The sequence below is a fragment of the Schistocerca americana genome, chromosome 1, assembly GCF_021461395.2.
Source record: "Schistocerca americana isolate TAMUIC-IGC-003095 chromosome 1, iqSchAmer2.1, whole genome shotgun sequence".
Lineage (NCBI taxonomy): Eukaryota > Metazoa > Arthropoda > Insecta > Orthoptera > Acrididae > Schistocerca > Schistocerca americana.
In genome coordinates this window covers 1,148,549,120-1,148,693,298 of record NC_060119.1, presented here as the reverse complement: position 1 = coordinate 1,148,693,298, position 144,179 = coordinate 1,148,549,120, and the positions used below count along the sequence as shown (strand labels likewise).

Below are 144,179 nucleotides of genomic sequence, written 5' to 3'. Positions count from 1 at the left end.
GAATGGCACACTTGCGAGAATTGTTTGGCAACGTGTGATCTCACGATTCGGTAACATTCCCTGGCCCCCTAAATCGCCAGATTTATCCGTTTGTGATTTTTTCTTGTGGGGCTACCTCAAGAGCAAAGTCGACACGACTCGACCAAGAACCCTGGATGAGATTTAACAGAGAATTCGTGATGCAATTCACAGCATCCCAGGTGAAATTTTGCAGCGGTCAATGATGAACCTCAACAGCAGAATTCACGAATGTATTCGTACAGGAGGTCGCCGTCTAAAGGACGTAATTTAAAAAAAATATAAAGCCATCAATATTTCGTAAATGGCAAAATTGTAAGGTTTCGATTACTATCAATGCAAATCTCTTTGTGTGTGTGTGTGTGTGTGTGTATGTGTGTGTGTGTGTGTGTGTGTGTGTGTGTGTGTTTATGTACGTATGGTGGTACTTGGCCTGGATTTTATCAGGCAGTAGACTGCTAGGAAGACCTAGGAAGAGGTGAATGAATGGGGCACGTCAAGACTTGCTGCAGCTAGGGTCGTGGAGAATTGGAGACAGAGAGCAGAGGACAGAAGCTGAAAGAGAGCTCTAACTGTAAAATCGCGCGGTCCTCTCGGCCTGATCGCCGAAAGTACTCGCTTATTGTTGATTCCGTATCCTCAGCGTCGCGGAGGCTGATGACGCACAGCTGGTAAAGAGGTGCCGTTCGCGTCGAGATATAAGCGAGAAGCACTACAGTCTGTGTCGTTACTGAAACGAGTGCAAAATGCTCGCTAAGAACAGACGATCAAGAGTTTCTGTTACATGTCCTTTGTCTGATAATTATATCATGCAGCTATTTAGCAGTAGTAGTTGTTTCATTGATCTACGGATCACTATTACAAGGGCACTGGACATGTGTTAGTATCACAGTTTACGAAAAAAAAAGAAACATGATTCACGTACTTGGAAGTCTAGTTTCACAAGGGTGGGACACGTACTCGGTCCTGGTCTTGTAATAGGAACAACCCTGGAAATTTGCTCAAGTAAGTTCGGGAACAACTAACACCTAGCAAACAGGGAAGATAATGATGGTTACAGGGATCAGCGACCAAAAGGCTTTTGTAGCGAGACTGAAGACAATAACATCCAAACCCGCCAAAAATAAACGCAAAATACATCTGTTTATAAAAGCTGATAATTCGCTTGACACCTTCCTAAGAGACAGTCTCAATTCCTTTCAATCTGACTATGTAAGCATGGATAATATGTGGTTTAAATTCAAAGAAATAGGAATGACAGTAATTGAGAGATATATACCAAATAAATTAGTAAGAGATGGTACTGATCCCTTATGGTACACAAAACAGGTGAGAACACTTGCAGAAGCAAGGCTATATATGGAAGAGGCAATACCTATGCAATTTGATAAAACTGAAATTCAATCCACCTCTCCTATAGAAATTAGGAAAATAATTTACTCAAAAGTAGAAGCTTGCATGGAATTGATGGCGCGTCCAACAGAATACTAATAGGTTATTCTCAACGGATAAGTAGGGTTCTCACCCACATATGCAGTCGCTCACTGAAACAGGGCATTTTTCTGGATGGACTGAAATATGCTATTGTTAACCCATTGCATAAAAATGAGGGATAGGTCTGATGCAAACAACCATCGACCAATCTCACTTCTGACAGCATTATCTAAAATTCTTGAAAAAGTAATGTATTCAAGAGTAGCTTCACATATTTGTAAAAATGAAGTACTAACAAAATGTCAGTTTGGTTTTCAGAAAGGCTTATCAACAGAAAATGCTATATATGCTTTCACTGGCCAAATATTAAATGGTCTGAATAACTGAAATCACCAATTGGGATTTTCTTTGATCTCTCAAAGGCTCTTGACTGTGTGAATCATGAAATTCTTCTAGATAAGCTTAAGTAGTGTGGTATGAGTGGGACAGTGCAAAAATGGTTTAATTTATATTTAACAGGAAGAATGCAAAAGGTTGAAATTAGCAGTACACATCCTCTACAAAAATCAGCGGAGTCCTCTAACGGGGGAGGTATCAATAACAGTGTCCCACAGGGTTCAGTCTCAGATCACTTATTGTTCTTAATAAACAGGGTGGTCCATTGATAGTGACCGGGCCAAATATCTCACGAAATAAGCATGAAACGAAAAAACTACACAGAACGAAACTTGTCTAACTTGAAGGGGGAAGCCAGATGGCGCTATGGTTGGCCCGCTAGATGGCACTGCCATAGGTCAAACGGACATCAACTGCGTTTTTTTAAATAGGAACCACCATTTTTATTACATATTCGTGTACTATGTGAAGAAATATGAATGTTTTAGTTGGACCACTTTTTTCGCTTTGTCATAGATGGCGCTGTAATAGTCACAGACGTATAATTACGTGGTATCCCGTAACATTCCGCAAGTGCGAACGGTATTTGCTTCGTGATACATTACCCGTGTTAAAATGGAAAGTTTACTAATTGCGGAAAAGGTCGATATAGTGTTGATGTATGGCTATTGTGACCAAAATGCCAACTGGCGTGTGCTATGTATGCTGCTCGGTATCATGGACGACATCATCCAAGTGTCCGGACCGTCCGCCGGATAGTTACGTTATTTAAGGAAACAAGAAGTTTTCAGCCACATGTGAAACGTCAACCACGACCTGCAACAAATGATGATGCTCAAGTAGGTGTTTCAGCTGCTGTCGCGGCTAATCCGCACATCAGTAGCAGACAAATTGCGCGAAGCGGGAATCTCAAAAACGTCGGTGTTGAGAATGCTACATCAACATCAGTTGCACCCGTACCATATTTCTATGCACCATGAATTGCATGGCGACGACTTTGAACGTCGTGTACAGTTCTGCCACTGGGCACAAGAGAAACTACTCGACGATGACAGATGTTTTGCACGCGTTCTATTCAGCGACGAAGCGACATTCACCAACAGTGGTAACGTAAACCGGCATTATATGCACTATTGGGCAACGGAAAATCCTCGATAGCTGCGGCAAGTGGAACATCAGCGACCTTGGTGGGTTAATGTATGGTGCGGCATTATGGGAGGAAGGATAATTGGCCCCCATTTTATCGATTGCAATCTAAATGGTGCAATGTATGCTGATTTCCTACGTAATGTTCTACCGATGTTACTAAAAGATGTTACACTACATGACAGAATGGCGATGTACTTCCAACATGATGGATGTCCGGCACATAGTTCGCGTGCAGTTGGAGCGGTAGTGAATAGGTGTATTGGTCTTCGAAGCACCATACCATGGCCCGCACGTTCACCGGATCTGACGTCTCCGGATTTCTTTCTGTGGGGAAAGATGAAGGATATTTGCTATCGTGGTCCACCGACAACGCCTGACAACAAGCGTCAGCGCATTGACAATGTATGTGCGAACATTACGGAAGGCGAACTACTCGCTGTTGAGAGGAATGTCGTTACACATGTTGCCAAATGCATTGAGATTGGCGGACATCATTTTGAGCATTTATTGCATTAATGTGGTATTTACAGGTAATCACGCTGTAACAGCATGCGTTCTCAGAAATGATAAGTTCACAAAGTACATGTACCACATTGAAACAACCGAAATTAAATGTTCAAACGTACCTACGTTCTGTATTTTAATTTAAAAAACCTACCTGTTACCAACTGTTCGTCTAAAATTGTGAGCCATATTTTTTCACCATTACAACGCCATTTATCACAAAGCGATAAAAGCGGTCCAACTAAAACATTCATATTTCTTCACGTACTACACGGATGTGTAATAAAAAATGGGGGTTTGTATTTAAATAATGCAGTTGATATCCATTTGACCTATGGTAGCGCCATCTAGCGGACAAACCATAGGGCCATCTGGTTTCCACCTTCAAGCTAGACAAGTTTCGTTCTTTGTAGTTTTTTCATTTGGCACTTATTTCGTGAGGTATTTGGTCTGGCCACGATCAATGGACCACCCTGTATATTAATGAGATGCTACTCTATATTCATGATGATGCAGAGCTGTTATTTTTGCTGATGATACCAGTATAGTAACCTAACAAACCAGAATCAGCTGAGGAAATTGTAAATAATGTCTTTCAGAAAATTGTTAAACGGTTCTCTGCAAATGGACACTCACTGAATTTTGAGAAAAAACAGTGTATACAGTTCTGTACAGTAAATGGTATGACACCGTTGATAAACATAGACTTTGAACAAAAGTCTGGTGCTAAGACAGAATATTCAAAATTTCTGGGTGTGTGCATTGATGAGAAATTGAATGGGAAGAAACACATTGATGATTTGCTGAAACGTTTGGGTTCATATGCTGGTGCTCTTCGAATTATTGCCTATTTTGGTAGTAAAAATATCAGTAAATGAGCCAACTATGTCTATTTTTATTCACTGTTTTCATACAGAATCTTATTTTGGGATAATTTATCATTAAGAGAAAAAGTATTCATTCCACAAATACGTGTGATCAGAATAATACCTGGAACTTATCCAAGATCACCTGGCAGACATTCAACTAAGGAACATACAGATATTCACAGTACCTTCACAACACATATAGTCACTTATTAAGTTTGCTATTAATTACCCAATCCAATGCAAAATAACAGCAAAGTGCATAGCTACAACACTAGAAGAAAGGATGATCTTCACTAGTCTGGATTAAGTGTGACTTTGGCCCAGAAAGGGGTGAATTTTGATGCCACAAAAGCCTTTGGTCATTTACCAAACAGCGCTAAAACTCTGACAGATAGATATGAAGATAGATAGGTAAATATGAAGTAATAATTGTAATATATAGATATATATAAAAGCCTCATGTTAAACTGACACATTCCACATTATTACGAAATGTCGTATTCATGATCTATGGAACAAGTATTAATGTAATATAACGGAAAAAAATGCCAAATGTAAAAGAAGGCAAGACCCCAAGAGTGTTGAAGTTTTACAAAACCTCGGAATTTAGAGCCAACTTCAATGCGAGATGCTTTTAATAGTTTCTACAACGAAACACTGTCTCGGAATCTGGCAGAAAACCCAAAGAGATTCTGGTCGAATATAAAGTACACCAGAGCAAGAAGCAGACAATGTCTTCACTACGCAGTAAAAATGTTGATAGCCGGACGAAGTGGCCGAGCCGTTCTAGGCGCTGCAGTCTGGAACCGTGCGACCGCTACGGTCGCAGGTTCCAATCCTGCTTCGGGCATGGATGTGTGTGATGTCCTTAAGTGAGTTAGGTTTAAGTAGTTCCAAGTTCTAGAGGACTGATTACCTCAGAAGTTAAGTCCCATAGTGCTCAGAGCCATTTGAACTATTTTTAAAGAAATGTTAATATTACTGATGACAGTACTATCACAGCAGAGTTACTAAACACAGTTTTTCGAAATCTCTTCACCGAAGAAGACGAAGCAAATATTCCAGAATTCGAATCAAAAACAACTGTCAACATGAGTAACTTAGAAGTAGATTTCTAGATTTCTCATTGTAGAGAAAACACTTAAATCGCTTAATAAAGGCAAGGCCCCGGCCCAGACTACGCTACAGTCAACTCTCCTACAGGGTATACTGATACAATACCTCCGTACTTAGCAGTCATAGACAACAGTTCGCTCGTCCAAACATCTGTATCTAAAGACGAAAAATTGCACAAGTTACCCGAACGCACAAGAAAGAAAATAGGAATAATCCTCCAAATTACAGACCCATATCACTAACGTCGATTTGCAGTAGGATTTCTGAACGTATGCTGTGTTCGAAGAATATGAATTATATCGAAGAAAGCCGGCCGGAGTGGACGAGCGGTTCTAGGCGCTACAGTCTGGAACCGCGCGACCGCTACGGTCGCAGGTTCGAATCCTGCCTCGGGCATGGATGTGTGTGATGTCCTTAGGTTAGTTAGGTTTAAGTAGTTCTAAGTTCTAGGGGACTGATGACCACAGCAGTTAAGCCCCATAGTGCTCAGAGCCATTTGAACCATATGGAAGAAAACAATTTATTAAGAAATTCAGCAAATATCGTTGAAATACAATGAACTCTTTATTCTCACTAAGTAAGGAGTGCTATCGACGGAGGACATTAAACTCACTGCATATTTTTAGATTTCCAGAAGGCTTTTGGCAGCATGCCTCGCAAGCAACCTCTAAATATATTGCGTACCTAGGGAGTATTATGTCAGTTGTGCGGCAGGATTCATGATTTCCTGCCAGAAAGCTCATGGTTCGTGCGAACTTACGAGAAAACACGACGTAAAACAGAAGTAATATCTGGCGCTCCACAAGGAAGTATTGTAGACCCTCTACTGTTTTTTATCTAGATAAACGATTTAGGAGACAATCAGAACAGCGGTCATAGATTGTTTGCAGGTGATGCGTGGTTTACCGTTCTGTAAAGCCGGTACATGATCAAAATCAACTGCAAAATCATTTATAAAAGATATCAGCACAGAGCAAAAGTGGCAACTAACTGTAAATATTAAAAAGTGTGAGGTCATCCACTTGAGTATTAAAAGGAATCCGCTAAATTTCGATTACAGGAAAAATCAGTCAAATTTAAGGGCTGTAAATTCAACTAAATAGGATTACAATGACGAATATCTTAAACTGGAACAAAAACATTGATAATGTTGTGTGGGAATCACGTCAGAGACTACGATTTATTGGCAGAACACTTAGAAAATAAAACAGGGCTACTAAAGAAACTGCTTACACGACGCTTGTCCGCCATCTTTTTGAGTACTGCCGTGCGGTGTGAGATCCGCATCAGATAGGTTTGACGGAGGACATCGAAAAAGTCCAAAGAAGGGCAGATCGTTTTGTATTACAGCAAAATAGGGGAAACAGTGACACAAGAATTTGGGTGGTAATCATTAAAACAAACGCTTTATTTCGTTGCGCCAGGAATCTCCCATCAAATTTCAATCACCAATTTTCTCTTCAGGGTGCGAAAATATTTTGTTGGCGCCCACCTACATAGGGATGATCGACATCGTAAAATAACACTAATCAGAGCTCGCAAGGAAAGATTTAAGTGTTCGTTTCCCACGCGCGCTGTTCGAGAGTGGGACAGTAGACGGGTAGCTTGAAGGTGGTTCGATGAACCCGCACTTTATTGTGAATTGCAGAGTCATCATGTAGATGTAGTTGTAGAACTCCCGAAAGAATTAAATCACGATGGCCGGGTGGTGCCTGGAGTCTCTGTCCTCTGGAATTCCAAGGATACTGTATTATCAGCATATGACATGACGCGACGTTGTGACTGACGTTCGAAAGCTAGGCATATGTTACAAAAAGCATTACAATGCGTCCCTGAGTCAGATTTCGTTAAAGGGGTGCAAAGTTTCTTGTGTTTTTTTATCAAGTTCTTGCGCAGTGATTTTACTTTCGCGCACGAGGAAAATTCTTCCGACGTCTTTTTATAGACATGATGTTGTACCTCTTCTTTCTTGACTGTGCCACCTAGATTTTAAAATAATTAACTTTTCTCCCAACAGTGCTTAATGAAAAGAACCAAACTTAAATTCCTTTCTTTTGAACTATATTCTTGCTATAGGTGTAGCTGCGATACTTTACACTTTATGCATTTCTCTCTTACTTGATGGAATGACTTTTGTTTATTATTCAGAAATGACATTTAGTTTAGCGTCTTCACCAGTGCTCTCGGGAAAAAGCTCAAATAACGCACTATAGAGTCCGTGAGACTTCAAGTAATAACACGTCTTTAATCTGAAATCGTCTACAATGTAATATATTGTCTCACAATAATTGTTCTTTGACATAAAACGTTCATGCTCAAAACACAGCCAATTTTACATTATATAAAAGTTAAAACATTCTTATTTGGTTTTCTTTCTCATTTGATATCTTTTAACGTTCGTTAGGACGAATTCCATAATTTTAAACATCAGCCTACAGAAGGCGTCGTACACTTGCACGATATACACACTTCAAAAAAGTTTTGCGGCACCTCGGTTCCGAGAGTTCCGGAAGCTGTACAGAAAATTTGAATAGAGATCAACATAAACATCATTTCCGCCATTTTTAATGCTCATGAAAACCACACATTACATGTTGTACCACCATACAGCGACACCTTCAGAGGTGGTGGTCCAGATTCCTGTACACACTGGAACCTCTAATACCCAGCAGCACGTCCTCTTGCACTGATGCATGCCTGTATTCGTCGTGGCATACTGAAATGAGTCCACAAGCTCATCAAGGCACTGTTGGTCCAGATTGTCCCACAGCGTAGATCCCTCAGGGTAGTTGGTGTGTCACGTCGTCCATAAACAGCCGTTTTCAATCTATCCCAGGTATGTTCGATACGGTTCATGTCTGGAGAACATGCTGGCAACTCTAGTCGAGCGATGTAGTTATCCTGAAGGAAGTCATTCACAAGATGTGCACGATGGAGGCGCGAATTACATCTACATTTATACTCCGCAAGCCACCCAACGGTTTGTGGCGGAGGGCACTTTACGTGCCACGGTCATTACCTTCCTTTTCTGTTCCAGTCGCGTATGGTTCGCGGGAAGAACGACTGTCTGAAAGCCTCCGTACGCGCTCGAATCTCTCTAATTTTACATTCGAGATCTCCTCGGGAGGTATAAGTAGGGGGAAGCAGTATATTCAATACCTCATCCAGAAACTCACCCTCTCGAAACCTTACGAGCAAGCTACACCGCGTTGCAGAGCGCCTCAAGTATAGGTCGAACAAGTGTTTTGTAAGCCACCTCCTTTGTTGATGGACTACATTTTCTAAGGACTCTCCCAATGAATCTCAACCTGGCACCCACCTTATCAACAATTAATTTTATATGAGCATTCCACTTCAAATCGTTCCGCACGCATACTCCCAGATATTTTACAGAAGTCACTGCTACCAGTGTTTGTTCCGCTATCATATAATCACACAATAAAGGATCCTTCTTTCTATGTACTCGCAATACATTACATTTGTCTACGTTAAGGGTCAGTTGCAACTCCCCGCACCAAGTGCCTGTCCGCTGCAGATATTCCTGCATTTCGCTACAATTTTCTAATGCTGCAACTTCTCTGTATACTACAGCATCATCCGCGAAAAGCCGCATGGAACTTCCGACACTATCTACTAGGTCATTTATATATATATTGTGAAAAGCAATGGTCCCATAACACTCCCCTGTGGCACGCCAGGGGTTACTTTAACGTCTGTAGACGTCTCCCCATTGATAACAACATGCTGTGATCTGTTTGCTAAAAACTCTTCAATCCAGTCACACAGCTGGTCTGATATTCCGTAGGCTCTTACTTTGTTTATCAGGCGACAGTGCGGAACTGTATCGAACGCCTTCCGGAAGTCAAGCAAAATAGCATCTACCTGGGAGCCTGTATCTAATATTTTCTGGGTCTCATGAACAAATAAAGCGAGTTGGGTCTCACACGATCGCTGTTTCCGGAATCCATGTTGATTCCTGCAGAGTAGATTCTGGGTTTCCAAAAACGACATGATACGCGAGCAAAAAACATGTTCTAAAATTCTGCAACAGATGGACGTCAGAGATATAGGTCTATAGTTTTGCGCATCTGCTCGACGATCCTTCTTGAAGACTGGGACTACCTGTGCTCTTTTCCAACCATTTGGAACCTTCCGTTCCTCTAGAGACTTGCGGTACACGGCTATTAGAATGGGGGAAAGTTCTTTCGCGTACTCTGTGTAGAATCGAATTGGTATCCCGTCAGGTCCAGTGGACTTTCCTCTGTTGAGTGATTCCAGTTGCTTTTCTATTCCTTGGACACTTATTTCGATGTCAGCCATTTTTTCGTTTGTGCGAGGATATAGAGAAGGAACTGCAGTGCGGTCTTCCTCTGTGAAACAGCTTTGGAAAAAGGTGTTTAGTATTTCAGCTTTACGCGTGTCATCCTCTGTTTCAATGCCATCATCATCCCGGAGTGTCTGGATATGCTGTTTCGAGCCACTTACTGATTTAACGTAAGACCAGAACTTCCTAGGATTTTCTGTCAAGTCGGTACATAGAATTTTACTTTCGAATTCACTGAACGCTTCACGCATAGACCTCGTTACGCTAACTTTGACACCGTTTAGCTTCTGTTTGTCTGAGAGGTTTTGGCTGCGTTTACACTTGGAGTGAAGCTCTCTTTGCTTTCGCAATAGTTTCCTAACTTTGTTGTTGAACCACGGTGGATTTTTCCCGTCCCTCACAGTTTTACTTGGCACGTACCTGTCTAAAACGCATTTTACGATTGCCTTGAACCTTTTACATAAACCCCCAACATTGTCAGTGTCGGAACAGAAATTTTGGTTTTGATCTGTTAGGTAGTCTGAAACCTGCCTTCTATTACCCTTGCTAAACAGATAAACCTTCCTCCCTTTTTTTGTGTTCCTATTAACTTCCATATTCAGGGATGCTGCAACGGCCTTGTGATCACTGATTCCCTGTTCTGCGCTTACAGAGTCGAAAAGTTCGGGTCTGTTTGTTATCAGTAGGTCCAAGATGTTATCTCCACGAGTCGGTTCTCTGTTTAATTGCTCGAGGTAATTTTCGGATAGTGGACTCAGTATAATGTCACTCGATGCTCTGTCCCTAACACCCGTCATAAACATTTGAGTGTCCCAGTCTATATCTGGTAAATTGAAATCTCCACCTGAGACTATAACATGCTGAGAAAATTTATGTGAAATGTATTCCAAATTTTCTCTCAGTTGTTCTGCCACTAATGCTGCTGAGTCGGGAGGTCGGTAAAAGGAGCCAACTATTAACCTAGCTCGGTTGTTGAGTGTAACCTCCACCCATAATAATTCACAGGAACTATCCACTTCTACTTCACTACAGGATAAACTACTAGTAACAGCGACAAACACGCCACCACCAGTTGCATGCAATCTATCCTTTCTAAACACCGTCTGTGCCTATGTAAAAATTTCGGCAGAATTTATCTCTGTCTTCAGCCAGCTCTCTGTACCGATAAACGATTTCAGCTTCGGTGCTTTCTATCAGCGCTTGAAGTTCCGGTACTTTACCAATGCAGCTTCGACAGTTTACAATTACAATACCGATTGCTGCTTGGCCCCCGAATTATCGTCCATGAAGACGAATGCCTGGCCAATATGCTGCCGATAAGGTTGCACTATCGGCCTGAGGATGGCATTCACGTATCGTAAAGCTGTTACGGCGCCTTGCATGACCACCAGCGGCGTACGTCGGCCCCACATAATGTCACCCCAAAACATCAGGGAACCTCCACCTTGCTGAACTGTGTGTCTAAGACGTCGTAATATGAAACATATCCCCTTTGAAAAATCAATGAATTGCTGTGCTGGTAAACTTCTTGCGTTATTTGATTTTCAAACAGCTGAGCAAAACTGAACGTACTCAGACATGTCTCTCTTTACTTATTTGATCAACACTAAACTAACACACAATATTTTTAGCGCAACGTAATCTGACTTTCAATAATCCCTACAAAAGAATGGCCCTGACTAACAACAACCTATACCTTTCATGAATCACTGACCTCACAAAAATCTTCGTTACTCGAACTACTGCAATACAGCGAGCGCCAATATTGCCAGCTAAATAAAGGATTCTAACTACTGAAGGCACTAACTACTGACAGGCATAGTTAGCAAATGAAAGATTTTGACAGAGAACAAACAATGTATTTACCTTAATAAGTCATCATATATACATATATATCAGTTCACGATATCCAATATTACAAATTTACTCTTTCTGATGGACACACGTCCAGATCGTCCGCTCTCAAAATTCTGCCATCTCTCCCCCCACATCCACCACTGCTGGCGGCTCACCTCCAAGGTTGCTAAATAGCTCACCTCCAACTGCGCAACGCTACGCGCTGTTCACATCCAACTGCCTAACACTACAATAGCGAATATTCCAACAATGCTAACCAGCCACAGACTGCACACAGCACAGCCAGTGATTTTTCTACAGAGCGCTAAGTGACGTTACCAACATAAAAACCTAAACAGCCTACTTACACATGTTTCCCTCTTGGGACATCAACTCGCCCATAAGTTGAAAACAATGAAAACATGGACACATCGGACCAAATGTCTGTCGTCCTTAGCTCTATTGTCCACCTTTTAAGGCTTCGGCATCACGTTTTGCTGTTACAGCCACTTGCATAGCTGATGAGTGGTTTTGGAATTCCACCTCACCCTACAGTTCCCTTCTTAAGGTGCCCCCTTCATGTTGTTTTGGTGTGACTTTTACAGCTGTCATCCTATTACTTTTTGTCACAGTCCTCTTTACTGACTATCTGTCACGTTCACTCGACACACACGTTCGTTCGCGTTGTGTTTTAGCGGATGATGTTTCTTCGTTTTCCCTGTATTCTGCATAAATCTTCGATACGGTACCTGTTTAAATATCAAACATTTCGGCTACTTTGGTTACGGAAGCACACACCATACCAGCGCCAACAAATTGCCCACGTTCGATTTCACTTAGCTTCCGACATAATGCACTCACAACTATACAAAATACTGTTATGACCGCCACTGATATTTGCGACGTATTGAGAACACTGCATAGGTGCGCTTCATGGTCAAATACAATAGCAGGCTTTGCTGACATCGTCATATCTTGCGGTCTTTCCATATTTTTGCCCAACACTTGTGGACTTCCATACCAACCTATTGGCAAAAACCTTCATAGACTGATACGTCGTATGTTTCAGGCATGGCGAGCATTTCCTCGATATGACATTCGGTGGATTTTGCTTCCATGCCACGACGAATATGAATAATTTATTCCTGCCCCTCAGGTCAAACGCGGTCATACTTCATACTGATGCTGATGGTGGACGTCAGTTTCGAGTGGAATGGAAGTTTAATCATTTAATATCCGTTACGTGATGAACATCTTCACTACGTTTCATAACTATCGAACTGGTGCTTCACGGTGTAACGTTTTCCACTTTCTTCTGCTTGTTAGAGGGTAGCATCATTCGCCGAATAACTTCCAGACTGAGTAGGCGCCTGCACACTGCATTTCCCCGTTTGTCGTCGAGCAAAAATGCTAGTATGGCGGCAAGAGACTTAACGGCTCGTTAGTGGGTTGTAGCCTTCTCTGGAATCCGAACTGCGGCGCGGTTTCGCGTTTTTACGTAGTGTTGCCAGAGATAAGGGGTAATGAGGCAGGTAACAAACGCAGCGCTTGCTAGAAGATTGCACAGCGAAGAGTTCCCGTTATAGTGCGCCAAATATTCAGTGCCGTCGGACTGCCGACTTTTCCGCTGCCATCTATTAGGGAAGAATAATTCATTGTTAAATTCAGTAGGGAAGATCTGCTAGTAGGAATCTGGAAAACCTACTATAATTCCAAGTGGAAATTTAAATCTGTTTCAGCGTTTGATGTGATGAAGTCGTGCACCACCGATGACCTCGCAATATTTTCTAGTATACCAATAGTAAACCTAAGGGGAGAAAATTTTGACAACATTTCACTGAGACATTATTTTTCTGTTTTTCTGTTATCAGTTTTCCTACGCTGTTAGGACGAGTTTCTTTACATTAGTAGTAATTGAGTCCTCTTGTACTCAATTTCCGGTCCAGATTGTTCAAAATGCTTTTTTCCAGAATTTGTTGTACTCTTCTACATTTGTTGTGTTGAGTCGTTGAAGGCAAAATAGTTATCCTAGAAATATTGCGATTTTCTCCGGAACCGAGGAGATAACGGCTAATTGTAACTTATCGTAGTTCAGGTTGCAGTAACTGGATAACTAACAGCAATACAAATGAAATTGTATCCAACTACAGCCTGCAAGCAGTATTAAATTCGCGTGGGGATAGTGGTATTGAGGATTGTGTTGTGATTACTACTTTTCCTGTGAAGGTTGAGGTGCTAAAGTGGCCGTCGCCAAAATACACTCATGCTCATAAATTAAGGATAACGCTGATACACGGTGAAACAACGCTCTGGTGGGCGGTTTGCGGGTTTAAATCACCTCGGGGTATTACCATGTGGTGCATTGGACCTGCGGTCGTCGCACGGTGGCGCTGGTAGCAGTCCACATGTCAGAGTACGGTGCAGCGAGTAAGTGTGCAGACGTTTTCAGACGTGCTAACGGTGATTGTGTGTCGAAAATGGCTCAAAGAAGACATATTGATGACGTTATGAGGGGTAAAATACTAAGGCGACTGGAGGCTGGTCAAACATAGCAGGTCGTAGCACGGGTCCTCTGTGTGCCACAAAGTGTGATCTCAAGATTATGTTAACGATTCAGCAGACATTAAACGTGTCCAGGCGCTACAGTACGGGACGTCCACAGTGTACAACACCACAAGAAGACCGATATCTCACCATCAGCGCCCGCAGACGGCCACGGAGTACTGCAGGTAGCCTTGCTCGGGACCTTAGCGCAGCCACTGGAAGAGTTGTTTCCAGACACACAGTCTACAGACGACTGAACAGACATGGTTTATTCGCCTGGAGACCTGCAACGTGCATTCCACAGACCCCTGGTCACAGGAGAGCCCGTAAAGCCTGGTGTCAAGAACACAGTACATGGTCATTGGAACAGTGGTCCCAGGCTATGTTCACCGAAGAGTCCAGGTATAGTCTCAACAGTTATTCTCGACGGGTTTTCATCTGGCGTGAATCAGGAACGAGATACCGACCCCTTAATGTCCTTGAAAGGGACCTGTATGGAGGTCATGGTTTGATGGTGTGGGGTGGGATTATGATTGGGGCACGTAGACCCCTGCATGTCTTTGACAGACGAACTGTAACAGATCAGGTGTATCGGGACGTCATTTTGCACCAGTATATCCGCCTTCTCAGGGGTGCAGTGGGTCCCACCTTCCTCCCGATGAATGATAACGCACGGCCCCACCGAGCTGCCATAGTGGTGGAGTACCTTGAAACAGGAGATATCAGCCGAATGGAGCGGTCTGGCTGTTCTCCAGACCTAAACCCCATCGAGCACGTCTGGGATGCTCTCGGTTGACGTATCGCTGCACGTCTTCAAACCTCTACGATACTTCAGGAGTTCAGACAGGCACTGGTGCAAGAATGGGAGGCATACCCCAGCAGCTGCTCGACCACCTGGTCCAGAGCATACCAACCCGTTCTGTGGCCTGTGTACGTGTGCATGGTAATCATATCCCATATTGATGTCAGGGTACATGCGCAGAAAACAGTGGCGTTTTGTAGCACATGTGTTTCGGCACGGTTTCCTCACCGTATCACCAATACCGTGGACTGCGGATCTGTGTCGTGTGTGCCTATGCTATTAGCGCCAGTTTTGTGTAGTACCACGTTGAGTGGCGCCACATTCTGCAGTTATCCTTAATTTATAAGCATGAGTGTAGATACCTCAAGGTCGTGCCCGTTATGTGATTTGTCAGCTTCACAGCTTTGTTGCCACATACGTACTGTAGCAACAATGGAGGTCAGCGCCAGCTGTATTTTCAATGTTACACTGTAGGAAATCCTGTAAACAGCCGCAAGTTTTCTTGAAATGATTTAATTGTTACATTTCTAGTTTCGGGCTGTGTCCATCGGCAACGGGGGGCGTTGACTTCTTGTAAGTTTTACATTTATGTTCTAAAATGTAACAAAGTTTTTGTGATGCATAGTTTGCAAAAGATTTTTCAGATTAGATTTGCGTATTAAAATTTAACAAAGTTTTTATGATTGCATAGTATTACATTTATGGGTGCTGTATACAGTGAACTCAACCCCTCCCTTACAAATTATAAGACAGAGGTTTGGTTTTCTTTTGCAAACCATACCGTTTCTGAATTTTAGGGCGCAAATGTAAAATGAAAAATCTTTGGTAACTAGTAATGTTATAAGAAAATCATTTCAAGAAAACTTCTCGCCCTATTGCAGTATTTCCTACAGTGTAATTTACGAAAGCAGTATTTCCTACAGTGTAATTTACGAAAATAGCCGCGGTGTTCTCCAACCAAAACGGATAAAATAATTTTAAGTGTTGCCGTGTGACGTGTGTTCACGTGAGGTTTCCGTCTTCTGTGGAAAGGTCCACTGACCTCTGTTTTGTAGTGAGGATAATGGAGGAATAAGGGTCTCAACTGGTCGGAGTGCGTAAAATGCGACAAGACATTCGAAAGATTGTCTATCGAACTTACTGAAGCTTTTTTGTGACCCGACCAACATTGAAGAAGCCAGGAATAATATAAATTTTGCGCAAATTCATGAACTGACAGCAAAACCTCGTGATATTTCCGAATCGACTATATTCCGTATTAGCAGTAGACAACAACGGCAGACTCTCAAGATGTGAGCACGTGCTTAATCTACGGAATTTGACGGTTTTAACAAAAAATTAGTACGTAGAACTATACTTGGTTACCACGAGAACGGAAGGCATCCGACGGATTAAAACATACAGGGCGATCTCCGTGAAATAATTCCGTTTTTCGTCTTCTCCGCGTACTTGGTTTTGTGCTTGGCAAGACTAATGATGGACGCAAATTTTTAATGGCATGCAGAGACACTGCAGCAGCACGAGCGAAGTTTTATGTGCAATGCACTTATTGTGTGATAAAGACAATAGTCTTGTATAGGGCTGTCAAATCTAGCTGGTACCTCGTCGAGACACTCTGAGGTGGAGAAATGAAGTAAAATAATGTTCCCACCGTAGCGTTGTGTGCGGGAATAGGAAAAAAAACCACTCCCATAGTTTTAGCAGTTGTCATTTGCGTCCGGGATTTTCGGTTTCCTTAGGAAAGTAGATACTCCCTATTTCCACGGACTGTTTAGACTTCCATTCCTCCGAGTCACGCTTGGATTCAGAAAAGCTCTTCAGATACATATATTTCCGAAAACAATAGTGGCCTGAAATCTTCAGACCATTTTTAGCCAGGTATGTAATAGTGATTTCCATCATAACCCATCTGGAGTTTCAGGTAGCATCATCCAATCAAATACTTGAAATTTATTAAAAGGGTAGTCCATTTCTCTAAGTAATCAAATGCATTGTCTCTTTCTCAGATTTCGAAATCAAATTAATTATTTCTTGGTTAGCGTTGTCATTCTTTAATTGTTCAAATTCATCTTGGTTTAGCCGGCCGCAAATGGCAGGGGAAAAGTTCATGTGGGCTACCTTCACTATCCTAAATGATCCAAACGCCATCTCTTCCTAGAAATTGATAGGATTCACTGATCGGACAACAGAAAAAATCTAAAATTTTTTTAGGTAGCTTGTCTTCAGGGTCACAAAGCTGTTTGAATGGAATCCAAAGCCCAAGAATTCTGTCATCTGCGACCATTAACGACAGACATCTTGTTTTTGAGTGAGATAGGAGAGTCCGATGCTTGACATCAACGTACAAGCAGAAATCTTTCAGCTTCTCTGTCCTTGCCGTTTTATTGAAAAATAATTAAATATTTTCATGAAGATTATTCCAATGTTGACAGTTAACACTTCAGCAGCGCTTGGTGTAGTATTGTGGAGAATATGGCCAAGGCATCCAAATCCTTCAACACTTTTTCCTAGTTCTTCTTCAGTTTGGTGAAACACGTCGATGAAGTCCTCCGAAGTTGATATTGGTGTTGTCTCCACAAAAAGTGGTTAATTTATCTAATGGAATTCGCATTTCTCTTAAAGTAGCTAGACAAAATATATATGTGGCCAGTGTCTTAGGATGGTTCTGTCTGCCCCAGTGACCTGTGGTTGGAATGATTCACCTTTCCGGCTAACAGGAGGAGCTGTGTGAATGGAGAGGCCTGTTGGGATGCAGGAATGTAGCTGCCTTAATCAGGGCGTCTTCTAGACGGCCGAATAGTGGACTAATACTTAGTATGTGTTGGATAGCTTTCGTGATCACGTGGAAATTTGAGAAATTTCAATATGGATGTGTTTTTATGCTGGACCATTATTCCCTCCCATGTAAATTGTACGGTTGACAGCTTCTACTAATTTCGCGCCTTAATTTCATCGGGGGGATGCTGATTGTGGTGTTTGCATCTAGCAGATGAAAGATGGGTGGAAGACACGTTTGCTGGTTCTCTAGAGATGATAAACACCTTAGTTCACTTTGTGAATTATAAGAATGATTTGGAGTCTGTTAACATCACCGACATCAGTATTCATGATGGGAAATCGTAGTTTCCTCCGGTTTTTTTTTTTGTTTTTTTTTTTTTTTTTTGCATTTCTCACGTAAATGTCTTCGCAGACGGGATAAGTTTCTAGTTACTCAGAGGTTTACAGCACGCTACACCTCGCCAAAGTTTCGGGTTTCTGGAGAAATAATTTCTGTCTTTATCTTCGGATACTACTGCTATGCAAGCGATGTTGTTGTGTGCTTGATATCAAGAAGTATCGCGTAAATGGCATGATATACTGGCAACCCATGTGAAATTACATATATTCTTGTAATCCAAGAGTCTGGAGATGGGTGTAGAAAGCAAGCTAGCATGCAGGTCAGGGCCAGGAGCAGTAACACCTTAGTGCTGAGAGGAGTAACTTCAGTCCACTGATGGTTCTCTGGTCACTCGTTGGGAGAGGATGACTTGTGACTGTCGGCTGTTGTGGATGACTGCCCAACCTCGTGGGAAAATATCTAGTGCTGCGAGGATTGTGCCTACAGTGCATGTGCTTATGCCGTATGTCTTCAGTATATGTACGAGTGTCTGGCCCTCGATAGCTGTATGAATGATGCAAAAGGGGTGATTTTGTATGGCGCAGGATACGAATTGTACGTTTATCACATCGACACGTTACATGGTGATATATTGTTGGGATTGAGATCGGCTTCACGCTCTAATATTCGAGCTTCTGTCCTCAGTGGCAGAGCAGTGTAATCGAGTAAGAGTCTTTCCGTTTCTGACGATCTGTAGGCCACTTTTGCATGGTTTAATTGTCAGTGTAATATGGCGATCTGTGAAAATAGTTTAGCCACTGAAAGTCTTGTCTGCAGAGAGAAAAAAGCAGACAGTGCTTCCTCACCAACAGCATCTGTAATTTGACGGGTAAATTCAGTAAGAGTCGCTCATAATGCTCTATTCATTCACCTTACATCCTTCGTGTCAGGGCATAGAAGCCTCTATATAATGGTGAGAACATTCGTGTTTCAGAGATGTTTGTTGACAGTAGGACTTAACGATTTCCTGGAAGGGTAATATGTGATGTATGGGGTGCCACATTAGGACCATCAGGAGATATGCATCCAGCGTTATTCTGGGCTATTTTCGTAAACAGGTTCTCTTAGGACAATAATTTCCATTTGGACAAGCTGAGACATCAAGAAAACTCCTACAAAAGTGACCGTTAACTATTTCTGCGACACTTTACGATTTCCGAGAGGTAGACTTGGCTCTTATTTACATAGACATGTGATGTCAGTATAACACTCGAAGAATTCTAGCTGTATACCCAAAAATTGACGCGACTTTCACCTGCTGGCTGTAGACAACAGTGGCCAGACAGCAATTATGAGTAGTTAGCAAGTCTGTCGGCTGTGTGTTGTGACCCCAAGCATGTCAGAGCGAGTGTTTTGCATCAGTGTAATAAATAAAATATGTGAAATCTGTCCCTAAGTAAATCATTCCAAAATAAATAAAGTACACTCCTTCCTCTGTCCAGCAGCCCAGCACAGACTGAGTCCTTTTCTCGGCATTTTCCCCCAGACCTCCATGGGACGATAGCCCTGGCAGTACTGTATAATAGGACAATTGGACTCTGGACCTCACAGTGAATAGACTGGATGGAGCTACTGCCTCAAATTGCTTAAATAAAGACTGCCTGCAAAATAAAGACTTCCGTCCATCCTTTACAGCGGCCCAGCACATGCTGAGTCCTTTCCCTGCCAATTCCTAGGAGGAGGTGGCGTTCAGATGACTTAGGATAGTGAAGGTAGCCCAAGTGAACTTTTCCTGCCATTTTCTTAGGTTATTGGAGGTAGCCCAAGTGCCCTTTTTCCATACCTAAATTTGAACATCCCACCATTTTCTTGGGGAGGGAGAGTTGGAGGGGGGGAGGAGGGGTTTAGATTCGTGGCGGTTGCCCAATTGACCTATTTTGCCGCCAAAATTTGATCTTCCCACCATGACGTCATTGCGATATTGCCACTTCTATCGCCGCCATCTTGGATCTGACATCTTGAATAAATTTTGCAACAATGCAACCTGAAGTGTTGTCCTTATTTCCATACTACTTCCGGTCTTGTAAACTGACACACGGCCAGGAGAGCGGTTTGCTGATAACATGCTCCTCCATATCCACATTCAGTGATAGCTTTGGGCTGATGATGACACGGTGACTGGTCTGTACTGTTGGCTCTTCATGGCTTGTTCGTGCGGAATATAGTTTATGGGCTGCATCTACATGTTACGCTAACAGATGGCGTTACTTTAGTCCTTAAACTGAGCTCGTAACAGTATTTTGCATAATCGGGGCAAAATTGGGTCTTGTCGGGATGTCGGGACAAGAAGATCTATTACGGTGACGCTTCCGATATATCGGGATGCATGGCAACCCTAGTTTTGTTGTACACTTCGATAAAACGTAGGTTTCACAAAGCTATACAAACAAATATCTTTTGCTCTACTTCAAAAGAAATAGTGGGCTGAAAATACATACTTATTTTTGTATAGCGTATATCGGCGATTTGGGTGATGGGTGCAGCGATGAGGGGTTTGTAATGACTGCAAGTAAAAAACAGTTCTGGGGGCTGGGAACATTCTCGGTCGCATCAGGGCGAGCCGTCGGAACTAGTCCTAATGGCGGTTTACAACTACTCACGCCCTGCTGCGCACGGAGTGTCTCGTAAATAATATGCACAGAGTGTCTCGTAAATAACATGCGACCATGGCTGGCACGATACGATAATGACGTCTCATATTTTTCAAAAATTAATTTTATAGTTTTCTTAACGACTTGCTCGCTGGAAGTTTCTGCAAGGTCCAAGAGAACGTAAATTCATGAGCGACGACATTTTTCTTTATACAGTGCAACAGTTTCACATCTCTTAAGGTATTTTATTTTTTTATCTCGGGTAACTTTTAGGCTTTCACTATAAAATATGCACCACCTGCATTTATAAACTTTGAAAATCTACCTATAGTTTTTCAATCGAAATATGTCAGTGGTGCCATTTTTTCCACATTCTGAAGTAAAAAATTATTTTTCTTCAAACTTTCTTCTAACGTTATTTTTTCTGTTTCCTAGCAGCTAGCAAGAATTTTCTTTCGGAAAAGTAGAGATTTCTAGTATTTTTCGGAATTTTTATTAAACTTTGAAATTATCCCTAACTGGCAGTGCCTTAAGACGATGATATGACCATGAGGTGTCAATTTTCGTGACGGTCGCAATAGTGAAATAATTGGTGTAGGGGAACGTTACCGTCCAGTACACCTCGGTATCTCGACGGAAATGGGTGGAGAGAATAAATGTTTGTAGTGCAAACGCATGCTCAGCAAATTTACTCCCTGTGAATTACATGAGGGAGGTGAGGAAATCTAACACAGCCTCTTCGCATAAAATATACAGTTGTGAGATAAAAACTGGTAATTCTACAAGTTATAATATGTAAGAGAAAAGGGTACGAATTAATTTGTTAATTACGTTTACGAAGCATTAAGAAACACTTTCTAAGTTTCTCTTTTTGGTCGTTGTGATTTGTGCTTCGTGAATATTAAATGTGATGTTTTCGAGCTTGTTGTTAAAAGTATATCACTGACAACCTCTAAGCATGTGCGTGCTTATTATTTACCTCTATCTCTTGGTCCTTACAAAAGTGAGTATCGCATTTATGCCAGGAAGTGCTTTAGCGATTAAATATTTGGTGTCTTCGAAAAAAGAGAAAGCTTGAACAAGCAGTTAGTGTGGAATCCATCTCGTATTCAACCATATTTATAAGAAGTAAATAAAATGAGAACCTCAGGAAACAACTAGTGACAAATTGAGGCTAACGGCCACGTCACGTCTTAACAAAAGTCTATGAGGTGGAACGTAAGACTGTTGCTAATGGAATCCTGGACATTTTGTCATTGTGTTTTTCATCAAAGGTGATTCGATGTCTATAATGCGTTTTATGTGAAACACAGTCTTCTGCAGTTGTAAAAACTTGAACGGAAATAGAGAAAGACGGTTTTAACCAAGATAAGTAGTGAGCCCTTAAATTAATAGAAAAACTGGAAGGAGCTCGACTAAGCTTTGTTGCTGTGGCTTGCAACATGAGAAGCGAAAATTTCAGTGTGCAAGCAGCTAGAGAGGCCAATGGCTGAGATCGCGGAAGTCAAATAACCTCTGAAATTTTGGGACGCTTGCTCTTCTTCCTACAAACATAGCCAAACAAACTTCCAAAAATCTTCTTAAAATAATATGCTTGTTTTTATGTTTTTAATGTTGAGATTATAAGAGCTTATCAGAAGAGCCTTTTCGTCTTTGGGATCTATCGAGTTTAACCCATATCATTTAGTAGCTCCTCAGCACATATTTCACGGCTTGCACAGTAAGACGTGAGAGTAACTATGCAGCACACTTAGGCGCATGTGTTCAGTAACTTTTAGATGCGCCTCTGAAACATGAAATGCTACTGATAGGTCAGTCATCTGATGATCCAGCAGACATGTATTAACCTATTTGTGACGGTCATGACACCTAACAAAATTCCTAGTATATAGTCCCTTAGCAGAATATCCGCTTATCCTGTCACAGTCTGCATGGTTTTGACAAAAATATTTTATTTCTATACGGTCTAAGCTGTTTCCCACAATTTGAAATTCTATGCTCCCTTGTTGCAAGCCACAAGCTCTAGTCGGTTCTCTTACTACTCTTTGTGTCATTGAGAAAACCCATATACAGAGTCAAAACAGTGCTTGCGTGATGTGTCTTGCTGGCGCAATACACAGCTTTTGGTGTGGTTCATATTGGGAGCTAGACTTCCCAGTTACATGGGAGTGACCTCATATTGTCATGTTAGGATATTCACATCAGACTGTATTATTCTACAAAATGTTAATGCTGGACCATATAAAGCAAATATTATTTTCCAATGTTCAAAGAGACAAAATGCCAGGATAACAGAAGACCAATGTGACGAAAGCTACTGGTGTACTGCACGTCCAGTAAGATTGTCCCAATCAGTGCCTAATTAGTCTTGTCCCTCCACATTAATCTAAAGAGAGTGAAACAGACGCCAGTTAACAGCATGTAGTGTCATTGGGAAGTTCATGTTGCTATTTATAGCGATTACATTCTCTATTAGAAGTTGAATGTAGGCTCTAAACATTCAGTGCCAATTTCATATTGCCTTATTTAGATGCAGTATCATTTTCGCAAAACATCACTTCTACAGGAGCCATAACTTAATATCATTAGTTTTATCACTGCCAACGGCCTTGCCGCAGTGGTAACACCGGTTCCCGTCAGATCACCGAAGTTAAGCGCTGTCGGGCTGGGCTAGCACTTGGATGGGTGACCATCTGGTCTGCCGAGCGCTGTTGGCAAGCGGGGTGCACTCAGCCCTTGTGAGGCAAACTGAGGAGCTACTTGATTGAAAAGTATCGGCTCCGGTCTCGGAAACTGACATATGGCAAGGAGAACGGTGTGCTGACCACATGCCCCTCCATATCCGCATCCAGCGACGCCTATGAGCTAAGGATGACACGGCGGCCGGTCAGTACCGTTGAGCCTTCATCGCCTGTGAAGGAGGAGTTATTTTTTGTTTTATCACTCGATTAGGTATTAGTGGCTCGTGGACCTAAAAATAAACTATGTGCAAAACAACTTCTCGTAAATCTAATTTTTATTTGGTTCATAGTTTATAAAGGAAATTTTTACCTCCATGAGTACACATTTTTTGTATCAGATATACTATCATTGCCCTGGGGCGTAGCAGACGAGGTCTGTTCAAAAAATTCTGGGACTTTACCACAAAATTTTTGAACGCGTGCCTTTCACTTATTGTACTTGGTCTCCTTCGAAATACTCTCCTCCATAATTAGTACACCGCTCCCAATGCCGTTTCCACTTCCGGAAGCAGTTTTGGTACGCCTCTTGCTTGATCGCGCAAAGCACCATCTGCGAATTTTCTTTTATCTTGTTTATCATTACAAATCTCCGTCCTTTCAATGGGGTTTTCAATTTTCGAAATAAAAGAAAGTCCGCAGGGATCAGGTCTGGAGAGTACAGACGATGAGGCAGCACTGTGGTTTCGTATTTCGTGCAATACCCACGCACCAATAGGGATGAATCTGCGGGTGCGTTATCGTGATGCAAGAGCCATGAATTGTCTCGCCACATTTTAGGCCGTTTCTTTCTTACATAATCTCGTAGACGTCGCAACACGTCCCAATAGTACCATCGATTAACAGTTTGTCCCTGCGGCACGCATTCACGATGAACCAACCGTTCAAAGTCAAAGAAAGCTATCACGGCTTTCACGTTTGACTTAACCTGACGACCTTTTTTTCTTGGAGAACCTTTCCTCACCCTGTGCGGCTGACCCCAGCGGAGGTTCGAGTCCTCCCTCGGGCATGGGTGTGTGTGTTTGTCCTTAGGATAATTTAGGTTAAGTAGTGTGTAAGCTTAGGGACTGATGACCTTAGCAGTTGAGTCCCATAAGATTTCACACACATTTGAACATTTTTTCTTTCCTGACCCATTGTGATGGCTGAATCTTGGTCTCAACATTGTAACCATAGACCCACGTCTCACCACTAGTTATGATTCCCTTAAGAAAGCTCTTCCACGTTTCACCGCCAGTTATGATTCTCTTAAGGAGATGTTTACCATCTTTGGCCTGAAAAAAGCATGTTCTTTGAGAATTTTTTTCTCAGGATGTGTTATAGATATCAGTGTCAAATTTGGTCAAAATTTTTATTGATATTTCCTCTACAAACTGGATTTTTTTCGACCGGAAATGTCGAAGAACAAAGGCGGAAGTGCCATCGGAACGAAACAAAATTTCGATGTAGACCTTCACGCACGGTATGTCACAGGTCAGCCGGCTTGCCTGAAATCAAAATCGAGTTGACGTTAGCGAAGTATGTTAGATTCTTTAGGACTTGTATCTCGCTTAAGTTATTTGGACCATAGGAAACAAAATGGCGGCCATTTGAAAAAAAATAGGGTTTTTTTTCATCGACTTTTCGACTTCGTCGGCCAAGTGAAATTATTTATAGTTGGTGGATCGGAATAAAAGTGGTACAACTCCTAGACAATTTAGTTAGCTTCGTCGGAAATAAAGAATCATGCCAATCGGTTCAGTAGATTTGAAGTTACCATACCTCGCGATAAAAAAAAAGGTCATTTCGAGAAAAACGCGTTTCAAGTTTTGACTACATATAAATGCAATATTATGCAACGTACGTTCAATCTGCTATTCCGGGTCCATAAACTAGTCCTTCTGCTTCCTCATAAAGGGGGTTCTGCTCGATCTGGGCCATCCTGTCCAGAGCCGCTCGTACGGCCCGTGACAAGCGGTTTTCGGCCGCTTGAATCCGGTGGTCGTCCTAATGCTTGGCGAACTGCGTCGAATAGAGTCCCAGGGTGACGTCCATCGTTGTCATGGTCTTCAGAATTGCTGAATACCTTACGTTGAAGCTGTTCATTGCCAGGAAACTCGCAGTCTCCACAGTCTTCGCACCAGAATGCAAATGCTTGGGGGCTATCTTCCAGACACACGCGTTCAAACTTTCATTTGAATTTTGTATGATTCCTCCCAAGCACTCGTCCTCCGAAAGAAAAAAAACTGGTGCGTGAAAAAGGCCGATTTCAGGCAGGTGCATTCTTTTGTTCAACCGCGAATAACAAACATTTCCGTTCCGTATTCGGAGAAAACGTTTCAGGGGTGGATTCTAAACACTTTTATGGATCCCAAAAGGCAATTTTAAAAAATCGGTTTTTTTAACCCAAAGATAGTAAACCTCCCCTTAAGGAACATCTCGTTCTCATTTGCGCGATCCAGAAGCTCTTCACAGATTGCTAGGCGAAGGTCCTCCTGGTCTTGACTCATGAGCCGTAGGATGAACTTGGTGGCAACACGATGCATTCCAAGATGCTGTGTCAGGATTTCATAACATGATGCAACTGAAATGTTACATTCTTCTGCAATGTCTCGGACCGTCATTCTTCGACTGGCACGTGCAATTTCGTTGTCGTTCCTGACGAGAGCGTCGTCGGTGGACGTCGAAGGCGTCCTGAACGAGGGTCATCTTTAACTTCCGTCCGGCCAGTTTTAAACCGCGTGAACCATTTGTAACACCGACTGCGGCTTAAGCACTCATCACTGTAGGTGTGTCTCTAAAGCTTTTCTTGAATTTCAAGCAAAATTTAATGCAGACGCATTGCTCCTCTAACTCTGCCACTTCGCTATTCGCAAACTGTGCGACACAACTTTCTACTGAATACAGCACTGAACGACGACTAACAGTCGTACAGCAATGAAACTTCCAGCAGTTACACATAAAACACAGGCGTGTGCAGGGAAGCCAAGCGAATTCCGCTCCAACAAACCATTGGTGTGAAATTACGAATGTTCCGGAATTTTTTGAACAAACCTCGTAGAAAAATCTGTGGAGCGAGCTCACCACACGCATAGACTTAATACAAATGGCTATGTCAGAATGGAATTGTCGTGTGACAATCGGCTGTCAGTTAGTCTGTTGAGTATCTTGAAGTTTTCGCTTACAGACAAGATTTATGTATAGCAGTCTCGAGTTATTAATTCCACATTTTACAGATCTCCAAGCTATTGTGTTTATCTTAAAATAGTCGTGACACCAAAGTGTAGTAGGCCTAAGTACCTAATAAGAATGAGTAGAATGTTGATTAATTCTTTAATTCCCCTTGGCATGAACGAACAGTAATCATATCACAAAGTAGAAACTGATGAATTTCGTCCCTAAAAATCTTTCAATGTGTATTAAATTGCTAATTTGCTTCGTTCTCTAGTTCCAAAATCAATGTTTCTCAGGGCTCTTTTACTTTGGCGTCGGCCATACATTATAGGAAGCCTTGTCGCAATGCCACCCCAGCACAATGTATGAAAACAGATACTCAGCAATAAGATCAAGTGCAATACAAACCCAAAAATAGCTGTAGCTGCCGTTTCTTTTCCTATAGCAATAAAATTTGCGACAGCTCAGTAAACAAGCAAAATGCCCATGCATTTATCTCTCCAAACCTTTAAGCCAAGTTAATTCCAAATATCCCAAACGCGTGTACAAAATCGACATTACTGTTAAGTGGAATTTATCTGTAATAGCAAAGTATTTTCATTCGAAATATTCAGAGCGTTTACGGCAAAACAGCTCATACCATACTCAGGTGATTTTGGAGACCATGTATGTCGGAACCAAGTATTCTGTTGTGCGCCTCGAATGCTCTTACTATTTGGGCTTGATGTCTCTTGGTAAAATTCTGTCATTTCGCTCCCAGTTGTGAGTTTGGCCTCAGTAATGCAACAAGACGATTCGTTTTCGGGTGTATGGTAGACTGCAGTTCCCAGGTTTGCCAGGTATGTTACAAAAGTTGTAATCACGAATCCAGAAAAACACAGAATAACTTCAAAGGACAGTGCATTAATTTCTCATGTTTGCATAACGGGGTTACCCACAGTTCACAACACTTCGTGTAAACGTGACGTCATTTTGACGTCAGACGCTGATAGCGAGGCTAGAACTGCTATATCGTCTTAGACGAGGCCCGCGAGAAAGACAGCCCGAGGCGCATACTTCAGATCACGTATTACTGCAGGTCTTACGAGTGCTAGCAGTCATCCCTGCAAGGAGCCGAGCGTTCGCGAAGTGTGATGGACAAGCCGACTAGTGTGACAAGTTCATTGCGAAGCCCGTAGTTCTCGAGGGCCCTGTTATATCGAAGACGGAAACAGCTGTCTATCGGTTTTCGTGACCATCCGAGTCTTAACACACGAGACGAACATGACTTTCAAAACAATAAGTCACTTCAAGTAGAAAGAACTGGAGATGACGTTGTCTACTGCAGCGTACGTTAACCTTGAAGTTAACGCCATTCGTAAATATTTTAAGTTCTGCGTTCATGCAGACTGGGCTGTGGGTAAAGGAGGAATTAAAATGTGGGCAAGAATTAACTCCGAAACGTATTAAAAAAGTTGTATTGTTTTTGTAATATGCCTTCTGATATATCTTCGACCCAGAAAGTGAGACGGTTCAAAAAATGGTTCAAATGGCTCTGAGCACTATGGGACTTAACATCTTAGGTCATCAGTCCCCTAGAAGTTAGAACTACTTAAACCTAACTAACCTAAGGACATCACACAACACCCAGCCATCACGAGGCAGAGAAAATCCCTGACCCCGTCGGGAATCGAACCCGGGAACCCGGGCGTGGGAAGCGAGAACGCTACCGCACGACGACGAGATGCGGGCAAGTGAGACGGTTACTGATTTCCAAGCAAACCTTAGTTTCAGGAGTTGGTCTGTAATTACAAGGGATGGAAAGCCACTCCAGCAGACAAATTAAAACGGCTGCTCATTTATCTTATGTGCAATGAATAAATGCTGTTTCAGAACACCAAGACGTTGAGGATCTCTCGAAAACGCGTCGGTTTTGGTGCAATTTGTTGTAATAAAATTACGGGAAACGTGATATTGGAGGTTAAAGATGTACTTTAATTGAAGACATTTTTGTTTGGCAAGGAAGTGTCGTAAGAGACTTAGCTAGTAAATTTTCTTTTACACTTTACGGATCACTGAAACTAAGCCGACCTTTTAATTCTTTTGCAAAAGTGTCGGTCTTTTCTATGCTTCTTATTCTGAGTGGTAGTTTGTTTTAACAGATGATAACGTGTTTTGAATACTTATTCACATTTGCGTGTGTCATGCTTAATTTGTAAATTACTGACAACGAGAATTCACTCCTGAGAGAGAGAGAGAGAAAGAGAGAGAGAGAGAGTACTCTTCTATTTACCTAACACGGAATATTACAGAATATACTTCTGTTAACTTAATAAGGTATTCCCAGAACCTTGTGTAAATATGAAGGTGAAAAAAAAAAAAAGATTCAGATACGGCAGTACCCGAACCAGCTCTATTGCTACACAACACTCTGTAACTAACACATAGTCACTACTTCTTTTCAAAGGAATTTTCATGGCGCCTGAAGGGAGGGTTGGGAGCGAAGTGAACAGGGGTCGCAACCTGAGGTCTGGCCATCGTGTCCCATTCCTTCCCCCAGGAATCAGGGAAAACATATGGAACGTGGAGCATAGATGCAAAGTACATCAATGATTTTGTTTTTTATTTTATTTCTTTATTTTATTTTATTTTTGTAATTAATCAGTTAACTAATTTTTTAATACTAGAACATAGCAGGAGATCGACGTCGCGAGGAGGGGGGAGCGGCGAGTCGCCACACTCGGTGGGAGCACAACATTCCAATGAGCGGAGAATAACCAGTACTAAGGGTGGTATGCTGAAGATAAGTTGGGTAGATCACATAACTAATGAGGAGGTATTGAATAGAATTGGGGAGAAGAGGAGTTTGTGGCACAACTTCATTAGAAGAAGGGATCGGTTAGTAGGCCATGTTCTGAGGCATTAAGGGATCACCAATTTAGTATTGGAAGGAAGCGTGTAGGGTAAAAATCGTAGAGGGAGACCAAGAGATGAGTACACTATGCAGATTCAGAAGGATGTAGGTTGCAATAGGTACTGGGAGATGAAGAAAGTTGTACAGGATAGAGTAGCATGGAGAGCTGCTTCAAACCAGTATCTGGACTGAAGACCACAGCAACAACAACATGGGTGGAAAAGGCGTGGATCAACTCCTCATTGCAGTAATACGAGGTGCATTCAAGTTCTAAGGCCTCCGATTTTTTTTCTAATTAACTACTCACCCGAAATCGATGAAACTGGCGTTACTTCTCGACGTAATCGCCCCGCAGGCGTACACATTTTTCACAAGGCCGACGCCATGATTCCATGGCAGCGGCGAAGGCTCCTTCAGGAGTCTGTTTTGACCACTGGAAAATCGCTGAGGCAATAGCAGCACGGCTGGTGAATGTGCGGCCACGGAGGGTGTCTTTCATTGTTGGAGAAAGCCAAAAGTCAATAGGAGCCAGGTCAGGTGAGTAGGGAGCATGAGGAATCACTTCAAAGTTGTTATCACGAAGAAACTGTTGCATAACGTTAGCTCGATGTGCGGGTGCGTTGTCTTGGTGAAACAGCACACGCGCAGCCCTTCCCGGACATTTTTGTTGCAGTGCAGGAAGGAATTTGTTCTTCAAAACATTTTCGTAGGATGCACCTGTTACCGTAGTGCCCTTTGGAACGCAATGGGTAAGGATTACGCCCTCACTGTCCCAGAACATGGACTCCATCATTTTTTCAGCACTGGCGGTTACCCGAAATTTTTTTGGTGGCGGTGAATCTGTGCGCTTCCATTGAGCTGACTGGCGCTTTGTTTCTGGATTGAAAAATGGCATCCACGTCTCATCCATTGTCACAACTGACGAAAAGAAAGTCCCATTCGTGCTGTCGTTGCGCGTCAACATTGCTTGGCAACATGCCACATGGGCAGCCGTGTGGTCTTCCGTCAGCATTCGTGGCACCCACCTGGATGACACTTTTCTGCATTTTCAGGTCGTCATGCAGGATTGTGTGCACAGAACCCACAGAAATGCCAACTCTGGAGGCGATCTGTTCAACAGTCATTCGGCGATCCCCCAACACAATTCTCTCCACTTTCTCGATCATGTCGTCAGACCGGCTTGTGAGAGCCCGAGGTTGTTTCGGTTTATTCTCACACGATGTTCTGCCTTCATTAAACTGTCGCACCCATGAACGCACTTTCGACACATCCATAGCTCCATCACCACATGTATCCTTCAACTGTCGATGAATTTCAATTGGTTTCACACCATGCAAATTCAGCTGTTCAAGTAAGGAAAACGTCGCCATTTTAAGTATTTAAAACAGTTCTCATTCTCGCCCCTGGCAGTAAAATTCCATCTGCCGTACGGTGCTGCCATCTCTGGGACGTATTGACAATGAACGCGGCCTCATTTTAAAGCAATGCACATGTTTCTATCTCTTTCCAGTCTGGAGAAAAAAAATCGGAGGCCTTAGAACTTGAATGCACCTCGTACACTAAATCTGAGGTAGATTAAGAAACACATTACAAACAAAATTGGAGAACAATTGTTTGTATTTGGAACTGTAGACAGCTGCACAATATCTTTTATTAAGGAAGTCCCAAAAATCGAGGACATTTTTCTCGCCATCAACAAACAGATAGTGAACTGTGTGTCCACAACTCACTTCACAGAGTTCGTCTTAGCTTGTCGAAGTATCCCAAGTCGCAAAAGAGGAGCAGGTGTGACGTATCTGATGACGATCCGTAGGGCTAATTAAGGCCAGCATCTGTCGCACCAAGAATCAGACACATGTCGCCGGTCTGCACACGAAGCGATGTTCGTCCTTGTCCAGAGCATCACAGGTGACACACAACAAGGTGTCTGCAAGGTGAATTCCGTGAAGGCGAAACCAGCATACTTGCTTCCCATTGACCGCAAGGTACGATGCAGACTGGACCTCAGTGGCAAGATCAGAAGCGTACACCGATCGTCATACAGGACGCCAATCGATGTGGGGATGCTTCCCCTCAACCACATTAAGTGACCTGTTTTGCTGAAGAAAGCTGTAGATATCCTTCGTGGACATCAAGTCCATTGGCAGTATCACAGTGTGGACATAGCTCAGCTTGAAAAAACAATAACGGAAGTAAAAGAAGGATGGGGGTGACAGCGATCGTTGTCCAAGGATCTCCAACAACAGGCTAGTAAGGCACGTGGGAAAATGGCGCTACAGCTCTGTCTGAGAGCAGATGAAAAGGGCTATCGCTCTGTCAGGGACGCGATACAGGCCTACACTGCCCCTGTACTGTAGAGGGCGACGGTCTTGTACAATATATTGAACAGCAAGTCGTGGCAAACATATGAACCCAATGCTGATAGCATGTGGTGGGACAAGGATGGCAGAATGGGGAGTGTCTGTGCCACGTGGGGCATATGTAATACCAAATATACATTTACATGTTGTGTCAATTGCAGAAGATAGAGGACTCATAAGCAGTGGTCTAGAAGTCCAGCTCGTAGTTGGGATAGTAGGCCCTGGCAGCTGAGGGCAATAGTGCACCACAGATCACCTGTGCAATCGAGTCCTGAGCATTTGACAGCTGCAGCAAATGCAATGGAGCAGTGCTGTCTGCAGGAAGCCCCACACCTGTAGCCATAGCGCTCGATTTGTGGACGTTAAGGCAGATACTAGAAACTTCACTGTAGGTGATAACCCATACCAAGGACTCCCTGACCTCAGCACCACTACGAAGAACGAGGATGAGATCATTCACACTACCAGTGCAGCAAAATACTTGGCCACCAAGAGACATCCCAGACCAATGACAGAGGCTTCAGAGCAATTGTTCCATGGCGAAAGACATACAACAGAGCAGAGAGCAGGCAGCCTTGGTGCACTGAATGATGTCTCAAGAAGGGAGGGGTGAGATGGCCATTGTAGGGTGCACAGCACATCGCCGCATAAAAGAGAGACATTACAATGTTGATGGTAGTATCATGTATTCCAGATTGCAGAGCACCCTTTCCAGGTAGTCATGATCAACCTGATCAAATACCTGCCTGAAGTCAAGAGGGACCAAAAATCCAGTCACACAATGAGTGTGAGAAAGATTGATTATATGTCAATAGCTACAGAAGGCAGTACAGATGTTATTGGCACCTTCCAAACAGGTTTGATCAGGGGAAACCATCGAGGAAACTGTCTGGAATCTGCACAATAGGTGTCGTGGGGTCCCAATAAATTTCTGTCCACACCTGTGCCAGTAGGGGATGAGTCAGTCACACATGAGCAACTTGTTTGTAGAACCTACCTGGATAGCATCATGGACTTCACCCTTCATGATGTCAAAAAGTAGATCCATCATTGCAGCCCCCAGAAACAAGCCAAATGAGAATCAGGAGATCGCTGTAATGTCGGAAGGTTGGTGATGTTGTGCAGAGTAAAACATAAATTAATATTGGTAGGGGACAGACCCTTTATCACAATGGGTGTCTATATGTGCCCCCCATTATCAGTCAAAAGAACATTAATCAAAGTCCTTTGACAGTGGCAATGTTCCACTATGACATGGTACACAGACGGATGCTCCTGTGCTAATCTGTCATGTGTGCACGTCTTGACCATAGTTCCTTCAAGATGACATCGAGAGATAGCAGTGAGCTGTGCCCTGGCACGATTAACCATCACCTGACACTCTGGTGAATATGACATCGTAGTACATTCCCAGAGAATGGTAAAGTAGAAACCTGGGTTTGTCATCACCACATTGTGACCTCCCTTCCGTAACCAACGAAGGCCTTGTGGAAGACAGGCTTTGCACAGAGCAGCCACCAAGACAGGGCAGACTGATAGGATCATGGTGTTGACGACAAGCTGTCTGGTCTTTATGAGTTGCCAGAAGTTGGCTGAAGAAAGATGGATTGCGTACATTTTCCATGGTCTCCAGCCATGCTGCACTCTTTGGCAGCAGAGGCTGATGCAGATGTATGCATCATGGTCAGAAAATGCATTGAGCCAGAATTCAACAGCCTGCACTCCACTGATACTATTGAGGGAGATGTAAACACAGTTGAGGTGACTGGAAGAATGGCTATTGAAATGTGCAAAACCTGGAGATGTCGCATCATCCAGTTCAAATGCTTCAAATGGTTCTGAGCACTATGGGACTTAACTTCTGAGGTCATCAGTCCCCTAGAACTTAGAACTACTTAAACCTAACTAACCAAAGGACATCACACACATCCATGCCCGAGGCAGGATTCGAACCTGCGACCGTAGCGGTCGCGCAGTTCCAGACTGTAGCGCCTAGAACCGCTCGGCCACTTCGGCTGGCTGCATCGTCCAGTGTCATGGCGTCAGAGGACAACACATCATCAGTAGGTGGGTCATCATACTATGCACACATCCAATGGAGACGGTCACCAGAAGGGATATGGCACAGTCTCTTCCGTTTCCTTGGCGACCATTGCTTCCTGCAATGTTGATCTGTGTCAGAAGGCAGAAATTAGATTAGATTAGATTAATACTTGTTCCATAGATCATGAACACGACACTTCGTAATGATGTGGAATGTGTCAGGTTAATAAAAGATGTCTGTACAAGATACTACATTACACAAAATATTGCATGACACTAATGTTTAAGGGTTTTTTTCCCTTTAATTTATATCCAAAAATTCAGCCAATGAGTAGTGGCTGTAGTCCGACACACAGCCAGATGACAGTAAAGCAGAGGTCGGTACAACTCTGTGATCAACAACTATGTGGTTGGGACAGATGTTTTGTGGCTACTCACAGCTATCGTCCATTGGTACTGCCTCTGGCGGCAGTGTAGGAGAGACAGGCAAAACGTTCATCGCGTTGTCAAGAGGAGCCAAAGCTGGTGGCGACTGAATAAGAGTGGATGCAGCAGGCAGCCCCACTGCGAACCAGTAACATAGTGGCCGCCACAGGGAGAGTGACGTCTCCAGTCAGCGTCTGAACCAGTCTACGTCAGAGACATTCTCAACCGACGTAACCTTGCTGGCCACAACTTGAACAAGTGCATGGCTGGACATCGTACATGACAACACCCTGCAGCTGGCAATTACCAAGTAGGCATGTGTTTCCTCAGTTCAGTTTTTACCTGATGGACATCACTGAGGCCCGGTATGTTTCGACCCTCTTCCACGTTTCAGCGACGTGATTGAGACCGTTTCCGTAAGATTTATAGGCGGGCACCACAACATCCGACGGAACCTCAAACGGGAATTCGAAAACCCTCAACGTTCGGAGCCCAACACCAGCGTTATCAACCACGGCAGCTTCTATATCGGAACTTGAGATCGGTATCTTGGCGCAGAACAGTACTTCATTCGGCAGCTTGTGTACACAGTGGTACTACGGATCGAAAAAAGAATTCCGAGAAGAGCTTGTGGCGGGAGACCCATTTCGTCCCGAATAAACCGTTCTTCCTCATACGCTTTTGGTCGTACAAGCCGCAACAGGGAGGTAAACAAACCGTGCTCGCTCGCAGACTGTCCACTACACCATGATGAGGTATTGATAGTTTCCATTTTTAACTATAACTTAGATCTCATGAAGGCTTTAACAGCCAATACGTCATTATGCGACTCTTAATTATAACAAATCATATCAAGAATGGCGTGGATTCCAGTATGGTCATTATGGTGTTTCTCAAGCACCCAACATCGAATGTTAACGAAACGAAAGTCTGTAGCAGTTCCTGCGGTCTTCGATTAGTGTGTATGATGTCATGTTTGCAAAAAGTCTTTTGAACGATACGTACCTTGCATAACGTACCAATTACTCAAGGGAATGCTTCTGGCTTCCAAAGCAGTACAATGTCTGAAGAGCTATGACATTTTTGTCTCTTCTCAATTTCAAAAGAGGTCTTCAGCACTAGCATTATAACAAAAAAATAAAATCTCTGTTTTATTTCATAGTTAACTACGACTATATGCCATTGTCAGAATTAGTCACAAGTGAGTTCATGTTGTAGAGTGATAGTTCATTAAGAAAACTAACAATTATTCAAAGTACAGATTTCTGATTATTTACAGAGCAACGCTTTAAGCCTGCTCTGACTGATATTTACTGCTAAAAATTCTACGCCTTTAGGATGTGTAATCTAATGTGTTACTGTTTCCCCCTACGCTAGAAATACAAACTGTATTTGTGGGAAGATTTGTCACATTCCTGTCCAGTGCCACCACAATTTAGAAGGCGTTGGCCGCCCTGTTATTATGTAGCATATGTGTTGGTGGGGTGGCGGTGAGGGCGGAGGAGTAGTGTTACGGAAAATTTCGCGCTTGTGCCAGAAATGGAAAATCAGTGCAGCGAAAGAATGCTGAGCTGTCAGCATACGAAGAGCGTTAATGTGGTGATGTGCGTGCAATCACAAGCGAATGACATGAAGAGAGTACAAACTCCAAAGCGTTAAGACGCAAACACGTTTATCTGAATCCCCCTCTCCTGCCCTTGATCCTTGTATACTTGACAGGAGCAGTTTCTCTTCAGTCGTTTTCTGCTCGGGCGGTGACGCGCTTCACGCTCTAATCGCCAAGTGGTTGTATGTGTGTTCAAAGGACGTGTAAAACTTGTTTAACCAAATCGGACTGACGTAAGTCAACTCGCACGTAGCAGACGACTGACAGACAGCTGAAAAATTCCGTCCTAGTTGTCAAGAACGGTTTTCCAGAAATATGACTTCGTATAGTGGCCGCACCATGAAGTGCAACGAGGATCTCGAAAATGAGAGGAAGAAATGCACATTTGAACCACTTGAACTGACACACTTGCTTGACGGTGGCGAGGACAAGACGAAGGAGAGGAGAGACAGACGTGAGTAACCACTACTTCGGCGATTTTCATAGTCCTGATTGAAAAACATGTTAAATCCAGCACACACAGACTATAAAAATTTTTCAAGTCAAAAATGTGTTTAAAAGTAACGTAACCTTTCAGAGAGCATACTAAACCCAAAGTGTCAGTAGTATTTGGTAGACGCTTACTTCGTTTAAGAGAAGAGAAAGACAATGTAAGTGTAAAATAATCTGTCTGTTGAAATGGAGTGTAACAGTATTTTTTAATATCTGCCACAGTAGCATTGTTCATAGAATTTTCACAAAAAAATAAACACACATATCACAGGATTGTGGTGTAGTTAACATCATATTCCGTGCATCTGACAGCGCAAAGTAACGCTAAAGATGTTATTGAATGCAAACACACTGTGATCAGAGCTGTAAGTTTTCCATTCAGCCCACAAATATTTTTAGTATATTTTAGGGCTACTACACACAACGAGTAGTACCACTCTTGGAACACTAATTTTTTTCTGCTTTTGTGAATCATATCTCACCACAATTCTCTAAGAAGTTGCTAAAAATATCAACACATTTGAATCTAGTGTCGCTGTTTATTAATGACAAAAATCCCAAATGAAACGCAAAATCTCAGTTTATACATTTTATTTTCTATTTCATGCCAATCTACTTAATTTTCCCCTAATTCTGTTTCATCCATTTTAAAGGAAACAGAAAGTATAACTTGCAAATACTTGGGAAACAAATCATATATTTATTTATTTATTCACCCAGGCATCATCTTGCAGTGATGGCGGGTTTGGTGCCATAGTACAAAAAAGTATATAGCTCAAAAAACTGGCCACAGAATATATAAGCATACTTTATGAGAATAGGGGAGGTGATCAGCCATGGTCTTAATACCATTCCAGCATTTACTGGACATTATTTTGGAAAACCACAGAAATCCTAAAACAGAACTGCCAGACAAAGCAAACTCTTTCCTCTCAAATATGGAATCAACACCTTAACAACTGCTCTACCTCATTCAGTTGGTCCCTGTTGTACAATATTCTTAAATATAAACACAAGTTCTCTCTCTGTTATTTTGCACATATAGGGGGCTACCACTGTGACTTCAGAACCATGAGCTTGTTGCTATGTCCCTTGCACTAACTCCAGTCCATTTGGAAAGCTGATTTCACTTCCGTAAATGTTCTGTTATTCCCGATGCATATATTAATGTTCTTCCCTCAGTCCAACTGAAGAACTGAGTCAGCATATGCCCCCCTCCCCCCCTCTGAGGATTGAGATGTTGAATTCAGGAAAATAACAAGATATTACCATTATGGACTGCAGATTTTGGCACATGATGCAATGAGCTGTTGTAATTATCCCCTACCACTATTAACCAGCTCTGAATATTTATAGTGAAAGTTTTAGCTGTCTTTTTAAACAGATGTGTTTTAATACTGTAATTGTTTTAATCTCATTGGGCAATTTATTACACAATTTTATTCCCTCATAGAAAATGTTTTCTTGAGTTTTTTGTTTGTTTTTCCACGGTAAATTTAAATCCAAATTGGTTCTCCTTCCATGATTATTTGTAGAACTGTTAGTGAAGTACTTAGTAATGCTTCCCCTGATATGCTCAACAGATTGGTAGATGTATTCACTTGATGCATAGAGAATACCCAGTTTTTTTAACGGTTCTTGATAGTGAGTCTGATTGCTAATTCTAATGGTTATTCTTACAGTCCTTTCCTGCAGTTTAAAAACTGTGTCCATGTTTTGCACCTATGATCCCAAGAAAAGAATCCCATAACTAGGAATTGAGTGTATATAGGAATAGCATGTCACCCCAAGACATGGTGGTTGCAAACTAAATACAGAATCCTAATAGCAAAACATAGTGTGGACATTCTTTTTGCCAGAATATTAGTGTTTTCTTTCCACATTAACATCCCTAAAAGCTTCGTGTTTGTTACACAATCTATGAGTTTATCATCTATGCTTAATTCAACTGAATTGTGTTCCCTCTTTATGCTGAAGTGTGTACTATTCATTTTCCTTGTGTTAAGTCTTAATTTATTGCCTACTGGCCAACTGTAAACATCCATGAGAGTTTCATTTGCTTTCTCTAATATGAGTTTAGGTGTTTTATCAGTGAAAAAGATGTTACTGTCATGTGCAAAGAAACTTTTTTTCTCTGTGTCTTGCACTGTCTGAAAAGGCATTGACAAATATTAAGAGTAGAAGTGGGCCAAATACACTGTCGTGAGGAACAACTATGTCCAGAAGTTTCTTTTCTGTCAATTGGATTACTAAAAATTATTGTCAGCACCCTGATTTCCAGGTAAGACTGGAACACTTGGTTACTATTCCATATTGTTGTTGAAATTGATAAAAGAAAGACAAGCACAAAGTTGAAGAAGATAAGTGTGTGTGTGTGTGTGTGTGTGTGTGTGTGTGTGTGTGTGTGTGTGTGAGAGAGAGAGAGAGAGAGAGCATAGATATTCTAATTAAATCTGAAATAGTGGGTAATACTGATGACTAAGGTAAGAAAATGTTCCTCCACTTCCTAGATCAGGATACTGCAGGCTGGACATCAAAAGTGAAACACTGTAACAGTCAGAGAATATACAACATTACGTCACATTAGTTGTATTGCATGGATTCCGTTGAGAGGGATTCTGGGGCATAGAATAAATTCAAAGATATACATTTTTATTTGAGGGTAATACGGAAGCGTCCGATCCCACCCGTCTGCTTTGACCCATGACGTCACAAATATGGCGGAAACAAAAACAAACATACACACTTTCCACAAGAAGCCTAATGACACTATCGGGACAAGCGTGGAAAATGGGGTGTTTTGGGTGGGGGGCAAACTAAATATAAACAAATTTAGACGCCTTGCGTAGTGACAACGTGTAAGTGAAGACAGCCATGCATGAATACCCACCCACCTCCCCAGGGGTCGTAACCCCTGCAACCCATAGAAGATAAAGATGCTTCAGTAGCTGATTAGTGTTTTTTGCCTTTAAAAAAAAAATCTCACGGGATAGAAAGAACAGATCAGAAAGATAAATATAATAAACTAAAACAGAAATTCGAGGAAACAGATAATTAAAACAAGTAATAAGTGTTTTTAAATTTAAAAAAAAAAAAATCGCACGAGATAGAACGAACAGACCAGAAAAGTAAATAAAATAAGATAAAACAGAACTGGAGACAGCCACACTCAAACCAAACTCCGCGCCGTCTTGACGTCACACACAACACCCTTACGTCACGGGTCAAAGCCGACGCGTGGGATCGAACGCTTCTGTCGACCCTATTTAAGTGCAATAAGGTGAAACAACTTAGCATTACAAAAGATTATTGTATTAATGCTATTTATGAAATAACATAAATAATTCATTTAAAGTGTTTCTCTGAAGATACTCTTCATGCAGTAGGAGTAGTTGCCAAATAAAAAGGTTATCAGATCATTCTTAAACTCCACTACATTATCTATGTGACATTTAACATGTTCTGGCAGATGTACTTCCTAAAGTGTGTATCAACAGGCCAAGTGCATTTTATCTTTGTATATCAGTTAATATAAACAGTCAATAACAAGCTCTCAAAAAACATTAAGCAATGGAAAATCCAGGATGGAATAATCACATTGTTATGAAAAGGATAGACTGCTACTCATTGTATAGAGATGTTGAACCACAGGCAGGCGCAACAGGACAACTCCTAAATGTCTGATATTGTGGCCAAAACATCTTCTTCTAATGTAGAAAAGACACACATGCTCACACAAACGTAACCCACACACACATGACCACTGTCTCGGGCCAATGAGGTTAGCCTCAGTGACCAGAGTGGTCTGGTGTGTGAGAGTTGCACTTGTGTGAATGTGATCTATAGTGAGGAGACTGTCCAGGATTTAGAACATTTCAGAAGTACAAGAATACACAATAAATATTTACAATGAAAAACAAACTTGGAATAATTGTCATGGATGTGGAATGAGTGCAAAAAATTTTAAACACATTTTCATTTATGAGGTAATAAACACTGAATAGAAAAATCACTTCACAACACTTACTTACAATGATCACATTACTGCATTGACTTTGTACAGAAGTCATGTTGTTGTGGTCTTCAGTCCAGAGACTAGTTTGATGCAGCTGTCCCTGCTACTCTACCCTGTGCAAGCTTCTTCATCTCTGAGTAACTACTGTAACCTACATCCTTCTGAATCTGCTAAGTGTATTCACCTCTTGATCTCCCTCTATGATTTTCACCCTTCACGCTGCCCTCCAATACTAAATTGGCGATCCCTTGATGCCTCAGAACATGTCATACCAACCGATCCATTCTTTAAGTCAAGTTGTGGCAAAAATTTCTCTTCTCCCCAATTCTGTTCAGTACCTACCCATTAGTTTCATGATCTATCCATCTAATCTTCAGCATTCTTCTGTAGCACCACATTTCTAAAGCTTCTATTCTCTTCTTGTCTAAACTATTTGTCATCCATGTTTCACTTCCATACGTTGGTTCATTACGTACAAATGCTTTCAAAAAAGACCTCCCTGACACTTAAATCTATATTCGATATCAACAAATATCTCATCTTCAGAAACGATTTCCTTGCCAGTGCCAGTCTACATTTTATATCATCTCTACTTCGACCATCAGTTATGTTGCTCCCCAAATAGCAAAACTCATCTATTATGTTAAGTGTCTCATTTCGTAATCTAATTCGACTACAATCCATTATCCTCATTTTGCTTTTGTTGGTGTTCATCTTATATCTTCCTGTAAAGACAGTGTCCATTCCGTTCACTTGCCCTTCCAGGTCCTTTGCTGTCTCTGACAGAATTAAAATGTCGTCAGCAAACCTCAAAGTTTTTATTTCTTGTCCATTCCTACTCAAAAATTTTCTTTTGTTTCCTTTATTGCGTGATCAATATACAGATTGAATACCAGTGGGGATAGGCTACTACCCTGTCCAACCATTGCTTCCCTTTCATGCCGCTCGACTCTTATAACTACCGTCTGGTTTCTAAGCAAATTGTAAATAGCTTTTCACTCCCTGTATTTCTTTCTCTAAGTCTACAATTGCTAGAAATGTAGGTTTGCCTTTCCTTAATCTATCTTCCAAGATAAGTTGTAGGGTCAGTGTTGCCTTTCGTGTTCTAACATTTCTATGGAATCCGAACTTATCTTATCTGAGGTTGGCTTCTACCAGCTTTTCCATTTGTCTGTAAAGAATTTGTGTTAATATTTTGCAGCCATGACTTATTAAACTGTTGGTTCAGTAATTTTCAGACCTGTCAACAGCTGCTCTCTTTGGGATTGGAATAATTATATTCTTCTTGTAGTCTGAGGGTATTTCACCTGTCTCATACATCTTGCTCACCAGATGGTAGAGTATTGTCATGGTTAGCTCTCCCAAGGCTATCAAAAGTTCTAATGGAATGTTGTCTACTCTTGGGGCCTTTTTTCGACTTAGGTCTTAAAAGTGCTCTGTCAAATTCTGCACGCAGTATCATATCTCTCATTTCATCTTCATTTACTTCCTCTTCCATTTCCATAATATTGCGCTCAAGTACATCGCCCTTGAATAGACCTTCTGTATACTCCTTCCACCTTTCTGCTTTCCCTTCTTTGCTTAAAACTGATTTTCCATCTGAGCTCTTGATATTCATACAAGTGGTTCTCTTTTCTCAAAAGGTCTCTTTAATTTTCCTGTGGACAGTATCTATCTTGCCCCCTAGTGATATATTCCTCTACATCCTTACATTTGTCCTCCAACCATCCCTACTTAGCCATTTTGCACTTGCAGTCGATCTCATTTTTGAGACATTTGTATTCCTTTTCACCTGCTTCATTTACTGCATTTTTAAATTTTCTCCTTTCATCAATTAAATTCATTATCTGTTCTGTTACCCAAGGATTTCTACTAGCCCTCATCTTTTTACCTACTTGATCCTCTGCTGTCTTTAGTATTTCATCTCCAAAGCTACCCATTCTTCTTATACTGTATTCCTTTCCCCTGTTCTTGTCAACCATTGCCTGATGCTTTCACTGAAGCTCTCAGCAATCTCTGACTCTTCCTACTATCCAGGTCCCACCCCCTTAATTTCCTATCTTTATTGAATTTATTCAGTTTTAATCTAATTGTGATCAGAGGCCACACCTGGCCCTGGAAATGTCTTACAGTTTAAAGTCTGGTTCCTAAATCTCTGTCTAACTATTATATAATCAGTCTCAAATCTTGCAGTGTCTCCAGGTCTCTTCCACATATACAACCTTCTTTTATGATTCTTAAACCAAGTGTTAGTGATGATTAAATTATGCTCTGTGCAATATTCTACCAGGCGGCTTCCTCTTTCATTGCTTACACCCTTTCCACATTCACCTACTACTTTTCCTTCTCTTCTTTTTCCTACTATCTAATTCCAAACCCCCGTGACTATTAAATTTTTGCCCCCCTTCAGTATCTGAATAATTTCTTTTATCGCATCATACATTTCTTCAATCTCTTCATCATGTGCGGAGCTAGTTGGCAAATAAACTTGTACTACTGTGGATGGCGTGGGCTTTGTGCATATCTTGGCTACAATAATGCGTTCACTATGCTGTTTGTAATAGCTTACCCGCGCTCCTATTTTTTTATTCATTATTAAACCTACTCCTGCATTACCCCTATTTGACAAGAAGTATTGTTCCCCCTGTCATCAAACTTCACTAATTCCCACTGTATCTAAAATTAACCTATCCATTTCTCTTTTTAAATTTTCTAACCTACTTGCCCTTTAAGGGGATCTATAGAACGCCAGTTTTCTTTCTCCTTATAACGATGTCCTCCTGAGTAGTGCTTGCCTGGAGATCCAAATACAGGAATATTTTATCCAAAAGGAAACCATCATTATTAAGCTGCACGCCCTCGAGAAAAATTACTGCTGTAGTTTCCCTTTGCTTTCAGCCGTTCGCAGTACCACAACAGCAAGGCCCTTTTGGTTAGTGTTACAAGGCCAGATCAGTCAATCATCCAGACTGTTGCCCCTGCAACTACTGAAACAGCTACTGCCCATCTTCAGGAACCACACATTTCTCTGGCCTCTCGACAAATACCCCTCCATTGTGGTTGCACCTATGGTATGACTATCTGTACCGCTGAGGCATAAAAGTCTCCCCACCACTGGCAACGTCCATGGTTAATGGGGGTAGGAAAGAAGTCATATTGAGCTAATATTCACATTATTTTATATTGTTGGTAAAACACAAGCTCGCACACACACACACACACACACACACACACACACACACACACACACACACACCCCAGTCGTTTGCACATTTATCAATGGAGTAGGAGGAGTTGGTCACCGTTAAATCCTTTAGATTCCTTGTAAACTAAATTTGATTGTTAGTTAAACGTTTTGTGGCTGCTGGCAAGTTGTTGAATGTGTGTGTGTTGCTGAATAATGGACTCCTTTCTGGATCAAAGTTAGTGACTTTAAATCTTTGTGACGATTATTCTTCTTTCTATTAATGATTCCATGAATTGAGCTGTTGGTTTTAAAAAGAGATATATATTTAATTATAAATTCCATTAAGGAATAAATATTTTTGGAAATGGTAGTTAATATTTTTAGTTCCATAAACAGGTTTTCCAGAGTGTTTTTGAGTTCACACCACAAATAATTCTTATTGCACATTTTGTACCCAGAAAACTATAGCTTGGCTTAATGAAGTTACTCCAAAAAATAATACCATGCGATATTATGCAATGAAAGTAAGCATAGTATGTCAGGCTTTTCATTTTTATATCCCTATGTCTGACAACACTCACACTGCGAATATACAGATTTGTTTAGGTGCTTCTGCAGTTCTGTGGTGTGCTCCTCCCAGTTGAATTTATCATGCTGTAATCCCAAGGATTTAACAGACTCCACTTCTGTTTGTCGTCATATTTTAAGCATATACTGGTGGGAAACCTCTTACAAGTTCTGAATTGCATTAGTGACAAAGAATTGGGTTAGGGACCATTTATTAATGTTGATGAAAATTTCATTAACTTATCTTTCTAAGATAACACTTGATTTGCTATTTATTGCAATGATTGTATCATCTGCAAACAAAACAAACTTGGCATCCGCAGATGTTACTGATGAAAGATCTTTGATATACACAAGAAAAAGAAAGGGCCCTAAGACAGAGCCTTGTGGGACACAACATGTAATTAGTTCCTAGTTGGATGATGCCTGAAAGCTTCATTCACGTCTCTTTCCTAATGACACCCTTCGTTTTCTGCCAGAGATATAGCTATTAAGCTATTTTGCAGCATTTCCTGTTACACAACAATATTCTAAGTTACTTAAAAGGATACTGTGATTTACACTGTCAGATGCCTTTGACACATTGCAAAATGCACCAGTAGCTTGTAATTTATTGTCTAATGAATTAAGTATATTTACACTGTATTTGTAGATAGCAAACTCAAAATCAGAACACTTTAGAAATCCTTCTCATCCCCTCTGGTAAGTCGTCACTGACCTACTGTTCTGGGTGGCTGGCCAAGCTGACTAGTGCAGCTAGAGATAGCAGTCCTGTGTGTGTCAGGTACGCCTGCTCATGTGAATATGTGTGTGTGTGTGTGTGTGTGTGTGTGTGTGTGTGTGTGTGTGTTTCGTTTCTGAAGAAGGCTTTGGCCGAAAGCTCAGTGTATAACAGTTTTTTCACTGTGCCTGTCTGAAACTCAGCATGTCGTATTTACAGTGAGTAGCAGTCTATACTTTTCATAACTGTTGATATTCCAATCTGGACCTTTCACTTTTATCAGAATAATTGAGGCTGTTGAAGAAGGAGTGACTAGTTGTGGTGCAATGAACCCTCCACCATGCACCATACTGTGACTTGTGGAGTGTGTATGTAGATGTAGATCCAGTTTGATACATAAGCATTATCAGGAAGGCTTCTAAGGAAAGGCAAATACTGCACATTAGTTACAGAGGAAATCATAAATATGCAGATAAACAAAAGCTAAGAGAAGGATGCTTCACTGCCCTCCAGCATTTCAGGAAGCCTTCAGTAACTAACAAACCACGGTAATGTCATGAGACATCTCTAAAGCCCAGAATGAGATTTTCACTCTGCAATGGAGTGTGCGCTGATATGCAACTTCCTGGCAGATCGAAACTGTGTGCCGGACCGAGACTTGAACTCGGGACCTTTGCCTTTTGTGGGCAAGTGTTCTACCATCTGAGCTACACAAGCATGACTCACGCCCCATCCTCACAGCTTTATGCCTGCCAGTACCTCGTCTCTTACCTTCCAAACTTTACAGAAGCTCTCCTGCGAACCTTGCAGAACTAGCACTCCTGAAAGAAATGAGAGCTTCTGTAAAGTTTGGAAGGTAGGAGACGAGGCACTGGTAGACGTAAAGCTGTGAGGATGTGGCATGAGTCATGCTTGGGTAGCCCAGATGGTAGAGCACTTGCCCGCGAAAGTCAAAGGTCCTGAGTTTGAGTCTCAGTCCGGCACACAGTTTTGATCTGCCAGGAAGTTTCATCTCTAAAGCCCTTAGTCGTATTCTAAAACTACTAGTGGCTAGGTTTTGTATTTGTTTCAGTCTGCGGGCCCCGACAAAACTAATGTTCCTGTGCTGCACTGTGAAAGGCAGTGTAAAGACAGCTTAATTGTTGTCACTGGAGCACACTGACCACATTGAAACTGCCGGTCAGGTGCCTTAGCATCGCGCAGTTAGCTTGTAGAGTCGCGTGCTATTGTTGTATTGAAAAACGGCAGTAAGATACTGCCACATGAGGATGCAGGATGTCAGTGATACACTGTTGGCCGTCAGAGTTCCCTCAATCACTGCTGCCTGTGCTCTGAAGTCCTATCTGATACTTCCAAATACAGTGATGCCAGGAGTAGCCCTGCTGCTGTGTCTCTACAGATTATTGGAAAAAATGGGACCTCCCACCAGGTCACCAACATACTCACTGATGATGATCATCCAGGGGTAGTGCAGAACACAATACAATGCCACTGATCAGCAGTCCACAGTTCCTGGTCAGAGCTCTACACCAAACACAGCTGTTTGTGTTGTGATGTTAATGGCAGCCTACTCATGAGACAGTAAGGCAGTAATTCTCTAGTCTGGCTTCTGCTAGCCTCTGATCGAGGCTGCAGCATGTCACAGAGTGTTGCAGGGAGTTCACTTGTTCTTGGATAGCAGGTGTTGACATTAAGGGGTTCCAATTTGCTCGGTGCACAGTACCATGATCCCCCCCCCCCCCCCCCTGTTTTCGCCAGATATGGTTGGTTGGAATCTTGACGACAGTACGCCTGCACTCGCATTCACATGCAGTGAATGCCCCAAAAATCTTGAGATTACACAAATCAACTAGCTAACCAGATGTAGATCTGTGATGATGCACCTTTCAAACACTGTCTGGTAATGAAGTCACACTGTCTCACATGAAATCGTGGTATCTCTGTGTTCTTCAAAGTGATCACTCAACATCTGACACTGTTTATGCCCCTCATATACTCTTCTAGGCTTGGTAGCAACACTAAACACAAACAATACTAATGGAGTCTGGAGGCCATTCTACCCGTCACAGAGACCTGCAACTTCAATGACTTTTGTATCTGCCAATGGTGTTTGTATACAAAGTTGTGTTGAGATCTGACCGTGTCTTCTGGGTGTTTCACTTATTTTGTAAGGAATTGTATATCACAATTAACTTTTATTCTTTCCTCTTATAGTTGTTGATATACCTGTAAATTTTACAGCCTCTTTAAATAAACAAGTGGATTATGCAAATGTTGATGTAAGTTAGAACTGGAGTGTCACTCAGACTGTTACTCAGTCACCACTCTTTAAAATGCTTCCCACTGCAGGAGTGTATACACGTTTTGTGTACCTGCAGAAAAATGTGCATTGCAGGAATTTATTGCATCTCATGTATTGGTGTAGCCTACTGAAAGTGTTAAGATTCTGGAGCACCAAACACTTTATTGATGGCTGTATATGAAAACTAGCTGACAAACTGGGCATTACCCGTGTATTCATTTTGCCAATTTTCAATCAAAAATGAAAACAAGAAATGAGCTATGCTTTTAGTGTAATATAAAAAAAATTCATTTCCAGGTATTTGTGAAAATACATTTGAAATAATAAAATAATTGTACAGAGAAATATGCATAATGTCTTCATGTGTCTGCAATGTGATTTCGTAAATATCTCTACGCATTGCCTTTTCGTAGCTCTATAGACAGCTGTTTCCCTTGCATACAGCCATTTGTGCTTCGTAGTTGAAAGCTGTCAAGAGCACCACCAGCTGTCGGGGATTTTCTTAAGTTGATTCAACAGTAGCAGTGTCTTAGTGGCAAAGAAAAAAATGTATTAAAATGTCCTGCGTGATGTAGCAATTTTTCACTCATCTCATTGTTTATGATGTCATACCTCCTGAAAACTATGATGGGTAGATGGTTCGTACCCTAACAGTGATTATTGCGTCACAGTAAGGGACATGTGCACCAAGTTTGGTTTAAATTCGTCCTGTGGTTTAGGAGGAGATGAGGAAAACACACACACACATTTTTAATAATATTCTGTCATATCTGGATGTGCATTAAGCAATCATAAACATGTCATTTTTTACTCAAGTCAATAGTTGGCAAATATATTTATTTAGAGTGGCATTGGAATCCATAGGCACATAAATAACCTCTTAAGAGGCATGGAGAAAACTTAAAAACAAATGTTGCAGGTATGCCACTGATATAAAATTATGAAACATAACTGCTTGCCAGTACTTAAGCCTACCTACACTACTGCCAGTAGGTGTATATACGAGGGACTGTAAAAAATGGTCTTTACTTTTCATTCTGCAACACGAAAAAGGGTGTCTGGCATGTACCTTACTTTTCATCCTAGTCTCGGTCCTTTTCAATGCACGTGGACCAGTGATCCAGAAACTTGCATGTTCAAAGAAGGTTTTCAGTTGATTGCAAAACCACTTTTGCACTGCTTTCTGCACCTGCACATCTGAGGAAAATCAGTGATCTTACAAAGCATTCTTGAGAAGCCCAAACATATTAAAGTTGGAGAGAGCAAGATCTTTGAATGTAGGGAGGGTGTTCCAGCAGTTCAAAATACAGTTTCTTGATGGCATCAGCGATGTGGTGAGCTGTGTACTGGTGGATGTTGACATCCAACAGTAGCACATTCTTGACAACAGACTGTATCATCTGGTGAGAATTGATAGCTTTAGCTTGTTTTCCAACAATTCACTGTAAGACATTTTGCTGATGGTTGTTCCCTTTGTCATGGCCTCTCCTAGTTTAGATCCATTAGCAATGCAAAAAATTGCATGCATAGCCTTTCCTGCTGATTGCAGAGTCTTCAGTTTTTTCGTATTTGGTGATACAGCGTGTTTCTACACCATACTTTGATGTTTTGACTCTGGCTTATAGTGGTAAACTCACATTTCATCAAAAGTGAATCACCTTCGCTGTTGAAACAGTTGGGTAAGAATAGGAATGTCAACATATTGCGCCTTGAGTTCTTAAGTAAGCTGTCTTGATACCCACTGTGCTTAAATGCTGTGGTTCAGTATCAGTTATAGATGATTTGATAGGCAGAACCATGACCTACATTTGAAGAAGATGCTGCCGTGTCAATAGTAACCTGACTATCTGCTAAACTCATCTCCTGAACTCGTTGAGTCTTTCAGGCCACGGTGAATGTTGATGGGCATCCTGCTCCCTCTTCATGTGTCACACTAGTCTAGCAACTTTCAGACATCTCAATCAGCAAATAAACACTGCCATGACATAGTACAGTCCCTGTATTGTGCTGAAAGTCTATGAAGAATTTCAGCTCCTTTCACACCATGCAACCAAAGATCATCACACATCTTTGGTGCAAACTAGTAGTAGAGTGGACATGTTAATGGTGTAACTAAGAGAATGCAGTTAATGTGTTTGGCATTGAAAGTCACATGCATGACTGCAGTGGTACAACTGTACGCATGCATGCGCAGAAGGTAGTGCGAGAAATTTAACGGTATCTTATGATGAAAGTATAGCTAATTTATTGACTATCCTGCGTAAAAGTACAAGATGCTCCACTAGCTTTCAGAACTATTCTCTGTATGGGGAAGGAGGATTAGGTTGGCGAGGTTAATAAGGAAGGGTAGGTCTCCAGGATGAGAGGAACGAGTCTACCCTCATCTTACAACAGGTCGGACAGCATGCTTGAGACAGATGCTGATGCCTAGCCGCCTCCACAAATATCTATGATGAAAATCAGGCATCAGATGAATCCTGACATGCAGTGAAGAGACCCCAATGCCATTAACATGAATTCCATTTTAAGGATTAACTTGTCCATCTTCTTTGTGGACTATGATACTGCAGCATTTGTACTGCTGTTCATAATGAGGAACTAGATTGATCAGTTATTTATTGTCCGAATTGACACAGAGCTACCAGTTGCACTCCTGTTCTGTTGCAGTCTCGTCATTGTGCCCACAAGCTCTAATTTGTCTGTAGTGATTGTCACCTGGTACTGTTGATCTCACACAACCACTATGAGGCAGAACTTCGCATGCTGACAGCCCTTCTTGCAGTAACATATCAGTACAACAACGGTTGAGCATGAAGTTACTCTGCGATGCGTGTTTATAGACATAGTGTGGCCTACTGAAATGTGCTGAAAATTTGTACACATCGTGTACTTTTATGCCGGTGGCTGTATGCAGCTATTTTCTGTAGTCAAAAGAATACTGAGAAAAGATTTTAGACTAGTCGTGAAGGTGGTCAAAAATCTTTGCTAAGAATTTTATGTCTGAATGACTCTGTGATTGGGGGAATTAGTTCTGTAGGCCAGCAAGAAATTCATTAACAACTTGATTTCATCCATGATGATTCAGAATTTTGACTCCATGAAAGTTTTTGCTGGAAGAAAGTTTCTCGTGTCAGTGTCTTTGGATAAAATATTCTCTGTCTTGTCACACCTGATTTGGGTGTGAGCGTGACCTTTCAATGGCTTCCCCGTTCCTGTCGTAAGAGTCGACTAGAAGGAGTCTCACACTTTCCGGTCCTATAAGTTCAAGTCCCATTTTATGGTTTGACGTGCCACTTCCCAAATTCTACAGAAGTGCGGGCCATATGGGGAAGGACACCTTACGAGGTGCATGAGTTATTCATAGTGTCCTTAGATTTGACCTCCTGAACCTCTTGTCACCTGCAATTCAACTATTTGGGCAAGGACACTTTCCTGGGTATGTCATCTTCTTCCATTGTCTCCTGTCCTCTTTCGCCCCCATGACAGTATTGGATTTCTCTGCACCAAATATCTAACACAGTAGCCAGTCCATTGTGCTGGGGCCATCATATACCCATTTAGTGGTAGCCCCCTGACAACACAGGAATTGCACTGCTGATGCCTGAGCTGTAAACTCCCCATGTATGCCAAGGAGTAGATGCCTGTCTTCCTGGGGCACCAGGACTCCCTGCAACGGCCATCATGCCAGGTGGCCTTTGCTGTGGCTGGGTGGCACCCGTGGGGAGAGCCCGTGATCAGAGTGCGTGGCATCAGGGCGGATGACCCGCAATGAAGTGGACTAAGTCATCTCGTGCTGGTGTCTGTACGGCGCCAGCAGAGTCTAAGAAGGGCAAGATTGAGTACAATGCTGACAGATATAATCTAAATCACTTCCCTCTTGCACTACAAGATGGGAGAAACTTAGGGCTACAGAAAGAAGAGAGCCATATTCGCCTTCGTATTTAGTCTGCAGCAGAATGGATGGGGACTCCTTTCTAACTATGAAGCCTCAATTTTTTGTTGAACATCTTGAGGATAAGTTTAGGGAAGTGACAGCACTGTCCAAGATGAGAAGTGGTGCAGTCTTGATTCAGACAGTATCCCCAGCCGAGTTCCAGGTGTTACTTGCTTGTGACCAGCTGGGTGATATTCCTGTTTCCGTCACTCCCCATAAAAGCCTCAACATGATTGAGGGGATTATTTTCCATAGCGACCTCCTCTTGCAGTCTGACGACGAGCTCCACGCCAGTCTAGAATGGAGGGGTGTTCATTTCATCCGGTGCATTTACAGATGACCCAAAGACAACAGGGTTGCTACCAATGCCTTCATCTTGGCCTTTGAGGGTGATTCATTGCCTGAAAAGGTCAAGGTGATGGTTTATTGCTGTGACATTAAAGCATACGTCCCTCCCCCTATGCGATGCTTTAAGTGCTGGAAATTCAGGCACATGTCTTCCCGCTGCACTTCCAGCACCACATGTCGAGACTGTGGACGTTCACCGCATCCAGATACTCACTGTGCGTCTCCTCCCACTTGTATCAACTGTAGAGAGCAGCACTCCCCCCGCTTGCCAAACTGCACAGTACCCATTTTTGGAGCAAGCCCCCCCCCCCCCAAACGCAGGGGACATCGGTCCCCTCCACCCAGCCAGAGAAGCAACAGCCTCCTCTGGCTACTCTCATGCAGAAGGGGTCCCTTGGGACCCTCTCTCCGAAGGTATCCACTAATGCCACAGCACACACGCGCCAGTGGCTAAAGGAGCCAAAAGCTGCTGGACGAAGAGCTTCACGGTCTTCCTCTGTACCTGAAGCTACTTTAGAAAGTCCTCCCAGCAAGCCCCTAAGGAGAAGCGAGAGGGCAAGCAAACAAAGAAGTGTGCTAAGAAAAAGGACCCTCTGGTGGCCCCAACACCACCAGTCCCTAGGAGTTCTGCACCTGCAGATGAGGTGGAGATCTCAGCGTCCCCTGAGGACCTGGATCTCACTAATGCCTCATCCACAAAAGGAATGGATACAAGTACTCAATTGGTGGCAGCAGGTGATCCTGAGGCATAACCTGCCTCCTTGCATGCTTCATGCCTTCCCAACCCCTTGATAACGCCATCCTCCAGTGGAATTGCTGCAGTTTTTTTCCACCGCCTGGCTGAGCTACGGCAACAGTTAAGCTTTCTGCATAGCCCTCCAGGAAACACTATAATAAGTGTCAGGTGGAGTTTGTGTCTATGTCCTGAACTCAGTATGCACTGAACATGTGCCGCTTCAAACCCCTCTTTGAAGCTGTGGCTGTCAGGAAAGGACGACAGAGGAAATAACTGTCTGCAAATTATATCTTCCTCCAGATGGTGCACCGCCCCTGAACACATTGGCTGCACTGATTCATCAACTCCCTAAACCTTTCCCACTTTTGGGAGATTATAACGCCCATAACCCTTTGTAGGGTGGCACTGTGCTTACTGCCTGAGGTAGAGATGTCGAAACTTTCCTGTCTCAACTTGACCTCTGCCTCTTAAATACTGGGGCCCCCACACATTTAATTGTGGCTCATGGCACCCCATCGGTCCACTGGAGAGCTCAAAATGACTTGTGTGGTAGTGAGCACTTTCCCATCTTTCTGTCACTCCCCTAGCACCATACCCCAGACATCTACAAAGATGGGCTTTAAACAAGGCAGACTGGGAAGTTTCACCTCTGCTGTCACCCTTGAATCTCCCCCACACGGTACCATCAATGTGGTAGTTGAGCAGGTCCTAGAACGATCGTTTCTGTGGCGGAAAACATGATCCCTTGTTCTTTAGGGTGTCCCCAGCGAAAGTCAGTACTTTGGTAGTTGCTGAGGCCATTATAGAGCGTTGGTGAGCTCTACAGCAACATAAGCGGCACCCCTTCCTAGAGCACCTAATAGCTTTTAAATGGCTCCATGCCCGTGTTCGCCAACTTATAAAAAGACAGAAACAGGTATGTTGGGAGAGGTACGTCGCGACCATTGGGTGCCATGTGTCACCTTCCCTAGTCTGGACAAAGATCAGACATGTTTGTGGTGTGCGTACCAGACCCTGACAGGTGTTACTGGCGTTTACGTCAATGGTGTGTTATCTACTGAAAAGCTATTGCCGAGCAGTTTGCTGAACACTGTGCTCGAGCCTCCGCCTCAAAGAATTATCCCCCAGCAATTCGCACCCTCAAACGGCAGATGGAAAGGAAATCCCTCTCACTGAACACAGTGAACCCTATACTGCTCCATTTACAGAGTGGGAGCCCCTCACCATCCTTGCACATTGCCCCGACACAGCACCTGGATCAAATTGGATTCACAATCAGATGATAAAACATCTCTTGTCTGACTACAAGTGACGTATCTTTGTCATCTTCAACTGGATCTGGTGTGATGGCATCTTTCCATCGTAATGACAGGAGAACACAATCAATACAGTGCTCAAATCCAGTAAAAACCTGCTTGATGTGGATAGCTATTGACCCATCAGCCTCACCAATGTTCTGTGTAAGCTGTTAGAACGTATGGTAAGTTGGTGGTTGTGTTGGGTCCTGGAGTCATGTGGCCTACTGGCTCCATGCCAGGGCAGTTTCCGCCAGGGTTGCTCTACCATTGACAATCTAGTTTTCCTCGAGTCTGCCATCCGAATGGTCTTTTTCCAGACTCCAACACCTGGTTGCCGTCTTTTCTGATTTACAAAAAGCTTAGGACACAACCTGGCGACATCATATCCTTGCCATATTATATGAGTGGGGTCTCTGGGGCCCGCTCCCAATTTTTATCCAAAATTTCCTGTCGCTTTGTACTTTTCTGTGTCCAAGTCAGTGCATCCCATAGTTCCCCCCATATAAAGGAGAATGGGGTCCCGCATGGCTCTGTACTGAGAGTTTCTCTATTTTTAGTGGTCATTAATGGTCTAGCAGCAGCTGTCAGGCCATTGGTCCACTTTCTCTGTATGCAGACGACTTCTGCATTTCGTACTGCTCCTCCAGTACTGGTGTTGCTGAGCATAGCCTACAGGAAGCCATCCATAAGGCGCAGTCATGGGTTCTAGCCCACGGCTTCCAGTTTTCAGCCGCAAAGTCATGCACTTCGGTCGGCGTCGTACCATTCATCTGGAACCAGAACTTTACCTTAACGATGATCCGCTCACTGTAGTGGAGACTTATCGATTCTTAGAACTGGTTTTCGATGCCCGATTGACGTGGCTTCCTCATCTTCATCAGCTGAAGCGGAAGTGCTGGCAGCACCTCAATGCCCTCCGCTGCCTGAGCAGCACCAACTGGGGTGCAGATCGCTCTACAGTGCTGGAGCCCTTGTTCGATCCAGCCTTGACTATGGGAGTCTGGTTTATGGTTCGGTGGCACCCTCAGCATTGCATTTACTCGACCCAGTGCACCACTATGGCATTCAACTGGCAACAGGAGCTTTTAGGACGAGTCTGGTGACCAGCATCCTGGTGGAGGCCGGAGTCCCTTCATTGAAGGTTAGGTGTGCACAACTGCTCGCCAGTTACATTACACACATTCATAGTTCCCATGAGCATCCGAATTACTGTCTCCTTTTCCCATCCACGGTGGTTCATCTCCCACATCGGAGGCCCAGGTTAGGGCTTAAGATTGCGGTTCGCGTCCAATCTCTTCTGTCGTTCGCGTCCAATCTCTTCTGTCGGAAGTGGAGTCTTTGCCTTTACCACCTATACTCTAGGTCCATTCATGTACACCTACATGGTGTACACCTAGGCCGAAGCTTCACCTAGACCTTTCACATGGTCCTAAGGACTCGGTTAACCCCGCAGCTCTCTGCTGTCATTTCCTCTCGATTCTTGACATGTACAGGGACCATGAAATGGTTTACACTGACGGTTCGATGGCTGATGGTCACATTGGCTTCATGTTTGTTCATGGAGAACATATTGAACAGCACTCCTTGCCAGATGGCTGCAGTGTTTTCACTGCAGAGCTGACGGCCATTTCTCATGCTCTTGAGCACGTCCGCGCATGCCCTGGTGAGTCATTTCTTCTGTGTACTGACTCCTTGAGCAGCCTACAAGCTATCGACCAGTGCTACTCCCGCCATCCTTTGGTAGCGACCATCCAAGAGTCCATCTATGCCCTGGAATGGTCCAGTCGTTCCATGTTTGTGTGGACCCCAGGCCACGTTGGAATCCCAGGAAATGAACTAGCTGACAGGCTGGTCAAACAGGCTGCACGGAAACCACTGCTGGAGATCGGCATCCCTGTAACTGACCTGTGATCATTGTTACGCCGCAAGGTTTTTCAGATTTGGGAGACGGAATGGCATAATCTCAGTACACACAACAAACTGCGTGCCTATAAGGAGACTACAAATGTGTGGAAGACCTCCATGCAGGTCTCTCGCAGGGAATCTGTGGTTCTCTGCAGGCTCCGCATTGGCCATACATGGCTAATGCATGGTTACCTTCTCCATTGTGAGGACCCACATCGGTGTCACTGTGGCTTACATATGACTGTTGTCCACATCTTTGCTGGACTGCCCACTTTTAGCCACTCTGCAGCAGACTTTTAACCTTCCCAGCACCCTAACTTCGGTGTTGGGCGACAATGCCTCAACAGAAGATTTAGTTTTACGTTTTATTCCTGAGGGCAGTTTTTATTGTACCATCTAAGGATGGATATTTAGCCTTCTCTCTGAGGTTGCCACTCTCCCTCCATTTTAACTCTGTTGCACTTTCTTTGCATTTGTTTGTCTTGGTGGTCGTCTTTTTCTCTACATGTGTTCATCTTGCCTTGTCTTTTTGGGGTGGACATTTTAATGGTTGCAGAGTGGCTGGCTCATCCTCTTTTATTATTGTGATCAGCTAGCCCAGACCATCTGCTCTATGGTTTTAATACCTTCTTCTGCTTTTCCTTGTGGTGTATGTTTTCCCTGTTTTTTGTTCATTCCATTCGTTTTCTTTTTAGGCGTGGTGTTGGATGTTTTTGTACCTTGAACCTTGGTTGTGTCAGGAAAAAGGAACTGATGACCCTGTAGTTTGGTCTCTTTATACCCCAAACCAACCAACCAATCAATGGCTTCCCCAACAGTCACCATCAGGAGCAACTGACTGGTGAAGCTGCTAATGTGGAGGCCTTGTGTAACTAATAGTGGGAATTAAAATCTTGAACTCTTAGGAAACAGAGAATACTTTATACACAGTTTCTTCTTCCTGCTAAAATGGAAAGGTTTTCAACGAAATGCAACTTACCCATTTAAAACATTTTGTAGGCTTTGTGAAATATATCTGGCACTTTGGTTAGAAGTCTGCTCCAAGTGCTGATATTGAAAGTGCTACTGCTTTCTTGGCATGTAAGGAGATCAAAGACTTAGTTGTGAATATGATTAACGTAGTGTGTCAGAATGAATCACATTTCCTATGCCCAGTTTGTAATCCATTTCTGTAACTTTTTATAGACTAAAAGCAACAAAGCTGCTGAAATGAAGTTGTCAGGAAGAGAATGGATGCAGATGTAAACTCAGTGTACCGGAAAAACTGCACGAGTCAAGATTAAGATGGTATGATAATGCGAAACAGATGGAAGGAAACAGGAAAGCGAAGAAATTCCTTGAAATGATTATAAATCGGAAAAGACATTTCAAACAGCCAAGAATCGACTTAGTGAAGAAGGACATTGTGACAAAAGTGGTCTCCTTTGGGATGGGGTTCACGAGGAAGAGCTGTAGAACAATAAAAAAGGTGTAAAAGGCTATTCATCTGCACCCAGGGAACTGGAGCTGTGACATGATGATGATGATGACAATGATGACGAAAAGCATCTATCTATGGATATAATCATTTCACTTGAACTACAAAACCCAGTTTTGTGTATGTCATACAACTTGTGCTATACCTCCAGTGAAGGGAGGAGGGCTTAAACAGTGAAAAATCTGCCATCATCTGGAAGCTCAGCTTAAAAAACCACTACGCTTTACTAGACAGAGCTAGAAACATATATATAATCTGAAACTGGTAAAACATGTTTTTCAGTAAAAACTGGAAACACACATATTTATTATTAAAACATTTTACAAGATATTGCCAGGAAATATCGAGAATTACACAGAAAGCAGTAAACCCACACTCTTCCATGGTGATTAGGACGCTAAAGATGCCATCCTGATTGGCTTGATGTAACTGTAACATTTCCACTGCTGCTTCCATTTGGAGGGCTTTTTGAATGGTTGAGAGGAGTTACACAATCCAGTGAGCAGCAGCCTTTGTAGTGTTCAAAATATTGTGCATGATGTTGAAAACTGACCAATAACTGATTTCCACTTTTTCCAAAATGGCTTCAATTGTAGCATGTTAGTTTTTGAACACTAGAACGTCGAATTATGTGCAAGGAGAAGGAGATTTTATGAAATAGTTAGGAAAAACAGAAAACTAATTCTATATTACAAGAAATATTGTGCTGTCATATGGATATTGATCAAAACATTAAGGAAATAAATTTGAATAATGTCTTAAATTAATTACTCAGATAGAAAAATTAAATCTTTATATACAGTAGTTAAAAGATAAAACAGGAATTAAGTTAAAGAATTTGAGAGCTCTCTTATTAAAGAAAACATGTAAATAATCAAATAGCAATCAATAGCTAACACACCTAATAACACATGTTGGAAGTAGCCTAGAAGATAGGCATGCATAACTGAAGGAATAACCCTATAGATGTTAATATAACCTCAAACTTTTCACAAATGTTGCAGTTATCTATCAAACTAACTGTTTGAAAGAGGCTGTGCAAATATACAGTCAGATCTTGATAAGATCTCAAAGAGGTGCAGAGATTGATGGCTTGCTTCAAATGCTGAGAAATGTAAGATTGTACACTTTCCAAAACAAAAATGACTATAATATCAATGACCCACAGTGGGAACTGATCAACTCATACTCATACAAATACTCATAAAATCTGTTTGGTATATAAGCGTCACTTGAAATAGAACACTCGAGCTTTTGATGGTGATCATTGCTGTCATCATCAGGGGAAAAGAGCCACCAATTACTGGGAATGAGATCATTTGCTACTTATGTAGGTGTGATAGCAGTGAGTGAAACTTTCCAGAGAGGACCAATGTGCACAAGTGCAGGAAGGCAAATTGGGCACTCATACGAGCTCTGGCCTACTGTGAAACCAGTGACATCAGTAACAGGAGGAACAGGCACCACATTTGGAAATGTTGCCCCCCACCCCTTCATCCACAAGCATTCAAATAACCTATCTTTGCTTTTGTTTGACGTCCAAAGTACATCCCTGTGACCTACCAAGTGTACCCCTAGTCCCCATTAAAATTTTGGTTTATTCTAATTTTGGCGACCTCCTTTATGATGAAATCCCAAAATGGCGATGTATAAGCCAAGAAACTCATCTTTTCAAATAGTATTCTTTGTCTGTTTTCCAGGCGACGTTCATTTATGGCCAACTTCTCAAGCTCTTTTTGTTTAATATGTCACAAGTGCTCAGCAACAGTGTGAATAGTTATACAGATGCTGCCACGCAGGGACATCATAACAGAATTACATCACCTTTACCTGTGTGTATCTCTGAGACAGGCTGGGACACTAGTCTCAGTCCATGTGTCTGCAGCACACGTCCTATCTTGCTGCTCATGGCCACACAGTATGAAAGGAATGCAGCTAGCTTGGCTTCTTTTTGCTATTCATGGGGTGTCCTATGTCGGTGGCACGTGAAGTCCCTTGCAGTGTGCCAGTTGATGTAACCATTTTCCCTGACACATGTCTTTAAATGCTGCAATTTAGATGGTAGATGAAACATCCTGGCAGATTAAAACTGTGTGCTGTAGCAATACTCAAACTTGGGACCTTTCCCTTTCATGGGCAAGTGCTCAACTAACTGAATTACCCAAGCATGACTCATAACCCATCCTCACAGCTTTACTTCTGCCAGTACCTTGTCTCCTACTTTCCAAACTTCACAAGAGCTATCCTGTGAAACTTGCAACAGTAGCACTCCTGGAAGAAAGGATATTGCAGAGACATGGCTTAGCCACAGCCTGGGGGATGTTTCCGGTACAAAATTTTCACTCTGCAGCAATGTGTGCACTGATATGAAACTTCCTGGCAGATTAAAACTGCGTGCAGGACCAAAACTATGACTCAGGACCTTTTCCCTGTGTGGGCATGTGCTCTACCAACTGAGCTAACCAAGTACAACTCACAGCCCATCCTCACAACATTACTGTATCCTACCTTGCAACCTTCACTGAAGCTCTCCTGTGGAACTTGCATGTCTCCACAATATCCTTTCTTCCAGGAGTGATAATCTTGCAAGCTTCGCAGGAGAACTTCTGTGAAGTCTGGAAGGTGGGAGTCAAGGTACTGGAGGAAGTAAAGCTGTGAGGGCGGATTGAGAGTCATGCTTAGGTAGCTCAGTTGGTAGAGCACTTGCCTGCGAAAGGCAAAGGTCCTGAGTTTGAGTCTTGGTCTGGCACACAGTTTTAATCTGCCAGGAAGTTTCACATCAGCATACGAGCCATTGCAGAGCAAAATTTTCATTCTGGAAACATCCCCCAGGTTGTGGCTAAGTCACGTCTCTGCGGTATCCTTTCTTCCTGTAGTGCTAGTCTTGGAAGTTTCACAGGAGAGCTACTGTGAAGTTTGGAAGGTAGGTGACAAGGTACTGGCAGTAGTAAAACTGTGAAGATGGGTCATGAGACATGCTTGGGTAGCTCATTGGTAGAGCACTTGCCCACGAAAGGCAAAGGTTCCAAGTTTGAGTTTGTCTGGTACACAGTTTTAATCTGCTGGGCAGTTTCATATCAGTGCACACTCTGCTGCAGAGCAAAAATTTCATTCTACACTGCAGATGATTGTTGTGAGAAATAATCTTGCTCTGCATACTAACATGTTAATTATCACTTTCTCATGTACTGGGTGGTGAAAGCTTGTTTGTGCTCAAGTACTGTTCACTGTGCATTGGTTTTCTCTAATGATGATCCCCAGCCTCCTGCCTTCACTCATCTAAAACGTGCAAGAAGGGTAGGTTGCCATTCCCCTCGATCTCAATAGTAAATTTAATATTTGGATGGACACCGTGCATGTGACTGATGAACCACTGCAGTGCATTTGCACCATCAGGTCATATCATTAGGATGTCATCAACATAGCGTAGCAAGCAAGACATGCAGCATCACTGAGTTCAGGCTTGCTTACCATTGTACTCCATGAACTAGTTCACAACAGCTGGAGACAATGGGATACCGTCACTGTGCCTTCTGTCATGTCATAATATTCGTCATGGTACAGGAAGTACATTGTCATAAGGGCATGGCACAAAACTAGACACTCTGAGATGTAAAGTGTTGGCCCTAAAGATTCAGTATGTTTTTACCGGCATACTTTCAGCACGACATCTGACAATATTAGATATCATTAGTGAAATACAACAGTGCATTAGGCATCTCTTGGCAGCTGTGATTTTTAAGTGCAGAAGCTGCCTTATGATGTTTCCTTAATGCTCTCTATACCCACCTTGTTCAGGCTTGGGACTAGCAACAGCAACTACTCAGCTATTCAATCCATTCACTAGGTACTGCTGGTGGAGTTTTGAAAACTATTATTAAAAAGTAAAATATACTTTTTAAGTCTTTGATTTGTTGTGAATCTTATAGGCTTCTGTTTAAACTTGCAGAACAGTTCTTCCTGTCGGATGCAGAACTTAGAGATGACGTTCCTAATGAATATCTGAGCCACAAGGAGAAATTTGAGAATTCTATTAAGAAGGCTTGTGCATTATTCAAGAAAGTAAATGAGTCCAGTGGAGGAGGTGGAAGTGTTGATGGTTACAGGTATGTACTTTAAAATGCTGCAGCTACTTCCAAAAAAAACAGCATTAACTCTACTTAAATTATATGTAGCAATAAGGACAAAGTTCCATTTTTAATATCTTTCTATTAAATATTACCGCTATTTTTCTCTTTTAGGCAAGTTTTGGGTGGTATGCTTGGCAGTGCGGTTCTGAATGATGGAAATCCATTTGCGCTTCACTTTGTCATGTTTATTCCAACAATTATGGGCCAAGGAAATGTGGAACAACAGGCATATTGGGTTGGAAGAGCATGGAGTTGTGACATCATTGGAACATATGCGCAGGTATTTCTTCTGCTAGCTTTGTGCTTTTTGCGTGTACTGTTGTGTAAAAAGAAGCATATGCATAGCAAATATAGTGTACATTGAAAGACATTCTGAAGTTACTAGACGGAAAATTAAGTTTGATATCAACATTCCTTTAATATACATATATATTATTGGTATTTGGATGCTAACCAAGTATGTTAGTGTTTTTTGTTTCATTCCGTCAGTAATATATTTCAATGGAAAGGTAACTTGACACAGTTTTTATGTGTGGAAGTGAAAGGGATGGGGGGGAGATGATTACTTTACATGACAGAGGCCACAAATGAGCTCAACGAGTACAGTATTTTTTGACGTACAAATGCAGACAGGTTTTGTGGGTAAAGATTACAAAATTTAATGTCTGAAATACATATATGGGCTTATGCACCATTTTATGTACATTATGCATGTCTTTGAGCATGGCATCACTTTAATATTATGCCAGAGGTATGTACATGTACACAAATAATGTGACTTTGACACCATTTTTACACCAGAGATAAATATCTTTTGTAAATAATGTAACTTGGCATCATTTCTACACCAGAGCTAACTGTTGCCAGTTTTACAAATCATTTTAATACTACACTCTGATTGGTTGGAGAGAGGAAAGGGAGGGCGGTTATAAAATACAATTGAGAGAGAGAGGATTTTTTAAAGGCATTTTATTAGTTGATTGATTAATTTTATTGAGTGATGATGTCACTAATAAGAATGATGACTTTATGTGTATATGTCGAGGTCATTTATGATGTCATGTTTGACCTGCATGATCATGTGATTACCTTGAAGGTCACTTCAAAGTCAGAGTGCACTGTAATTTAAATACAATTGGACTGCAAGGTTCGCAGGAGAGCTTCTGCAAAGTTTGGAAGGTAGGAGACGAGGCTCAGTTGGTAGAGCACTTGCCCGCGAAAGGAAAAGGTCCCGAGTTTGAGTCTCGGTCTGGCACACAGTTTTAATCTGACAGAAAGTTTCACAATTGGACTAGTTGGATTTTTAAAAATTCAATTATTTATTAAAACTACTTTCCAACTGGATGCCTCCTTTGAATACTTTACTGTGATCAGCTGGAGAGATGAGAGATTTTAAATTTCGTACTAACACAATTGGGCTATTTCCACCATTTTGGATTTTTTTGATTCTTTCATTTTTAATACTTTGCTGTGATTGGTTGGAGATAGGGGAGGGGGAGGTGGAATTGGGGTGTGGCTTGCCACCGGTAAGGATGACAGCATCACTTATAAGGCTGATAACATCTCTAGATCAATGACCTTGCTCATCTGACATCACAAATGTAAACAAAGTGAGCCAGAACATACATTGCATTCCCAATAATTACTTTTCACTTAGATGTAAGTTTAAGTAAATGATGAAGTTGTAAATATCAGTTTGCTTTGTACCATGTTAAAATTATGTGCACATATTTTGCCAGCAGATAGATCATTCATAACGACCAACATGTCGTGATTGATATAGTGCATGCTTAGGCTGTTCATGTTGAACCACTTACAACATTGTGTGTGAACTCTGTCATCCTTAGCATGGTTACATCGAGAAGTAGAATAGTGATTGAGTGAACTTATATTTCAGAGATATGAAGGCCCATAGTCCTTTAGCTGGACCACTTCAGGCAGAAGATGAGATGGCTCGTTGGTAAAGCCATCACTGACTCATTTCCCTTAACTTTCTCAAGTGGGTTATTGCCCAGTCTCACATAATTTCCATCTCATCTACCCACCTTGTTCCAGGAAAATATTTTCCCAGCCCAAATATTACAAGTCCATTCACTTACATGTTATCTGTTGGCTGCACTTCACATCCGAGAAAAGTATAAGAAATTTTACCAAGTGCTGTAGTTTATGAACTGAGGTAGCACTTGGGGGGGTGGGGGTGACAAATTCTCGTCCAACCTTCAAAATTAGATTTTCTGTGGTTTTTTCTAAATCATTTCAGGGATATGCTGATGTCATTACTTGAAACTGTCACAATTGATCTACGTACCCAATATCGAACAATCCAAACTTGTTCTCCATTTCTACTGGCCACATCATCATCACAGGACCTCAGACCACAATCATATTAGTTTTTTAGGAATTGTGTACATTTATAATGGGAAAGCTATTTTGCGAGGAAATGGCTGGTATCTTTCTTCAAGGTGGGTGCTGCATATTAGACTACACATCCTGGGCCCTCAAGGGGCTCACAGCTCTTTTGAAGGTACATGGGTGGCACGCATGAGGCCCTGAACTATTGCAGCCTTTCCCATTCACTTCCCCACACCCACTCTTTCCCTCCTCCCCTCTTTCTCCCATGGTGTTTTCCTCTATGAATACCCAGCTATTCCCTCAGTTTTGCAATTCCTTTCTGCCTTGTTTTTCGATGTTTTCACTTTCCCTTCTTTCCAGCTCTTTCTGTTGCCCCCTGGGGTTTGACCTCCATCCCTAGCATCTCCAGCATTTTCTTCTCCTCTGTCCTTCTCTGCCATAGCCCCGCCCCCTTCTGCAAGGTCACCAGAATGTGTCGTCTGCCCACGTGGTGGGGCAGTTAAGTATCTATCAGGCTGAGCCCCCTGGCAACATAGGGCTCACACTTCTGGTACCTGAGCTGTCACTGCCTTATATATGCATAGGAGCTCATCTTTTTGGAGTACTGGAACTCCTACCAATGACTACTGTGCCAGGCAGCCCTTGCTGCAGCTGGGTGGTGCCCACAGAGTGAGCCCTGATCGGAGTGGGTGTTACTTGGGCAGATGCTTAGCACTTGAGAGAGAACCACTCCTGTCTGAAAAGATGGCTACAGAAGAGTGGCCAGAAATGTGGAGCTTAGCAAGAAAGCACCATGTTTCTGGCCGCTCTTCTGTGACCATGTCTTCAGTAGGAACTGTTCTCTCCCTGCTCCTACATTTGCTTCCTCAAAACCCTCCCCTCCTCAGCCACCTCCTGGGACTAGGGCCAGACATGCTGGCTTGGGGTGAAACCCTTTCCCCGTTATGTACCCCTGCAGGTCCAGGGGTTAGGATAGGCCTGAGGTATTCCTGCTTGTCGTAAGAGGTGACTAAAAGGAGTCTCTCACGCTTCGGCCTGTATGTGATGGTCCCCTGTCGGGTTTGACCTCCATTTTTTCCAAATTTTCCCAAAGAGCGAGTCAATTGAGGAAGGGTGCCTTACATGGTGCATCGCATCCATCATGTGCTGAGACCTCTCGCATCCTTCGTTGAAGAGGGTCTGCACTTCCACTCATTCTCCAACTGTTGGGTGAGATCACCCTCCTGGGTGCATTTTCGTCCATCCACTGTGCATCATAATTTTCTGTGATGACGATGATAATGGACCTGTTTGCTTGGTTGCACCTGATATCCAGCACAGTAGCCAGTCTGTTGTGGTGGGGCTGCCATGTACCCTGTTGGTTGTAGCCCCCTGACCACACAGGGATCGCTCTGCTGATACCTGCACCATTAACTCCCCACGTGTGCCAAGGAGTAGATGTCCATTACCCTGGAGCATCGGGAATCCTGGCCATGGGCATCCTGCCAGGTGGCCTTTGCTGTGGCTGAGTGTCACCCGTGGAGAGCCCCCCTGGTCGGAGGTGTGGCATCAGGGCAGATGATGCGCGAGGAAGCATACTGTGTCATCACTTGCTGGTGATCACACACCAGGAGTCTCTAAGCTTTCCACGTCTCAGTACACTGCAAGGAAGTATGACCCTAAATCATTCCCCTCCCTGGCCACACCATGGGAGGAACACCAAGCTAAGGATGGCAGCAAACCTTATTTGCATCAGTACCTCGTATGTACAAGAGGTGATGGGGCTCCTTTGTTTCAATGAAGCCTCAGTTTTTCATTGAGCGTTTAGAGGATAAGTTTGGGGAGGTGGAGGGCTTGTCCGAAATGTGGCTCCTCCCCACATGGTGCCATCGATGTTTTGGTTGAGCAGGTGGTTTCTGCGGTGAAAAATGTGATCCCTCGTTCTTTGGGGTGCCCCCGGTGAAAGCCGGTACCTCGGTGGTCGCCAGAAGTCACTGAGGCAATTAAAGAGTGTCGGCAAACTCTACAGTGACATAAGCAGCACCCTTCCACAGAGCACCTTATAGCCTTTAAATGGCTCTGGGCCTGTGTTCACCAGGTGAAAACAGGAGTGTTGGGAGAGGTATGTCTCGACCATTGTGTGCCTTACGTCACCTTCCCAAGTCTGGACAAAGGTCAAACAAGTTTTTGGGTACCAGACCCCAATAGGTGCCCCTGGCATTACCATCGATGGCGTGTTATCTACCGACGCAAACACAATTGCCGAGCACTTTGCTGAGCACTATACTCGAGTCTCTGCATTGGAGAATTAACCCCAGCCTTTCACATTCTCAAACGGCGGATGGAAGGGAAAGTCCTTTCGTTCACTACATGCCACAGTGAACCCTATAACTCCCCATTTACAGAATGGGAGCTCCTCAGTGCCCTTGTACATTGCCCCAACACAGCTCCTGGGCCAGATCAGATCCACAGTCAGATGCTTAAACATCTCTCGTCTGACTACAAGTGACAGCTCCTCATCATCTTCAACCGGATCTGGTGCAATGACATCTTTCCATTGCAGAGGTGGGAGAGCACCATCATACCAGTGTTCAAACCTGCCAAAAACCCACTTGATGTGGATAGCTATCAGCCCATCAGCTTCACCAACATTCTTTGTAAGCTGCTAGAACATATGGTGTGTCGGCGGCTAGGTTGGGTCCTGGAGTCAAGTGGCCTACTCGCTCCATGACAGCGTGGTTTCCGCCAGGGTCGCTCTACCACTGATAATCTTGTGTTCCTCGAGTCTGCCATCTGAACAGCCTTTTCCAGACTCCAACACCTGGTTGCCGTCTTTTCTGATTCACGAAAAGCTTAGGACATGACCTGGCAACATCATATCCTTGCCACATTATGTGAGTGGGGTCTCTGGGGCCTGCTCCCAATTTTTATCCAAAATTTCCTGTCGCTTTGTACTTTTCTGTGTCCAAGGTGGTGCCTCCCATAGTCCCCTATATCCAGGAGAATGGCATCCCGCACGGCTCTGTATTGAATGTGTCTCTATTTTTAGTGGCCATTAATGGTCTAGCAGCAGCTGTATGTCCGTCCATCACACCTACTCTGTATGCAGATGACTTCTGCGTTTCATACTGCTCCACCAGTGCTGGTGTTGCTCAGCAGCACCTAAAAGGAGCCATCCACAAGGCACATTCATGGGCTCTAGCCAACGGTTTCCAGTTTTCAGCCGCAAAGTCGTGCATTTCTGTCGGTGTCGTACCATTCGTCCGAAACCAGAACTTTACCTTAATGATGATCCACTCACTGTAGTGGAGACATATCGATTCTTAGGACAGGTTTTTGATGCCCACTTGACTTGGCTTCTTCACCTTTGTCAGCTTAAGCAGAAGTTCTGGCAGCAGCTCAATGCTCTACGCTGCCTGAGCAACACCAACTAGGGTACAGATTGCTGTATGCTGCTGCAGCTCTACAGAGCCCTTGTTCAATCCCGCCTTGACTATGGGTGTCTGGTTTACAGTTTGGTAGTGCCCTCAGCATTGTGTTTACTCAACACAGTGCACCACTGTGGCGTTTGACTAGTGATGGGAGCTTTTGGAATGAGTCCGGTGACCAGCATCCTGGTGGAAGCTGGGATCCCTCCATTGAAAGTTAGGCATGCATAACTGCTCGCCAGTTATGTTGCACATGTTCGTAGTTCTCCTACACATCCGAATTACCATCTCCTTTTCCCACCCATGGCAGTTCATCTCCTGCATAAGTAGCCCAGGTCAGGGCTTATAATTGCAGTTAGCTTCTGATCCCTACGATCTGAACTGGAGTCCTTGCCTTTACCACCTATACTTGAGGTCCATTCATGTACACCTCCATGGTGTACACCCAGGCCGCAACTTCACCTGGATCTAGTACATGGCCCTAAGGACTCAGTTAATCCCGTGGCTCTTCGCTGCCATTTCCTGTTCATTCTTCATGTACCAAGTGCATGAAGTGGTTTGCACTGATGGCTCGATGGCTGATGGTCACGTTGGCTTTGCGTATGTCCATGGAAGACATATTGAACAGCATTCCTTGTTTGATGGCTGCAGTGTTTTCACTGTAGAGCTGGTGGCTATATCTCGTGCTCTTGAGCACATCAATTCGTGCCCTGGGGAGTCGTTTCTTTTGTGTGCTGTCTCCTTGAGTAGCCTAGAAGTTATCGACCACTGCTACCCTCGTCATCCTTTGGTAGCGACCATCCAGGAGTCCATCTGTGCCCTGGTAAGGTCCAGTCGTTCTGTGGTGTTTGTCTGGACCCCAGGTCACTTCAGAATCAGAGGCAACAAACTTGCTGACAGGCTGGCCAAACAGGTTACGTGGAAACTGCATATGGAGATCGGCTTCTCTGAACCTGACTCCTTTTCTGCCCTCGAACAATGTGCACATTCAGTGGTCTTCATCTGGACCCTGGGTCATGTTGGGGTCTCGGGGAATGAACTCGGTTACAGGCTGGCCAAATTGGCTACTGGCAAGCCACCTTTTGAGATTGGTATTCCAGAATCAGACATTTGATTAGTATTAAGCCGTTAAGTTCTAAGGATCAGGAATACAGACTGGCATACTCTGAATTTGCTGAACAAACTACTGTTTGTCGTCTCCGCACCAGCCATACTTTGCTGATTCATGATCATCTCCTCCATTGTGAGGATCTGCCCCACTGTCAATGTGGTGCCCGTTTTACAGTAGTCCACAATTTGCTGGACTGTCCTAACTTAGCTGCCCTGCAGCAGACGCATAATCTTACTGATTCGCTATCCTTGGTGTTAACGGACTATCCCTCAGTGTTTGACCTGATTTTATGGTTCTTCTCTAAGGGATGATGCCTCATCCTTGTTGGCCGATTGAGGGGATGCCAGGACGCCCATTGCCTCCTCTGCCCCAAAAGGACAGCAGCTGTCTGGGCTTGGCGACCTGCCCCAGTCCTCACCTTATCTCCCTTTCTCCTCTTGTTTTCCCTTCTTGTGTGCTCTGTTTGATATGGTATTCTTCCTCTGTTTTCTTGTGCATCTCTCACCCTGTCCATGCTTGTAGTTTTTTCCTAGTATTTTTGGGTGGGGTGACGCTCGTAAGTTGCAGGGATATGTCCCCCATCGCACTTTCTGCCTTTTGGGCCTCTTTCTGCTCCCTGGACAGAGCACCTCACTCACTTTTCTTCCTTTCCCCCCTTTCCTTCTTCCTTGTTCCTTTCTCAAGACTTTGTTGACATTTGGTAGACCTTGAGATTTTCTTTCACTGGGTTTCGTACACTAGGCCCTTCTATGGTGTGTACTTTTGTTGACTTGCCTTTTCCGTGTGTGTGTGCGTGTGTGCGTGTGTGTGTGTGTGTGTGTGGGTGGGTGGGTGGGAAGCTTGATTTCCTCATAGTTTGGGCCCTTTAATCACTAAACCAACCAACCAACTCACTCCTTGGCTTCAGTATTGACAGGGATCCTGTTGTCAGGCTGACATTATGGAAGAGCTGCACCGTTGATGATAGGTTGCCACCTTGTGCATTCATTTATAAGTTTGTATGTTGCTAGTTCTTTGTGATGGTAGTTGATGTAGATTTTTCTGGAAAAATTGCTTTATGAAAACATCAGATAGCAAAATTAGTACTTGTTAACATTTGTGCAACTGTTTACAGGAATGGATCACTGAACAATATAGACAAATATGTGTGAGTTAAGAATTATGTAATTGTTAGTCATTCATTTTAAATGTAAAGAAACTCATAGAAGTTCCCTAATTTTAGTTTTATATCTTTCATCTTTCATTATTTTCAGACGGAACTGGGACATGGTACTTTTATTAGAGGGCTGGAGACAACGGCACATTACGATCCTAAAACTAAAGAATTTGTTTTGAATTCTCCTACATTAACATCGTACAAATGGTGGCCTGGTGGATGTAAGTTATGGTTTCATTTCCTTCACCCTTTAGCACATTTAAAAGTTTTTTTGATATAAATAGAGTATGCAGCATGCTAAACATACCCATTATCATCATAAAAAATATCTGTATGTTCTCAAATTATATCATGATTGAAAATTGCTACCTTAACATGCCTTCAAGCTGTGTGCCCACAAACGAAAGTTTTATTTGACTTTCTTTTCTGTGCAGTGTTTTCAGTACAGTTTGTTATTCATGACATACAGTTTTGACTGTTGGGTCATGGAACTCTGCCTGTTACAGACATATGTGCAGTGCTTGTTTTACTTGGATGGGGAGGGTGCCAAGGGAGTTACTTGTGGGTGGACTTATTTTATTAAAGCAAAAACTACCAACTCAAGTTATAACGTTTCTCACTTGTACATTTCAATGCCTCAGGAGTCCTCTGTATGGTCTTCTTGCCTCACTGACTACTAAATAACTGCTTTGAATGGTTACCAAATAACTGGAAACAACACAGATGAATTTAAGTTTTACTTCATTTTAAATTTACTGCACCTCAAGCATATTTACAATGATTATCTCGAACATCAATTTAAAAATATATATGCCTCTTAACACCAGGTCAGTGCTTATATATGCTCCATTTAGCCTAATGTAATTCTACAAGTAGTAGTTCATAGTCATGACAGTAACTATCTTCAGTGGATGCACATCTCAGACCCACATAGTAACTGTACTCAGTGACCGCAAAACCTTGACTGCCCCTGGCTGGAGTAGAATATACGCACCTCAACAAAAGTCTGGAATATCATAGAGTGTACTACAATGACTTCTTATAATAAACCAATTGAGGTTTTTAAAACACCTTTTTAACAAAATAAACATAGTTCCTTCTGAAAACAAGAACAATTGTGGTTAGTTACAAAAAATCCTTGCAGAGCAAAGCAGACCCTCTCTTAAGTGTACATCTTGCAATAAAAACAGTGATAATCTTTACCTCATCATGATGATTATCCTTACAAGGGAACCTCCCCATCGCACCCCCTTCAGATTTAGTTATAAGTTGGCACAGTGGATAGGCCTTGAAAAACTGAACACAGATCAATTGAGAAAACAGGAAGAAGTTGTGTGGAACTGTGAAAAAATAAGCAAAATATACAAACTGAGTAGTTCATGGCAAGATAGGCAACATTAAGGACAAAAGAAAGGCAAGAGCGCCGTGGTCTCATGGTAACGTGAGCAGCTGCGGAACGAAAGGTCCTTGGTTCAAATCTTCCATCGAATGAAAAGTTTAATTTTTTATTTTCAGTTTATGTGACAAACTCCTATGTTTTCATCACTTTTTTCGGAGTGATTATCACGTCCACAAGAAAACCTAAATCGGGCAAGGTAGAAGAATCTTTTTACCCATTCGCCAAGTGTACAAGTTAGGTGGGTCGACAACTTATTCCTGTCATGTGACGCACATGCCGTCACCAGTGTCGTATAGAATATATCAGATGTGTTTTCCTGTGGAGGAATCGGTTGACCTATGACCTTGCGATCAAATGTTTTCTGTTCCCATTGGAGAGGCACGTCCTTTCATCTACTAATCGCACGGTTTTGCGATGTGGTCGCAAAACACAGACACTAAACTTATTACAGTGAACAGAGATGTCAATGAACGAACGGACAGATAATAACTATGCAAAAATAAAGAAAGTAAAATTTTCAGTCAAGGGAAGACTTGAACCAAGGACCTCTCGTTCTGCAGCTGCTCACGCTACCACGGCACTCCTACTCTCATATTGTCCACTATGTTGCTTATGTAGCCCATGGACTACTCAGTTTGTATATTTTGTTTATTTTTTCACAGTTCCACACAACTTCTTCCTGTTTTCTCAATTGATCTGTGTTCAGTTTATCAAGGCCTATCCACTGTGCCAACTTATAACTAAATCTGAGGGGGGTGCGATGGGGAAGTTCCCTTGTTAGTAGTGAGTATGTCCTGCCCACACATGGATGGTTCTTCCACTCTGTGAGGCACACTCTGGAAGAGATCATCAAGTTTATCTTGGGGTGTGAGGTCCCACTCCTCAGTGGCAGCTTCAGTGAGGTCCTGATGATTGTCAAGTGGAGTTGGACGCTGTGCAATGGTCACCTTCAACAGGTCCCATGCATGCTCAATTGCATTCATGTCTGGGGACTGTACTGGCCAGTTGATGTTGCATCTTTGAAGGTACACTGACTTCATGTGTGTAGGGCCTTACAATCATTTGTAGGACCTCTTGTAAGTATCAGGGGCTGGTCAAATTGCCTTAGGTAGCAATTAGAGGGATCTGCCATCCCATCATTATTGCCACCCAAAACGTTACACTTCCACCTGCAAACAGATGGACTTCCTGAACATATCGGCATTCCTGGTGTCGTCTAGCACTTCTCCAAACCCTAGCACGTCTAGTGTCCGGTCGCAAACCAATCCTGGTCTCGTCAGCAAACATGACATTACTCTATTCTGCAATAGGACCAATGTTGATGTGCAGGAGCCCAGGCCCTTCGATTACATCGGTTCAGTGCAAAACTTCTCATTGGTCTTCTGGAATGGAGATCACCCTGTTGCAATCTGTTACGCAGTGTTTGGTCTGAGATACAAATACCTGTTGCCAAGGAGAAATCTTTTCCAATTTTTCTGGCAGTTGATGATGGGCACCTGCAAGCCGACATTTGGAGACACAATCCTGCATTGGTATTATCTTATGAGGATGACCACTGAGAGGTCTGTTGTTCACATATCCTGTCTATCTTTAATTTCTCCACATCTTTGACACACCACTTTGAGTGACATGAAACCAACCGGCAACACCTTGATGTGTCCCCCCAGGGGGTCCACAACTCTTTTGTGGATACGTGCATAGCGAGCACGGGACCCCGAGCTTTCCGGGCTGCACACCTTCCTTTTCCGCGTCCTTCCCCATCCCCCAACTTCTCCCCCCTCCCCCTCACCTCCTACTCTTTCCTTCCCTTTCTCCCCCTCTGGGAGTATGTTTTGTGCCTACGTCTGGAGACGGACGCTTGAAAATGTAACACATTTTTCGCTTTCTTCGCTCTCTCTGCTTGCTCGTCTTCATCCTTCCTTTGTCCTTCTCTTCTCCTTACCTCTTCTCTTTACCCGTTACTCCGCTGCGGCGTTTGAGACCTCTCTTCTTTCCTTTCCCTTTCTTTGTTTTTCCCTTTCTCTTTTTTCCTCCCTGTGTGTGTCTGAAGGCCAATCCACGCATTTTCATGCGTAGCCGGTGATGGGGTAATGCGTAATTCCCCGCCCCGGGTAGACAGGTAGCACACATACGTAACCCCTGGTAATGGCCAGGCCCAGGGAGGGGTGATTACCCGAGCTGATACCTTCCGAAAGTGCCGATTGGTCCCTCCGTCCATTTCTCGGGAGGTGTGACCTGAGGTGTGAACAATCGCCTAAGGCAGGAGTGCCCACAGAGAGGGCCCCCACATGGGAGGAGCACGCCATCGGAGACGCCGGTAATCATGGGGGATCCTTCTGCAATGGTTTCCTCATCTTCTACTATGTGTGCTCACAAGCGTAAGTTCAATGAGTCTCAGCCACAGACAGTTCTTCCATCGTTGCCACAGTTCCTTGTTGTTTCTTGGTCTGACGAAGGTCACGACTTCTCCACGGTCAACCCTTTCATCATTCAGAAAGGTGTTGACGCAATTGCAGGTCCTGTAAAGTCTTGTTCCAGATTACGAAATGGCACCTTGTTGTTAGAAACAGTCAGTGCCCTCCAGGCACAAAAATTGCTGCGTACTTCACTGCTACACACCTTCCCTGTCTGGGTGGAAGCGCACCGCACTGTAAATTCGTCACGTGGGATCGTTTATACACGCTCCCTCGACAGATTGTCCGACGAGGAAATTCAACACTACCTGTCTGACTAGGGCGTAACGGCTGTTCGTCGAATCATGAAAAGGGTTGACACGAACATCGTTCCAACCCGTACTGTCTTCTTGACATTTGACAGAGTTCAACTCCCATCGAACATAAAAGCGGGCTATGAGATAATTTCCCTTTGCCCTTACATCCCAAACCCTACGCGTTGCTATCGGTGTCAGCGGTTCAATCATACCAGCCAGTCCTGTTCCAATCCGGCCAAATGTGTTACTTGTGGCAAGGATGCCCATGAGGGTGCTTGTCCACCTCCATCTCCTCATTGCATCAACTGTATGGGTGACCACGCTGCTTCCTCTAGAGATTGCCCCATTTTTAAAGACGAAAAGCTCATTCAGGAAATCAGAGTGAAGGAAAAGGTGTCGACCTTTGCTGCTCAAAAATTATTCGCCAGTCGAAAGCCCACTGTGCCTCAGACAGGTAAATACAGCAGTGTCCTTGCCTCTCCTCTGCCAACAAAGGAGGCGGCCACGCAGACTTGTGATCTCACCTTTAGTGCCACGGTCGTCAGATCAGCCAGCGCAAAGATCGCCCGTTCAACCTCCCCACTTTCACCTCCTCACTCTAGGGCTCACCCTTCATCGGGTTCTGCTAAATCTCGAGCCCAAAAGTCAGACACCCGGACTTCCAAAAAAGAGCCTACTCGTGAAGATTTTTTACGTACCCCAACTTCACAACTGTCAGTTCCTCCTTCATCTAAACATCCTGTTTCCAAGCAGGCTAATAAGAAACCCAGTTCCTCTCCTTCTCCGCCACGGTGTGTCTCATCTACAGCACCACCTGGCGGTAGCCGCCCTCGGCCGTCTTCTGTGTCGCCGAGGTGCACTGCTGGCGGCCGATCAACCGGCCGATCGCTGGTGGCTGGAGCTGCTCCTGAACAACCTATGGATCAGGATCTTCTGCCTTCGGCTGAATGCCGTTCCACGGTGTTGGTTGCAAGCTCTGAGCAGTCATTGAGTTGATGGCAACCTTGGTCACATTCTTCCATTTTCTGTCCACCCTATGTCCATTATCCATTGGAATATCCGCAGAATTCGAGCCAATCGGGATGAATTGTCGATCCTCTTACGATCCTACTCGCCGGTCATCATCTGTCTTCAGGAAACAAAGCTGCGTCCCCATGACTGCTTTGTTTTCCCCCATTTTCAGTCAGTCCGATTTGATCTCCCCTCTGTTGAGGGCACTCCAGCACATGGAGGACTCATGGTTCTTCTCCATGATACTCTCCATTATCACCCAATCCCCTTAAACATTTCCTTCCAAGCTGTCGCTGTCCGTCTTTCCTTTTCTGGATATACCTTATCTCTTTGTACTGTCTTCATTCCATCGTCCACACCAATGGGACGAGCTGATCTCCTTCATCTTCTTAGTCAGCTTCCGCTCCCATATTTGCTGGTTGGGGACTTCAATGCCCACCACCCGCTTTGGGAATCTCCACATCCTTGTCCGCGTGGCTCACTATTGATACATGTCTTCCACCAAGCGGACCTTGTTTGCCTCAACACGGGGGACCCTACATTTTTGTCTGCCTCCACGACAGATTTCTCTCATTTGGACCTTTCAGTCGGTACTGTTCCGCTAGCTCGGCGCTTTGAATGGTTCGCCCTTGCTGATACACACTCGAGTGACCACTTTCCATGTGTCCTTCAATTGCAGCCACAACTGCCATATATGCGCCCGCGACACTGGAAATTTGCCCAAGCCGATTGGACACTTTTTTCGTCTCTAGCGACATTCGATGACCGTCACTTTCCTAGTGTTGACGATGAGGTCACTCATATTACCGACGTTATTATTACAGCTGCGGAACGTTCAATACCTCGCCCCGGTGCCCCCCCAGTTCCTTGGTGGAACAAGACATGCCGTGACGCAATACGTGAGCGGCGACGTGCTCTTCCCGTTTTCAGACACCATCCTACTTTGGCCAACTGTATCTGCTATAAGCAGTTCCATGCGCGATGCCGTCACGTCATCCGCGGTAGCAAGAAGGCAAGTTAGGAATTCTTTACTAGCTCATTTAACACCTTCACTCCCTCCTTGGAAGTTTGGAGTTGGATTCGATGGTTGTCTGGCGCGCATAGTTTCTCCCCGGTCTCTGGGCTCACTGTCGCACATGATACATTAGTGGATCCCGTCGCAATTTCTAACTCATTGGATCAACATTTTGCTGAGATTTCGAGCTCTTCAAATTACCCGCCAGCATTTCTCCTGAAGAAACATGCAACGGAAGGGCAACCTCTTGCTTTCTCCTCTCAAAATCACGAAAGCTATAATACTGTTTTCTCCATGTGGGAACTCCAACATGCACTCTCTTCTTCTCACTCCTCCGCCCCAGGACCGGATGGTATCCACATCCAAATGTTGCTGCATTTATCATACCATAGTCTGCGTTAACTCCTTCGCCTTTATAATCGAATTTGGACTGACAGTACTTTTCCCAGACGTTCCTGTTCCGAAACCTGGAAAGGACAAACATCTTCTCTCTAGCTATCGCGCCATTTCTCTCACGAGTAGTGTATGCAAGGTTTTGGAGCGTATGGTGAATTGCCATTTAGCTTGGTGGCTGGAATCCCGCAGTCTTTTAACACCTGCCCAATGTGGTTTCCGAAAGCATCGTTCTGCAGTTGACCATCTTGATCTCTCTCCACTTGTATCATGAACAATTTTCTCCAGAAGCACCAAACAGTAGCGATATTTTTTGATCTGGAGAGAGCGTACGATACCTGTTGGAGGACAGGCATCCTCCACACACTGTTCTCTTGGGGCTTTGCGCGGTCAGCTGCCCCTTTTTCTTCGCGAATTTATTGCAGAGCGCACATTTAGAGTGCGGGTAAACACTACTCACTCCTGTACTTTCTCCCAAGAAAACGGGGTACCCCAGGGCTCTGTGCTAAGTGTTGTACTGTTTGCCATTGCCATAAATCCAATTATGGATTGTCTCCTTCCTGATGTCTCGGGCTCTCTCTTTGTGGACGATTTCGCAATCTACTACAGCTCTCAACGGACCAGCCTTCTTGAACGACTTCTTCAGGAATGTCTCGATCGCCCCCACTCTTGGAGCATCGAAACCGGCTTCCGCTTTTCTCCCAGTAAGACCGTTTGTGTTAATTTTTGGCGTCGAACGGAGTTTCTTCCGCCTTCCCTACATCTAGGCCCCGTTAACCTTCCATTCGTGGACGTCGCTAAATTCTTGGGTGTTATATTTGACAGAAAACTGTGCTGATCCTCCCACGTTTCCTATCTTTTGGCTCACTGTCTGCGATCCCTCAACACCCTCCGTGTCCTGAATGGTACCTCCTGCGGAGTGGACCGAGTGGCCCTTCTCCGCCTCTATCGCGCCTTAATGCGATCGAAATTGGACTATGGAAGCATAGTTTACTCCTCTGCTCGGCCGTCTATTCTTCGTCGTCTCGACTCTGTCCACCACCGTGGATTACGTTTAGTATCTGGAACTTTCTACACCAGCCCTGTGGAAAACCTTTATGCTGAGACTGCTGAACCTCTTCTGAGTCGTTATGCTAGCCACCTGTCTTCCATGCCTGCAAATCCGGCCCATGAAATTTTTTTCGACGCCTCCTTGGATTTAGGGTATGCAGGCCGCCCTTCCTCCCTACTACCACTGGGAGTCCGCTTCCGTCAACTGCTCCATTCTCTTTCCTTCCGCTTTCCTAAAACTTTCTTGACAACTTGGGGTACAGCACTGCCTTGGTTCCATCCCCGGACCTGCCTGCTCCGTGACCTTTGTCAGTTTCCCAAGGATGGTACCCCCTCACTTGTCTATCGTTGGGCATTTGCTGCTCTATGCGCACAAATGAAGAATGCCACATTTATTTACACTGCTGGCTCACAAACATCGTTAGGTGTTGGGAGTGCCTATATTGTTGGCGACACCCCAAATCGATTTCGGCTTCCCGACCAGTGTTCGGTTTATACTGCGGAGCTTTACACTGTTCTCCAGACTGTCCAATACATCGGTCGCCATCAGCGGATACAGTATGTTATCTGTTCAGATTCTCTCAGCTCTCTCCTCAGTCTCCAAGCTCTCTACCCTGTCCACCCTCTGGTCCACCGGATTCAGGACTGCCTCCACTTGCTCCACTTGGGGGGCGTCTCTGTGGCGTTCCTCTGGATCCCAGGACACGTTGGTATCTGTGGAAATGAGGCGGCCGATATAGCGGTCAAGGCAGCAGTCTCTCTTCTTCGACCAGCTATTCGCATGATTCCCTTCGCCGATCTACGGAGTGTTTTATGTCATCGTGTTGCTTTTTTATGGCACGCACATTGGTAGACACTTCCCAATAATAAATTGCGGGACGTGAAACCTTTTCCCTGTGCTTGGACCTCTTCCTCCCGAACGCGTCATCGGGAGGAGGTAATTTTAACTAGACTCCGGATGGGGCACTGTCTTTTTAGCCATCGACATCTTTTAAGTGGTGATCCTCCCCCACTCTGTCCCCACTGCTCCCAGCTGTGGACGGTAAGACACCTTTTTCTTGAGTGCCCCTTTTTTACTCTGTTACTCGCCCGTCTACAGCTGTCGCCTGATATATCTTCCATTTTAGCAGATGACACGCGCTCAGCCGATCGCGTTCTCGAGTAAGACACAATACCCACCCACCATCCCCTCTCCTAAACTCAGTAGACCACCCAAACAGTACGTATACTGTTTAATTAAGTTATTTTTAAGCAATTATTCGTTATCAGCGACGTAATCTCCATAAGAATAACACACACCAGAAGTGAATTTTTCTGCAACACGGATCAAGTAAATATACGGGACACGCAACAATCGTGCAACAATGGCGTAAGCGAGCGCAACAATCATGCAACAATGCCATTGTTGGATGATTGTTGCGCTCGCTTATGGCATTGTTGCACGTCCCGTATATTTACTTGATCCGTGTTGCAGAAAAATTCACTTCCGGTGTGTGTTATTCTTATGGAGATTACGTCGCTGATAACAAATAATTGCTTAAAAATAACTTAATGAAACAGTATACGTACTGTTTGGGTGGTCTACTGAGTTTAGGAGAGGGGACGGTGGGTGAGTATTGTGTCTTACGCGTTTTACTGCGCTTGACCTTGAATTCGGACTTAGTTTCTGGCCGCTGCAACACAACACGGGTCCTAGTATTACTAGACCCGTGTTGCAGAAAAATTCATGTCCGGTTGCGTAACGGCGCTGATAACGTCTGATAAGGCCCGCCGCAGGGGTCCAGCCGCACTTCCGCTCTCAGTGCCAGTCGCTCTGCGACCGCCGAGTCGTGCGTGTGTATAGGGCTTTACATTATGAAGAGCATGTAGCGCTGTATTTTATAGATCTCGATCGTATAATCGACATTGTTGTTAGTATAATCATTGAATGTGGTGGTTATTGGTTGCGCTAGACCGCTCGTGAAAAATTTTTTTTTTATTATAGTGGTTTTTTAAAGCTTTTCTTCTGTTTTTAGTTTCTCCAATTTTTTGAGTTTTGTTCCCATTGCTGATGGTTTCCAGTTTCGTTTCTTTTTACCTTTTCCTAAGTAACAGACCGGGCGCTAATGACCGTAGCAGTTTCGCGCCATAAAAAAAAACCTTGATGTGTATGACATGCTTAAAGTAAAGCCACTATCCTCACTCCATCAAAGTGGTGTATGGCCTCTACATGGCATGATACTGCAATGCTAAAAACAAACTGAATAATACTAGACTGCTCGCAGTGTGCCGCTGTGGCAGTCATATGTTTACATGACTGAAAACCTGCCACAGAGCGCGCCAATAGTAAACACCATCCATGAGCAAGTTGATAATGCATGAAGTGCCCAGGTCAGTGAGGCCTCTAGTGTTGTAGACTAGATTTTACGATAGTATTCCAAACTTTTGTTGAGCAGTGTAGATGCATGTAAGGAAGTGTTTGGAAAAATTCAAATTACAGCTTAATTACAGTATTAATGTAAATGACACAGAGAATAGGTGAAACATACAGGGCTGACAGAATTAATGGTATGCTATAAAGAGTACAGAACTTTGAAAAAAACAAAAAATTTATTGAAATGCACACTGAAAATAAAGAAAAATGTATGTCATTGTGTATCATATACACCCTTCACTTGGTTTTGGGTATAACACCATAACAAATGGTCACTATCATGTTCCATGCATTCCTCCAGACAGTGAACCGACTTCCATATCCTGATTAGTATTTTCAGTGGGATTTTATCCACAGCTGTACATATCCTTTCCATGATTTCAGCTATGGTGTGAGGACATGGACAATGTTGGAAGCTCTGAGAGGCTGTTCACTGACGATTTGTTGCTTATACAAAAGTAAAAATGCCTGTAAATTATAGTTGAATTCAGAAAGATCCGTAGAACACTAATGCTTGGTGCATGGACTGGCAATTCAACCTCAAAACAAATAAATGTAACATGGTCTGCATAAATAGAGGGGGAAGGTCTATTATTTTTAAATATACACATTGTGCTCAGAACTGGAAACAGTAACAACCGTAAAATATCCTGGAGTATGTCTCCAGAAGGACCAAAAGTGGATTAATCAGAGAGAACATCGGAAATGTCATTGCCAGGCTGAGATTCATTGGAAGAAACTCAAGGGTATTTAACTCGTAGGTATCATTCCGGCTTGTTGACAAATATGTAGTCACTCATTGGTGGCAGACTGGCTACCTGGCCATCAGGATGTTATGTATGGATGACCTCAGAGAATGGGTAACACCAGATCAGAGGCAACAACAAAGCCAAAGAATGTTCTTGGAAATAGTAGTAGTAGTAGTAGTAGTAGTAGTAGTAGTAGTAGCTGCTGCTGCTGCTGCTTTGTTCATCCATAGATCTCTTTTTACAAGGATAGAGGACATGTCAAAGTATTTACAAGTTTAGACCAATTTAAATTAAGCTAATTCGTATACACATACATTTACAGACTTCTAGTTAGAGACAGTCATTTGATTTACTCCTGGTATACAATACTTTTTTACAAATAACTTATTTAATAATGATAATGCCACACTGTTCACTCATATCTCACTATCAGTCACTGCACACACTATACACACATTGTTTCATAACACTTCACTCACTAAGCACACACACACACACACACACACACACACACACACACACACACACACTGGTATCTCTGGGACATTTTCTGTACTGCAACTTCCCATTTGCTATCCTGAAAAACTGAGTCAGCAGTCCTCTATAATGAGTGAGATGTTGAGCTCAGAAAGAGGAAGAGGTGTTAGTATTGTGCTATGCATAGCTTGCGGGTAAGCATTCCTGTTTTTCAAGAAAAGGAAAAAAGAAGGAAAAAAACATAGTGTGAAGGCGTTAAATGAAATGTTGGATCTTTTATAATCATCATTATTATTATTTATTTATTTGCGTAACATCTTTTTTTACCAAAGTCCTACTCTGTTTTATCTAAGTAATCCTTCAATGTATAAAAGGATTGCATAACAGGTACTTTTTAGATGCCTTTTTAAATAAGTGTATTTTTGCAATTTTTTAGTCTCTTTTGGTAATTTATTGTACAGTTTTATTCCTTGGTAGAAAATGCTGTTTCTAGTTTTATGTTTATTTTTTCTTGGCAAATGTAAGTTGAGTCTAGCTCTTGTTCCATGGTCATGGGCAGAGATGTTTGTGCAGTTATTACCATTGTTATTTTTGATGTGTAAAACTGACTGGTAAATATATTCTCATGAAGCAGTTAAAATCCCCAGTGTTTTGAACAGATCTTTACAATGAGCTCGACCACTGTTTTTGGTTATTATTTGTATGGCTCTCTTCTGAAGTTTGAAAATTGTGTTCATATTTTGTGCTAAGAATTGAGTGTACGCATGAATAGTATGTAACTAAAAGACATTGCATGTTACACACTGATGATAGGATTCTGAGGGCATAACATGCTGATGACATCCTGTTTGCAAGTACCTTTGTGTGTCCACACCATTTCAATTGACAATCAATATTCATTCCTAGAAATTTTGCATTTCTTACACAGTCTATAGAGGTGCCATCTACATTTAATTTATCATCATCATTTTCCCCTCTTCAAACTGAAATTCATAACATTCTTTTTCTTTATGTTCAATGTCATTGCATTGCTTGTTGACCAATCGTAAACTTCCTTGAGAGTTTCATTTGCTTTCTCTGCAAGTTCTCATGTTTTCTGAGTGACTATAATATTGCTGTCATCAGCGAAGAGAATTTTTTCACCATTAGTAACAGTACTGGGAAAGTTATTGATGTATATCAGAAATAGTATTGGTCCTAATATGTTACCTTGCGGAACCCCTATATTAATGTATTTTGATTCTGATAAGTGTTGTGTTATCTCTACTCTTTGTAATCTATCTGCTAGGTGTGATCGAAACCAGTCATTAGCTACCTCTCTTATTCATAGTGCTTCTAATTTATTTGATAGAATCTTGTGGTCAACTGTATCAAAGGCCTTAGAAAGATCCAAAAATATCTTTGTCAAGAGCATCAAGTACAACTTTAGTGAATTCTACTATCGCTGACTCTGTATTTTTGCCACTCCGAAAACCAAACTTTGATTTGCTTAAAAGATTGTATTTATTCAGGTAATTCATTAATCTGTCTTTCATAATTGCTTCTATTATTTTTTAGAATGGTGACAGCGGGGAAATGGGCCAGTAATTTTCTATGTCTTCTGCATTACCTTTCTTAAGCAAAGGTACAACTCTTACCTGTTTTAACTGCTCTGGAAACGTCCCTGATGTGAAGGATTCATTTATTATATTTGTTAAGGGGCCTTGTATAATCTCTAAGCATTGTTTCAATACACATATTTGTACTTCATCTAAGCATTGCCTTTTCAAAGTTCAGTTTAAATAATATGGAGTATTTAGAGAATTTCGTATTCACATTGGTTTCCTTATACACTTCATCCCAGCTTTGTTTTGCTAGTTCTTTTGAAAAATCTTTTATTTAGATTTCTGATAGATGTCATTTGTAGGCTTGTAGTTTAGGGAATGGTTCGTTGCCTGATTTTTACTGTTATGTGACAGAGATGGTCTGATAGTCAGAGATCTTTTACAGCTATGTCACATTTTTCCTTGTCCATGTTTGTGGTCACATGGTCAATTACTGATGCAGTCAGTGTAGTAACCCTTGTTGCACTATCGACCAATAGGGACATGCCAAAACTCTGAAGGATATTTATGAGGGTACTGCTAGATTCATTTATGATATTAGTGTTGATATTAATGTTCACACACAGAATTTTGCTGACCTTCGTACTTGAGACTTTATCTACAACTTCTGTTAATTTATTGAAAAAAGTGTCCACACTACCACTGGGAGATATATACACATACAAAATTATTAATTTCTTGGTGATATCAAGCCCTGTTAATTCAATAGCTGATATTTCAGAGTGTTTGTCCTCACTTATTGTACTGAGGGCATGTCTTGATTTGAACTGTGTTCCTTTTCTGATATAAATGCATGATCCTCCACCCCTTGAAGCAGTTCTGCAGTAAGAGTTTACCCTGTCATACAATGATAATACTACATGTTGGATTTCTGTTTTTCTGCGCCAGTGCTCAGTAACTGTGCAGTTCAAAGTTTGGAGCTCAACTTCTAATAGTTGTATTTTATTTTTTATTGATTGCATGTTTTTATGGAGGATTGTTAAGTCAGTGAAATGCTCCATGTTACTCTTTCCAATGGTTTGTTTTTCTTAGTGACATTTGGAGTGTTAAAATCTGTATTTGTGTGATTGTTTCAGTATTTTTTAAATTGCTGGAGATACTCTTTAGGCAGGGGACCCTGTTGTCTGGATTTATCCTAAAAAAAACTTACTATTCCTACCCATAACCACAGGTATTTGACCATGTGTGGCCCAAGATCCACCCCCCACAATTTCAGCTGTACCAATCTTCCCTTCCCAGTCCTGTCAAGGTGTATGCCATGCCTAGTGAAACTCCATCTGTTGATAGTCCTGATGGGTACCAGAGAAACATGAGCGAAGTTGGTTGCCTTCAGGGCCATCTCTAACCACACATTGATTCGCCTCACAGCTCACAGCTCCATCAAGGTGTGGTCGATCATGATGCCGGAACAGCTCAACAAAGTGTACATTGGTGCCATGAGTCAGGGAAGCTATCTTTTCCAGGTCACCACCTATGTCATATGCCCCATCCCTCTCCAAACTGTTCCCACCCCACCCACTGTCCATTATAATTATTCGGGCTGTTATGCCGTGGTCGGTTGATGAATTCTGTGTCAATTCCCAACGTTTCGTCTCCGACTGCGGGAGACATCTTCAAGGGGGTCCGTAGCTCAATGGAAAGCCCAACACACCCACTGGCTCGCTACTGACTGCCGCTAAATTCTGTGTCCGCGCGCTCCCACGCCACAGTGTGACGTCACGTGTTTTGAAAACGTCAGTGCAATTGGCCGCTGTCCGTCGCCGTCGATCGCCGTTGCCATCACCCAGTAGTGGACGTGTGGTACACATCTTCTTTAACACCGGCATCCATATACCGTTTAATTTCACACCCTCCTCCTTTCGGTTGAAATTATTTAGGTGTTTAGCGATTTCGATTGCCTCCCTGTAGAGCCTTTCGTAATATCCGCTTGTGGCCGCTAGTACTTGCGTCTCCTCGAAATGAATATTGTGGTTCCCTGGCTGGAAAGCATGCTCCGCAACAGCTGATTGTTCCGTTTCTCCTCTTCTACAATTTCTCTTATGCTCTTCCAAACGTTTAGAAACAGTTCTTTTAGTGGTACCCACATAAACATCACCACAGCTGCATGGGATCCTATACACTCCAGCTTTTTCCAGTGGTTTGCGAGCGTGCTTGGCAGGCTTAAGGTATTCCTGTATCTTCCTGGTGGGCTTGTAAATTACGGTAATATTCCGCTTCGTCAAGAGCCTCCCTATTCTTTCCGTTACATTTTTAACAAACGGCAGGAAAACCTTAGGTTTTGCAGTAGCCTGTACGTCAGTATGATTTCTGCGTGGCTGCCTCAATGCACGTTTTATTTCGGCGGACGAATATCCGTTCTTCATTAGTGCATTGTGGAGATGTTCCATCTCAGTGTCGAGCAACTCAGGTTCACAAATATTTCTAGCTCTGTCCGCTAACGTCTTGATAACACCCCGCTTCTGTTGTGGGTGGTGGTTCGAATCCCGGTGCAAATAACGGTCCGTGTGCGTGGGTTTGCGGTATACTGAGTGGCCCAAACTACCATTTTCATTTCTAAAAACAAGCACGTCGAGGAAATGTAACTTGCCATCTACCTCCTCCTCCATTGTAAACTGAATTCTCGAGTTTATGCTGTTGAGATGTTTGTGGAACCGGCTTAGTTCCTCCCTACCATGTCTCCACAGCACAAACGTGTCATCCACGTATCGGAACCATACATTTGGTTTTTTGCTGGCAGTACCTAAGGCCTGTTCTTCGAATTTCTCCATAAAGAAGTTTGCAATTACGGGACTTAGGGGGGCTTTCCATAGCCATGCCATCCGTTTGCTCATAAAACTGTTCATTCCACTTGAAGTATGTGGTCGTCAAACAGCACTTAAACAGTTCTGAAATATCGGCAGGAAAAATTCGCTCCAGCTGTTCCAATACATCATTAAGTGGAACCATGGTAAACAGCGATACCACATCGAAGCTGACCAATATGTCCTCTGGCTGTCCTTGAAGATGTCTCCCGCAGTCGGAGACGAAACGTTGGGAATCAACACAGAATTCATCAACCGACCACGGCATAACAGCCCGGATAATTATAATGGACATGATATTTCCGGCCGTGAAAGTCTACATTTTAGTATCACACCACCCACTATCACTACGTGGCCCTCTTTTGTAAAGTCCTTACATAAAGACCCTGAGTTCTCTATCACATGACTTGGCCCTACATTTGGCTTGAGGATACTGGTGGCCTGGTACACTGCCCCTAAACTTTCCTGTAACCGAGGGCCTACACCTCACCCATGGCTACTACCAAGTAGCAGCACTTTCTTCTTACTAACACTTCGTACATTCCTAGGCTTCTTGGCATTGGTTGAAGTGTGCTGCACATTTCCTGCTCCTCGTTCTACCTGAGGCTCTTCTTGACTTAACTCTGGCAGTGGTAGATACCTGTTTTTGGTGTTGATGATAAATCGTCAGATTGCGTTCTCTTTCTTCCTATCCTCCTACCAGCTACCAGTTCCCAACCACCCTCCTGCCCCCTATCTCCCTTGATCGTTATCAGTTCCTTCCTTGCTTCCACCAACTGTGCCTGAAGGGCACAGATTTTCCTTTCCTGTTCCCCAATCAAAATGTTCCTACTGCATACTCTGCAGTACCAGGAGAGAGCCTCTTCTGTTCTCCCAACATTCTTCCCACTGCATCCCCCCCCCCCCCCCCCTGTGAAAATATTTCCTGCAAGATTGGCAACAAATCACTCTACTCACTACCCTATAACAGCTGCCACATTTCTCACTCATGGGTAGTTTCGAAAGAATAATTAAGTTTGAAGAATGTTTTAAATTTGTCAAGGACGCGAGATTGGCTCTGTGTGTGTGTGTGTGTGAAAGAAAAAGGAGTCTTATGTGCATTTGTTGTTGTTGTTGTTGTTTTGTACTGATTTAGAGATACAATGACAGAAGAATGAATTAGTAATTACTTTGCTTTTAGATAATTTACATTATCAAATGTGTTTTGTCAAGTTTTTAAACGTTTATAACTCAGAAAATTTAGGCCTAGATCGTGTCTGTCTTAGTAGTAAACAGTACAAAATGTGTTAGTTAAATACAATTTAGAAATGTTTAATTACACTTTTACGGAGACAATAGACAATAATGAAACTAGTAGCTGTCTTTTTTTTAACAAATTTTGCACTATCAAGAAAACTTGCATAGAATTTTTTTGTGTTTGTCATGCAAAATTTCAGGTTATGTCACGATTATTGGGACTTCAGATAACATGAAGTTTTTTCAAGAATAAGCTCTGCTGGGTCGCTAATATTCAGTTGTGTGACAAGAATGGACACTACAGCAAATATATGAAACTAAGAAAATTTAAATTTGACACTATTTCTTCTTCAATAAGTTCTTTTTGGGGACAAAGAAAATACCTGTGATCTTACTTGGTGGCCATCTTGAATTAAACAGCTTTTATTAGCAGCCCATCCTGTATGGCAGAATTGGCCAGTGCCTGCATCCAAGAACCATTGAGATGACAGAACATGCCACCCACAATGGTAGCTACAGCCATCTAGGGCAGAATTACTGAGATGGACTGTGTCAGCACAGCCCCACCACAAAGAGGCAACCAGCACCAGCGGTGCGAGTTGTGGGTAGGCTGTGAGACAGCAAGCCATGTTTGGCATGGCCTGTGATTAACCCAGGATCTCTGGTGTCAATGGAGTGCTAGACATTGACATCTACTGTAGGCCCCACCAGAACAGACCTAGTTTGATGCCTGAGATGTAAGCTGCCCAACCATAATTTCAAGCTTTCTGACCATATTTCTCATGGTTAGCAATCAGACTATGGGACAAATGGCTTACTCCAGCCATGACCACATAAAAATGAAATTGCTGCTGGACTGTACTTGGCATATCTCTAATTATTTACCGCCAAAATTGTAATGAGAGATGCTAAGATCCTTCTAGAATAAAAGATAACATATCTGACATTGATGACAATGGAAAACATGCCTAATTATATCACAGCCATTAACTTCGATAATACTGACAAATTCGTGGTCTTGCGATAGCGTTCTCGCTTCCCGCGCACGGGGTCCCGGGTTCGATTCCCGGCGGGTCAGGGATTTTTCCTGCCTCGAGATGACTGGGTGTTGTCTTCATCATCATCATCATCATCATCATCGTCATCATCATTCATCCCCATTACGGTTGGAGGAAGGCAATGGCAAACCACCTCTACTAGGACCTTGCCTAGTACAGCGGTGCAGGTCTCCCACATCGTCCCCGACGCTCCTCGGAGTATGGGACCTCATCGTCGTCACACTCCAAAAAAGCCATGGATGGTGGAACATTTCTGTTTCAATGAAATATTTCCCTTAATGCAGTATTAAACACATAATAATCCACCTTGTGTATTTATGATTCACAGCTATTTCACGACATGTTCACTTGACTGAGTCTGCCCCACTACTGCTACCATGTCCTCGCTACTAACACATACTCTTGCCATGACACGACAGGACCCTGTCTGCCGGAAAAAAGGTGAGAGACCACAGAATGTTTTAGAACATGAGGCTCAGCAGCTAGTGCCTGCTGCTAGGTAGTTCACTGGCGAGGATGTCAATTACAGTATCCTTACAGAGGACATCATGCCAGCTGGCACTAGGAGGCCCATGACTGCGTCTAGCAGCCAGTATTGATTATGGAGACAGTCGGCTGGCACTGAGGCTGCATCATTTCTCTAGATGGAATCATAGACAGGACTGGACTCAAAGTGCAGCATGGCCCCAGTAATAGTTATGTCAGGAGTGCAGGATGACATTGGGGCAGGACAGGACAGGTCAGGTCTAATGTCAGGTGACGAGAGATGAGTCCCCAGCATGTGTGCTCCTCTGTTGGGCTGGAGGCCTAGCTATACTTCTCCAGTCAGCATCATTGTGACAGGAAACCCTGCTTGTTGTCATGTGTGCCTGAAAATTGCTGCCCCAGGCATTGTATGTGCAGTGAGCTGGCATCTCGTAAGGCAGCGTGCAGAGTTCAGGATGCAGAGGTAGCAGTATTGCAGTGCCTGCCACTGGGTTTTCACAACTGGCAACCAAATTGTGGTTCACTCAAGCCGATGCAACGTGGCTTACAAAACACTCTCTCAGCCGATGCTTGAGAATCTCTAGCCAGTCTGGGATATGGGAGATACAAAGGAGTACGCTACATTCTGAATATGGTTTATTTTAGACATGACTTTTTCTTCCCTGGGCTGTTGTTATGTGTCCTTATTCACAACTGAAGTTTCAGTCTATGCCTTTCCTGAGAGACAGCTCACTAAGGAGTGTATCAGTGCAGAATCTTTCTTTTATATAAATGACAAAGAATTCTGTCCTATAATGCATATGCAATTTGTAAATGTGGTTGAGATGAGGACAGTGTCCTCTTAAAAGGAACAGTTATGCACTGACACACTTCAGTGAGCTGTCATTTGAGAATGACACAATAGGGCAAAATTGTGATTGTGAGTAGAAACATTTAATAACAACCCATTTGGAAAATGTTGTCATTTTTAAAATATTGCAGGACTGTCCAGCCATATTAACAGAAAATAATTGCCTAGTTTAGTAAATTTTAGCATCACAGAGATGCTCATCAAACTTCTCCTGTAGCAGACACCATAAGAAAGGCATTAGATCCTTAGATCCCCCATATACAGTTTGCAAAGTAACAGTGATGGGAAAGTCAGAGAACTCTGAGGTCGTATGATGGCTTACTGACAATCTTCCTTGCAACATTTGCAAAGGGAACACAAAAGGTCAGTGGAAATGACAATAGTACCAAAAGTACCGGGTGATCAAAAAGTCAGTATAAATTTGAAAACTGAATAAATCACGGAATACTGTAGATAGAGAGGTACAAATTGACACACATGCTTGGAATGACATGGGGTTTTATTAGAATCCCCCCCCCCCCCCCCAAAAAAAAAAAAAAAAATTACAAAAGTTCAAAAAACGTCCGACAGATGGCCTTTCATCTGATCAGAACAGCAATAATTAGCATAACAAAGTAAGACAAAGCAAAGATGATGATCTTTACAGGAATTGCTCAATATGTCCACCATCATTCCTCAACAATAGCTGTAGTCGAGGAATAATGTTGTGAACAGCACTGTAAAGCATGTCCTGAGTTATAGTGAGGCATTGGTGTCGGATGTTGTCTTTCAGCATCCCTAGAGATGTCGGTCGATCACGGTACACTTGCGACTTCAGGTAACTCCAAAGCCAATAATCGCATGGACTGAGGTCTGGGGATCTGGGAGCCAAGCATGACGAAAGTGGTGGCTGAGCGCACAATCATCACCAAACAATGCACGCAAGAGATCTTTCACACGTCTAGCAATACTCTTTTGTTTTTCCTAATAAAACCCCATGTCATTCCAAGCATGTGTGTCAATTTTTACCTCTCTATCTACATTATTCTGTGGTTTATTAAGTTTTCAAATTTATACTGACTTTTTGATCACCCGGTAAATTTACTCTCTGACATATTCCATAAGGTATAAATGTAGGTGGGGTAGAGTACACATTAACAGAAGAGAAACACCACACCTTACCACATATCCATCACTTGTCCTCTTTTCATTTTTATTCATGTATCCAACAGAAGAAACTGTAATTTCCCATCATCCAAATTTACTACGAGTACTACCAAAGTTCAGTTTCTGTACTTCTTAATGATTACTGCTATTTGATCAGTTGTTATTCAGGTTGCAAATTTTTGTATTGAGTTTTCTTATTCATTTCTAAAGTTGTTTTATTCTTCTGCAATGTGCAGGTAACTTCCAAAGATGACTAGGTAATTGTTTAGTAATTTGACTATGTGTAGCTCGATAGTAAGTTCCAGACTACAATTCAAAGGCTGCTCAGGGTTTGATTCCCTGTCAGAACTAGGAATTTTCTGTCACTTTTCATTTCTTTTACCCTTGGCAAAGACTGAATCGTGTAAAAATGTCAGTTTTCCCCACAGTTTAGAGTCCATATTAAACAATAGCTCGCTTATAACTGGCAAGGTAAATCAAAGGGCAGAGAAAGGTGGGGCATACCACGTCCTGTAGAACCATGCCTACTAAAGCAACCAACCTTCATTTTGGAGATAACTTTACTTTTATTTTTTTAAAGGAATGTTTCAGCAATTAAAATGTTCTTTGTATGTTTTAAAATCATGTTGCATCACCATTAAAAATAAATCTAAAAATATTCCTCTTAAATTTCCAATTACATTAAGCATACATGAGTTTAATGGATTTCTGTTCTTGTTGCAGTGGGGCAGACAGCAAATTATGCAGTTGTTATGGCACAGCTTCACACAAGGGGCAAGTGTCATGGCATCCATCCATTTATTGTGCAGCTAAGGGATGAGGAGACTCATCATCCATTGCCAGGTAAATTTAATAATCCTTTACTGTGATTGTCAGTATTTTTAAGTTACAAATGTTCCTGAAGAGTGCTGGTCTATTGATCACACTTTCTTTTTGCTGATGTAAAATAAACTCAGATATGATTAATCACTGAAAGTGTGAATCAATGTAGAATAATGGATGAACAATATCAAATGACATTGTCACATGCCATCCTCAGTCATTCTGAAATGCATTAATGGTGTACATGCAGACACATTCATGTCCAATGTGTGCTATAAAATGACTAGCTACTTACTGTAAATTGTCAGTTTGATTAGATTGTGATTTATGCAGTACTTCATCATAATGAATAATCTATGGCAGACTGTAATTGAAAAACCAGCAGTCTGTTTGAAAGTGGTGGTTTTTCTGCTAATAAAATATGATGCACATATATTACTAAATATGACAATAAATAAATAAAACAGTAACATAAGTTGTTGTGATATAAACAATGCTGTCGTTAATACTATTGATAGTTACTATGATATACAGAATCTGTTGAAGTTTCACTCACGTACAGAGATCTACAGTAGTGAATGTCAATTGTGTGTGTGTGTGTGTGTGTGTGTGTGTGTGTGTGTGTGTGTGTGTGTGTGAGTGAGAGAGAGAGAGAGAGAGAGAGAGAGAGAGAGAGAGAGAGAGAAAATCAAACTGCGCACATCCACATTACTAAGGCCTTGTTTGTCATGGCGTGGTAGAGAACAACTGCTTTTTAACCTCAAACTGTGCCCTTTTGCTGTGAGAAGTTTCGTCAAAATAATCAACTCATGTCAGTGGCAGTGGATGAGCGGTTTCCTAGGTCAGATATTGGACTGTAAGGTGTACCCAGGAACATGTATAGATTCATATTGCAATTTAGCAATGATGAAGAGTGGATTGAAGTTTAAGAGAATTGTGAAGAAGAATCATTGAGGAAAAAGTCGAATACTGTAGTACTGAGGAACTATGAGATGTAAAACTTCCTGGCAGATTAAAACTGCGTGCCCGACCGAGACTCAAACTCGGGACCTTTGCCTTTCGCGGGCAAGTGCTCTACCATCTGAGCTACCGAAGCACGACTCACGCCCGGTACTCACAGCTTTACTTCTGCCAGTATCACGTCTCCTACCTTCCAAACTTTACAGAAGCTCTCCTGCGAACCTTGCAGAACTAGCACTCCTGAAAGAAAGGATATAGCGGAGACATGGCTTAGCCACAGCCTGGGGGATGTTTCCAGAATGAGATTTTCACTCTGCAGCGGAGTGTGCGCTGATATGAAACTTCCTGGCAGATTAAAACTGTGTGCCCGACCGAGACTCGAACTCGGGACCTTTGCCTTTCGCGGGCAAGTGCTCTACCATCTGAGCTACCGAAGCACGACTCACGCCCGGTACTGCAAGGTTCGCAGGAGAGCTTCTGTAAAGTTTGGAAGGTAGGAGACGAGATACTGGCAGAAGTAAAGCTGTGAGTACCGGGCGCGAGTCGTGCTTCGGTAGCTCAGATGGTAGAGCACTTGCCCGCGAAAGGCAAAGGTCCCGAGTTCGAGTCTCGGTCGGGCACGCAGTTTTAATCTGCCAGGAAGTTTCATATCAGCGCACACTCCGCTGCAGAGTGAAAATCTCATTCTGGAAACCTCCCCCAGGCTGTGGCTAAGCCATGTCTCCGCTATATCCTTTCTTTCAGGAGTGCTAGTTCTGCAAGGTTCGCAGGAGAGCTTCTGTAAAGTTTGGAAGGTAGGAGACGAGATACTGGCAGAAGTAAAGTTGTGAGTACCGGGCGTGAGTCGTGCTTCGGTAGCTCAGATGGTAGAGCACTTGCCCGCGAAAGGCAAAGGTCCCGAGTTCGAGTCTCGATCGGGCACACAGTTTTAATCTGCCAGGAAGTTTCATATCAGCGCACGCTCCGCTGCAGAGTGAAAATCTCATTCTGGAACTATGAGATGTTTTTGATGTTCTCTGAAGCTATTACTACTGAGATAATTAACACCTCAGTAGTCAGTTAATTTGAAGAGGAATGGATGTCTTTAAAAAGACTATCAACAAACTGGGTAGATAAACATAGGTACAGGGAAGGTAACTGTGAAGAAACCTTTGGTAACAAGAGAAATACTTCAATTGCTTAATGAAAGGAGATGGTGTAAAAATGTTTAGGAAAAGACAGAAACACAACAATGTAAGTTACTTAGGAAGTGCAGGGGAGCTAGGAAAAAGTGACAGTAGGAAAAATTTGAAGAAATGCAAAAACAAATGTTTGTCATAAAGGCTGATTCATCATACAGAAAAGTCAAAACAGCATTTGTTAAAATTAAAAGCAAGGGCATCAACATTAAGAATGAAACTGAAATTTCACTGTTACACATGAAGGAGAGAACAGATAAGTAGAAAGAATACAATGAAACCGTCTATGGAGGGAGGTCTTGCCTGATAATATGATGTGGGAGTTGATATGGAAGACACAGGAGATCCAGTATTAGTCAGGCTTTATAGGGCTTTGGAAGACTTGCAATCAGATAAGGCAGAAGGGGTATAACATTGCTTTGGAAATTCTAAAGTTATTAGGAGAAGTCACAACCAAATGACTATTCAAGTCGGTGTGTTGAATCTGCGAGATCGGGACATACCATCAGACTTGCAGAAAAATATCGTCCACACAATCCCAAAAAAATTCAATGTACTTGAAACTGGCTGGGTGAGAGTAAGTAACAGAAACAAAATTTCTTCTGTTGACATTTTTATTTAGTAAAAGAAAATTTCGGGCACATAACAATATTATTACTTAGCACTCAAAATAAATATTATTACTGTACAGGTGAACACAGTTAGATAAGCTTTGAGTTAAATAATTAAAAATGTGTGCAATTTTCAAACATTTTTCCAACAGGTATCGTAATAGGAGAAATAGGTACAAAGCTGGGGATGAACTGCACAAACAATGGATACCTAGGCTTCAAAAGTGTTCGTATTCCTCGAGAAAATATGCTGATGAAGAATTCACAAGTGCTTGAGGTAATCTTCCTTAAATCTCTCTGATACAGTCTTGGGTTTTCATATCATTTTTTATGTTAATATCATACTTCTAAAAGCATGTGCGTTGGACAGATGTATGGATGGTGAAAGGACAAATACATAAAGGTACCTGTTATTTTAATTGGAACTACAGTGACAGCAATTATATCTTTTACCACTATAGAAAACTGTAGGCATAAGAACAGTGAGCACACCCACCAAATGATGTGTAGAGGTCATATGAGTTGCAGAAGGGTTCTGTTCATGTTGCTAATCAGACATTTTTTTGTAGGAGTTTTCATTGTCGAACATTATTTTGCCAACCATTCATATGCATGTTTCGTAGTGTGGTTCTGTTACAGGTATCTTTGTGTGCCTATGATGATAAAATGAAATAACCAAATACAGTAAGGGAGAAATAATACTGATGCGTCCATGCACCATGCATCATCCACCCCAGAGTTGCTTATGAAATGTCAGTATCTACATGCCTGACAGAAAAAGTGAGCTATCTAGAAGGTTAGAGGGAAACAAAAGGAAACTTCTTAAGTTCAGAGGGTATGTTTTGTTATTTCAGTGATTAGAAAATTGAGTCAGTTTTCAAAGAACTTGGCAGTTCACTGAGGTGACAGGGATAGCGATATGCACATACACATGTGGCAGCCATACTGTGTACCCAAGGTGTAAAAGGGAGTGCATTGGTGGAGCTGTCATTTGCACTCAGGTGATTCATGTGAAAAGATTTCCAACATGATTATGGCCACAAGATGGGAATTAACAGACTTTGAATATGGAATGGTAGTTGGAACTAGATGCATGGGACATTCCATTTCAGAAATCATTAGGGAATACAATATTCTGACATACGTAGTGTCAAGAGTGTGCGAAGAATAGCAAATTTCAGGCATTACCTCTCACCGTGGACAATACAGTGCCTGACGGCCTTCACTTAACAAATAAAAGTAGTGGCATTTTTGTAGAATTGCCAGTGCTAACAGACAAATAACACTACACGAAATAACTGCAGAAATCAATGCGGGATATAAGATGAATGTATCCTTCAGAACAGTGCAGCGAAATTTGGCATTAATGGGCTGTGGCAGAAGACAACTGACGAGAGTGCCTTTACTAACAGCATGACATCGCCTGCAGCATGTCTCCTGGGCTCTTCATTATATTGATTGGACCCTAGATGTCTGGAAAACAGAGGCCTGGTCAGATGAGTATTGATAATTCGTTGGTAAGAGCTGCTGGTAGGGTTCAAATGTGATGCAGACCCCATGAAGCCACCAACCCAAGTTGCTAATAAGGCAGTGTGCAAACTTCTGGTGCCTCCGTAATGGTGTGCCTTCGTTTATATGGAATGGACTTGGTCCTCTGATCCAACTGAACACAGCATTGACTGGGATGGTTATGTTCAGCTACTTGGAGACCATTTGCAACCATTCATGTTCCCAAACAATGATAGAATTTTTATGGATGACAGTGCACCATCTTACAGACCACAGTTGTTCACAATCGGTTTGAAGAACAGTCTAGACATTTCAAGTGAATGACTTGGCCACCCAGATCACCCAACATGGAACCCGTCAAACATTTATGGGACAGAATCGAGTGGTCAGTTGGTGCAAAAAATCTTGTATCGGCAACACTTTCACAATTATGGACAGCTACAGAGGTAACACAGCTCAGTATTTCTACAGGGGACTTCCAATGACTTGTGGAATCTATGCCATGTCGAGTCTCTGCACTATGCTAGACAAAATGAGGTCTGACACAATATTAGGGGGTATCCCATGACTTTTGTCACCCCAGTGTATGAGCCCACTTATCAGTATAATGATGCATTCCATCTGGCTTGGATGCATCCACTGATTCAGATGGAAGGGGTGACGTAAAATCATTGTATCCTCTCCCGGAGTGAGCTGACCCACAGCAGTTTCAACAGGTCCTTGATATCTTGCATTCTGGCAGTGGGACAGAGTTGATGTCTGAGCCAGATCCACACGTTCTACTAGGGACAGGTCTGGAGCCCTTGCTGGCCATGGGAATACCTCAACTTCACATAGATAGTTCGTAGAGACATGTGCCATGTGTTAGCGAACATTAAACTATTGAAAAATGGCACCACAATAGTGTTGCATGAGAGGTAACACACGAGGATGTGAGAGGGCCATGGCGCACTGTTGTGCTGTATGAGTTCCCACATTCACTACAAGCCATGCCCTGAAATCATACCCAATCACTTCCCACGCCGTAATGCCAGGAGTAAAACCACTGTGCCTCTCTGTAATGTTGGAAAAATGGTATCTCTTCCCAGGTCCCCACATTACTCACTGATGATGATCTGGGGTAATAAAGAGCCGCAATTCATCACTGAACACAATGCGATACCGGTCACTGGAGTTGTGGACCCAAAAACTTTGCATATCACTGCCTTAGACCATAGGTTTTTGGAATGAGTTCACCGTTGTTTACCCATATTGATTTCTAGAGTGTTAGTTGTTTGTGTGGTCAATTGAACAATGTTTCATGAACTGGTAATTCTCTGTATCTTTTGAGTTTCATCCATTCCTGTGTTATTGCTTGTGGTTGTTGGAGATATGGTTGGCAAATACTGCAAGCACTGATAGCCATGGTATTGGTCTGGATTTACTTCTGCTCCAAACAGGAGAACAGTTTGTGGCAACAGGATGCACAAGTGCTTGTGTAGTTCACAAGGTGTTCGCATTATATCCCCAGCTGACCAACCCTGAAGGCACCACATAGCTGAATGAGTGCCAAGGTCCCTGGCAGGTACATATCTAACGTGCTCAACAAAGGTTGGGGACACCGAGGATGTTGCCAAACTGGTGGGTCTTAGAGGGACAATTGCTGATTTATTCACGCACATTTCTGTGTTCCACTCCTCCGTAATCACGACACAGGATGATGCAAAACAGGAAGGTTGCAAAAGCGTAAGAGCCCTTTGCTGCTTCAGATAGTGTTCAGATTTCATAGAATGGTTTTGAACAGTCTCTAGTGCGGCCACCCTGGATACCAGAGCAAAAATTGCAACCTCACTACACTCCAAATGAGTCGGAGCATGTGGTTGCAGCCCCACAATGTCCTTAGAGTAGGGTTGAATTGTCAGAGGGATGTCAGCAGTGGCAAACACTGTCAAGAACATCGTGCCATTGCTCATTGCAGTGTGAACCATTTTAGACCGCGATATATGTGGGAATTCATGCCCTAAGGGAAGAAATGGTTTCACTGACGTACTTTATGCACTTACTGAGGACGTTTTGTGTCAGTTCTGAGCAGTAGGTTGCCTGAAATCATTTTCTCGGTCACCCATAAGAAAATCATGTGAGCAGTAGGTTGCCTGAAATCTTTTTCTCGGTCACCCATAAGAAAACATATGATCAGTAGGTTGCCTGAAATATTTTTCTCGGTCACTCATAAGAAAATCATGTGATTTCAACACTGGGTGTCATGGTCCTGACCTCCATCGCAGAGGTGTGAAAACAAGGGGAGGAAATGTCAGAAGTGTGGTGACCTCCCCATCGTGTGACATGTCCATGATGATGCTGGGCAGAATTATGTTGAAATTTGGTGCCAATGTGACATCATTATCCCATTTTACAACTCACATCAACTTCCGAGCTGTGGCCTCTTTTTTGCATGTGTCAATACCTTGTAGCTTGACGTGTCATGGAGTCCAAGAGTGATATCACCAGGCATTACATTTTTGCACCATTACAAAGGAAGCTTCTAGGCATCTTTGAGCCAAATTTCAATATTTTGGCCACTGTGGGAGACAATAACGAGGCTTCAAAAAAGAGATACTTTTTTGTGGATTGTAGAATGTCTTTAATATTTGCATCATCATACGTACTGTGACAGATGATGATTCATGAGGGCCACAGGATTATTTTGGAACATTGCAGAGCAAATTTATTCAAAATGATAAAATAGGTGATTCTGATAAATTCACATAGCACATGAATACTCAATATTTTATTACGAAAATATAACGAAAAATGTATTTCAGAATCCACATTTCTGTTTGTTTCAAGTAGATGCCAATGAACTGCAATAAGAATACTTATACTTACAATAGCACAAAAATAGTATTAATAAGGAACTGACAAATGTCTGTTGCTTTGTGGCACACTCAGAACAACCATCACTAATAGCCAGTAATTGTTTTACTAGAGGAATAATTATGCACTTCTTCTATCAAAATAATAAGGAAATATTACTACAGAATTTCTTTTGGAAGAAGTGTAAAAATTGGCTTTTAGCACAGCACGGAAATAATGGAGTGTTATTAGCAAAAAAATTGCTGAATTTCAGGAGAATGTGTGAGTCATTTAATTGTGAATGTGTTAAAGCTATATGTATGTTTTAGCATGTTTGAGTTTTGCAAATTATCTATAGCCAAGGCATTCGTTGCCAAATAAAACTGAGACTGACATTTCCTTTTAGGATGGAACATATGTGAAGTCTCCCAGTGACAAGTTAACATACGGAACAATGATGTTTGTCAGAGTTGTTCTAGTACAGGATATGTCCAGCCACTTATCAAAAGCAGTTACAATTGCTACGAGGTACAGCGCTGTGCGTAGGCAATCAGAGATGAAAGCAGGGTATGTGTGCATATATTTTTTATTTTGTAGAATAAGCATTTTATAAGACATTGACTTTTTGGTTAATTCTATTTGAATGCCTAAAGAATGATGAGATTGTTGTACTTAATGAAATTCCTGCTGTAGTTTCTAAGTACAAGGGCATTTCATATTGATTTACAGTTTATTTATTCCTGTCACGCATGATGCGCATCTGACACACAATTATGATTACAAGTACATTGTGCTTTGGTCTAGGTAGTAGGACAATTACTTAACATGTAATCGCTATATAGTGCAACCCATTTTCTCAACTGCTGCCATAATGCAAGTGGAGAACATTACTAGAGGAATAATTATGCACTTCTTCTATCAAAATAATAAGGAAATACTACTACAGAATTTCTTTTGGAAGAAGTGTAAAAATTGGCTTTTAGCTCATCAAGGATGGTGCTGGACGACTTGATTTCTGTGGAAGGAGGGTATAAATGTTTTCAATACTCACAGGTGATTGGTGGTAGTGTGTGGAAAGTGTACACCATCACAAAAACTGCGTACAATTGGATGGATGGCTGTAAAAGTGGCTGCACATCAATGGAGAAAGGAACCAATCTTGAAGGAAAAGATTGGTAACACCAGTCAGCATTTTAAGAGTGGAAAAGTGTATTCAGGAGAATAGGTGCATGACATTCACAGAATTGGAGGCAGCCGTAGGTCTTGCAAAAGGCACTGTGCACTACATAGTGCATGAATAGCTTATCATTTTGAGTCCCAACAATATGAAAAGTGTAATTTTAAAATTTTTCACGATATCAACCTTTATTATCGTAGTAAGCATAAAATAAAAGAAGAAATCAGCCAACTGTAGACAATCAATTGTCTTAAGGAGGTGGTTTTACTTTGAAACTGCTGGGATATAGTTTTCAAGTAGCCATCATTTCATATGATATGTGTGAAAGCAAACTTGCATTTTTCCTTGGCGAAGTCCCGCATCTTGGAAATTCCATGAACTTGTAACATGTAAATTAAATTATAATCCTAAATAACAAGCAAAAGTAGGCCTAAAATTTAATAAATTCTGTATTGCAAATACATCTGTGCCAATGGCTCCTGTTTGAAACCACTCATAAAAGCAGTAGTACAAACTCAAATTACATTACAATAAATTTACAATCTCCTACAATCACTAGCACAGTCACCATGTGACTGTTGCTCTCAATGCTGTAAGTGACTGCTACAATGTACTATATTAGTAGAAGTACTTCACTGTACCACTAGATGTGTACCACTAGATGTCTCTGTCTTGCGACAGCATCAGTGGCAGCATTGGTTGTTTCATGCTAAAGACACTGGTAATTATAAAAATAATAAAATAATAGTTTCAGGAAGAAGCCACAGGCACTCAAAGGGTCAAACTCAGAAAGATGTCCACCATGTGGATCCCCAAATCCCTGAATGCAGCACAAACACAACATTGCGAAGACATATGAAGTGGCCTCCCTTCAATGCCACAGCTAGGATCTGAAAGGTGTCATGTCCAAACTCAGGATTGGCAATGAAACTTGACTCTGCTACCATGAGCTGGAGATCAAAGCCCAATCAATGCAACGGAAGCGTACAAGTAACCTCCTGAAAAAGTCCCATGCAGTGCCTTCAGGGAAAAACACATGGTACAAGGAGGGAACCCCGTCGTTAACTGACTGGAACCAGGGACCACCGTCCAAAAGCATGATGTATTTGGAGGCTGCGACATGCAATTCAAAATAAACGAACAGGAAAATGGATGAAAGGAGTGCTCTTGCAACATGATCATGCCCATCCCCATCCAAGTCAGACAACCATGAGGAGTTCCAGGTACTGTGACATGCACCATATACTCCTGACTTGATCCCTCCTTATTACCATAGATCCATGACTATGAGAAACCACTGCATGGACGTCATTTCACAAACAACCAGGAACTTCAAGCTGGTGTCCTGCGGTGGGTGAAACAGACTCCAAAAAAGTGTATCGAGGAAGACATAAAGTAATTACCACCTTGGTGGTGTAAGTGTGTGGAGCTTAATGGAGTCTATGTAGAAAAAGTGCATGTATCTGCTGAGACAGAGAGATTCATAGTGGATATATAAATTGTAGATAATCATGGAATGCCTCTCGTATAATATTGTATCACATGGCTAATAACAAGTTCCTCCCGTTAAAACTGTAACTATGTCATTCATGATATATTAGTAGGCTTTGATCTACTGTTCTTGAAGAAGAATTGTGACTACAATGCAATATGCTGTAAGTGGTACCTAAGAGAGATTTTCTGCAATTTTCTCTGAAAATTAACAATATGAATTTAGACAAATTGCTACTTGTCACATAGAGGAGATACTGAGCAGTGGACAGGCACATTTAAAAGTAGTGCATTGGATAAGCTATTGGACTAATTCCTTTTAGTAGTAGTAGTACTAAAGATTAATTTAGTAACTATTGATTGCTTATCATACATTCACTTTTGAAGTTAACATTGTAGTTATTGTGGGCAACTGTCCTAGCTGACTGATTTTTAGGATAATTCAGGAACCCTTCAGATGGTCTTAAAACATATAATAATAGTTCAATTTTCTGTTAATTTACACACACTGTGCTCTGAATCTATTCAATTCATTTCATTCTTATGAGTCATATTTCATTGATTTGCAACCCTTCCTAATAAATTCATGTACTGCACCAAACATACAGGCTTTTATTTCTATATAAGTGACTTATTGTTTCAAAATCTGAAATTCTAACAGGCCTTGTTTGGGGTTGCTGTAATCAAAAAGCATAGCCCCAGAAATAGGCATTTGGGTGCACTTCTTGTTCACTTATTTATTTTAGATTAAGTGTCCTTTTCATTCCATAGATCCATAGTGAGGATGTCCTTGTGGATGTAAAACTTGTTGTAAAACTAACAACAACAATAACAGACTAAATAATTCATATTACACACTATTAGACTCTTGAGCCTTTACTAGGTTGGATGAGTTCCCCAAAAAATGATCCTATATGGCATTATGGAATGAAAGTAAGTGGAATATGCTAGCTTTTTTATTACTACCTATGTCTGACAACATCCATATTGCAAATAAAAAATTGTTTAGACACTTCAACAATTCTGTGGTCTGCTGCTCCCAACTGAATTTATTATAAGTTATCATCTCAAGAATTTAACACTGTCAACCTCTTTTACTTGTTTTTCGTCATATTTTAGGCGTGTACTGATGGAAATGTCTTAAAAGTTTTACACTGTGTATAATAGGCCTTTTCAGACTTTAGTGATAAAAAATTGTACAAATGTTGACGAAAATGCCATTAACCAATCTTTCTAAAACTATACTTGATTTGCTATTTATTGAAACGTTGTGTGTCGTCAACAAGTAAATAAGCTTGGGATCTTGTGATAGTACGGATACAATGTGAATAAGTATACAGAAGAAAAGTAGGGGCTCTAAGACGGAACTTTGTGGGACACCTTAAGTTATTAGTTCCCAATGGATAATACAGGAGTTTTTCCGTATGTTTCCTATCAGAGTGATAAAATTTGAGCCATTTTGCAGCATTTCTTGTAACACCATAGTATCTCAATTTACTTAAACTGTGTACATTTATTCACATCATACATATGAGAACTAATTATATGTGGTGTCCCACAAGGTTCCATCATAGGCCCTTACTTTTTCCTATGTATATCAGTGACCTTTGTAATGTTACCTCACTGGATATTTTACTGAGTAGTAGACTCTCCTACAAGCATTCCATGCTTTCCCTGTAGTAAATGGATTATCTGACCATGATGCACAACCGATTAACTTACAAAACCTAACAGTCTGTACACTTCAGAAACCATTAAGTAAAAGTGTGAGGGTGCTCAACTCGGTATCTATAGATCACTTCAGAGAAAGTTTAGGAAATGTAAACTGGGAAGATATATATAATGAACCAAATGCTAATGATAAATGCAACATTGTTTTCCGAAGAAAATTACTAAATGTGACACCACACACTTTTCAAAGAAACCTTGTATTACTACAGGTATTAAAGTGTCTTCAGAAAGAAAAAGAAAACTGTATGAGACTACAAGAACTAGGAATGATCTAGAAGTAGTTTTACACTATAAAAATTATTGTAACATACTGGGAAAAATTGTAAGGAAATCAAGAAATATGTATGTTAGAGAAGAAATTAACAACTCCAGCAATAAAATCAAATCGATATGGAATGTTGTTAGAAGGGAGACAGGAAAAGTAACCACGGGGGTAGGTAGTATTACTATTAAAGAGAAAGAGACCATCCTAGCCAACAGTACACAAGTAGCTAATGTATTTAACAAACATTTCTTAAATGTAGGAGAAAAAATTGGTGAGAATAGTTCAAAGGAAAAAGCCAGACAGTACATGGAAGAGTCTGTTTTGAAAAAATTTAGTCAGATAAAGTTTCACCTAACAACCTCTTGTGAAATAAGTAAAATTATTAAATCTTTGAAAAATAAATGTTCTGTTGGAGTAGATGACATCTCTAATAAGATATTAAAACAATGTGGAGCAATTACAGCTGATATTCTGAGTCACATATGTAATGCATCACTAACTCGAGGTATTTTCCCAGACAGGTTAAAATATTGTCAGGCCTCTCTACATAAAGGGAAAACACAGATGTCAATAATTATCAGCCAGTATCCTTGCTTACAGCATTTTCTAAATCTTCGAGAAAGTAATGTACTCAAAGAGTGTTTAGTCATCTCAACAGTAATAGGATACTTGGTAAATTCCAGTTTGGATTTCAAAAATGCTGTTCCACTGAGACAACAATATAAAATTTCACTGTCCACATAATACAATCTTTAAATAGTGAAATGTCGCCAATAGGAATTTTCTGTGACTTGTCCAAAGCATTTGATTGTGTGAACCGTGACATTATGTTACAGAAATTACATTTCTATGGTATAAATGGAATAGCATATGAGTGGTTTAAGTCATACCTACAGAACAGGAAGCAGAAAGTTTTCTTATATGGGTCAAGTGATTTAAATAAGTTTGCCACTTCATCTAACTGGAGTGAAATTACATTAGGTGTTCCACAAGATTCGATCATGGTTCCCCTTCTGTTCTTGATATATGTGAATGACTTCCCTTCCTATCTGAAACAGGAAGCTGAACTGACACCGTTTGCTGATGGTACAAGCATTGTTATTACTCCAGTAAAAGAAACTCCAATTGAAAATGATGCAAATAAGTTCTTTGGAAAAGTCATTAATTGGTTTTCTGCAAATGGGCTTGCTCTAAACTTTGAAAAAACACAGTACATCCAATTTTCTGCTGCAAAAAGTACAATTCCTTCAATAAATATAACACATCAACAGAAGTCAGTAGGCAGGATAGAGCATACTAAGTTTTTGGGTGTTCATATAGATGAGAATCTTAATTGGAAAATTCATATTTTGGATCGTCTAAAGTGACTAGGTTCAGCAACTTTTGCAATCAGAATAACTGCCAATTTTGAGGATATAGAAATTAGTAAGCTAACATACTTTGCATACTTTCAGTCTCATGTGGAATAATATTTTGGGGTAACTCAACATCTAGACAAAAAGTATTCACTGCTCAAAAGATAGTGGTTAGAATAATGTGTGGGGTTCATAGTCGCACATCTTGTAGGCATCTTTTTAAAAGATTGGGAATTCTTACAACAGTCTCACAGTACATTTACTCACTAATGAAATTTATTTTCAACAACATAGACCAGTTTAAAAACAACAGTGACTTTCATGATTGTAATGCCACAAAAAAGAAAGACTTACACTATCCTTTACGCAACCTATCTTTGGCACAGAAACGGGTAAAATACGCTGTTATAAAAATTTTCGACAAATTACAAGATAAAAATAAAATGTCTGACAGACAGCAGCAATAGCTTGAAAAATAAATTGAAAACGTATCTCCTTGACAATTCCTTCTATACCATAGATGAATTCTTGAATAGGAATAAAAAAATCTATAAATATGGTATATGCATTTTGTGTCATTTAATATTAAAAATCTTGTTTCATATGTGTGTTTCTTGTGTACTTGACACGTTCCACATCATAATGGCTGCTGTACTGTGCGATTGATCAATGGAACATGCAACCAACTAACAAACTAACTAACTAACTAACTAACAAACTATGAGCGAACCAACTGCGACTTCACATGACGTTGCTTGTACCTGAGGTAACTGGACTAGATGCCTGGCTCTGTTCACAAAAATAATAGCTCGATAACATGGTAGGGTCATACTGGTTAGATGTACTGTATTAAAGTAGTTTTCTTAGTAGTAGACATCTGTGTGGCCTACATTTGAAAGCTTTCTGAAAGTCAAGAAATGCCAAATCCAATTGATTACCTGCATCTTTCTCTCTTACAAGACAGTACTTGAAGAACACGAGTTTGGTTTCACTTTATTCATGCTATACTCAAAATGTGTAAATTTATAATTATTAATCCTGTTTGTTTATTTTAGGCAAAGGGAACCCCAAATTATAGATTACGTTACACAACAGTACAAACTGTTCCCAAATATTGCCTTGTACTTCGCTCTGCGCTTTAGTGCAAATTGGCTTTGGGAAATGTATAACAGTGTCACATCTGAATTGGAGTCTGGTGATATGGAAAGACTGCCTGAGGTAAGTCATTTGTTTTTCACTTTCTTACGTACATGACTAATGTAAAAAATGTGCTAAAATAATGAATAAAAATTAACTATGTAGGAAAAGATAGATTGCTACTTACCATAAAAATGATGGTTAAGTAGCAGACAGGAACAATTGAGAGACTTTACACATTAGATTTCAGCCACTGTCTTCATCAGAAAAAAGAAGAGAAAGACACACACATTCATTCACACAAGCAAGCACACCTCACATATACATGACTGCCATCTCCTGCAGCTTGGATTGGAATGCAATTGTGACGTAGAACACAAGCAGAAATTCTGGTCTGAGCTGCTGGAGATGATGGACATGTGTGTGTGACATGTGCTTGTTTGTGTGAATGACTGTGCATGTGTTTCTCTTCTTTTTCTGACAAATACTGTAGCGTAAAGCTAATGTGTAAGTGTCTTTTAATTGTGCCGGTCTGCAACTTAACAAGTCATCTTTGGGTAAGTAGCAATCTCTCTTTTCCTAGATTGTTGATATTTCAATCTGGATTTTCCATTGTGTTTATAAAAATTAATTAATTCAAGCTTGCATACTGAAATCTGTAATTAAAAAACTGCACAAAAAGGATCAAAGGCCTGTGGGGGTGAGAGGAGTGCAAATTCCATGGGAAAGAAGTACGGATCGGATTAAAAAACACAGACTATTTACATTGAGGTTGGTTAGACAGAAAATGAAATAAATATAAAATGAAATTAGATAAAAACCAACACTGAAACACTTATTTGGGTTATTAACAAAGAAAGTTGTAAATTAAACAGACTGATGAACCTCAGGTTGCTTTCATTACCCAAGAACCACTGATCCAGAAATGTTTAACTTAATTTCTTCCCTACAATAGATTTACAGATTTGTAAGCTTATTTATTTGCATCTAGTTAACTTTCTCTGATGATGAGTTCACAGCATGTTTGTACTAGTATATCTGATGTCCTACAGTACCAGTTATGGACTGAAATTGAGAAAAATAATTATTTTCTTTTACATAAGTGTTCTTAACTCTATTTTGTCCACAGAATCATAATTTATTAAGTATGTATGTAATGTACGCCATTCATTAATGTGGAAAATTACTTTGATGTTACAGTCTTGTTAAGGCATAGTCTTTTAGATGATGTGAGTTTTGCCTCATCATGTGTCAAGCTTAGCCAGACAGTTATCTAGAATGGATCAAACCCCCATCCATTTTCAGCTGTAACCAAAAATTTAACAAGTGTAGCAATAACATATTAGCAACTTTTCTCCTCTGCTGTTCATTGTCCACCATAATTTCTTTATAATTAACTGTGACATAATTAAAATTTCTTTGCAATTAACTGGCACACGATTAAAAAGTGATCGGGGTTGTTTGACTACAGTGTTTTCTGATGACACAAGCATCCCAATCTACGTGTCAAACTCAACTGTACCAGAATTGTGAATTGAAGTGTGAATTGTGATTTATTTGTCTCGTAATGTACATAATCATTTGATTCAGGTGCAGGAGACACATCAAATTGTCGTATAATTTCACCATAAACAAAGAAAAGCAACTGCTTATGTGAAATCAAAACAGGCCAACAGCTGGTTTCATTCTTAAATTAGTTTTTCACTTTGCAAGGCAGTGTGCATTGTTTCGAAACTTCTGGGAAGATTAAAACTGTAGGCTGGACCAGGACTCAAACCCAGAATTGTGCCTTTCATGTGCAGTGCTCTTGCTCTAAGACAGCCAGGTACCATTCATGATCCACACTCAAAGACAAGCTTAGGTTCAAGTCCAGGTGCACAATTAGCTTTAATGTGTCAGGAAGTTTCAACACAGCACAGACTCAGCTGCAGAGTGAGAAATTCATTCCAGAAACAATCTCCTAGTCTGTGGCTAAGCCAATTCTCTGCAGTATCCTTTCTTCTTCTTCTTCTTCTTCCTCCTCTTCCTCTTCCTCTTCCTCTTCCAGATTTGAGTTTTGGTCCTGCTCACAGTTTTAATCTGGCAGGAAGTTTCAGTTTCACTCTTAATTTCACAAAAATTAAAAATTAATATTATGTCATATCAAACAAATAAGAATGACCTGTTATAGAAAGAAGGAAAAAATGGTATTTTAAACACTGGAGACAACATGCTTTTTATTGTCTTTTTTGTTGTCAAACATGTGTAATATCAGTAAAAAGGAAAGAATCAATAAAACAACTGCAGATGTTGGTATAAGTTACTTTTCTTTTCAGCTGCATGCAATGTCATGTTGTCTGAAAGCTGTTGCAACTGCAGATGCAGCTGCAGGAGTGGAAACTTGCCGGCTAGCATGTGGTGGTCACGGTTACATGACATCCAGCAATCTTCCCTGCATCTATGGTCTTGTAACTGCTGCCTGCACATACGAGGGAGAGAACACCGTTATGCTTCTGCAGACTGCCAGGTAACAACTCTATAGTACTGCCACATGTCATTAGTGCCCTTGTGTATTTGGGGAAAACAGAAGAATAAAACTGCTGTGAAGCAGAATAGGAGTTAGAATGGCATAAAATGAATGAAAAAGTGCTATATTTATGATATGGAATGTTTGACTTATTTTAACACTTTCCTCTTTATATTTATACTGTTGAAGAATAGGTACATATAAATGAGTGGAACGGTACAAGTTCCATTAAAAAATCAGCAGATTGCAGGCCAAATGTTTCAGACCAGTAACGTTTAATTCAAAGGAAATAATAAGAGTTTCACAGCTTTTAATATTCATTTAATGGCACATTGCATGTGAATATAGGAGGAATAGTAAATAAATAATATTTATTGAATTAGTTGTACTAATACACTAATTCAAATAAACATTCCTTATAACATGCGCTCGATTTTTATTGGTTCAGATGTACAGCTAGTTACAGAGATAAGTTCTCACCCATTCCATGGGTTTAGTTATTAACCATCTTTTTCTTTTGAAGTTCAAGTTGTGAAGTTGTCAATAGTTAAAACTTCCAGGTCGAGAGGCTTTGGTCAATCTGTAAAACTACTTCTTCCTTATGTTTCATTGCCAGCTGTGGGAAACATCTTCTGAGGTGTGTCTTTTACAGATCGACCACGGCCTCTCAGCTCGGAAGTTTTAACTTATGAAGATGCTGGCCATGAAAGCCTACATGTTATGATTGTGAAGTTGCGCTTGAGTGTAGATAATTGAATTTTTGCACCATGACTGTGATCTGCTGGCCAATTCCACTCTATCATTTAAACATGCCACACACATTTAAAAATACAGAGGCTGCCAATAAGGTATCTGTGTACAGATTTTGAAACAAAAATCCTGACATTCTTGACATGAGCATCGTCAGTAGACATCGAAGGACATCCTGAATGGGGTCATCTTTAACTTCCATCTGGCCATTTTTAAACCGTGTAAACCATTCATAACACTGAGTACAGCTTAAGCACTCATCACTATAGGCTTCCTGCATCATTTGTTGTGTCTCTGTAAAGGTTTACTTGAGTTTCACACCAAATTTAATGCAGACACATTGCTCTAATAACTCTGTCATCTCAAAATTCACAAACTGTGTGACACAACATTCTACTCAATACAGCACTGAACAACAACTGACTAACATACAACAATGAAACTTCCAGCAGTTACACATTAAAACAGGTGTGTGCAGAGATGCCAACTACATTTCACTCCAACACAGCAGTGGCCATGAAATTACGAATGTTCCATAATTTTTTGAGGAGACCTCATGCAAACCATTATTAAATTTGTAGAATATAGTCCATAAACATGCGCACACAGAGTTGCTACATGTCTCTGTGTTTCACATACAAGAATTTGGCAGACATTGTATATGCAGGGCCTGTATCCTTACCATTTACAGTGGATTCAGGGCCTTCAAGGAGGATATGAAGGTGGGCAACTGGAATGTTGTCATCAGCTAATTGCAAATCAGCAGCTAATCTCATTAATATTGTTTACTGATGAAGCCACTTTAACTCATGACTGTATCAAATAACACTGATAACTCACATTGTTTCTTCAATGACAACTCACATGCCTTTATGGAGACACATTTTCAAGAATGTTTCTCTGTAAATGTGCAGTATGGTATAATAGACGGACCAGTTATTTAGACTTCACTGCAAATTAGCTTCTGGCATTATTGGAAGAGGTTCCTTTGGCTACAAGGGAGGGTATGTTGTTCTGCACATTGTAGTAGTTAGGTGAGACATCATATAAACCTAACAATCCCTGAAAAATGGATCAGTAGAAATTTCATGTTACTTGCCCCTTTTAGATCTTTGCCTGTGGTGGTGGTTGAAAGGCAAAGTCTACAAAGAAAAGGTAACCACACAGACAGGTGATATCATCAAGAGAATTCAAAAGCACATTTAAGTCATAAGTGGAATTTATTAAAATAAACTTTGAAGTTTATCAATTGTGTTTGCTTAAAAACCTTCTGTCAGTATTCTGTTTGAGTTACATTCTAACAGCTGTGTTTCTGTGAACAATAAAACTGGATGCATTGTGATATGGAATGTTTTACTTGAATTAGTCTATACTACCATCTCTTAAAATATGTTCCTCCTGAAATGTGCTGTATATCTGTAGATTTTTTAACTGATAAGTGATTCAGTAATTTCCATACATTTTGCTGGACAGAAATCTATGGCTACAATATATGCACTCTTAAATGTTTCTGTCTCCCTATTTATCACTCTCACCCCCCCCCCTCCTCCTCCTTACCTACTCTAGTCTCTCTCTCTCTCTCAACCCTATACACTGTGAAATGGAATGGATGCTTTAGTTGAATAAGTTTCAGTGTCAGCTGTCTTTTTATTGGTGTCTATTGGGCTGTTACTGCATCTCAACACAGTTACTCTTTATCTGTCATTACTCACTGCAGTTTGTTTTTTGAAAATACATTATTTTGTTTTGCGTTGAAGGTTGTTAAACTGTAAAATCATTGTTAACTTTCTGCAGGTTCTTGATGAAAGCATGGGGCCTTGCTGCCAGCAATCAGGCACTGACACCAACGGTGGCTTACTTACGCCAAGCTGTAGGCAGAGGCAGTGAGGGAACCTTTGAGAAAACAATGCAAGGACTCATCCGTGCATACTGGCAAGTGGCTGCAGGGTACGTACAGAAAACAATGTTAATGAAGTTTTTACAAAGCATATGGAAGTTATGCTATAAAACTGAAACCAGTGTTTGCGACAAAAGTGATTGTCCTTTGGTTCATTGTAAGCAGTTTCTTGTTCATAATGGAGCAGTGCTGCAGATGGGATATGGCAAAGATACTTTCATTTCAGGATCATGCAGAAAGCAAAATGGATTTCAAGGAATCTTTTCCCCTCACATCCTCCATATTATGACCATAGATAGATCATTAAATACTTTTTGTATGTGGTTATAAAATACCACAAACTTTCAAAAAATATGTAGATTCCACTAGAAACATATTCTGTACTTTGCACCAGGACTAGAAGAAAGTAAGTTTATTATTCCATCACTGTTGAACTCACAAAAGTAGTGTGCATATAAGAAGGCAGATGGTGGACGACATGGAGCATGAGTACACAGTGTACCATGTGACACACTAGCCACTAGTATCATCCTGTTGCACTGACCTGTAGCATAAAGTTTGGAATGCACTTTGCTTGTAAGGTGATAGGTTTTTTGAAACTGTAGTCTTTATTATGGCTGATATATGACAAAAAAAGCAAATAGAAAAATCTTCTGTGCCCAAACACATTTTTACCATATGAGATGGAAAGAGAGTGATTTTTGGGTACTGCAATGGACGAGATTTGAAAACCTGGGAGTTTAAAGGTGGAAGACAAGGTAATACACAAGACAGAGATTATTGATGAAACATCATGCATGAGTTCATAAGAGTGAAAAGCCAAGCGCTTTGTTCGTAACAGAAGTAAGAGGGGGACGGCGAAAAATAGATAAGTCAGAAAATGAAAGATGTAGAAAACTAAAATGGAGTGAAGAAAGGAGTAGCTACTGTGGAGAAATGAAGAGATGCAACATAAATTAAGGCCAGGTAGGTGGCGAGAACCTAGGACACAGTGTAGTGTTAGTTCCCACCTGTAGAGTTCTGTAATACTGGTAACTGGGGGAAGAATCCAGATGGTGTGTGTGGTGAAACAGGCACCAAAGTCGCAACTGTCATGTCGTAAAGCATGCTCTGCAACAGGATATTGTGTGTTGCCTATGTCCATTCATTCTAACTGATAACTTGGTAATAGTCACGTCGATGTAAAAGGCCCAACAGTGTTTACGTAACAGCCGGTATATGACGTGTCTTTTTACAAGGTTGCTGTCCCCTTTGATAGTATATGTTTCCCAGTTACAGGGCTGGTATAGATGGTGGTAGGAGGGTGCCCAGGGCAAGTCTTGCAGCAGGGACAGCCACAAGGATAGGAGCCATAGCGTAGGGAGATGGGTGCATAAAGAGCATAGAGTCTGACTATGACAAGGATATTGCGGAGATTGGAATGGCAATGAAAAGGTATTCTAGGTGTGGTGGGCAAAATCTAAGACAGTGTGTCCCACATTTCAGGGCATGATTTTAGGAAGTCGTGGCCTTGTTGAAGTAGCTAATTAATACATTCAGGACCAGGATATTACTGTGTGACAAGTGGTGTGCTCCGAAGTTGGTTTTTGGAGGGATCAGCAGTACCAGGGTTGGATGTGATGGCCGGAAATCTGCTTTTGAACTAGGCTGGTGGGGTAATGCTGCTCAGCCTTTTACATTGGCATGAATGCCATGAAGTTATCAGTTAGGGTGAATGGGCATAGGCAGAAGGTGTACAGTGGTAACACACAATATCCTATTGCAAAGCATGCTTTACAACATGACAGTCCAGTTGTAACCTCGGTGCCTGGTTTCACCACACGCGCCATCTGGATTCTTCCCCCAGATATCAGTTTTGCAGAACTCTACTAGTGGGAACTAACACTATAACGTGTCCTATGTTCTTGCCACCTACCTGGTCTTAATTTATGTTAATTTCTTGCATCTCTTCATTTCTTCCTTTATTCACTCCATTGTATTTTTCTACATCTTTCATTTTCTGTCTTGTCTATCTTTTGCTGTCCCCCTCCACCTCTGTTATGTACAATGCACTTAGCTTTTCACTCTTATTAACTCATGTATGATGTTTTATCAGTAATCTCTGTCTTGCATATTACCCTGACTTCCACCTTTAAGCTCTCAGGTTTTCAAATCTCATCCAGTGCAGTCCCCAACAGTCTGTCTTTATTTCTTACCCCGTCCCGTACATCTCCCGATATCTGCCCCTTTTCCTAGACCTCTCCAGTCCTTTTTCTTCACTCCTCTTCCTTCTCCTTCAACCCTTCTGCCTGAAGACTGAGCCACTGACTCTGACAGCTTTTGTAATTATAACCTGCTTTTATGTGTGTGTTCTGCTGCTGCTTGATGAGTAGATTTTTTTTATCTATCCAATTATATTATTTTGTAAACAAAGAAGGGCAGCACAAATGGACACAGGTTTGTCTGAATCATGGGAGAGTGTCATAGACATTCAGAAAAAACTGATCTGGCAGACACTTGAAGATTCATACAAACCTTCTTGTGAAAGGCTACTTTTGAAGTTTTAAGAACCAGTATTAAGTGATTAACTTCTCTTATCTGGGGTTCACGGTCATGCCAAATTTTTTGAAGGTCATCACGGTTGCCAATGACTTTAAAATTAATTGATTAGACAATACTATTGCAGTTTTGGTTGTGGGTGTATTATCATGTGGAATACTGTAAAACTGTGTTTCAGCACATGTCGGACCTTAAAATACACCTGACATGCGTGTACGTCATAATCACATTTCCATATGTGATATACATAGTCTTGTTCTCAGTTAATGTAGCTGCATTCTTGCAGTTCAGTCACTCTTCACTTTTCTAACAAACTTTCCATATAGATAATCTCTTTAAATAATTCCTCCAGAGGAACTATGACGACTGTTTGAATTGAGAACATTGATTGTTAAGGGGTCACAAGTTATGATTTATTCACTCAGTAAACATCAACACTTTTGATAACATTCAGCATTTCAATCTACATGCCACAATGAAATTTAAGCAACAACCTATTGTGGCATGGACATGCTGTAAAATCATTAAGACAACCGAGCAGTGCCAATGAATGCACTATCCAACTTGGCTCACTCTGTCCTCGCCGAGAGTCCAACTGCAACTAACTCACACCACAACAATGACTGGTCTCTAGCCTACTGTCCACAAGTAAAGATTAACTTATTCTGGTAGCCACAGCTACAACACGTTCAATGGAGAACTTCATCAGTAACTATACATTCTAAATTATTAACATACAGCAAATACTTGGCATGTGAAGACACTACCCTCACATGCTCTCAGATCTCAAAAATTAATTTTGCCTAGAAATTTGTGGTGACATAAAGTTTCAGTGTGAAATTGATCATGTAAGAAGGGCCCCAGTAAACAGTAAAGAGCACAAGGGAATATGATATAACCTTAATTAAAGAAATATTGAAGTTATTGTCATTCCAAGAGAGTTACCACACCACAACATTACCAAGAGAAATTATTTTTAGCATCATCAAAACAGCCCACTTTGTGCCTGTGAGAGATCGATAAAGAAAGATGAGAGTATTAAGCCACAAACTGTCAGGCATTAAGCCACAAACTGTCAGCACAGTATACAGTAATCTAACTGCCACTGTTGTGTAAAATAACATTCTTCTGTCTTTTATTCCTAACTGAATTCATCAACTTTAAAGTTCATCATTAAAGTATCTACTGAAGTAATCAACTTTTTAATTAGTCAATGAAGTAATCAATTTCAGTAGATCAATTAATAAAGCACTGCTAAACCAGACAGTAATAATCATTAATAAAATTAACATTCTTGTTATCACCACAATCAAAGATGAAATATTGTCATAACACAACAAAAAGACACACATGCTTAACAATGCAGCCACACAGATAAATAAGTAATCAAAGTGACATCCATCATCTGTAATTAATGGATTTTAAAAAAGGGGGGCGGGGGGGGGGGGGGGGGGGAAAGGTGGCAAATGTTGTTTCAGTTGCAGTGAGTGCATGAGACAAATACATGAATACATAAATACCTTACATCTTTGCAATATCCAAAAAATATTTTTGTTGCACTTTGGTATCACATTTAATCACTACAGTAGTGGGTACTCATTGTTTTTTTTTTTTTTTTTTTTTTTTTTAAAAAAATACCTAACCAGCAAAGTAAATACATTACATGGGATTCACAACAGTGACACTGCTCCACATCATGTGGGTTTGTTGATAAACACCCCGTTGTCCATGGCCTGCTGGGTAGGGCGACTGCACACAGAGATGCTCTGGTGGAGTGGGGGACATTGCGCTGCTTACAGCGGTGGTGGCAGTGTAGCATGGCTGGTTGCCACAGTGCGCCACTCAGCAGAGAATTTGTAATCTATTGGATGTCACATGTTGTGACATTGGTTACTTTCCATGAGCCAGCAGTTTGCACACTCTGACATAGTGGTGACGTAATACTGCCAGGTTATGGTACCTCATAAACACAGAAAGAAAACATGCAGCAGGACACTTCACTTTAACACACTTTAACCACAACAAAAATAAATGTAATCATCACATGCTAACAGTACAATTCAAAATGGCACAGAGATGAAATTTAAGTACATTCACATTGTAATAATTCCTAAGCAAATTAAGTTTGAAAACCATCACAAGACATATTACATCATAGCACTTGCAAAAAATCAAACTATTCATTAATTCTCTGTTATTAACATCTTAATAGCAGCGTACAAAGAAAAAAACTCAATCAATTTGTTATCCTAACTCACTGGGAAAAAATCCTCAACCATTCTGTTCTTGTCTTGAGCACTATCACACTATTCTTCTCCATTTCCTTCCAGCCTCATGTGATAAAGTTTGATGTTTTCAACAAGATGAGGTCCAAAATATTTTTCCCATTAAGTTTTTCTATTTCAACAGAGTTGGGTTGTACTATTCTCCAAATTCTAAATGGTCTCAAATAGTAATGTAAAAACTTCGTAACTTTTTCCTTTGCTACGGACTATTTAAAATGGTATTGTATTAATAAACAATCCCTGATCTTATACACAACAGGTTTCACTAAATGGTTCTGTCTTTCTTTTCTTGCCAAGGCCATCCATTTGCTTCAGAGCTGTATGTTGTTGCTGCGTTTTTGCCCCCAGCCGTCAGTTCACTTTGTGATGGAAAATAAATAAATTCATCAAAGATACTGTCAGGTTCTTTATCATGCAAAATGGTACAAGCTGGAACACCAGCACTATCATGGGTTAAGCTGTTCATTACCTCTTCAAAGTCAGACAACTTATTATCCAATTAATGTGCTTCCTTCCGCAATATGCTCTAAACAGTCGTTCAAGTACGCGCATCGTACGTTCCGCAGGTTTCGATGCAGGTCTATATGTTGATGTACCAATCAATAAATGATTTCCATACCTTAAAATGAAATTACAGTCTATTATCTGTCAAAATACTACACAGTCGTATGGTATTCAGAAAGTAACCCACTTTCAATTTCTTAATGACAATCTTACTGTTAGTTTTTCTTAGTGGGAAGAAATGAACAAATTTTGAAAATAATTCGATGATGACTATGTATGAAATTTCCATGAGACTTTGGAAAAAGTCGAAGAAGATTTAACCCAACAATCTCACCTATTTTATGTGGCAAAATGTTGTGCATAAGTCCTTTATGTTGCGTTGTAGATATTTTGGTATACTGACATAAGTCAGGAGATTCTTTAATAATCTGTCAACTCACTGAGTAGTTGTTGAAAATTGTGAGTTTTTCAAATTGCTGTAAGCATTTCTTCAGACCAAAGTTTCCAGAACCATAGTGGATGTATTTAATTAAAACATTAATCAGTCATATGCTGTGGTATGCAAAGCCTCCATTCTTCAGAGTTTAAGTCTGTTCTTTTGTACAAGATAACATATTCAAACTATGGAAAATCCAGGATGGAATGTAACAATATTATGAAAAGGATAGTTGCCACTCAACATATAGCGGAGTGGCTTCAGCTGCCAGAAACTGTGGTCATGTGTGTGTAAGTTCCGTTTGTTTGTGTGTGTGTGTGTGTGTGTGTGTGTGTGTGTGGAACAAATTTTTGATTCTCCTTCAAATCCTTTCATGAAATTAATTTTGATGTCGTTCACATGTGGTGTATCTGTACAAACTTTTTTCAAATTTTGAGGAAGATGTGTCAGATCATCAGCTACCACATTTGTTTCACCAGGAATGTAGTGAATCTCGAAACTGTATTCCTGCAGAGCGATAGCCCATCTGGAAAGACAATTAAGAAGTAATTTACAGTGCAGAAGGAGAGATAATGCCATATGATCTGTCCATACAATAGTACACCATCCCAGAAGAAAATAGTGGAATTGGTCAAAGCCCCAAATAATTGCAAGCACTTCTCTTTCCGTCACTGTACATTTTCTCTCCCATGCTGTCAAAACATGACCTGTAAACGTCAACTATACAGTTCTGTTCTTGACCATCTTCAATGATTATTTGATATAGAACAACACCAAGTCCACACTCACTGGATCTGTTTCAAGATTAAATGGTTCATGAAGGTCAGGCTGGTGTAATAGTGGAGATTCCAAAAGTTGTTACTGTATCTCATCAAATGCTTCTTGTTATTCAGTCCCCCAGCTCCAAACAGAGTTCTTCTTGATTAATGACAGTAACGCAGGTGATGACTGACAATGTCCTTTCAGAAATCAACAATAATACCCATAGAACCTAAGAAAGGATTGAAGTTATTTCTCAGATGTTGACACAGGAAAATTTCATACAGCTTCTAATTTCTGTGGATCTGGTTTACAATTAATAAAAGTTCTGGGTTATTATGCCTTGGTCGAATGGATTTCATGTGTTTCAATCCGTGTTGATGAGATAACACATCTAAAAATTAGATTTTCTTTCGAGCGAATTCAGATTTTTGCAAACTGATTGTAACTCCAGCTGATTCAAATGTATTCAAAACTTGATCGAGGATATACATGTGCTCTTCAGAAGATGGAGACGCGATTAAAATGTCATCAGCATACACGATTATGTGCTGTATGAGTTGTTCTCCAAGAATGTCATCTAGAGTTCTTAGAAATGCTGCTGGCAAAATGTTTAAAAGAATGACATCCATTCGAAATGATAACACCATCCACTGAACAAAAATGCAGCATATTTTCAGCTCCCTTCCTCCAGTTCCAATTGCCAATAGCTACTTGTCATGTAAGGCTACTAAGAAAATAAGCACCAGCAAACTTCTGCAAATATTCCATGTTTTTGGGCTGATCCCTGTGGGACAAAATAATGTGATTAATAGCTCGAGCCTCCATCACCAGGCAGACGGATCCATCTTTCTTAACTACTGGATATATCGGATTGCAATATTCACTATCCGATCTGTCATAGAGTTCACCATGTGTTTAATCTCCTCTCCTATGGCCTCTCTTATAGCTAATGGTATTGAATATGATTTAATTTTAAATGGCTCATGCAGCCATACTTTAATATGATATTTACACTCCCTTCAGTAAATCCTTGTTTATTTGAAAATACTTTGGCATGCACATACGTAAAACTTCTTGTAATTCTTCTCAATAAGAAGCTGACAAGTTACTAAGTCATCTATTTTTTCCTGAATTTTTTATGTGACGTCTCAAACTATTTCTTCCTTTCCTCTGGACACATTTTCTTTCATATACCCTGGTGCTTCAATATCATCTATTTTATTTTGAGTCACACTAATTCCTAGTCCTGCAGACATGTCTCCTTTTCTTCTACTAAACTGACAAAACAAGGCTCCAATTCATCATTCCCATCACAAACACTTAAACGTCCTCTTCCATAATAAATCTTACATCTTCTTTCTGCCAGCCAGTCATTGCCAGAAGTCCAGTCCACAGACAAAGAATCAAGAATATCTGTCTGAAATCTTGCTTCTAATGAGCGCCCATCCAGTAACAGCACAACTTCTGTGCCCAGTTACTGTAATGATATGCACACTATTGACAGGGAAAGCAGGTACCTCTTCTGTTCCATGAAGCAGTTCATACAAACTTTTAGAAATTGCTGTAGTATCACTGTCAGAATCTAAAATTGCTGTAATTTTCTGTCCACTTACACTAAGTTCAATTACTGGATTCAACACTTCATTTACATTGTGTGTACCTTCCTCTCAGTAGTTCAGCCCTAATATCTTCACTTTCACACTTAATCATTTGTATTCTCCTATTTGACCCAATAGACTTTCCAGACGTTGTGGAGCACATCTCATCGAAACTCCTAGTCTGTCATCCATATCTCTGAGTGACAAATAATGCCAAACTCTTCCATAATCTAATATCTGCTGGTTATGTCTACCAAAATCATTTTGTCTCCTCTCATCATTTCGAATCTGATCATCATTACACCAGTAATTTCTCGAATGTTCATCTCCTCTTGTGGTAGTGTGTTGCTGTTGATTGTCACATTGTAGGTCCATAATTATCTTGCTGCAGTGCATCATTTCATTGAAACAATTCATTAGAATGAGTTGAGATTCACTCTGATCCACTCAGTGTTCCTTCATTATATATTTCTTCTAAATGAACAACAACCCGTTATAACTCATCAAAATCATCAAATTTTCACAATGCTAACTGTTTCCTTACTTTCCGTGGTAAATGCTTTATCAGAATTATGATTAAATTATCAACACATAGGATTGTTCAGATAATTACTGTACTTCCAGTGATTTTGAAGAAATACATGCATTGACTCCTCGTGCCGGTCCTGAGCATACTGATTGGATACACAGTTTCCCCATGTCCTAGCACCTGCATGCATGTGCCTTATACAAAAATATCGATTCTTTTCTGATTCATTTTGAATTCATACAAATACAACTTCAAATTGTTTCATGAAATCCACAGGGTGTAATTGTTTATATTGGTCAAATTCTTTAGCTGTCCTTGACCAAGCACAATGTTAACAAGGTTTTTACAACAACCTGTACCATGATTTTCTTGTATTAAAATTTCAATTTCTTGTTGGATAATGTTTGTATCTACTGGGGTACGGAATATTCTTACATTCTTAATTGTGCCAGTGTCTGTATTTTTGATCCTAGATTGAAACATTGTTGCACACCTGATGCTACTTTAATGACTGATTTCTTATTTTCTTGACACACAGTTGGAACTAGAAATACCTCCTTATTTGTAATGGCACTGCTCAGTAAAGCTCATTTAATACATCTTTTTGTGAGGTGACTTGTTTCTGTATCTTAGTTACATCTGCTTTGACATTTTGATACTGTGCTGTAACCTTGCACATGACTCCTACATTCCTGAACAAAATTATTAAACTGACCCTGAAACTCATTACAAAAATGCAATACCTTTTGATCAAACATTTTGTCCAGTTTTTAGTACGTTGTTTGAATTTTTTGTTCAGATTTTGCTCATAATCATAGTTTTTTGTTCAAATCAGCGTTCAGTTTTTGTAAAAACTGCATCAGTACATCCACGTTTCCTACAACCTCAACCATATTGTTATCTGTTACTGCATGACTTGGTTCAACATTTACAGTCAAGTTTGTATTTCCACTTCCTGGGGCATCTACATTTTGAATTCCACACAATTCTGATTCATTAACACACCACTGTCCTGATTAAGACTGTCCTCTCCGTTGATTATGTCACCATTCTCTGTTTGACTAGACATTGTTGTTCAATTATATACTGCACACACAAATTATAATTAAAATGAGATTATTTACAGCCTACCATTCTTTTCCTGTCCAACATTGCTTGGAAATGTCTAATTCACTCACCATACACAGATGCTGGCACTCGAGCTCTGGATACAAAGATTGTTGCAGAAAGTGATGTCCTTGTCATCGTTTTTCATGTATAACAACACTGTCAGTATTCCTTCAGGCCCGCTATATTTACATCGCAGTCTCTCCTTGCTTTTCCAACAAACTTTCCGTACAGCTAATCTCATTAAATAATCCCTCCAGGGCTACTACGATGACATTTCAAGTGAGAACATGACGTGTTAAGGGCCCATGGATTATGATTTATTCAAACACTCAGTAAATATTAACACTTTTGATAACATTCAGCATTTCAATCTACATGCCACAATTTGCTACCGATCACTTCCACACTGAAACAAACATAAGTAATGACTGATCACTGCACTATGGCAAAAACATTGCCATGTGAGGTCACTGTACCATCGCAAACTTTTAAATATGTTCTTACGGTTTGACATGAGCTGAAGCATAGTTTCACAGTATTCTACTTGATAATGGCCACACAACTAAAATTGAAATAGTGGGTGTTAAATAAATAATTTTATGGTCAAAGGCAACCATGATGTCCTTAAGGAATCTAGGAATGTAGTACAACCGTCTACATATTGCAAAGACAATATTAATAGAAGTACAGTGAGCACAGAAACTTCTAAGTAGTTATTCCTCCCATGATCCATACACAAATGGAAGGAAGAGTCCATGATCAATGTTACAGTCAGAAACACTCTCTATCATATACTGCACAATGGTTTACGGAGTATATATGTAGGTGTTGAAAGAATAATTTTCTCACTGTGTGCTTTAAATGACATATTGAAATTTTCTGTTTTAGAACAAAATTATCCCATAGATTGGTGAGGATGTAAAATATAGTGGCAGTGGCTCAAAACCACCCAATACCAGTGACTGGTTTTTGTTATATGTAAATTGAAGGTGGAGGGGGGAGGGGTGGGAAGAAATGAAAGGAAAGGAAAGGAAAGGAAAGAGAAGGGATTACTGATGTCAGCTGCATCAAGACATTACATGGAATCAGCGGCAACAAGTGAAAATGTATGCCGGACCAGATTGGAACCCGGGATCTCCTGCTTACCAGGCAGATGCGTTAATTACTACGCTATCCGGGCTGGAGTGTTATCGTAACTGCACAGACTGTCACAGCATGCCTCACAGCCAACACACATTACCACCGAGCGCCGCCTATCTGCATTCATACAACTGATTCCCCTAGCTGGGCATGGACCCACCTTCTTCAGTGTGGGTGCACAAGTACATCCGAGCATGAGGAAATGGACAGGGACTGCAGATAGACGGAGCTCTGTGGGAATGTTGGTCGGCCGTGAGGTGTGCCGAGGTAATCTGTGCAGTTGCAATAACACTGTGTCCCAGATGGCGCATTGGTTAACGCACCTGCCTAGTAAGCAGGAGATCCTGGGTTTGAATCCCGATCTGGTACACATTTTCACTTGTCGCCACTGGTTCTGCGTAATGTCCTGATGCATCTAACATCAATAACCCCTTCCTCTTCCTTTCATTTCTTCCCCCCCACCTTCAATTTCCGTATAATGTATCATAGCTGTGGATTTTGTGTGGTGTCTGTTCTTTCGGGCATGTCCAAAAGCTTGGACACCATGCATTCATATAATCATATAGCTGTCTTTTGTGTCTGGTGCTAGCTTCCCTTCAATCCTCCATTGTGGCTATAGTAGCCATGTGGTGGTAGTTATTGTGATCATGGAGATATGAGTGTTTGATGTGGCCACCAGACTGTCTCTTTTGCATCAGTGGATTTTTCAAGAGGGAAATTCCAGATTGTTCTTAGGCATTTATGAGTTCTCTCTAATTTTAACAAATGTTTTTGAATGTTCTGCAGTATTCTCTCTAGATTATCACTTTGAAACGGCACATATCTCATTGATGTACACTGTGGCATTATCTTGTTAAACAGTGAATTGTGCAAGATAGTAAAGAGAGAGAAACAACTCAAAGAAAGGCCTATCCCCCTATAGAGAGAAAGAATGCAGACAAAGAATAGTTGTGTGAAAGAATAATTTTAGCAAGAAAAGATAAATCCCTTGATGTAGTCAGAAAAGCTCCTAACAGAATTCCTGAATTCAATGTTCCCAGTATGCCCGTGCAAAAATGTTTCTATTAAAACTACGTAGAACCAGAGAAATTAGCGGAAAAGGAACGGTAGTATTCACACCACAAATTCCATTCATTTCAACTTGCCATCTTGTTTTAAAAGGATCAGATTTCCAGTGAGATTAGCGCACAGCATGACAATCGATAAAATGCAATGGAAAACATTCTAACATTGCGGAGTGGATTTCAAAAGTCTTGTATCTTGCATGGGCAACTGCAAGTAGCATGTTCAACAAAAAACTTTTATGTCAACCTAAAAACTTATTCAGTTTTGCATCCAAAAGCAAAGCAGCAAATCTTATTTGTGGCTACATAAGTTAGATGAATAGTATTGGACAGACAAGAAATTTGTGGCACAACCTGACTAAAAGAATTGATTGGTTGATAGGACATGTTCTGAGGCACCAAGGAATCACCAGTTTAGTACTGGAGAGGAGTGTGAGTGTAAAAATCATAGAGGGAGACCAAGAGATAAATACAGTAAGCAGATTGAGAAGGATGTAGGTTACAGTAGTTTTTGAGATATTAAGAAGTTCACACAGGATAGAGTAGCATGGAGAGCTGCATCAAACCAGTCTTCGGATCAGACTGCATGTGGAAAAATAGACAAAGCAAAGCAAGTCTCTTTCAGTTAATGTGTTTACATGCATATTAACACAGAAAGATAATATTCTGAATTTAGGACAATTCTGAAATTGGGACAAACAGAGTTCCTTGATCATGTGTCATTCATCCCAGTACAAAATATAAAATATTTTACCAGTGAATCTTCATTTAATATGTGACCAATAACTAAGCCTAGCTATCAAAGTGGCATTCATATTGAAAGGCTTGCAGCAGCTGTGACCCAGATTACTTTTATTTACTATTTAGAAAATTAAATTATTTTTACATATTTGGGATTGCATATTACAGACTGTTTTAAGATTACAAATCAGATTTCTGTGTACTAACTAGAAGTTTATCTGGCACATATCTTGATTGTGTGGTTGAGTTTATAGCCCTGGTCAGAATGCTGACACTATCAGCAAATATTAAATATCGCTGTGATATCTGTGTAAGGCAGGATCAGATGGAGTCTTTGGAGGGATAGTCTTTGTATAGAATGTTGAGGAAAATACAATCAATATGTCACCATTGTATACATAGTGTTAGGGGTATAAGTGCAGATATTTCTGTTGATGGGGGTGGGGTGGGGTGGGGCTGGGCTGGGGGAAGGGGGCAGTGTACAGACAACATCAATATTCACTTCATTTACAGACTAATAATTTTAGCTGTTTCAAGTAATATGTTCTTAGGTTGGTTGGTACCTCCAAATACGCATGACACAAGCAAGACATTAACATTTATTTTCCCCTGGGTAACAGGTTGGGTATTAAAAATGTAGGGTGCAAAGCAGATCGTCTATACTGACAGTAGTCGTCCACTTCATGGCGCAGCTGTACCAACTGTACAGAAAACATAAGGGAGTAAATTATGTGATATGTTTGTGGGAAGACTGTTACATGCAAAGAAAAAACAACTAAAACACTGAAGTGGGTATGTATTAAAGTGCCAGTTATCACAATATCTGCACCTACACCCTGAATGGACGAGGAAATGAGTTTCTAAAATTTTTCATGTCAAAAATCTTTGCTGAATCCTGCTGCTTATTTATGCAGTTTAAAAGTTCACCTGAACCAATATTTCTATTCACTTAAAAGAGGAGAGAGAAATATTATTTTAGTGGAACATCAGATTTCTTAGTAAAAAAAATTAATAAGAGATATTTGCATAAAATTAACTGCACTTGACAGAATGTGAGAGTAATATCAAAAAGGGAACACCTTCCTGATGTTCTGCATCTCTTCCGGTGCTACTAAGGAGCTGCAATAAAATTGCAGCAAATAAATGAAGTGAGCGCTAAAGAACTTGGGAATCTGTTGCAGTACCAAATCTGTTGATTAAAGAAGTTGAAATATTTAAAGTAAAATATCCATGCTCCCCTTTCTTTTTAAATTCCTGTGCTTCCGTGAATATTGCTGACGTACAAATGAGATGTGTGCAGACCGAACACGTTTATTCACTTAGTGCATGGTCTTGAATATGAACCACAAGTTATTCAGTATGTATTTCCTTAATCTTTTCTTAAATTCATTCACTGGTGAAACAATGAGCTGTTTGTGTAAGTTATTAATGATTTAGTTGAATTGAAGTATCACAAAATATCCATTAGTTGATATAGCTTCTCTTGAAGTCTATTGTAGTAGTTGTGTTTTATTAGTAACTGGTGATATTATATGCCAAAAATTGCACATTTTCAATTAAGTGTGTTTGTACACAGAAAAATTAAGCTTTGTCACCAAGACATGGAAAGGAGGATACGAGGTGGATATTCGTCTGAGGACGCCTGGAATATGACGTCTATAGAACTAGTACAGTGCGCAGAGGTGAGTTTGTCTTCAACTGAAACCAAATGACGTAATCCTTCTAACTTGCATTCGTAGTACTACTTTTACTCTGTAAGCTACATTATCTTATTATTAGACATTTTCAGGCTTTTTACTTTTTTGTGAAGGGGAATGTTAATAGAAAGTTCTTTAAGGGACTTACGGGAGGTAATTTTTATTTGAAATCCAACTGTGTTTTATGTTAATTAGAGTTACTGTATGCAAACTGTATCAAAGGAAAATTCAGTAAAGAAAACTAATAAATTATGAGATTGAACTGCTGGCCATTATTTACTTTCAGAAGAATGTATGTGTTGCACTTCCCATAGACAAATATAAAACTAAAAGCGGCCCACTACCTAGATTCAGAACTAATACTTACTTCCTCAAGAGGAGCGAGGGATAGTTTGGGGGGGTTAAAAAGAAAGTGCTGCCCACGCATAACCCCAGGATGAGAGAGAGATCAACCTTTAGCGAGGACAAGGGTACCGTACACCAATGCAAATAATATCAAAGAAAATGTTGCTTATAATAGAAATGGAACTCCAGTTAATTTTAGGTGCAAACTAAATCTAGCATGAACATGGCTTGACCAAGCAGGATATCTTGTGATAACAAAAGTTTCTGGAGCAAAAAAGAAAAAGTATGAAATGGAGTAGTGTTGAAGACAGTAATGGTTGATATGCTGGAACATAGGTCAGAAAGCTTAACCACGAGTGACAGTGATACAGATACGAACTACTGCTATTTTATGATGGCTGTTATGTGAATTTCCATTTTGGACTTAAAAGTTAAATTTTGTAAAATGTACGTATTATCATCAAAAACAACAAAAATTTTTAATGTGTTTTAGTAAATGTGTAAACTTCTGCTTATTTCTGTACTGACTCATTTTCTGCCAACATTTTCTGACTTGAATAAAATACTTTTGAGTTTTAGGCCATATTACACCATTAAAAAGTATTTTAAAAAAGAGAGAAACAGTTACTTTAGCTGAAGCATGTTACACAGCTGGAAGCTGAAGCATTTTACACAACTGGAAATGGAATACTCACATTTGTTAAAGCTAGCAGATCATGACAGAATGGTGATAAAGAGTTAATTAATCTGAAGCCAATTTTTTATATTTATTTTCTGTTACTTTGCAGATGTCACAATAAAAAATTATGATAAAGTTTTAAATTTTTTAATGTCAAAATAAAATCATAGGTATTTTCAGAAGCCCTATTTGCTTACAGAGTGAAGAAAACAGTTTGTTTTGGTCACTGTAAATAATAGCAGTAGTTATTAAACACAGACTCAAGTACGGCTGATAAGCTGGCGAATAAGCTACTAATGGTAAATAAAAAGCAGCTATTTAGAATAACTAAGGAAGCACCAGCTTTTCAACTAATTTCAGCATGTTTGTTTTAACCTGTGTACAGAATTTACTTAGTTAGTTGACGATGCAACGTACAAAATTAATTTCTCACTACTACTTCTCTTTGTCAATGTATAACTGTAATCAATGTATAACCTTGAAGGCCTATGTGATGTAACAGAACACAAGGAATGAATGAAGAGAGCCGAAGTCGGGGGGAGCAATAATATCTCTTTGACTGTTTGCAAGAATCTGCTGTCTAAGGGTTGGCACAAATCCACATGTAAAGTTTATCAATCTATTTGAGGATTATCCATAGTCTGTTTGTTGTTGTGGCCTTCAGTCCAAAGACTGGTTTGATGCAGCTCCCCATGCTACTCTATCCTGTGAGCCACTTCATCTCCAAATAACTGGTACAACCTACATCTTTCTGAATCTGCTTACTTTATTCATCTCTTGGTCTCCCTCTACAATTTTTACTCCCTACACACACACACACACACACACACACACACACACACACTTCATCAAATGCAAAATTAGTGAACGCTTGATGTCTCCGCATGTGTCCTATCAACTGATCCCTTCTTTTGCTCAAGCTGTACCACAAATTTATTGTCTCCCCAATTCAGTATTATTCTGTAGCACCACATTTCAAAAGCTTTTACTCTCTTTTTATCTAAACTGTTTATCATCCACGTTTCACTTCCATGAATGCCTACACTCCAGACAAACCTTCAGAAAAGACTTCGTAACACTTAAATCTATTTTTACTGTTAACAGCTTTCCCTTCTTCAGAAATGCTTTTTTTGCCATTATCAGTCTACATTTTATGTCCTCTCTACTTTGTCTGTAATCAGTTATTTTGCTTCTCAGATAGCAAATATCATTTACTGCTTTAAGTGTCCTGTTTCCTAATCTGATTCGCTTAGCATCGTCTGATTTAATTGAACTGCATTCCATTATCCTCCTTTTGCTTTTGTTGATGTTCATCTAATATCCCCTATTCAAAACACTGTCCATTCTGTTCAGCTGCTCTTCAAAGTCCTTTGCTGTCTGTGACAGAATAACATCATCTGTGAACCTCAAGGTTTTTATTTTTCTCCATGGATTTTAATTCCTACTCCAAATTTTTCTTTGATTTCCTTTACTGCTTGTTCAGTGTACAGATTGAATAATGTCGGGGATTGGCTAAAACCCTGTCTCACTTCCTTCTCCACCGCTGCTTGCCTCTCATACACCTCAACTCTTATTACTGCCATCTGGTTTCTGTACAAGTTGTAAATAGACCTTTGCTGTCTGTATTTTACCCCCAATACCTTCAGAATTTCAAAGAAAGTATTCCAGTCAACACTGTCAAAAGCTTTGGCTAAGTCTACAAATGCTATAAGTGTATTCTAAGATAAGTGATATTGTCAGTATTGACTTGTGTGTGTTCCTACATTTCTCCGGAATCCAAACTGATCTTCCCCAAGGTCTGCTTCTACCAGTTTTTCCATTCTTTTGTAAAGAATTCACGTTAGCATCTTGCAACCATGACTTATTAAACTAATAGTTCGGTAATTTTCTCAGTGGTCAGCAACTGCCTCCTTTAGAATTGGGATTACCACATTCTTCTTTGAGTCTGTGAGGGTATTTTGGCTGTCTCATACATCTTGCACAGCAGATGGAAGAGTTTTTGCCACACTGGCTCTCCCAAGGCTGTCAGTAGTTCTGATGGAATGTCATCAACTCCCGGGGCCTTGTTTTGACCTGGATCTTTCAGAGTCTTGTCAAATTCTTCTCGCACCATCGTATCTCCTATCTCATCTTCATCTACATCCACTTCCCTTTCTATAATATTGCTTTCAATTTCATCTCTCTTGTATAGACCCTCCATATACTCCTTCCACCTTTCAACTTTCCCTTCTTTGCTTAGGACTAGTTTACCATTTGAGCTCTTCATATAGCTGCTTCTCTTTTCCCTCTTTAATTTTCCTGCAGGTGTTATCTATCTTTCCCCTACTGGAATATGCTTCTAAATTCTTACATTTGTCCTCTAGTCACTTCTGCTTAGCAATTATACACTTCCTGTCAATCTCATTTTTTAGACATTTATTTTCCCTTTCGCCTGCTTCATTTGCTGCATTTTTTTAATTTTCTCCTTTTATCAGTTAAATTCAATATCTCATCTGTTATCCAAGGATTCCTACAAGGTGTTGTCTTTTTACCTATGAAAGCCTTGTCTTTTTGCCTACTTGATCCAATGCTGCCTTCAGTATCTCATCTCTCAAACATACCCATTCTTCTGCCACTGTGTTTCTTTCCCCTGTTCCAGTCAACCGTGGCCTGGTACTTTCTCTGAAGCTATCAACAACTCCTGGTTCTTTCAACTTATCCAGGTCCCATTCCTTTAATTTTCTACCTTTCTCCAATTTATTCAGTTTTAATCTGTAGGCCATAACCTATAAATTGTGGTCAGAGGCCAAATCTGCCCCTGGAAATGTCTTACAATTTAAACTCTGGTTCCTAAATCTCTATCTAACTATTATATGATCAAACTGAAACCTCCTGGTGGCTCCAGGTCTCTTTCATGTATACAACCTCCTCTTATGATTCTTAAACCAAGTGTTAAAAATGATGATTAAATTATGCTCTGTGCGAAATTCTACCAAGCGACTTCCTCTTTCATTCCTTTCCCCCAGTCCATATTCACCTAGCATTTTTCCCTCTCTTACTTTCCCTACTATCTAATTCCAGTCCACCACAACCATTAATTTTTGTCTCCCTTAACTATCTGAATAATTTCTTTTATCTCATCATACATTTCCTCACTCTCTATTTCATCTGTGGAGCTAGTTGGCTTATATACTTGTACTACTGTGGTAGGCTTGGACTTCGTATCTATCTTGGCTACAATAATGCATTCACTATGCTGTTCATAGTAGCTTGCCAGCATTCCTATTTTCTTATTCATTATTAAACCTACTTCTGCATTAACCTTAATTGATTTTATATTTATAACCCTGTATTCACCTTACCTGAAATCTTGTGCCCCTTGCCACCGAACCTCACTAATTCCTAGTATATCTAACTTCAAAATATCCATATCCCTTTTTAAAGTTTCTAACCCACCTGTCCGATTAAGCGATCTAACAAATCATGTTCCGATCTGTAGAATTTCAGTTTTGTTTCTCCTGATGACATCTTCCTGAGTAGTCCTGATGTGGTGATCCGAATGGGGGGCTATTTTACGTCTGGAATATTTTACCCAAGAGGACGTCATCATCATTTAACCATACAGTAGAGCTTCTTGTCCTCAGGAAAAATTACGGCTGTTTCCCCATGCTTTCAGCTGTTTACAGTACCAGCACAAAAAGAATGTTTTGGTTGATGTTACGAGGCCTGGACAGTCAATCATCCAGACTGTTGCCCCACCATCTACTGAAAAGGCTGCTGCCCCTCTTCAGGAACCACACGTTTCTCTGGCCTCTCAACAGATACCCCTCCATTGTGGTTGCACCTACAATAAGGCTATCTGTATCGCTGAAGCTTGCGAGCCACACCGCCAATGGCTAGGTCATGATTCATGAGGGGTGTATCAATAGTCTGTGATATTGATATTGTACTGGTGAATTGTTATGGTGAACATGGCTATCAAATAACGTAGGTGAATACAAAGTTCACAAATTGCAACAACAGTTGCCTGTCACATCAGTCCCAAATTGCTGATGATTGGAGCTTCAGGCTGAGTTCTCATTAACTTCCATAACCATAGTACAACAGCCTTTAGTAGTTCAAGTAACACATTTCATCGAATCAGATTAAATGATTTGCAATCATATGTGGCAAATTCACTACCCATACAGACCTGCTCCTCCCTTAACAACTTCAGGACACACCGCGCCTCACCCTGCCTTCAGGTACATGTGCAACCCTTCCTACATTCCCTGAAATATCTCCCACACCAACATTCCATGCATTTAGTTAAGGTAAGGCTTAGAGACTGTAGTGTTAAGTGTTCATGACTGACTTCTTGCTGTTAGTTAAATTCCATTCCCTGCCTTGCAGTACTAGAGCTAGAATTTTGAATAATATCATCATTTATCCACACCTTTTGTGTAACACACTTGTTTTTAACATTTGTCTCCTGCCCTTGTTCTGTTCAACTGAATTCATAGTTTATTTGATCACTGTTCAATGTAATGTTGTATTTGTTTGTAGGAATGAAAATAGTTTATCAATTCATAACTGTTTTCTGTAGATATTATAATTAATTTGTTGTTGATGATTGCAGTCTCACTGCCGTGCATTCATTGTGGAAAAATTTGCTGAAAGAGTATCCAGTTTGGAAACATCAGATGCTCTTCGAGCTGTTTTGGCCCAGCTTTGTGAATTATATGCCACCTACTGGGTTTTGCAACGGTCAGGTGACTTTCTTCGGGTTAGTATACAACTTGATATTAGTATATATATTTATCAGAGGCTGTTAACTTTGAAAAGTGATATCATTCATGTGACTTCAGGAGGGTGATCCTACTATATCAGGTGTAACACAGTGTGCCAAAGAATATCTTCTGAAATTACGTGTCAGGCCCCTCTCATTTGTTCCTTTCATTTCAATATTTCTCTCTCATTTCCAGTTTGCTGGTGCCAAGCCTCAAGACATAGAGGATGTGCAGCTGTGGATGGAATCCCTCTTGACTTTATTACGGCCAAATGCAGTCGGTATTGTAGATGGTTTTGATATCTGTGATGAAATTCTGCGCTCTACGTTGGGTTCCTGGGACGGCCAAGTGTACCAACGTCTCTTCGATGAAGCTTTAAAAAGTCCACTCAACAGAGAACCTGTCAACATGTCCTTCAAAAAGTACATGCAACCACTATTCAAATCCAACCTGTAATCTGATGGAGAGACTTCTCACTTAAAAACCAAGGCACTATGTTGTACTTCAATGTAGTTTTTATCACAACTATGATAAGCATTTATTTTTTTATAACTGTTTCTCTCTGATTTTGGTATCAAGAATTTTTTATTCTGTACATTTAGGGCAAGGGATGAAATGCTGCATAATAAATGTGATCCTTTATTTTTCTAATGGTATCCACACTAAAGGATTCCAAAAATTTTTATGTGCTAGTTAAATTTGTCATAAATTTTATATAAAAGTTAAATTGCTAAAACTATTTTTATATTACATTTTTCGTACTAATGTATGTAAATAAGAGAACATAAAAGTTACAGAAAAGTTAAAATGTAATACTGTACAGTTAATGTAGACTTGGGAGTAGATGTAACAGTCCTGTTTCCTGGTTTGTCACAGAAGTAATACTCGCAATGTCAGAAATACAGAATAAAGTACAAAATTTTGGTTAATACACTGTCAATTACTTCAGAGTTGGTCTCAAATAAAATGTATTTAGGCTTGTTAATAATCTGACATTAGAACTATGTACAGTGATACTGTAAAGCATATAAAGAGCACAACTGTTAAATATGTTTATGCATTTAAGTAGCATTTCTTTAATTTTCATTTATCTCTTACACGAACTTGTCAAATAACCAGCCACAATAACAGTTGGGGTGATAAATTAATGCCAGGAAGCAGAAGTTATTTACTGAAAAGAATGTTGTATCTTCTGACGATAATTGGAGTTTCCAACACATTAGAAGGCAGCCTGAAGTATTAAACACAGTAATAAATAGAAGTGGACACACTGTCCATCAGCAAAGTGATGGATGGCCAGCTGCCCCTTATTTAATAGTAATGTATATGTTGGACATGTTTTTGTTCATATTGCTTTGTTAACTGTGTGTTTTCTGTAACTGGCAGCCTTCTGTGTGGTCAGACTGATAAGATTCAGTTAAGTGATGAGACATAATCCTGTGCAAATCTCTAGTCAACTTTTATTGATGCATGCTGGAAATTTCAGGTAGAAGACCTGAAATTTTCCATATGTCGGGGGTGTTTTGTGTAATTGTTCTTTGGTCTTGTTATCAGTATTAACTGTAAAAATACAGCTGGACAAAATAAAACTTGAAAGTATTTTTTAATAATAGTTTGAATTTTTCTTATCAGATGCTATGCGTTTTCAGCTTACGTTTCACATTATACACATAAGTTTTTGTTTCCTATGTACATTATTAACAATGTAACAAAATTCATGTGCAATCCTTTTCTTAGCCTGACTCTAATGCATTATGAACTGTGTGATCTGGTGCAGTTTTCAAGCAGTAGATTATTAAAATATTTTTAAGAGCAATTCTCAGGTAGCAGAGAAAGTATTATTGTAGTAATTGCTCACTTGTACAGTCTTTTCTCAGCTAAATTTCTGTTTCAAGTATTGATCATTTTTAGAACTTTAATTTCTGTTTCAAGTATTGTACATTTTTAGAACTTTTATTATGTTGTCAGCGGTCATAATTCTCATCAGACCCAGATTTGATCTTTCTTCTGTTTGTGTCGACATAGCTTTGGACTACCTGTTTTGTAACAGGGTTATCCAGAGAGTAAATACATGTTAATAAAAATTGAAAACTGATTTAATTTTTCACAAGTTCTATTTCCTCAGTTTCCCACATGATGTGCCATATGTAAGAAAACTATTCTGTCACCATTTTACATGAAAAGAGAGTTCAAATTGGCCGCATTGACTCCAAATCCTCTCAAAGTATTAGGCTTCATAACCTGACATAAGGAAGACGATTATTCTGAACTATGTTGAAACCTGAGGTGAAACTTGGGCAGCTATAAATACAGCTCAAAATGAGTGCTAATGCTGTCACATACACTTTTCATCCAAGAAAAAAGTGAAAACATCAATTTCACTGGCAGGGAATGATGGAAATCATTCTTTGGCACAAGAAATGGATATTTTTTCATTGAACGTTTACTTCAACAAAACATTATCAGTCAATCTACCATGAGAAAATTGTCTCTCTGTCTATAACAAACAGTGAGAAATAAAGATATGGATAATTTGTTTATCATATTGAAAAGACTATGGTAGATGAGAACTTGTGCAATCCTTTGAGTGGGGAATTTTGGTGCAGCCATCATAAAGTACATGTTTCCAAAGTTGGAGTCTTAGCTGTGTATAATGATTAGACTCCAGAGGCAATGATACGACAGTAGCAAAAACGAGAATACTGTCTAGTTGACTTGCACCATTGGGCAGTGTTGTCAGTTCTATTACTGCTTTTAAACTGTTTTTATAAAAATTTTATGGAAGTATTGTGCTTGTCTGCCATATGCTGGTGGCCGGATTGCTTGATGGCCTGTCCTCGTGCATGTCGCCTACCAAATGACAATGACATAATAACCAAATTTGGCCAATAGTGGAAAATAAACAATAATTACAGTTTATGGTAGAAATACTAGAGAAGGAATGTTGCTACTCACCATATAGCGGAGATTCTGAGTCGCAATAGGCACAACAAAAAATTTCACACAATTATAGTTTTTGGCCATTAATGCCTTTGTTGGTAATAACAAACAAACACACACACACACACACACACACACACACACACACACACACACACACACGCAAATGCAACTTGCACACATGTCTGCAGCCTGAGTCACATAAGTAATGCATCACTAACTGAAGTTATTTTCCCAGACATGTTAAAATATGCCTCTATCAAGCCTCTCTACACAAAAAGGGGACACCACAGATGTCAATAATAACCATCCAGTATCCTTACCCACAGCATTTTCAAAAATCATTGAGAAGGTAATATACTTGAGGGCTGTTAGCCATCTCAACAGTAATGGGATACTTAGTAGATCACAGTTCAGATTTCAAAAATTGTGTCCCAATGAGACAGTAACATACAATTTCACTGCACACATAATAGTCTTTAAATAGTAAAATGTAACCGACAGGAATTTTCTGTGACTTATCCAAAGCACTTGATTTTGTGAACCATGACATTATGTTACAGAAATTACAATTCTATGGTATAAATGGAACAGCATGTGAGTGGTTTAAGTCATATCTGCAGAACAGGAAGCAAAAAGTTTCTTTATATGGTTTAAGTGATTTAGGGGTGTTTGCCACTTCATGTAACTGGGGTGAAACTACATTGGGTGTTCCACAGGGTTCGATCATAGGTCCCCCTTCTGTTCTTGATACACATGAATGACGTCCCCTTCTCATGTGAAGCAAGAAGCTAAATTGACCATTATTAATCCACTAAAACAAACTCCAATAGAAAATTATACAAATAATGTCCTTGGAAAAGTTATGAATTGGATTTCTGCGAATGGGCTTGCTCATGACTTTGAAAAAAGGTAGTACATCCAAATTTCTGCTGCAAAGAGTACAGTTCCTTCAATAACACATCAACAGAAGTCAGTAGCCAGGGTAGAGCATACTAAGTTTTTGATTGTACATATCACAATGGGCTGGAATCTTAATTGGAAAATTCATGTTTTGCCGTAGAATTGTTAGGTCGGGGCTTTGGTGTGATGGGTGCTGTAGTTTTTTCCATGTGGGTGACTGTAGTGGCGTGGGAATAGGGGAAGTAAATGAGACTCATCAGTGGTTTTGTAGGATTTGTAGTAGAGATAGGAAGATACTGGAACAGGAGGGGAAAATTGCTGCCCTTCAGGCTGAGTTAGACAAGGCCAGGGGAGATCTTGACAGGTTAAGGAGGGAGAAGGGTAAAGAGAGGTGGGAAGTGGCAACAGGCAACAGGAGGAACAGGCCTAGAACTTTGTCTGACAGCTTTATGGTGAATGTGGAAAATAGATTTGACCTGTTGCTTCAGTTAGAAGCTGGTGAGCCTCAAGCAGTTACAGGTGTAGACAGGGCACAACAAACTTTCAGCAGCAAATTGAAAAGTAAGAATGTAGGGAAATCAGTAAAGAGAAAGAAAGTGTTGTTGTTAGGTAGTTCCCATGGAAGAGGTGTTGGCCAACTCTTGCAGGATGAACTAGGATCAGAATACCAGGTCACCAATTTTTTTAAACCTAGTGCTGGTCTGGAGCAGGTGACAGAGGATTTAGGATCACTTTGCAAAGATTTCACTAAGGAAGACACCGTGGTTATAGTGGGTGGGGCAGGTAACAGTATTGACAGAGATCCTGGGTACAGCATAGAGTGTGACCTGGCGAAGATTGCATCAGCATCGAGGCATACCAGTGTTGAGTTTGTATCTGTTCTTGGGCGCCATGACCGACCTCATTTGAACACTTCTGTCAAGAGAGTTAATTTGGAGCTGGAACGGCTGCTCATGTCGGGTGCGGGGTCACACATTGGTGTGGTTCATGTTGATTCTGTCAGTAGGTGGGATTATACTAGGCATGGCCTTCACCTCAACAGGAAGGGGAAGGGTAAATTGGCTGGGGAAATAGCAGGAAAGTTAAAGGGGGGAGGCACTGTCATGAGTGGTAAAATACCAGTGGTTATAGGATTCAGAAAAGACCCTTTTTTAGGGTAGGGAGGACAGAAAGAAAACAAATTTTAAGAGAGGTTAGAACTGAGACAAACCTTCAGTTTGAGAAAGAAATCAAAAAACATAATTCCAGCTTATTACATCAACATAAACAGCCATTGGTTAAGAATTTTCAACTGTCAGCAGATATTTTAACTCCATCCAATTTTAAGTCAGTCAATGTGAAATGTCAGCTATCTTTATTGCATCAAAATATTCGAGGACTGAGAAATAAAATTAATGAATTAACTATCTGCATAGATGAATTAGAGTCTTCAAACCCAGCTGACATAATCTGCCTCTCTGAACATCATGTGACCACTGGTATAGAACTTTTAAGTGTTACAGGGTTTAGGTTAGCATCTCACTATTGTAGATCAGAAATGGAGAAAGGAGGAGTTGCCGCATTCATCAGGAACTGTCATAAATTTAAGAACATAGACATTCATAAATTTTGCCTAGAACAGCATATGGAAGCATGTGCAACAGAATTAGATTTTCACAAAAAATCTTTCATAATATTAAGTGTATATCGAGCACCTGCAGGTAACTTTAATCTGTTTGTAAACCACCTTGAAGCTGTACTGGCCCATTTAACAACCAAAAACAAAGAAATAGTGGTTGCTGGTGATTTCAATGTAGATTTCCTTAAAGACTCTCCCAATAAGAACCTATTTGAGTTAGTAACACTATCATTCAACTTAATTCCCACAGTAAAGTTCCCCACTAGGATAACCACTTGCTCACAAACAGCCATTGATAATATCTTTATAGAAAAGTCAAATGAACAAAATTATATTACAAAACCAATAGTCAATGGCCTCTCAGACCATGACATGCTGTTCCTTCTGTTAAATGTTAATACTGAACAGGATATAAAATCTGTTAAATCTGAGCTCAAGAGGGTAATCAGTAAGCCAAAAATTGATTATTTTAGGACACTCCTCAGAGACATTCACTGGACTGATGTTTACAGTGCTCATGGCATGAATGAAAAATATAACATTTTTGCTAATAAAGTGCTTACCTTATTTGAACACTGCTTTCCCCCAAAACTTACCAAGGTTAGAGCAAAGTCTACAAAGAAGCCATGGATTACTCGAGGAATAGGGGTATCTTGTAAAACAAAAAGAAAACTGTATCTGTCAATCCGAAACATTTCCAATGTTGATGCTATAGCACATTATAAGAAATACTGCAAAATATTAAAGACTGTAATACGGATGTCAAAGCAAATATATTACAAGGAAAAGATAGTCATATCAGATAACAAAATAAAGACAATATGGGATATAGTGAAGGAGGAGACCGGTAGAACCAGACATGAAGAGGAACAAATAGCATTAAGAGTAAATGATGCATTGGTGACAGATGTGTATAGTGTTGCAGAACTTTTTAACAAACATTTTATAACTGTTACTGAAAAGATGGGGTTGTCAGGTTCGGTAGATGCTGCTATGGATTACCTTAGACCAGACATTTCAAGTAACTTCCATAATATGAATTTGACCCTCACTACCCCAACAGAAATAATGTCCATCATAAAATCTTTAAAATCAAAAACATCTAGTGGGTATGATGAAATATCAACAAAGTTAATTAAAGAATGTGATTCTGAGCTAAGTAACATATTAAGCTATCTGTGTAACCAGTCGTTTATCAGTGGAATATTTCCCGAATGGCTGAAATACGCTGAAGTTAAGCCACTGTTTAAGAAGGGAGATAAAGAAATAGCATCAAATTTCCGTCCAATTTCACTGTTGCCAGCATTCTCAAAAATTTTCGAAAAAGTAATGTACAGTCGTCTTTATAACCATCTTATCTCAAATAACATACTGTCAAAGTCACAGTTTGGATTTCTAAAAGGTTCTGATATTGAGAAGGCTATCTACACTTACAGTGAAAATGTACTTAATTCATTAGACAAAAAATTGCAGGCAACTGGTATATTTTGTGATCTGTCAAAGGCATTTGACTGTGTAAATCACAATATCCTTTTAAGTAAACTAGAATATTATAGTGTAACAGGAAATGCTGCAAAATGGTTCAAATCTTATATCTCTGGCAGGAAACAAAGGGTGTTATTAGGAAAGAGACATGTATCAAGCTATCAGGCATCATCCAACTGGGAACTAATTACATGTGGGGTCCCACAAGGTTCCATTTTGGGGCCCTTACTTTTTCTTGTGTATATCAATGACCTTTCATCAGTAACATTACCAGATGCCAAGTTTGTTTTGTTTGCTGATGATACAAACATTGCAATAAATAGCAAATCAAGTGTAGTCTTAGAAAGATCAGCCAATAAAATATTTGTAGACATTAATCACTGGTTCCTAGCCAATTCTTTGTCACTAAACTTTGAAAAAACACACTACATGCAGTTCAGAACTTGTAAGGGGTGTCCCAAGAGTATATGTCTAACATATGATGACAAGAAGATAGAAGAAGTGGACGGTGTTAAATTCTTGGGATTACAGCTTGATAATAAATTCAACTGGGAGGAGCACACCACAGAACTGCTGAAGCGTCTTAACAAATCTCTGTTTGCAATGCGAATTTTGTCAGACATAGGGGATATAAAAATGAAAAAGCTGGCATACTATGCTTACTTTCATTCCATAATGTCATATGGGATTATTTTCTGGGGTAATTCATCAAGCCAAGCTAAAGTTTTCCGGGCACAAAAACGTGCAGTAAGAATTATATGTGGTGTGAACTCAAGAACATCCTGCAGAAGCCTGTTTAGGGAACTAGGGATACTAACTACAGCTTCCCAATATATTTATTCCTTAATGAAATTTGTCATTAAAAATATATCACTTTTTCAAACCAACAGCTCAATTCATGGAATCAATACTAGAAATAAGAATAATCTTCACAAGGATTTAAAGTCACTTAGTCTTGTACAAAAAGGTGTGCATTATTCAGGAACACACATTTTCAATAACTTGCCAGCAGCCATAAAAAGCTTAACAACCAATGAAATTCAGTTTAAGAGAAGCCTAAAGGATTTATTGGTGGCCAACTCCTTCTACTCCATTGATGAATTTCTGAGGAAAACCAACTGATTTGTATATAGGTACAACATAACTTCTGCACAATTTCAGTGCAGTAATGTGTTCACTGAAAATTTGTGTGTGTGTGTGTGTGTGTGTGTGTGTGTGTGTAAGTATAATCTAACTTCTGCACCATTTCAGTGCAGTAATGTGTTCATTGTAAATAAGTATTACAGTAGTTGTATTACATGTTTCTTACCTTATAAATAAATATAAAACTTTTTTATTTTAAATTCAGTGCAATAGTATTTGTAAAATGACCCTTAGTGTTCATTAAAAAATGACGATCATTCCACTTGGGACCTGTGGAATGGTACATTAGCTTATTTGTTTTAGTTTAAATATTTGTCATGTATTGTTGTTTTTCTGACATGTTCCACATCCTGGAGGACCTCCTCACTACGGATCAATTGGAATGAAAGTAAATCAAATCTAATCTAATCTATTTCCTAAAGCAACTTTTGCAATCAGAATAATTACCCATTTTGAGAATTAAGCTAACATACTTTGCATACTTTCACTCTCTGATGTCATATGGGATAATATTTTGGAGTAACACAACACTTAGGCAAAAAGTATTCACTGCTCAAAAGAAAAGTTGGTTAGAATAACGTGTGGGGCTCATAGCTGCACATCTTGTAGTCATCTGTTTAACAGGTTAGGAATTCTTACAACAGCCTCACGGTACATTTACTCAGCAATGAAATTTGTTCATAACAACATGGACCAATTTAAAAACAGTGATATTCATGATTATAATACCAGAAGAAAGAGAGACTTACACTATCGTCTACATAACCTATCTCTGGCACAGAAAAGGGGTAAAATATGCTGCTGTAAAACTTTTCGATAAATTATGAGATGAAATAAAATGTCTGACTTACAGTAGTAATAGTTTCAAAAAATAAACTGAAATCGTATCTCCTTGACAGCTCCTTCCATACCATGGATGAATTTGTGAATGGGAATAAATAAATCTATAGATATAATATGCATTTTGTGCCATTTAAGGGAATGGGGTAGGTAATAAAAATTTTAAGCTTTTTTTAAAAAGAAAGAAAGAAACCTTGATTCTTGTGTGCATTTTTTATGTACTTGACACATTCCACATCATAATGGTTACAGTGAGATTGACCAATGGAACTTTTAACTAACTAACTTAGTCTCTTGTAGAATTTTGTAAAACACTTATCCTCATGCATTATGACATTTCTGGAGACCAAAGGTCTCCTTTGTACATATAAAGATAGATTACACAAATAATGATCTTGAAAAACCTAGCCCATGAGGTCCAGAAGACAGTAAATTACAGCTGCCGGGGTTGATATCCTTTTCCTTGACTTCCAAAGACATTCAATTCAGTTATGCATTATTGCCTAAAGGACAAAATATGAGGATACCAGACCAGCTTTGTTCTTGGATCAAAGAGTTCCTAGCAAACAGAATACTGGATGTCACTCTTAACTGAGAAACATCTTCAGAACTTAACATAGCTTTGGGTGTACCTCAAAGAAGTGTTGTTGGACCATTAAAAATATGTATATCACCTAGGGGATAATCTTAGGAGCCCCAAGAAGCTGTTTGCCGATGATACTGTTGTATATGAAAATGTTTCAATGCTAGAAAATTGTGGCAAAATGCAGGAAGACCTGAAAAGGATTGAAACCTGGTGCAGGGATTGGCAGTTGACCCTGACTGTAAATGAATGGAATGTGTTGTCCATGGACAGGTGGAAAGGTCATTTGTTGTATTGTATGAACCACCAGTGATGTAGCAGAAGTGTAAACTGCACACTGGTGGTTACTCCATGAAAAGTGTCAAGCCCTAATATGTTTAGTCTTCTTTTTTTCGGCAGAGAGAGCTACCCTTGATGTCAGTTATCTTTGTAATTTGATTTGCAGAATAAAGAGTTGGCTCAAACCATAGTTTTATCTGTAGTTACATTAACATAAAAGCCCCACAGGCTAAAGTGGTGACCACAAAAACTGTCAACAAGAACTAGTTTGCACAGGCAATTGAGATTCAGAGGCTTTACACAAGATTGAGGAAATGCAACTAGGAAGCCTCCAAAATTAGATAAGGAAGCAACTTGAAGAACTTAAATTGAGATTAGAGATACTAACTACTCCAATGACAAGCATCAGTACATAACAGCAGCATGAAGAGAAATGAGCAAACGATGAAAGTACAGACACCACAGTACATACTAGAAAACCAGAACTTGGTTTGCAATGATTGAACTCACTTTTATTCAGAATGAGTTCATCGACGAGCACAAGAAGTTCACAATGACAGTGAATGTACTTGATGCTGGAGTAGCAGCAAGGGGAGAGGATGTGATACTCTGACATCCAGCAGAATGACTATATACAACATTAAAAAATGTAGCAGTTATCAAAATGCGGGCACTGTTGAGTCAACGAATATGGCAAGTGCTCAAAGAGGAACATATAAGGGATAGGACGCCATCAGAATATTGGAGACATCTTCAAGAGATTGTCAAAGAAGTGGATTTGCTGGATGCAACACTCGAGCATGTTTGACTGGCTCAGTTGTCAGGCATGGTAAAAGCAGCAATTGTAGGCTGCGGCAATGACTACACACATGCTGTGGTGGAGGTAGCCAAGAGAGTACATGTGACATTGGACAGTTCAAGTGCAGCATACAAGGCAATAATTAAAGAGGGAGCTGTATCGTACGTGGTGGCAGGAGTGCAGAAAATTCGACAAAAATATGTTTCTAAACAACTGCAACAGGACAAATGTGTTGGTCCACCAGCGTTTTGGGAATAGAGCTACAGTATGTTCAAACCGATGCTTTTAACCAAAGAGCAGCAATAGGTGTGGCGAGCCATAACATTCGAGAAGAGCGCCTACGACATACAGGTGGGGGCAGTCTTAAAAAATTTTCTTATCCCTTCCAGAAGGCTGTATGTCAGTCACATTAAACAACGCCGCTATTTCCTAGTGGATTGTGCATCAGATGTCATTGTACTACTTCTTGCAGACTATCATTAAGTTAATGTGATTAACTGCAGCAAATAAATCGGCAATAGTTACTAAAATTATGTGCAAGTTAGAGAGAGATTTAACACTCAAGCAAGGCAACTCCCGGACTCTCATTCTGGCAGAGGTTTCAGGAGCAATATTAGGTGCAGATTTTCTTTATGACATGAAAATTGTAATAGACATCAATAAGGCACAGAGTAAAAGAAATCACGAGATAATATTTGGCATATTGAGACAATGAACTTACCTAACCGACAAGCATAAATACAGAGTAGTGTCATATGTAAAAAAGGCCAAGAAGATGATAAGCATGCGCGCTCTGATTTATAAGACTGTGCATCACATCTACACCACACCAGTCAATCAACAAACTCGCAGGTTAGCATCTACAACTACGTGATTACTCTGCTGTTCACAATAAAGTGCCTGGCAGAGGGTTCAAACAACCACCTTCAAGATGTGTGTCCACCGATCCACTCTCGAACGGCGCGCGGGAGAAACGACTTAAATTTTTCTGTGCGAGCCTTGATTTATTTTGTCGTGGTGATATTTCTCCCTATATAGGTGGGTGCCAACAGAATGTTTTCGCAAACGGACGAGAAGATGAATGATTGAAATTTCACGAGAAGATCCCGTCGCAACGAGAAACGCCTTTGTTTTAGTGATTGCCACTCCAATTCACGTATCAAGTCTGTGGCACTATCTTCCCTATTTCGCGAATAATACAAAACGAGCTGCCCTTCTTTGAACTTTTTCGATGTCATCCGTCAGTCCCACCTGATGCGGATCCCACACCGCACAGCAATGTGCCAGAATAGGGCGAACAAGCGTGGTGTAAGCTATCTCTTTAGTAGACCTGTTGCACCTTCTAAGTATTCTGCCAATGAATGACAGTCTTTGATTTGCTCTACCCACAACATTATGTATGTGATCGTTTCGATTTAGATTATTTGTAACTATAATCCCTAAGTATTTAGTTGAATTTAAAGCCTTCAGATTTGAGTGACTTATCTCGTAATCGAAATTTAGCGGATTTCTGTTAGTACTTACGTGAATAACTTCACACTTTTCTTTATTCAGGGTCGATTGCCACTTTTCGCACCACACAGATATCTTATCTAAATTATTTTGCAATTCGTTTTGGTCATCTGATGACTTTTCGAGACGGTAAAAGACAGCATCATCTGCAAACAATCTAAGAGGGGTTGTTTGATTAGAAGACGTTTGCGAGGAACGGTGTCGTAAGCCTTCTGGAAACTCGTTTTCAGTAAACCTGCTTACTACCGTAGTAATTCTTTGTTTTGAGTCATTACTGAACGTATTTTAAAAGGTAACTATCGTCAAACAAGGAAAATAAACAATTCCAACATAATTTTGTAATTTTACAAAGCATAATATAACTAATATTTTTCTTAAATTATTGGGGTGACTCTTGCCCCCCCTCCCCCCAAACGAATTTTGAGGGGGCTCAGGCCCCTTCAGGTCCCATGGAGCCGGCGTCTGTGCCAGTACCGGTATCTAAAAAAAATCGACAAGAATGTTTTCAAATAAACGTATATAAAGACATATTTTATTTTTAAGGTAAAAATAAGTTGTAACTCGTAAATGCTTACATATTTCGCTGTTTTTTAAGTCATTAAAATCCGGGCCTTAATGATCACACAAGTGCAGAACAATCACAAGAAGCATTCACGTCCATTAAAGAGCTAGCGTACGGGTCCGCTGCTGGTGGCACAACCACATAAAACTAATCACAAATAAAAAAAAAAACAGTTGGCAGACCGAGATTCATTGGAAGGATTCTCAGGAAACGTAGTCCATCGACAAAGGAGGTACGGTTGTTAAAAGAAAAGAAAAAATTCCTTGACGTCTATATTTATGTGCTGCTCCATGACTCTGCTGTCAATATCTTTATTCTTGGCTTGAGTGTAACTTCTGTGTTTTTTCTTACAGTAAATGTGTTTTTTTTTCGTATCCAGGGTGTAATTACAAAGCTAATAAAATGTTTTCTTGCCTTTAAATAATATTTTTCATCAGGTTATGGGTCCAGTGCACGTGTAAAGGCAAACAACACAGTTTAATTAAAACAATAATTGAAATGAGCGTATGTCTGTAAAGAAACATGACTGCTAGTGGCGATTATAAGGTCAGCATTGATAAGCTTGAAGGACCTGACGACTGGGCCAAATGGAAATGGCATATTTCTATGGCGCTACGTTCATATGGACTAGAAGATATTATTAACGGTACACGTGAACGTGTAGAGTTGCCGCAAGATGCGACAAGTGAACAAAAAGAAGCGTATGTGGAATGTCACAAGGACGACGCAAAGGCAGCAAGTCTTAAGCCCGGTCCACACGCAACGATCTGTCTGCGCAGACATCGGCGCAGATGTCTGTACATGCAAAAGATCGCTGCAAATGTGGTGTGTTCACACGACACAAACCCCAATCTACTACTCGCCCGCCATCTGTCGGTGTAGAAAAGAAATATCAGTGGCAAGCGACTACGCTCCCCGAAAACGTCAAAATTTAATTCAGTTATTTTGAAAAATAGAAATGGAGGAAGTTCTGTTGTGGTCTGTGTTCGCAACTTGTGTTGCAAAAAACATTCAGACCAACCGCAGGAAACAGAGAAAGCGGTCAAAATGGTGCAGACAGTGGCTGCTAAAGCGAAAGCAGTTTTGTCACGTAAATTTACTGCGAGAGTTGCAGGGCGAACCTGTTCTGTTTTACATAACCTCGTGTTCCATTTCCTCGCACATTGGCACTCCAATTTCATCTTCAATTGTACTCCTGCTTGGTCTTGGCGTTTCTTGATCACTAAGAAAGCCAAGTAGATCAAAATACCATAACGTTGGCTGGTATACTTGATCTACTCCTACACCAGATCTTCTAGATTTCTGAACTTTGGATAACTCTTTTCGGTAAACAGTTCGCTGACAGACTAATTTACTTGACTTGCCTTCATGAACTCATCTTTCAGGAAAGCGTAAATGGCTTCACATGTGTTGGGTATTATTTCCCTCAATGCTTGTTTCGATATTGCAGATGAAAATTCCAAATCATTGTAGCTCCTTCCTGTTGCTAGGAATCTTAATGTTACTGCCAGGCGTTCATGAGGAGAAACTTCCCTTCTCATACAAGTATTTTTCTCATAATATGAGGGGTTACATGCTTTAAGAGATAATTATAAGTTTCGACATCCATCCGCAAATAATTTC

General features: G+C 40.9%; 1 protein-coding gene and 1 pseudogene across 1 annotated transcript; both read left to right on the top strand.

Moving 5' to 3' along the window:
- Window positions 1-23,339: 23,339 nt before the first annotated feature.
- LOC124552277 lies at window positions 23,340-23,457 on the top strand (annotated as a pseudogene).
- A 12,379-nt stretch (window positions 23,458-35,836) lies between these two features.
- On the top strand, window positions 35,837-131,987 carry LOC124619380 (probable peroxisomal acyl-coenzyme A oxidase 1). The gene is made up of 13 exons (XM_047145718.1): window positions 35,837-36,413; window positions 60,891-61,047; window positions 61,183-61,351; window positions 69,195-69,318; window positions 90,219-90,338; window positions 93,219-93,343; window positions 97,814-97,974; window positions 104,482-104,644; window positions 106,879-107,069; window positions 109,614-109,766; window positions 124,000-124,105; window positions 129,742-129,888; window positions 130,088-131,987. Exons 1-13 carry the CDS (start codon window positions 36,275-36,277, stop codon window positions 130,346-130,348), a joined length of 2,016 nt encoding a protein of 671 aa, XP_047001674.1. The 5' UTR covers window positions 35,837-36,274; the 3' UTR covers window positions 130,349-131,987.
- The last annotated feature ends 12,192 nt before the right edge of the window (window positions 131,988-144,179 follow it).

Bases quoted from the DNA above. Each gene is read 5' to 3' on its own strand.
- LOC124619380 (XM_047145718.1), top strand. From the start codon at position 36,275: ATGACTTCGTATAGTGGCCGCACCATGAAGTGCAACGAGGATCTCGAA. The intron at 36,414-60,890 runs GTGAGTAACCAC...TTAAACTTGCAG, and splicing joins GAAGGAGAGGAGAGACAGAC to AACAGTTCTTCCTGTCGGAT. The intron at 97,975-104,481 runs GTATGTGTGCAT...TGTTTATTTTAG, and splicing joins CAATCAGAGATGAAAGCAGG to GCAAAGGGAACCCCAAATTA.